Source organism: Lampris incognitus, chromosome 14 (genome assembly GCF_029633865.1).
Source record: "Lampris incognitus isolate fLamInc1 chromosome 14, fLamInc1.hap2, whole genome shotgun sequence".
In the NCBI taxonomy this organism is placed as follows: domain Eukaryota; kingdom Metazoa; phylum Chordata; class Actinopteri; order Lampriformes; family Lampridae; genus Lampris; species Lampris incognitus.
In genome coordinates, this window is record NC_079224.1 from 46522488 (window position 1) to 46665751 (window position 143264).

A 143264-nucleotide genomic window follows, 5' to 3' on the forward strand; every position below is an offset into this window, starting at 1 on the left:
TAGCTTTAATTTTATTGTTTGAACCTTCGAATGCAGATCGTTTTACTGAGTGCATAACTTCCTGTGTCTTTCGAGCAAACAGCTCATAAATGTTCACAGATGTGGCAAGTTTAACAGAAAAGATTTTAAAAGGAAAATAATAAATACAAAATACAACATACGGTGCAAAATACGGCAGTGGACTATGTATGTTAAACAGGGTTTAACAAAGACATGTGGAACTTCCTGAAGATTGCGCAACTTCTCATTCTGTCAGTTACCTTGTCATGCCTGCAATGGCGAACGGTGGTCGACGGCTCGCGCCCAAAATCACCGAACATCAACTCCAGTAGCGTTTACTACGGAGTCAGAGCACCGTCACACCACAATCTCCAGGTGGTTCACACAAGAAAAAGAAAAGAGTACCCAAGATGCACTTGGATAACTTGCACGGAGTTACAATAAAAGTCCGCAACACTGCCACTTACTGGTCAAAACATGCAATGACAACCAAAACTATAAAAATACACTCACAATCTGCTTCACAATTTAAATACATCAAATGACATTTTACAAGGCTTGACAGTGTAACGATTACATATATTAACAGCTAAACTATACTAAATTTAAGTGGAAAATCATTTAACATATTTAACAGATTTACCACTCGGCTACAATTGTTTTAAAGACAATCCCCCTCAACACGAATATGATGTAAAATGTGTTGTACCGTCTGAACCTTTCAGCAGCAGTAATAACAGGGGATTGGTCATCAGCCCTGTCACTCTGAAAGAGCCCCTCCTTCAAATCTACCACTTAGTGTTGGAGCTAAAACCAGGTTCCACAGTGAGACACAGGAAGTCCTCTCTGGTCACTGGAGCTCAGAGTTACTGAACAGAAGAGCTATGAGCTTCCTGCTCATCTCACTGCTGTTGGCTGCTATGTGCTTTGGTAGGACACAACTCTTTGTTTGCTTGTTATTAATCTGAACTTTGTCTTGTTGATTCTTTTCCTCACACTGACACTGTCTGTTGTTGTCCCACAGAATGCAGAGCTCAAAAAGACAACGTGCTCCAACCCAAAGGAGATGTGACTGTTAGTGAGGGAGAGACAGTAACACTGGACTGTCACTATAACACCAGTGGCCCCAGTCCATCTCTTTACTGGTACAGACAGGCTGCAAACGACAAGCCCACATTCATTCTGAGCCGCTTTTCTGTTGTATCAGGGAACACAGCGGACGGGTTCAAGGAGAGATTTGATTCCAGCCTGGATCCCAGCTCAAGATCAGTTCCTCTGAAGATCCAGAGTCTGCAGCTGTCTGACTCTGCTGTGTACTACTGTGCTCTGAGGCCCACAGTGACAGGAAACTGCAAAACGTACTACAAAAACCTTTGGAGTGTATATTGAGGATCCGGAGACAACGCAATGTGAAACCAATTCCACTAGAGAGCAGTATTCACATTTTAATCTCGTTGGTTCTTTGTTGAAGCATAAATAGTGAGTAACTACGTACAAAGAAGTAAGAAATAAATTTATCAAACTGACAATAATTCATAGATGGCACTGGACACCACAAAAATTGTATAGAGGGAATTTCATACCAGATGACTGCTGCTGGAGATGTAAGGGAGCCAGAGCCTCTATTTCACATATACGTTGGTTATGCCTGGCACTGGTGGAACAACATTCAACAAGTTTTATTTGAAGTTGTTAAGAGGCAATTCCTAACCCCAAATGAAGCTGTTTATGTTGCGCTTATAAATGGAACTCAAGGACTCTGGTCTCCCCTCCTTTGAAAAGAGGTGGATTATCCTGGACACCACAACTGCCAAATGTGTACTATTGAGACACCGGAAAAAAAGAATACCCCTCACTATGTAGGGTGGGTGACAAATGTGGCTCAGCTGGTTAGCTAAGGGGGGGGGTCTCATGCTCTCTTTTGGACAAGATGGACCAATTTGAGCTTACCTGAGGCCCATTTGTGGCTTGATCAACAAGGAGATAGAGGTAGAACTGTGTATTGAATGCTATATATGGTATTGTTACTGAATTTTGAGGGGTAATTTCTATTTATTTATTTATTATTATTATTGTAATTTTTATTTCACAAATTTCCTTTAACTTCATGCCATAATACAACATAATAACTGGGCGGGTCCATTCCTTGGGCCTGGGGTTAGAATGAGGTAGAAGACTATTTGATGGATAGTGCCTTTCTTAGGATATGAGATGTTCCTAGTAGTGCCATCTTCTGTAGTTCTTGTATTCTGATGTTACCCGGCAGGATCCGCTGGGTGTATTTCTCCATCCCTTTTTTTACAAGTCCCAGGGCTCCTATCACTACTGGTATTGTTGTGGTTTTCATTCCCCGCATTCGTTCAATCTCGATTTCAAGGTCTTTGTATTTCGACAGGTTTTCAGTTACTTTTACAGAGGTGCTCCTTTCAGTCAGGATGGACATGTCGATGAGTAGGCAGCTTTTTTCTTTTTTGTTCTTGATGATGATGTCTGGTCTGTTGGCCTTCATCTCACGGTCTGTCTGTATTGGCATGTCCCATAAGATTGTGACGTCGTCTTTTTCCGTTAGTTTGGGGCTCGTGCTCGTACCATTTTTCTTTTGTGTTGGTGTTGAATTCTTTGCAGATGTTCCAATGCAGGTATGTGGTGGCCTTGTTGTGTCTTTGTAGGTATTCAGTTTTGGCCAGCTCGGGGCACCCTGCCACGGTATGGTCAGTGGTTTCCTGGAATTGACCTGTTGAATGTTTTATTATAATATAATGTACGCCCTTACTTATTGTGTTCATAGTGATGGATATAACTCCTGTGCCCAGTAGAGGGCAATAATATTATTTGTCCACCAGAGGGCAATGTTTACACTAGGCAGTGCATCAGGATGTGATGTCACTGCCACTTCTTCTGTTGGTAGCCTACCAGTTCCGGTAGACTTGTTGATTCAAGATCATGCGACAACATGGTCGCATGATGAGCCTGATGGAAAATAAATATGCCAAAGGCTAAAGATACTAATAGTGTCAAGTTGTATCAATCTCCACCGCTACGCCGATACATCTGACAGGTTATGGGCCCAGTCATGCCAGTTTAGAGCAAGGAAAGGTAACAGAAAAACGAACTTTTGTCTGTTAGCCAAGTGAAGCTACTAGCTAGGCTAAAAGGGCTTCTGAAGACGGCGCCGAGAGACTCCCGCTGAAAATGCAGTGAAAAGCGCGCAACGAGAGTTTCTACAAGCCGCAGTTCAACGTTTGGAGATTGAACTTGGAAAAGAAAGTGATAATGGCGGCTGCAGCAGGAACGGTCTCCTTGTTACAGCAGCAGTTAATGAGGCCCGTGTTCGACGGAGCAGAGGATAAGTACGATCTGTGGGAGACAAGATTTCTTAGCCGGTTACACATTCTGAAATTAAAAGACACTATTTTACAAGCACCAGCCGACGGTGCCGATGCTAACGCTATAGCTACAGATGTAGCAAGAAATGCAGACTGTTATGCACAATTAGTAAATTCACTTGATGATAAGAGTCTGTCATTAATAAGACACGATGCTGCTGAAGATGGCCGCAAAGCTCTAAAAATATTAAGAGAGCACTATACAGGTAAAAGCAAGCCAAGGATTCTGAATCTGTACACATCCTTGACCACTATAAGTATGGAAGGAACTGAGACTGTTACAGATTACATAATAAGGGCAGAGAATATTATAACAGCTCTCCGCGATGCAGGAGAGAATATAAGTGATGGGCTACTTGTAGCCACCATCTTGAATGGACTGCCTGACTCATTCAGACCACTGGCTGTCCATGTAACACAAAATGAGGACAATGTCACATTCCAAGACTTTAAGAGAAGATTGAGGGTGTATGAAGAGTCCGAAAAGATGAGGACGTCTGGATCTGCGGACACTGTGATGAAGACTTAACACTAAGCAAAGCAAACAAGGCACCAAGACACAAAGAAAAGATGGGGAAGCCACTCTGACGTGTTACCGATGTGGTGTTAAAGGACATGTCAGGACCAAGTGCACCCAGAAAGTGTGGTGCAGTCACTGCAGGAGCAACTCGCACGCTGACTCAGTGTGCAGGAAGAAGGGAAAAGGAGACGGAGCCCGAAAGGTTGCAGAGGACGAAGAGGAGGAGAGCAGGAACGACAGGGACTTCCTCTTCATGGCGACGAGCAACGACAGGCCACCAGCCAATGTGAAAAAGAAAGGGATCATGGTGGACGCTGGGGCGACATCTCACATTGTGACTGATATTGCCATGTTCGAGAGCTTCGATAACACTTTCCAGCCCGACGCCCATTCAATCGAGCTGGCAGATGGAACTAAGTGCACGGGGACAGCGCAACGCAGAGGGACGGCGCTGATCTCTCTACTAGACAGCGATGGACGAGAACAAACCGCACAGCTACAGGACGCATTGTATATGCCGACGTACCCGCACGACATCTTTTCAGTGGCAAGAGCAACCAATGCAGGGGCGACAGTGACTTTTAAGAGAGGGGACAGTCACATGCTCACCAAGAAGGGTACCAGGTTTGATTTCCATGAAAGTGGTAATTTGTTCTACCTACCCACTGTTGTGAAAAATGTTGATACTTGCAGTGTGTGCCATGACATGCAAACATGGCATGAGATTTTAGGGCATTGCAACTACGAGGATGTAAGCAAACTAATGGGTGTGGTAAGAGGTATGGAAATACGAGGTAGTGCTGTTAGACCAGCACAGATGTGTGAGATATGTACTAAAGGAAAGTTCACACAAACACGGAATAGAGAGGCAGATAAAAAGGCTACAGAGCCTCTTCAGCTAGTCCATACGGATCTTGCTGGTCCCATGAGAACCCCAAGTCTAGAAGGTCACAAGTATGCACAGTCTTTTACAGACGATTATTCGGGTGCGATGACCGTATATTTTCTCAAATCCAAAAGTGATGCCTTACAGGCCACAGAGAGGTACTTAGCAGACTCCGCCCCCTTTGGAAAGGTCAAAATAATTCGCTCAGATAATGGGAGCGAATTCACCAGTAAAGAGTTCAGAGCACTGCTAACCAAAAATGGCATAAAACATGAAACATCCGCACCCTATTCACCTCACCAGAACGGTACAGCGGAGAGAGGTTGGCGAACCCTCTTTGAGATGGGTAGGTGTATGCTGCTAGACAGCAAGTTACCAGATACACTGTGGAGTCATGCTGTGCAGACCGCAGCACATGTAAGAAATAGGTGCTATAGTAAACGCACCCAGCAAACACCATATGAGATGCTTACAGGCAAGAAACCAGACATGTCCAGACTTCAGAAATTCGGGTCTGTGTGTTTTACATACACACAAGAGAAAGGGAAGATGGACTCCAGATGTAAAGAGGGTGTTTTCGTGGGCTACGATAAGAATAGTCCTGCTTATCTTGTATATTTTCCTGACACACAGAAGGTATCACGACACAGGTTGGTGAAGTTCAACAATAGGACCCCTAAAGAGAAAGAAACACAGACACAGGGACCACACAGTGAATGTCAGGACAGGGAGGTAGAACCCATGGTCTATGACAATGAGATAAATGATGATGAAAATGCATCAGGTCAAAGTGTTGGTGGTGATGTTTCTGAGGTCGAGAGTGAACAGCCAAGCAGTGGGGGAGTTAGAAGGAACCCACCTAGAAATAGGAGAATGCCAGCGCATTTACAGGAATACGACACTGATACAACAGACACACTGGTAATTTGTGTAGATGCTTGTTACAGAGCTGTTTGTGACATACCACAAACTTTTCAGGAAGCTATCAGGTCAACAAAGTCAAAACAGTGGAAAAATGCTATGGATGACGAAATGCAGTCACTGAAAGAGAATGAGACTTTTAAAATCACCCAGTTGCCACCAGGCAAAAAGACAGTGGGGGGCAGGTGGGTGTATTCCCTAAAGAGTGACGCTAATGGGTCAGAAAAATGTAAGGCTAGATATGTAGCTAAGGGCTACAGCCAAAAGGAAGGTATTGACTACGAAGAAACCTTCTCGCCGACAGCTGACATGACTACTGTTAGAGTTGTCATGCAGAAAGCAGTGCAGGACGATTTAGTTTTACATCAGATGGAGTTAAAAACTGCATACCTGCATGCAAAAATAGATAAAGAGATATACCTAGAACAACCAGAAGGTTATGAGGAGGTATCAAAAACCGGAGAACGACTAGTATGCAAACTACAGAAGTCCCTTTATGGACTTAAACAGTCCGGCAGGAACTGGTATGCTCTGTTACATGCATACCTCACAGAAAATGGTTTCAAACAAAATCCTGCTGATAACTGTCAATACACAAGGGAAAAGGAAAATGAAAAAGTAATCATTATTGTATGGGTTGATGATCTAATCATTGCCGCTAACAATGAGGATGTTGTGAAAACTGTAAAAATGATGCTCACCGCTAGGTTCAAAATGAAAGACCTGGGGAAACTCAATCATTTTCTAGGGATTGATTTTCACCAGTCAGGGAGCCAAGTCACTATGTCACAAGAGAGGTATGTGAATAAAATCCTCTCCAGGTTTGGGATGCAAGACTGTAAGTCTAGAGAGACCCCATGCGAGGCAAAACTAGAATACAAAGAGGATGCAGAAAAAATGGATGATCCAAGGTTGTATCGAGAGGCAGTTGGGAGTTTGATTTATTTGGCTACTTGCACTAGGCCAGATTTAAGTTTTGTGGTCAGCAAACTTTCCCAACATTTCTCTGATCCAACTGAGGAGCACTGGAACACAGTAAAGCACGTGTTCAGGTATCTCAAGGGTACAAGTCACCGTGGTTTATGTTTTAAAAGGGATTACAAAAGTCAGCTAGGGCTTATAGTCCACAGTGATGCTGACTGGGCCTCAGAGGTCTCTGATAGACGTAGCACCACGGGATATTGTGTCAGCCTAAGTGAGAGAAGCTCTCTCATTTCTTGGAAGAGTAGGAAACAACCGACAGTTGCACTATCTACCTGCGAGGCAGAATACATGGCCTTAGCGTCAGCTATTCAGGAGTGTATGTATTTACATCAGCTACTCAAGGGTATGGATAAATACAAATATGCACAAACTAAGGTTTATGATGACAACCAAGGAGCAATTGCTTTAGCAAGAAATCCAGTTAATCGCCAAAGATGTAAACACATTGATATTAAATATCACTTCATACGAGAGACTGTTAGTAGTGGTAAGATATCTCTGGAATACTGTCCTACTGACAGCATGATCGCTGACTTGATGACCAAACCAGCCACAAAGCTACAACTTAAAAAGTTTGCTCAGCACTTGTTTGGTACTTGAACTGCTAAAACGCCATGTATGGTGTGACTCATTGTATTTTTGTTATTTTGGTAGCTAATCCCCAAATAGCGGGAATATTTTTGGTTATTGTTTTCTACATTGCACTGTTATACCACAATAAGCTATGTGCGAGTGGGGGTGTTGAATGTTTTATTATAATATAATGTACGCCCTTACTTATTGTGTTCATAGTGATGGATATAACTCCTGTGCCCAGTAGAGGGCAATAATATTATTTGTCCACCAGAGGGCAATGTTTACACTAGGCAGTGCATCAGGATGTGATGTCACTGCCACTTCTTCTGTTGGTAGCCAACCAGTTCCGGTAGACTTGTTGATTCAAGATCATGCGACAACATGGTCGCATGATGAGCCTGATGGAAAATAAATATGCCAAAGGCTAAAGATACTAATAGTGTCAAGTTGTATCAATCTCCACCGCTACGCCGATACATCTGACATGACCACATATCCTGCATGCTGGGTCTGTGCCATCTTGGAAGATTTTGCTCCGGTAGTAATTGGTCTTGATGGCCTGGTCTTGGGCAGCGATGATAAAGCCCTGTTTTGGATTTCAGCCCAGCTGTTTTGAGCCATTGGTTGATCATATGTTGGTCTACATCTTTCTCACCTACTCTTTTTGGGTATTTCCTGTGCATTTAATGTTTCTTATTATAAATGTAATGTTTCTTATTATAAATGATTACAAATTATATTATAAAATGATTATAAATTATATTATAAATGATTATAAACCATGTAATGTGTTTTATTATAAATGAATAAACTTGGGTTCAACAATTACAACTATTTATTAAAGTACTGTGACAACTCAGCTAACATGTGCATCAAGTATCGTGTGGTGTCTTCTTCTGCCGGAATCCTACAGACTAGGTATGTACGTTTGTGGCTACTGCCCTCATGTGGTATGTATTGGTAAGTATGTTTGTATTAACTCCTATCACCACATCCCCTTTCCTTTAGATGTACAGTGCATCCGGAAAGTATTCACACCCCTTCACTTTCCCCACATTTTGTTATGTTACAGCCTTATTCCAAAATGGATTAAATTCCTTTTTTCCCTCATCAATCTACACACAATACCCCATAATGACAAAGTGAAAAAGGTTTTGTAGAAATTTTTGCAAAATTATTAAAAATAAAAAACGGAAATATTGCATGTACATAAGTATTCACACCCTTTACTCAGTACTTGGTTGAGGCACCCTTGGCAGCGATTACAGCCTCAAGTCTTCTTGGGTATGAAGCTACAAGCTTGGCACACCTATATTTGGGGTATTTCTCCCATTCTTCTCTGCAGATCCTCTCGAGCTCTGTAAGGTTAGATGGGGAGCGTCGCTGCACAGCTATTTTCAGGTCTTTCCAGAGATGTTCAATGGGGTTCAAGTCTGGGCTCTGGCTGGGCCACTCAAGGACATTCACAGACTTGTCCCGAAGCCACTCCTTCGTTGTCTTGGCTGTGTGCTTAGGGTCGTTGTCGTGTTGAAAGGTAAACCTTCACCCCAGTCTGAGGTCCTGAGTGCTCTGGAGCAGGTTTTCATCAAGGATCTCTCTGTACTTTGCTCCATTAATCTTTCCCTCGATCCTGACTAGTCTCCCAGTTCCTGCCGCTGAAGAAAATCCCCACGGCATGATGCTGCCACCACCATGCTTCACTGTAGGGATGGTATTAGCAAGGTGATGAGAGGTGCCTGGTTTCCTCCAGACGTGACGTTTGGCATTCAGGCCAAAGAGTTCAATCTTGTTTTCATCAAACCAGAGAATCTTGTTTCTCATGGTCTGAGAGTCCTTTAGGTGCTTTCTGGCAAACTCCAAGCAGGCTGTCATGTGCCTTTTACTGAGCAGAGGCTTCCGTCTGGCCACTCTACCATAAAGGCCTGATTGGTGGAGTGCTGCAGAGATGGTTGTCCTTCTGGAAGGTTCTCCCATCTCCACAGAGGAACGCTGGAGCTCTGTCAGAGTGACCATCGGGTTCTTGGTCACCTCCCTGACCAAGGCCCTTCTACCCCGATTGCTCAGTTTGGCTGGGCGGCCAGCTCTAGGAAGAGTCCTGGTGGATCCAAACTTCTTCCATTTACAAATGATGGAGACCACTGTGCTCTTCGGGACCTTCAAAGCAGTAGAAATAGTTTTGTACCCTTCCCCAGATCTGTGCCTCGATACAATCCTTTCTCGGAGGTCCACAGACAATTCCTTTGACTTCATGGCTTGGTTTCTGCTCTGACATGCACTCCAATCAAGATGTAGAAACATCTCAAGGATGATCAGTAGAAACAGGATGAACCTGAGCTCAATTCTGAGTGTCATAGCAAAGGGTAGCAAAGGATGTACATGCAGTATTTCAGTTTTTTATTTTTAATACATTTGCAAAAATTTCTACGAAACCTTTATCATGTAGTCATTATGGGGTATTGTGTGTAGATTGATGAGGAAAAAAAAAGGAATTTAATCCATTTTGGAATAAGGCTGTAACATAACAAAATGTGGGGAAAGTGAAGGGGTGTGAATACTTTCCGGATACACTGTAGTGATACACAAACTATTCATCTAGCTTTAGTAGCAACTTCAAACTGTAATAAAAACATCCTTGTCACCCACAAGCGTGAACAACATTTTTTTTTTCAACAGCATAAACAAGCATATTTTATATATATATATAATTATTATTTCTTTTTCTGTCCTGACTGTCTTTTTGAAAAGGGTAAATAAAATTGTTCATTGCAAAAAAAACAAAAACAAAAACCAGTGAGTAGGCATGTCAGTAGCGAAGCAGTCAAGTTCAATCAATCTTGCATTTAATATAGCGCTTTTCTAGCTGCAACAGCCACTCAAAGTGCTTTACATTTCTGGTCGAATCTGAATGTCACACACCTGTTATAATAGAACACCATCCGTTTTCTGTACAATCGCTACCTGTTTGAAAAATGTTTAGTGACTAATGTGAATGTTTTACTCTTGACAACAGTAAGAGGAATAGCAATGACTGTTTATAATCAGCACCGTAGTCAGAGTGTGAATTCATCTTAACCAGTTAGTTCTAAAACAGCTGTAAGCAACCACATGCCATGGAGTGCCATTACTATGCAGGGTTTCCATCCAGCCATTTCACTGTTTACTCTGTCTTCTTTGGTTGAAGGTGTATCAATCAGTCAAATCCCTTGGTGGAGTGTTCGGTTGGATGGAGAATACACAGTCTATTCCACTGCCTACCAACACGGGGATCACCGGTTCGAATCCCCGTGTTACCTCCGGCTTGGTCAGGCGTCCCTACAGACGCAGTTGGCCGTGTCTGCGGGTGGGACGCCAGATGGGGATATGTGTCCTGGTAGCTGCACTAGCGCCTCCTCTGGTCAGTCGGGGCAATTGTTTTTTTTTGGGGGGGGGCTTGGGCTAATAGCATGATCCTCTATGCTACATCCTCCTGGTGAAATTCCTCACTGCCAGGTGAAAAGAAGCGGCTGGTGACTCCACAGGTATCGGAGGAAGCATGTGGTAGTCTGCAGCCCTCCCCGGATCGGCAGAGAGGGTGGAGCAGAGACTGGGACTGCTTGGAAAATAAGGTAATTGGCCAAGTACAACTGGGGAGAAAAAGGGGAGATAATAATACAGTGAGTAAGAGCTTGGAGGTTGATAGAGTATCACAATCTGGACTGAGCCGAGTCTGTTCATGGCTGAGAGAGATGAACCCTCATTCCAGCCTGGATTCCACCTCAAAATCAGTTCCTCTGAAGATCCAACGCGATATCACGAGATTTCGGTGCAGGACGAAAAAAGTTAAACAATTATCCACTGGTGGACGATTCAATAGATAAAATTTCGTGAATATAAGAACGAAATCTCGTGATACCATGTCAGAGTCCGCTGCTGTCTGACGCTGCTGTGTGCTACTGTGCTCTGAGGCCCACAGTGACAGGAAACTGCAAAACGTGGATCAACTCCCAACTTCCTTCTCATGGTCACAGACACAGCAGTACCTTCTGTAGTCGAAGCAACACCTCCTCATCCTCGACTTGCTGTTAGACTGAATGAAAGGAGAAACCGAGTAGAAGTGGAGATGTCCTCTGCTGCAGTGACGGACTCTGCTCTGTACTACTGTGCTGAGGCCCACAGTGACAGGAGACCCAGAGTCACTGTAATAAAACAGCACATCACCAGAGACTCCAAACACAACAACTCACACATGTATTTGGTTATACTGCCACCTGCTGGACTCTCCCTGACGCTGACATTTCCTGATGTTTTCAGAACGCTGATTTAAGACAAGAGGAGGGGCAAAGTTCCACCTCAGTGCTTATGACTGAATTTTTACTTTGAATCTTGAAAAGGAGAATCATTCCTGCCCAGCTTCCTCTCACCTTCTACTCTTCTTCAAGTTAGCTTTGGTGATGCTCTCTTCTGTTATTTTATTGTGTGTCGTATGGGGTAAGATATCATGGCATATTTTTCACAAAATTTAAGATCAAGTTTGATCTGACTAATTTTTTTCTCATTTTTAAACGACACGAAACAACAAATATACAAGTATGTTGCAAAATTGGGATATTTGAATAAATATTGCAAAAATATTCCAATATCCTGAACATTGTGTGCTTTGATGATACTCTAAACCGAGTTTTTTATTTCACTTTTTCTTCCAGCTCGGAGTTCTGCAGACACCGTCAGACCACAGAAGAATACTGAACATGTAACTGAGGGTGATGAGGTTAAACTGTCCTGTAGATACAACAGCTCTAGGATTGAAAGCCTGTTGTGGTACCGCCAGTATCCTGGATCAGCTCCACAGTTTCTCACAATGGACTCCTCAGGATACAAAACCAGTGCAATACCAGGAGTGAACATCCAGCATGACAAAGAAGAGAAGCGAGTGGATTTAGAGATGTCCTCTGCTGCAGTGATAGACTCTGCTGTGTACTACTGTGCTGTGAGGCCCACAGTGACAGGAAACCCAGAGTCACTGTACACAAACCTGACAGTGTCTGACAGAACATTTACACACTTCAGCTCAAGTTCAAGTTCAAATTTAATTTCATGTGTATTTTAAAACAATTCAATTCCTGTGCTTTGGTTCTCTCTGCCTTAACAAAAAGGACACAAGCAGAAAAGACATAAGGACACACCATCTTCCCACCCCCCCCCCAAAAAAAACCAACAAAAAACACACAAAATACAGACCTACACAGACTATGTACCCAGAATTCATACATGACGTACACAATATAAAGTACACAATAACACAACAATGTCAGGTGCATATGGATGTGTCAGCTGTTCAGCAACCTGACTTATTGTGGAAAGAATCTATCACTGAGATCATTTGAGCACAGTCATTTCTCCTTATAGGCACAAAGAGCTGCATATCATCAGCATAGCAATGGAAATTTATTCCATGACTGTGTTTAATTTTGCCATGGTGTGAAAAATAAAGAGAGAAAAGTAGTCGGCCAAAAGCTCAGCCCTGAGGTACACCATATTTAACATCAGAGAAATTTGATGTAATATTATTATAGCAGACACAATGTGTTCTTCCAGATAAGTAGGACTTGAACCGAGAGAGAGCTAAGACATACACCAAAATTACAATTTAATCCGTGTAATAGTATACAGTGATCAATGGTGCCAAAGGCTGCACTGAGGTCCAGCAGTAGAAGTACAGAAGTGGAATGAGAGTCCATAGCTAGTAGATCGTTCACCACTCTGGACAGAGCAGTTTCAGTGGAGGGACAGACAGGTTAATATAGATAGTTTTCTGGGTCGATATGGGTCGAAAGTTGTTGATACACAACTCTCTCTAGTACTTTAGAAATTAATGGGAGATAAGAGACTGCTGGAGAGATATTAAGAGACCCTGGATTGAGGTGCGTTTTTTTAAGTGGAGGTTTGACCACAGCGGTCTTAAAACTGCAAGGAACAGTGCCAGTAGTAAGTGATACATTAACAATGTCTAGCATTGTAGGTCACAGGAAAGGCCAGAGGTCTTTAAAAAGTTTTGCTGGTAAAGGGTCAAGTATGCAAGTAGTTGGTTTAGAAGATGACACGAGCTTAGTCAAAGTATCAAGAGAGATAGTCCCAAAACTTGTAATAACAGGGACTATCAGTGACTCATAGATATGAAATTGGTACGACAGGATCTGCACGAATAGCTGGAGTTGAAGAAATATATTTTTTATGATCTCTTCAACCTTATTCCAGAGAAACTGATGGGTCGTGAAAGGTGAAAAGCAAATAGACGGCTGCTTTTTAATAAGTTTAGATACATTGTCGAAGAGAAATCTGGGGTTATGTTTATTAATATTGATTAAGCGAGAGAGATACACTGCTTTTGCAGCAGACATGTTTATTTCTGTTGCTGTGTAACTGTATTGTTTATGATAATATGTGGTGTGTCTGTTGTTGTCCATGTATGTGTTGTGCTGCAGAGTGTAAAGTGCACCAAAAACAAATTGAACTGGCCTTGGTCATGTGGCTAATAAAAACTATCTATCTATCTATCTATCTATCTATCTATCTATCTATCTATCTATCTATCTATCTATCTATCTATCTATCTATCTATCTATCTATCTATCTATCTATCTATCTATCTATCTATCTATCTATCTATCTATCTATCTATCTATCTATCTATCTATCTATCTATCTATCTATCTATCTATCTATCTAACACACTTGTATTTCAATAACCACTCATGCCAAGATAGGTAAAAACTTCCAGTTTTGATTTCTGCCATTTACATTCCAGTCTCCTGCAGGCCCACTTAAGAGCACGTGTCTCATCTTAAACCAGGGTGTAGGCCTCTTTAGTCACCTAGCTCTGGTAGTGAGAGGTGCAACTGAACCGAGGAGACTAGAGAGGGCCACATTTAATTCACTAGTGAAATTTTCAAGAGTGACTCACTACGGTGAAAGGAGCCAAGACTTTAGGCAGCTGTTTGCTAAATGCAGCTACAGTGGAGGGACCAATGTGGCGAGTGGCAACTACATCTGTGCCGACATTACCTGGATAAGCCAATAATGCATGAGAAAATGATCTGACACAGCAGATGTGGTCTGCAAGTAATTCAGATCAGAAACAGGTATCACTTTAGATAAAACCAAATCAAGGGTGTCACCAATGAGTCGACTCTTGAACAAACTGAGCGACCCCAACAGTATCAGCTCGTGCCAGAAAGGCTTTTCTTAGCGGATCAGCAGCCTTATTCAGATGAATATCTAAATCACCAAGAATTATAATCACATCATAATGAGTAACAAGCCCTGAGACAAATTCTTCATATTCTTTAAGAAACACTGAGTAGGCGTCCAGGTAGTGTAGCGGTCTATTCCGTTGCCTACCAACACGGGTTATCTCCGGTTCGAATCCCCGTTTCACCTCCGGTTTGGTCGGGCGTCCCTACAGACACAATTGGCTGTTTCTGCAGGTGGCAAGCCGGATGTGGGTATGTGTCCTGGTTGCTGCACTAGCACCTCCTCTGGTCGGTCAGGGCGTCTGTTCAGGGGGGCAGGAGAACTGGGGATAATAGCATGTTCCTCCCACATGCTACATCCTGCTGGTGAAACTCCTCACTGTCATGTGAAAAGAAGCGGCTGGTGACGCCACATGTACCGGAGGAAGCATGTGGTAGTCTGCAGCTTTACCCGGGCCGGCAGAGGGGGTGGAGCAGTGACCGGGACGGCTCGTAAAATAGGGTGATTGGCCGAGTCCAATTGAGGAGAAAAAAAAGGGGGGGGGGTCCAAAAAGAAAAAAAGAAAAAGAAACACTGAGTAAGAGCCAGGAGGTCGATAGAGTATTACAACCTGGACTGAGGTGAGTCTATTCATGGCTGAGAGAGATGAACCCACAAGGGCCTCAAATGATTGGAATTTAGATTCAAGAATAGAAGAAAGATTGAAAATAGATTTACTATATATGAGGGCGACACCCCCACCTTGTTTATTTGCCTGAGCTACATAGGCATATGTATAGTCGGATGGAAAAGCTTCATATAAGGGAAGAAAAATGTTTTATTTCAGCAATGTTTTATATAAACCAATCATATCGAAACTATGCTCAAGAACCAGATCGTTTATTTGTAAGGCTTTGGTACACAGTGATCTGATACTTATGAAACCAAAGTTAAGCATCGTGTGGAAGTGATCAGTAGTAGGCAGGACTTTAGATCTACCAATAGGTGAAATACTGTCTGAACCTGTCAGCAGCAGTAATAACAGGGGATTGGTCATCAGCCCTGTCACTCTGAACAAGCCCCTCCTTCAAATCTACCACTTAGTGTTGGAGCTAAAACAAGGTTCCACAGTGAGACACAGGAAGTCCTCTCTGGTCACTGGAGCTCATAGTTACTGAACAGAAGAGCTATGAGCTTCCTGCTCATCTCACTGCTGTTGGCTGCTATGTGCTTTGGTAGGACACAACTCTTTGTTTGCTTGTTATTAATCTGAACTTTGTCTTGTTGATTCTTTTCCTCACACTGACTCCGTCTGTTGTTGTCCCACAGAATGCAGAGCTCAAAAAGACAACGTGCTCCAACCCAAAGGAGGTGTGACTGTTAGTGAGGGAGAGACAGTAACACTGGACTGTCACTATAACACCAGTGGCACAAGTACATATCTTTACTGGTACAGACAGGCTGCAGACGACAAGCCCACATTCATTCTGAGCCGCTCTACTTTTGGATCAGGGGACACAGCGGACGGGTTCAAGGAGAGATTTGATTCCAGCCTGGATTCCAGCTCAAGATCAGTTCCTCTGAAGATCCAGAGTCTGCAGCTGTCTGACTCTGCTGTGTACTACTGTGCTCTGAGGCCCACAGTGACAGGAAACTGCAGAACCTACTACACAAACCATTGGAGTGTCTATCAAGAATCCAGAGACAAAACAATGTTAAACCACATCCACTAGAGGGCAGTATTCACATTTTAATCTCATCGGCTACTTGTTGAAGAAAAACACATTGGACAGTTTGACAGGTCACCTTCCTACAACTGCTGATTCGTCCTATGTGTCAATCCAACATTCGAAAACATTTTAATCTGCGTTGAAACATTAAACTGTCTTGATGAAGAAAATTATTAATGTCTTATGTAGTTTTATTTAACAAATGGTACAGTCCTGTATCGTATTCTAGTGTTAGAAGAAAAATAACTGTAAATCCCATACTGTCTCACATATAAACCAAAAGAAATAAAATTAAATTAAAATAAAAGAATAAACCAAAATACTAAATGACGTAAAGACAAAACGGCCCATTTAAAGGTAATATAAAATATGAAATTATAATATTAATGCTATTCAATTCATTAAAGATTAGATTAACCTTAAACCAGGATATTTCGATTGTTTTATTTGTATATTCTTGCTAAACCGATCTGGCCAGTGAATTGTAATGAGTAATCAAAGGGAGAGATCAGGACCTAAACTCGAAGGCCTCACACAGGAAGGCAAGGCCTTCACGAGATACTTTACCGAACGAAGGATGGGTTTTGTTTTCAAGTGACTGGTGAGTCCTACTCTATTAATTATCTATAGAGTTGATTAAGATTGTTGTTGACAGTGCTTGAATTTGCGGCTGTGAGATTTATCACCTAATTTTTGCAGCACGCCCTACACACTTCTCTATGTGACTGACTGTTTAAATCCCTCATTTCCCTCCCATAGCCTCTGTTTCCACCGGTGGTTTCATCCCACAGGACTGTTTTGTCCGATAGCTCCCCCCACTGGCCTCATCAGTCATTAACCCTCTTACCAGGAGTTTTCCCCATACAGACTACTATTAGGCACCGGGCCTCTTATCCACATGACATATTACGACTTGACCTGGATGTGGACCACAGTGTGCTAACTCCACTAGTTAAATCAGCTGTTTATACGTGCACAACCTGTCAGAAGTTTGCCCTCTACAATATCCCATCTATTCCCAACAAAGCCCCTCAGGTCAATAACGCCATCACAGAGCACAAACTGGACTATGTATGTCTGACGGAAACCTGCCAGTCACAGAATGACTTTCTAGAGCTAAATTCAGCAACTTTGTTTACATATGCAAACCTCGGTCTTCAGGCAGAGGAGGCGGCCTTGTGCAGATTTATTGTGATAGTATAAAACCAACACCACTCTCTCTACTTGATCACTCTTCCTTTGAACTGCTGGCTGTTAAGCTCTATGGACCTTCACCCACCATTGTTGCTGCTCTGTACAGACCACCTAAGGCTGGAATATTTTTATCACTAAACACTCAACAGTTTTAACCACCCTTAGTACAACGTCTCCCTATTTAATCCTAATGGAGGGTTTATAAATGTTCATTTTGATAACACTGCGTGGTGATGCTAAGGGACCACTCGAAGACACACGTCTGTTAGCATACACTTCTTTACTTGAACAACCCACGTCACACTCCTCCTCCCCTCTTACAGTCACTTACATCCTATCTTGTCCTCTAGCTCCCCCTACTGTCCTCCAACTGCATCAACTTAAGACGTCACATATCCCCTTTGCAAAAGATAACATTTATATCATCACCAACTATACAATCACTGCGGTGCTTACGCTGAACTGCATTAGCTATAAACACTCTTACAATAACAACAGAATACCACCTTGACCATAAAACAAATAACAGTTTCGAAATAACAGTCTCATGCAGGCAATACTAGGTCATTAAAAAATAACAGATTTGAAATAACAGTTTCACACAGACAGTACTAGGTCTATAAGAAATAACAGTATCAAAATAACAGTTTCATACCAACAATAGGCTATTCTTGTTTTAGTTTACCGTCCCCACATAGCATAGCCCTGTGCCCAAGCAGGCGGCCTCCTGACCCTGAACTCTCGCAGAGGGGGCTGAGCATGTAGTGGGTCAGGCTGGACTCAGCTACAGTCTATGTCAGGCCCCTGACCCTGAAGGGGTAGGGCAGACACGAGATAGGATGCATTCCATGTGCGCCCATGAGACAGCCTGTAAGTGTACTGGCCTCTTTGCTCATGCACCTGAAGAGGGGAAGAGTACTTTGACTGTCTCTTGCGTAGTTTACCTGGTCTCCTAACTCTGACCCAAGACCCAGGAGGAAAGTGCACTGCTTTTGCTCCTCTCTTCATGTCTGCATACTCCTTCATCTTCCTCTGCTTCTCTTTCACTGTTTGTGCTGTGTTTTGTGCTTGTAGGGATGTGACAGGCTGTGGTTTGTGGAGGCCTGTCACATGGAGTTTGGTGTGCGTCTGAAGACCGTGCAACAGCTCTGCAGGGGAGCATTGAGTGGTGGCATGCCTGGTTGCCCTGCAGACCTGGAGAAAGTCTCTGGTTGATGCTGTCCACTCCTTTCCATCTATTTTCGCAGTCAGTAGACTATACTTCAGACATCGATTAAATCTCTCAATTTCCCCATTGGCCTGGGGGTAGTAGAGTGAGGAGTGTTTGTGTGCAATTCCCCTGTCCTTGTGAAAGGATTCAAATTCCTGTGAAATCAGTTGACTACCATTGTATGAGATGAACTCTTTTGGGTTTCCTACCCTGCTGAACACTGTAGACAGGAAGTGGATCACTGGATTAATGGCGTATGACACAGTGGCATGTAGAGTTCCACTCAGACACAGTGCTCTCTACTTGTTCCACATCATCTGTAATTCCACTTACTCTCTTTGCCCCCCTACACATCTTTGCAAAATGCCCCTGTTTCCCGCAGTTATTACAGCGGGCCAACCTGGTGGGGCAAGATGGGTAGGAAGCTTTATGGTGGCGTGCTCCACATCTGAAGCATGTTAGCCCTTGTCTCGTGGCATTGTCTCTCGTGGACACTGGCGGTCCCCTGGTTGTGTCCACCGGCTGCACACCCACAGCTGCCGCGGGCGGCGCTGCAGCCGCAGTTCCCCGGTCCATGATTTTAGCGTTCGATGTGACGGATTCAATTAGTCCAGCAATAGTCACAGCCTTTTCCAGAGTTAGGGGCACCTCCAGCAGCAAACGCTCTCTTATCTGATTGGAGTTAGTCTTTTCCACCAACTGGTCCCGTAGCACGTCATCCTCAAACGTTTTAGAGTCGCACGTAGCAGCAAGTTCTCTCAGCGCGGACACGTACTGTGCCAATGATTCTCCGTGATGCTGACTCCGTTGTCTAAACTTATATCTTTCAGCCACCACCTTAACAGCAGTGTAGCACTGTAGATGTTGACAGTTGACTAGGACCAGTTCTAGGTACGTAGGAGCAGTTTATAACTAGCATCAAATGATTGCAGACCACAGACCAGGGAATAAAGTTTGAACTGCCGGCTTGTTTTTATATAAAGAATTGTAAACATAGACAGAGAAACATACACAATTACACAATAACACAGTAAGAATGGATAAATTCCTTGAAACCTCTTGTTTTATGATTTAACCCTTATTAAACCACTATTTTGAGTTTCAGATATTTTAGATAGATATTTTAGTTCTAATTTAGGATCCTTAATTCTAATTTGAAGTTATCGCTTGTTTGAGTTGACAAATTATGTTAATTTGTTTTATGTTCTATTTTTCTCCATTGGGCCTTTAAGTTTCAGATCTAATTTCCATTAACCTAAGTTACTTAACCAGTAAATCAGAATGCCAAAAGTAACACACAATTGCATTACCCCATGAACAGTATGAATGAGTAATAAACTCAGCCGATACTGCGATTAACAATACAATATCAGATCAAAAATCAAAATCAATAATCAATGTAGGCTATAATCGGTCCTTTTTGGAAAGTCCGTTGTTGCTCCAATGAGCCCAACTACGTTTTGCTGTAACAAACTGGAAGTTTCTGTCCTACCACAATCCAGGTGCTCGAAACTGTAGGCTGCTGTCCTGAGAATGAGCTGTGTGAAGCCGCAGACAGACCACGTGGATCCAGCAGGGCTCCTATAGGTGGCTCGCCATCTTGTTTCCAGCTTGGGGTAAGGAACACCAAGCGCGATCTTCCCAATCCAAGAAAAACCTGGCCTGGATTATAACAGGCGCATCACACACGCAAAGACGTTAGTTTACATATCTCTCAATAAAAGAATCAAAAGAAAACAACAAAAGTACCGACTGACATGGTCAATCTACCCACCGCTAAAACGTGACGCAGTTTAATTTCTGTGCTAATACGCCATGCTGCTGCTGCTGCGGCCTAGCTGGAAGGAGCTAGCTTAGCAACTCGGTTTGCACAAGAGAGAAACACATTCTGAATTCGGTTCACAAAAGAAAAACACATTCTGAATTCGGTTCACAAAAGAGAAACACATTCTGAATTCGGTTCACAAAAGAAAAACACATTCTGAATTCGGTTCACAAAAGAAAAACACATTCTGAATTCGGTTCACAAAAGAAAAACGTGGCTCCTCAACAATCTTTACACAAATTATGATCCACAACACAACCGAGCTACTTATAGCTTTAACTAGCCTATGCACACAGACATTGTAAACGGACAAATTCGGCTAGTTAGCATCGGCTAGTTAGCAGTTGACTCACCAAGTCCTGGACGACACTTGGACACAACACAAAACCCAGGGCTCGGAGGAGGACCAGACCAACAAAACACTCAGCTTGGATAAAGAAAGAACCAACTGTAGCTCGCTGCCATTTCAAAGCAGAATCTTCTATCTCTCGTTCCAGCGGCTTCTCTCAAGCGTCTGCCTGGCGTTCTGAAACCGGGCTGCTTCTGGGACGTCCTCCCTCTCGAGCAAGGCAGCTGATTGGCTAATCGGCACTGCACGCGCTGCGTTCAAGAAATAGCAATCTGAACCAACAATATGAATATGAATTTATCGGTACCACGAATTACTTATCTACTGTTCACTATTTATTTGCAAAATGAATAATTATGATTATTTATTATTGTAAACTACTAATAAGACACGTTAGCCCCCTAGCTAACGGGTCTGACCCTTTAGCCGAGCGGTTAGTGACGTCGTCTTGTGATGCAGTACACCACAAGGCGACGTCATTATTTATTTTGTCTTACTGACATTGAGAGAGAGGTCGTTATCGTGGCACCATATGGTTAAATCTTCCACTTCCCTCCTATAGGCCGTCTCATCACTGTCACTTATTACTCCAATCACTGTGGTGTCATCTGTGAATTCAATGATGCTGTTGTTGTCATATTTGGCTACACAGTCGTGTGTAAATAGACTGTACATTAGGGGGCCTAGACATCAGCCCTGAGGTGTGCCAGTCTGAAGAACTAATGTGGATGATTATGTTTGACCTATTCTCACAGTCTTGGACGGGCCTCTCAGGAAATCAAATGAGCAATTAGAGATAGAGTTGCCCAGACCAAGACCTCTGAGTTTCAACACCAGTTTGGATGGTACAATGATATTGAAAGCAGAGCTGTAATCAATAACTTTGTCTACAACTTTATGGAGATGGTTTCACATAAACCCTTCATGTAACAGTTGTTACATTACATGAACATTTGACTGGTTGACTACAAATCTTTAAGATTAGTTCTGAAGTTGGTTGGAGTTTGGTTTGATAACTCATGTCTTAGTTTGTTTCTGTCCAGATAATCCAGACATTTGCAAAAGGCAGCATTTTTCTTCTAAAAAATTCACAACAACTTTATGCACAGTGTTGACTGTACTTTTTTTTAAATGTCCATGTTATTCACAACATATTGCAATTAGTTCACGCCCCCTCAAGTAGACAACCAAACAATCCAATTCATGACTTAAAAAGATAGGTAGACAAATGTTTGATGCAACTGTAGAAGTTGAATAATAAGACGTGTTCATTGTTTTAAAGACAATTCCCCTCAACAGGAATATGATGTAAAATGTGTTGTACTGTCTGAACCAGTCAACAAGCCCCTCCTTCAAATCTACCACTTAGTGTTGGAGCTAAAACCAGGTTCCACAGTGAGACACAGGAAGTCCTCTCTGGTCACTGGAGCTCATAGTTACTGAACAGAAGAGCTATGAGCTTCCTGCTCATCTCACTGCTGTTGGCTGCTATGTGCTTTGGTAGGACACAACTCTTTGTTTGCTTGTTATTAATCTGAACTTTGTCAAGTTGATTCTTTTCCTCACACTGACACTGTCTGTTGTTGTCCCACAGAATGCAGAGCTCAAAAAGACAACGTGCTCCAACCCAAAGGAGGTGTGACTGTTAGTGAGGGAGAGACAGTAACACTGGACTGTCACTATAACACCAGTCACACCAGTCCATCTCTTTACTGGTACAGACAGGCTGCAGACGACAAGCCCACATTCATTCTAAGCCGCTTTACTTTTGGATCAGGGAACACAGCGGACGGGTTCAAGGAGAGATTTGATTCCATCCTGGATTCCAGCTCAAGATCAGTTCCTCTGAAGATCCAGAGTCTGCAGCTGTTTGACTCTGCTGTGTACTACTGTGCTCTGAGGCCCACAGTGACAGGAAACTGCAAGACGTACTACAAAAACCTTTAGAGTATCTATCAAGAATCCAGAGACAACGCAACAATAAACCAAATCCACTAGAGGGCAGTATTCACATTTTAAAGTCTTTGGTTCCTTGCTGAAGAAAAACTCATTGGACAGTTTGACAAGCCAGCTTCCTACACCTGCTGATTTGTCCAATGTGTCAATACAACATTCAAAAACACTTTATTCTGCATTGAAACGTTAAACTGTCTTGATAAAGAAAAGTATTAATGTCTTCTGTAGATTCGTTTAACAAATTCTGCATTGTATTCTAGGCTTAGAAGAAAAATAACTTGATGGAAGTCAGAACTTGGTGGTTACTTGATAGAAGCGAGACTGCTTGACTAATCCATGGGACAAGTAGCAGTGTGTATGGTGACAGGTGAGTGGTGGTGTTTAGTCATGCTTATTTAACAGCTATTCTTTCAAGACTCATTATTTTAGCACCCTGTCTTACTTTTAAACACGCATACAAAACATCGTGTTCCCTGGTCGTCACTATAAATCGTTTACCAATGTGATGAGAGTTATGACTGAGCTGGACTGGTGCATTTTCTGCAAGGCAAATGTTTTGTTCCCGATTCATTTGGCTGCCCTGGAGGAGTCGTGTCGAGAAGGAAGGGAGAGGCGGGGAACACACTCTTCTGTCGAGCTGTCAGGTTGCTTGAAAGACGAAGCGATGACAGCAAGTAGGAGAAGAACAAGCGTGCTCCTGCTGTGAAAGCACAGAGGCCTGGCTGCACTGGAAGGAGCTGTGGAGTCAAGGCAAATGACATTTCTCCCAAAACTAATAGACTTTTACCCCCCCCCTCCCTCTCTCTCCCTCTCTCTCTCCGCTTCTTCATCTGTGGATTGGGTACACAGAGTTTATAGCATATCGATAACATCCAGCAAAAACATGACTTTATCTATGACATTAGCACACAAAACAGGTAATATATGATGCATATCAATAGGTTGATTCTGCAACTGTATGACTGTATTATGAAAAATATACATTATTGATTTAAATGAACGGCACCTAATGTAAAATATCAGATAGAAGCATATTATGCTTAATCAGAAGCCTATTCTGCATATGCGACTCGTGGCTGGGGGGGGCAGCAGGGGGCCCAGGAATAGTATTGGGGTGGCCGTGGCCACCCCTTGGGGGCGCCATTGTGCTAATTCTGTCCCCCCGTTGTTATTTCTTCGGAAAATATTACTGATGGCCATTGTCTGTTTAAATAGAGGCACTTGATAAGGAGGACCTTTCTTTCCACAGTTTTTGTCTCTGTCATGGTTGGTGAGACTTATTGACTTTGGGTCATGTTCAGAAACCATTTAATAATTATAATGACTAATCTTATTCTATGTCGTCCTGTTTAGATCAACACATTTATCATTTCTTATAATGTAAGAATCCCCTTATATATATATATATATATATATATATATATATATATATATATATATATATATATAATATTTTAGTAAAGAGAACAAAGAGGTGAAGGGTCCATCATGACATTAATTTTTAAATTTCCACCACCACAACACTACACAGACCAAGACAAGGGGAGGAGTTAGAGAACTGAATGTTAAAGACTTCATGTTGGAACTGAAGAGCAGCTGAGTTCTTTTCACTTGGTCATTCAATACACTTCAGTCACAATGTTACTCCATTTAATCTGGCTGATGATATCTACCTTTCATTCTGGTAAATATGAGATGGAAGAGCACACATCCTCTTATTATCCATAAGGTATTTCCATGAACTATTGTGTTTGTAAAAATCCATGTGTCTATCTAGGGTTCTCTGAGGATTCAGTTACACCATTTCATGATAGAATTCTGGCTTTGGAAGGAGACAGGGTCACTCTCTCCTGCAACTACTCTGTCTCTACAAACAACCTCTACTGGTATCGGCAGTACTCCAGCTCACCTCCACAGCTTCTCATCACGGACTATTCAGAGAAAGTACCAGGGTTGACTCTTAAGCATGAGAGAGAAAGAAAAGCGTTTCATCTGGAGATGTCCTCTGCTGCAGTGACAGACTCTGCTGTGTACTACTGTGCTGTGAGGCCCACAGTGACAGGAAACCCAGAGTCACTGTACACAAACCTGACAGTGTCTGACAGAACATTTACAAACTTCAGCTGCTTGTCATTTAACAGCAGATCAATCAAGTAGAGTTTTCATACCCACATAATGGAAATAATGTATCAGAGTTCATAACTGGACTAATGTTTTTGCACTTTGTGCAAATATAGTTATCTTTATATTTAAGTTTAATTAAATATAACTTCTTGTTCATTCAGTGGAACTGGATTAGTGTTTTCTTTCCCTCCTCTTTGTATTTTTTTACTATAACTGTGGATGAGATGTGGTCATGGCTTTGGTGCATCTTCAGGACACCATCAGGATACCATTTGACAATGTTCATGATCAATGTTTCTCATTAACTTGATAGAGACGGTTGGACCTCCACCTTCCTATGACATTAGTTACATCACATGAATGACTGACTTCAAGCCTTTAACTTTAGTTGTCATGTTGGCTGGAGTCTGGTTTCAGGACTCATGTCTTTGTTTACTTGTTGTCATTTAGTCCATTCAGGTTCTTCATAGTGATGAAGAGTCATGTAGAGCTGAGTGGAATCACAGCTGAATCCTCAGAGATAAACTGAGATGCTAAAAGTTCTTCAAATTATGAAAACAGATCAACAGTCTGAGGATGAGTTTAGGTTTCAGCCATCTACAATTAAAATGATGAGGGAAAACAAACCTTTATTTCTTTCCAAACACTCCATCAACTTTGCTGTGATTCCATCAGTTTATTAGCACATCACACCCACAGTCTTTAATGAAACAGGATGAATGTACTTTTCCAAAACAATGATTTCTGCATTTTTGTTTATTGTCAATGTTATTCACAACACAATGCAATTCTTCTTCAGGTTTTCTCCATAAAAGACAAAAAAACCCCAAACAAATAGTAAAAATCTCCAATATTAAATGTGTGATTCATTTGCAAAGATGAACAAAGATGAAATCACACAAATAATAATAACGTAACACTTGTTCATTGTTTCAAGACAATTCCCCTCAACAGGAATATGATGTAAAATGTGTTGTACGGTCTGAACCTGTCAGCAGCAGTAATAACAGGGGATTGGTCATCAGCCCTGTCACTCTGAACAAGCCCCTCCTTCAAATCTACCACTTAAGTGTTGGAGCTAAAACAAGGTTCCACAGTGAGACACAGGAAGTCCTCTCTGGTCACTGGAGCTCATAGTTACTGAACAGAAGAGCTATGAGCTTCCTGCTCATCTCACTGCTGTTGGCTGCTATGTGCTTTGGAAGGACACAACTCTTTGTTTGCTTGTTATTAATCTGAACTTTGTCTTGTTGATTCTTTTCCTCACACTGACTCCGTCTGTTGTTGTCCCACAGAATGCAGAGCTCAAAAAGACAACGTGCTCCAACCCAAAGGAGGTGTGACTGTTAGTGAGGGAGAGACAGTAACACTGGACTGTCACTATAACACCAGTCACACCAGTCCATCTCTTTACTGGTACAGACAGGCTGCAGACGACAAGCCCACATTCATTCTAAGACCCTATTCTTATGGATCAGAGGACACAGCGGACGGGTTCAAGGAGAGATTTGAGTCCATCCTGGATTCCAGCTCAAGATCAGTTCCTCTGAAGATCCAGAGTCTGCAGCTGTCTGACTCTGCTGTGTACTACTGTGCTCTGAGGCCCACAGTGACAGGAAACTGCAAGACGTACTACACAAACCTTTGGAGTGTCTATCAAGAATCCAGAGACAACACGATGTTAACCCACATCCACTAGAGGGCAGTATTCACATCTTAATCTCATCGGCTCCTCGTTAAAGCAGAAAACATCAAATTTCTTAATGAAGTTGTGAAAACGGTGATTGTCAAATAAGTTGAAGTAAATGAATACTGAATAAATAGTTAACTACTTATTGAATTGAACGAGGTGTATCAAAATTAATGATAATATTATAAGATAGCAAACAACAACTAACAGTTACGAAGAAACAAAATACTCATGTGTTCAAAATCAGAATGAGGTGAATTTCTCCTTTTAACAAACTTGGTAACTGTGTGTTAAAATATCATATACATGTTAGTGAATATTCAATTGTTCTGGGAATAAAACAGGTTTAATAATAAAACATTATATACTGTACCATCTAACCCCAAATAAACCATCTGAAGTGCACCATCACACCATCCCATCCTACCAGCATGGAAACCTGTCCAGGTCCAGGATTGGGACTCTGGCTTCATCTGTGGCTCCTCCCCTTGACTAGAGAGGAAGCTGCAGGCAGAGAGCTGTTTATTCCAACCTGTAAAGATCTGACCCATCACAGCTCATCAGAGACACCACTACTTTCACATCACAACATTCATCCATTAGATTTTCTCTGAACAACCACGATGACGCTCATCACAATTTTACTGTTCTCAGCTCTTGTCAGTATGCAAACACTTCCATAATAAATCAGGAAGCTATGTGTTTTCTTCATGTGCTTTTTCACGTTATTTCTTCATGGTGTTTTTGTGAATGTAATCAGTCTGGTGTCTGGTAGGTGACACCTATGAAGACGCCTCACTGCCACCAGTTCTGAGCTGTTTTCAGTGGAGGGTCACAGTGTTATTCTCTCCTGTAATTATACACTTCAAACTGATAATATTCAGTGGTACCAACACCAGAGACTCCAAACACAACAACTCAGATATGTATTTGGTTATAGTGCTACCTGCTGGACTCTCCTGAACGATGACAGCATTTCCTGATGTTTTCAGGATACTGATTTAAGACAAGAGGAGGGGCAAAGTTCCCCCTCAGTGCTTATGACTGAATTTTTACTTTGAATCTTTAAAAGGAGATTCATTCCTGTCCAGTTTCCTCTCACCTTCTACTCTTCCTCAAGTTAGCTTTGGTGATGCTCTCTTCTGTTATTTTATTGTGTGCCATATGGGGTAAGATATCCTGTCATATTTTTCTCAAAATCGAAGGTCACGTTTGATCTGATTATTTTTTTCTTATTGTTTTAAACAACAATAAACAACAAATATACAAGCATGTTGCAAAATTTGACACGCTGAACCAAAATGTCTCTGGCATACTGATGATTGTCACTTGTCTTTGAGTTTATGTATGGTTTGGGTAGATTGGAACACTGAACTGTCCTTCTGCAATAGATAAAGTTGTCTGAATCTGAATCTGAATCTGAATGAAAATGCTTGAATTCTGTGTTTCACCTTTTTCTTCCAGCTCAGAGTTCTGCAGACACCATCAGACCAGATAAGAATACTGAAGATGTAACTGAGGGTGATGAGGTTAAACTCTCCTGTAGATACAACAGTTCTAGGGTTGACACCTTGTTATGGTACCGCCAGTATGCTGGATCAGCTCCACAGTTTCTCACAATGGACTCCTCAGGATACAAAACCAATGCAATATCAGGAGTGAACATCCATCATGACAAAGAAGAGAAGCGAGTGGATTTAGAGATGTCCTGTGCTGCAGTGACAGACTCTGCTGTGTACTACTGTGCTGTGAGGCCCACAGTGACAGGAAACCCAGAGTCACTGTACAAAAACCTGACAGTGTCTGACAGAACATTTACAAACTTCAGCTGCTTGTCATTTAACAGCAGATCAATCAAGTAGAGTTTTCATACCCACATAATGGAAATAATGTATCAGAGTTCATAACTGGACTAATGTTTTTGCACTTTGTGCAAATATAGTTATCTTTATATTTAAGTTTAATTAAATATAACTTCTTGTTCATTCAGTGGAACTGGATTAGTGTTTTCTTTCCCTCCTCTTTGTATTTTTTTACTATAACTGTGGATGAGATGTGGTCATGGCTTTGGTGCATCTTCAGGACACCATCAGGATACCATTTGACAATGTTCATGATCAATGTTTCTCATTAACTTGATAGAGACGGTTGGACCTCCACCTTCCTATGACATTAGTTACATCACATGAATGACTGACTTCAAGCCTTTAACTTTAGTTGTCATGTTGGCTGGAGTCTGGTTTCAGGACTCATGTCTTTGTTTACTTGTTGTCATTTAGTCCATTCAGGTTCTTCATAGTGATGAAGAGTCATGTAGAGCTGAGTGGAATCACAGCTGAATCCTCAGAGATAAACTGAGATGCTAAAATTGAAGCTCAAATTGAAGTTGAAGTTCAACATTGTTGTCATGTGTGTTTAAATACAATGAAATTCTTGTGGTTTGTGCTCTCTCTGTCTTAACACAAAGGTCACAAGGACACCCCCCCCCAAAAAAAACCACAATACAGCTCTACACAGACTATGTACACAGAATTCATACATTATATACACAAAGACAGTACACAATAACAAAACAGTGTAAGGTGCATATGGGCCAACTGTTCAGCAACTTCACTGCCTGTGGAAAGAAACGATTACTGAGACGGGTGGTGTGTGATTTGATGCTTTTACATGGAAGGAGTGAGAACAGAACATTAGTGGTGTGGCTGGTGTCCTTAATGATTTTTGGGTTTTCGTTTTGCAGCGAGTGGTGTGAATATTATGAAGTTGTGGTCGTTCCAAGCCAATGATATTTGCTGCTGTTGTTTCAGTCCTTTGCAGCAGCCTGCAGTCCTGAGCAGTCAGGTTACCAAACCACACTGTGGTACAGCCTGTGAATATGCACTCCATGGTATTGAGATAAAAGTTGATAAGAGTTTATATATTCATACCAAATGTGTGCCAATGTGACGCCTCCAAAATGATAGTCTCTGCTGTGCCTTCTTGAGGATGCAATTGGTGTTGACAGACCATGTGCTTGTGTCAGTGATGTGTAAACTGAGAACTCTAAAACTGTCCACAATTTCAACAGATTATCCACTGATGGCAATAGGAATGTGATTTCCTTCAGTCTTTCTAAACGCAACAATGATTTATTTTGTCTTACTGACATTGAGAGAGAGAAGTCATTATCATGGCACCATATGGTTATATCTTCCACTTCCCTCCTATAGGCCGTCTCATCACTGTCACTCTTTACTTCAATCACTGTGGTGTCATCTGTGAATTCAATGATGATGCTGTTGTCATATTTGGCTCCACAGTCGTGTGTAAACAGACTGTACATTAGGGGACCTAGACATCAGCCCTGAGGTGTGCCAGTCTGAAGAACTAATGTGGATGATTATGTTTTCCCTATTCTCACAGTCTTAGGCGGGCCTCTCAGGAAATCAAATGAGCAATTAGAGATAGAGTTGCCCAGACCAAGACCTCTGAGTTTCCACACCAGTTTAGATGGTACAATGGTATTGAAAGCAGCGCTGTAATCAATAAACCACATTCAGACATAGGTATCCATGCTGACATAGCTCCTTCTGTCATTTAACATAAGATTAATCAAATAAGGTTTCACATCTAAATAATGACAATATTGTATCAGCGGCAATATTCAGTTTGATGTATTTGCCCTTTGTAAAAATACATGACGACCAATTATAAAATTTCACAAAACTTTATGACTTGTTCAATCAGAGGAGGTGGATAAGTGTGTTTTCTGTCACTTCTGTTTTTTGTTCCGAGACTGTGGATGAGATTTGCTAATAGAAACTGGTAAATCTTCAGGATAACTTTGTCAACAGCTTTATGGAGATGGTTTCACATAAACCATTCATGTACCAATAGTTACATTACATGAAGATTTGACTGGTTGACTACAAATCTTTAAGATTAGTTGTGATGTTGGTTGGAGTTTGGTTTGATAACTCATGTCTTAGTTCCCTCTTCATTTATGTCCGTTTGTTTCTGTCCAGATAATCCAGACATTTGCAAAAGGCAGCATTTCTCTTATAAAAATTTCACAACGACTTTATGCACAGTGTTGACTGTACTTTTTTTTTTTAAAATGTCCATGTTATACACTACATATTGCATTTAGTTCACATCCACTCAAGTAAAAACAGACAACCAAACAACCCAATTCATGACTTAAAAAGATAGGTAGACACATGTTTGATGCAACTGTAGAAGTTGACTAATAAGACGTGTTCATTGTTTTAAAGGAAATTCCCCTCAACAGGAATATGATCTAAAATGTGTTGTACTGTATGAACCTGTCAACAAGCCCCTCCTTCAAATCTACCACTTAGTGTTGGAGCTAAAACCAGGTTCCACAGTGAGACACAGGAAGTCCTCTCTGGTCACTGGAGCTCATAGTTACTGAACAGAAGAGCTATGAGCTTCCTGCTCATCTCACTGCTGTTGGCTGCTATGTGCTTTGGTAGGACACAACTCTTGGTTTGCTTGTTATTAATCTGAACTTTGTGTTGTTGATTCTTTTCCTCGCACTGACACCGTCTGTTGTTGTCCCACAGAATGCAGAGCTCAAAAAGACAACGTGCTCCAACCCAAAGGAGATGTGACTGTTAGTGAGGGAGAGACAGTAACACTGGACTGTCACTATAACATCAGTTACAGAAATACATTTCTTTTCTGGTACAGACAGGCTGCAGACGACAAGCCCACATTCATTCTGAGCCGCATTACTGCTGAATCAGGGAACACAGCGGACGGGTTCAAGGAGAGATTTGATTCCAGACTGGATTCCAGCTCAAGATCAGTTCCTCTGAAGATCCAGAGTCTGCAGCTGTCTGACTCTGCTGTGTACTACTGTGCTCTGAGGCCCACAGTGACAGGAAACTGCAAGACGTACTACAAAAACCTTTAGAGTGTCTATCAAGAATCTAGAGACAACGCAATGATAAACCAGATCCACTAGAGGGCAGTATTCACATTTTAAAGTCATTGGTTCCTTGCTGAAGAAAAACACATTGGACAGTTTGACAAGCCAGCTTCCTAAAACTGCTGATTTGTTCAAATGTGTCAATCCAACATTCAAAAACATTTTATTCTGCATTGAAACGTTAAACTGTCTTGATAAAGAAAAGTATGAATGTCTTCTGTAGATTCGTTTAACAAATTCTGCATTGTATTCTAGTCTTAGAAGAAAAATAACTTGATGGAAGTCAGAGCTTGGTGGTTCCTTGATGGAAGCGAGACTGCTTGACTAATCCATGGGACAAGTAGCAGTGTGTATGGTGACAGGTGAGTGGTGGTGTTTAGTCCTGCTTATTTAATAGCTATTCTTTCAAGACTCATTATTTTAGCACCCTGTCTTACTTTTGAACACGCATACAAAACATGGTGTTCCCTGGTCGTCACTATAAATCGTTCACCACTGTGATGAGAGTCATCACTTCTGTTCACTTGACAGTGAGGAGTTCCACCAGGGGGAGTTAGTGCGTGGGAGGATCACGCTAATCCCCCCCGACCAGGCGCCCCGATCGACCAGAGGAGGCGCTAGTGCAGCGACCAGGACACATACCCACATCCGGCTTCCCACTCGCAGACACGGCCAATTGTGTCTGTAGGGACCAAGCCGGAGGTAACACGGGGACTCGATCCGGCGATCCCCGTGTTGCTAAGCAACGGAATAGTCCGCTACGCTACCCGGACGCCCTGAGAGTAGTCATTTTAAATGAAGGCTTTATTTGGTTTTAAACCACAATAGTTGGTTTCTACCTTGTCTGTTCTTCACATGGCTTGTGGGCCTGTACGTTCACTGAATGTTGTGCTGGGATGTAACGTGCAATGTATCTTAGGATGCTCTATTTATTTGTTTGTTTGTTTATTTCTTCATTTATTTCTTATTTTAATTTGTAATTTGTGATATTGGGCTATACAAACCAAATTGACTTGACTGTGCATTTTTATCTTTCGCCTGGTCCTCGTGCGAGTCTGCTTGGATGGCCACACGATGGCGCCAGTGTGCATCTCTTGCCCATGTACTGTTCTGTCTCTTGTCTCTGACATACTGCTGCTTGCTGCTTGTGTGTGAGCTTGTGTATGGTCTGGGTAGATTGTGGAACTGAATTGTCCTTCTGGGAGAAATAAAGTTGTCTGAATGTGAATCTGAAGTACACAGTGCAGACAAACCTTATGGCTCTGCTGAGAGTGAGCATCAGGTATTTTAAGTACACATTGGGTCAGCACATGTTCAACAGGTTGATTTTACACTTGGCCCAGCAAATGCCCCCATTCATAATGTACCCCCCCACCCCCAAAACAAAAGAAAAAAGAAAAAGAAGAGTGGCTGATAACACTGGAGGGTGAACATTTTCAGCATGATGGGGGTGATGGGGGAGGAGAGGGAGCAGAGTAAGTCAGCAGGTCTTCTGTTTCATCTGATAGTGAAAAAACGTGTGATTCAGTGTGGATATGTAACTGCATCCACTTTGGACATCAGCCGGTTGGTTTCTTCAGTCATGACGTCATCAAAGTGACTTCGTCAGCCTCTGAGACAAAGAGACTGACAGTCTCCTAGATGAATGACGACACGTTTATCCCATGAAACCTTGTGTCCAGATGAACTGATTCAACTTTTCTGGGATTCTACACCTGGATGATTGAGCAGGCATCAACATATTCATGTGTAGTATTCTAGTTTTAGAAGAAACACAACAATAAATCCCATACTGTCTCACATATAAACCCAACCACAAAAGATAAACTACATGATGACAGGAGAAGAAAGACAACCTGAAGGTAATATAAAATATTTAATAATAATAACTCTATTCTATCAACATTCCTTAAAGATTAGATTATTCTTAAACCATGATTAATTGATTGTTTTATTTGAATATCCTTGCTAAACCTATCTGGACAGTGACTTGTAATAAGCTGTCACAGTTGATCCAGTCATTGTTTCCTCTTCAGCAGGAAGTGGAGTTTGACAGACAGGGAAACAGATCAGATCTCTGAAACCAGCACATCTTTAACTAGGTGATTGTTGCTGTGCCACAGTTTCTGTTTGACGTCTGACATCAGCCATGCAGTTCCTCCTACCACTTGTTTTATTCACTGGCTTTACTGGTAAGAAACACTTTGGCAGCTCAGTATTTGTTAAACTATGAATCCCTTTTTAACAGAAATAATAATGAGATAGATTCAATATATGACATGATTATTGACTTTTTAATCATTTCTTCCCATCTGCAGGTTCCAGTTATCAGCAAACCATCCAGTCCCTCCAAGACAGAGTACATGGTCTAGAAGGTTCCAAAGTTACTCTCTCCTGTAAATACTCCTCAGCAGAATACTTATATTGGTATCGCCAGGACTCAGGAGAACCACCACAGTTTCTAATATCCTCCTATAAATCAGGTTCAGCAATAAAAAGAGCAGCTTCAAACTCCAGACTGTCTGTTAAAGTGAATGAGACTCAAATGGAAGTGGAGATGTCCTCTGCTGCAGTGACAGACTCTGCTGTGTACTACTGTGCTGTGAGGCCCACAGTGACAGGAAACCCAGTCACTGTACACAAACCTGACAGTGTCTGACAGAACATTTACACACTTCAGCTGCTTCTGTCATTTAACAGCAGATAAATCAAGTAGAGTTTTAATATCAGCTCATTAGAAAGAAGGTGAGATATTTAGTATCTCTAATCATAGCATGACCATGGAGGATCCTTGTTTCTGGTTGATGGAAGGTTTGCGTCAAAACCTTTTAATGCACACATAGTTCAGCTCAAGGTTAAATATTGTTATAAATTCACACGCTGGACAAGAAGTTGCTGCACAACATGTTGAATTAGTATTGAGTCCAATTAACATTCAACATTTTAGCTTAATGGCTAACTTTTTGTTCATAATATTTTACTGCTCACTTCAAAACATTAGTTACAAAAAATTAAATGTTTTTCTTCTAATATCTTGCCAAGTGATCATTCTATAAGCAGAATAATTCAACCGAAGTTGTGTGATAAAGAATTTTTACATTCTCCACTTTGTGTCATGTGGTTCTTTATTTTGTATTGTAGTTTAAAATACTTTCACGCATAACTTGACATGAATTATCTCTTGCTAATTCAGTCACGCCCCCAGAGAATGTTCACAGGGGTGGCCAAATGGGGCCACTGAAAATCTTGGGGTGGCACACCAAAACCAAAAGCCATGACTGAATTTCAGGAATTCTATTATGCTGTTGTAGTATACTGTATAGGCTAATTGAAAACTGCCAACATGAGAGTTAAGGAATCGCCTACTGAAATACTTTGGTTTCTTATTTTTTTACAGTTAATGTTACTACATAGCTGATGTGCAAAGACTAACACTGGTACAGTTAACATTTTGAGTTCCACAACAGTTCTGATTTAATGTGTTATGTATCTGTATATATTGTAAAGTGTTAGATGATTCATTGTTAGATTGTGTATGTGTGATGCAGTGACGGACGATCAGAAGCGACTGGCTGCCTGGCTATGCATTTGTTACTTTCTTTGACATGAATTATTATGAAAAATATACATTATTGATTTAAATGAACGGCACCTAATGTAAAATATCAGATAGAAGGATATTATGGTTAATCAGAAGCATATTCTGCATATGCGACTCGTGGCTGGGGGAGGGGGGGCAGCAGGGGGGCCAGGGATAGTATCAGGGGGCCGTGGCCACCCCTGGCCACCCCTTGGGGGCGCCACTGTGCTAATTCTGTCCCCCTTTGTTATATCTTAGGAAAATATTACTGATGGCCATTGTCTGTTTAAATAGAGATAAGGAGGACCTTTCTTTCCACAGTTTTTGTCTCTGTCATGGTTGGTGAGACTTATTGACTTTGGGTCATGTTCAGAAACCATTTAATAATTATAATGACTAATCTTATTCTATGTCGTCCTGTTTAGATCAACAAATTTATCATTTCTTATAATGTAAGAATTCCCTTATATATATATATATATATATATATATATATTAGCAAAGAGAACAAAGAGGTGAAGGGTCCATCATGACATTAATTTCTAAACCTCCACCACTATAACACTACAAAGACCAAGACAAGGGGAGGAGTTAGAGAACTGAATGTCAAAGACTTCATGTTGCAACTGAAGAGCTGCTGAGTTATTTTCACTTGGTGATTCAATACACTTCAGTCATGATGTTACTCCATTTAATCTGGCTGATGATATCTACCTTTCATACTGGTAAATATGAAGCGGAAGAACATACATCTTAATATTATCCATAAGGTATTTCCATGAACTATTGTGTTTGTAAAAATCCATGTGTCTATCTAGGGCTCTCTGAGGATTCAGTTACACCATTTCATGATAGAATTCTGGCTTTGGAAGGAGACAGGGTCACTCTCTCCTGCAACTACTCTGTCTCTACAGAGAACCTCTACTGGTATCGACAGTACTCCAGCTCATCTCCACAGCTTCTCATCACGGACTATTCAGAGAAAGAACCAGGGTTGACTCTTAAGCATGAGAGAGAAAGAAAAGCGTTTCATCTGGAGATGTCCTCTGCTGCAGTGACAGACTCTGCTGTGTACTACTGTGCTGTGAGGCCCACAGTGACAGGAAACCCAGAGTCACTGTACACAAACCTGACAGTGTCTGACAGAACATTTACACACTTCAGCTGCTTCTGTCATTTAACAGCAGAACAATCAAGTAGAGTTTTCCTACCCACATAATGAAAATAATGTATCAGAGTTCATAACTGGACTAATGTTTTGCACTTTGTTAAAATGTAGCCGTCTTGATTTTTAAGTTTAATTAAATATAATTTAATGTTATGGAACTGGATTAGTGTTTTCTTTCCCTCCGCTATGTATTTTGTTACTATAACTGTGGATGAGATGTGGTCATGGCTTTGATGCATCTTCAGGACACCATCAGGATACCATTTGACAATGTTCATGATCAATGTTTCTCATTAACTTGATAGAGAAGGTTGGACCTCCACCTTCCTATGACATTAGTTACATCACATGAATGACTGACTTCAACCCTTTAACTTTAGTTTTCATGTTGGCTGGAGTCTGGTTTCAGGACTCATATCTTTGTTTACTTGTTGTCATTTAGTCCATTCAGGTTCTTCATAGTGATGAAGAGTCATGTAGAGCTGAGTGGAATCACAGCTGAATCCTCAGAGATACACTGAGATGCTAAAAGTTCTTCAAATTATGAAGTTTCAGACGTCTACCATTGAAATGATGAGAGTAAAACAAATATTTATTTCTTTCCAAATACTCCATCAGCTTTGCTATGATTCAATCAGTTTATTAGCACATCACAGCATTACTGTTTAATGAAGCAGGATGAATGCACTTTTCCAAAATAACGATTTCTGCATTTTTATTGTCAATGTTATTCATAACACAATGCAATTATTCTTTAGGTTTTCTCCATAACAGACAAACTAACAACAACAAAAAAAGTCCAAATAATAAAAATCTCCAACATTAAATGTGTGAATTATTTGCAGATTCACCAAAATAGAATCACACAAATAATAATAACATAACACTTGTTCATTGTTTTAAAGACAATTCCTCTCAACAGGAATATGATGTAAAATGTGTTGTACTGTCTGAACCTGTCAGCAGCAGTAATAACAGGGGATTGGTCATCAGCCCTGTCACTCTGAACAAGCCCCTCCTTCAAATCTACCACTTAGTGTTGGAGCTAAAACAAGGTTCCACAGTGAGACACAGGAAGTCCTCTCTGGTCACTGGAGCTCATAGTTACTGAACAGAAGAGCTATGAGCTTCCTGCTCATCTCACTGCTGTTGGCTGCTATGTGCTTTGGTAGGACACAACTCTTGGTTTGCTTGTTATTAATCTGAACTTTGTCTTGTTGATTCTTTTCCTCATACTGACACCGTCTGTTGTTGTCCCACAGAATGCAGAGCTCAAAAAGACAACGTGCTCCAACCCAAAGGAGGTGTGACTGTTGGTGAGGGAGAGACAGTAACACTGGACTGTCACTATAACACCAGTGGCTCAAATCCATTTCTTTACTGGTACAGACAGGCTGCAGACGACAAGCCCACATTCATTCTGAGCCGCTCTAGGTTTGGATCAGGGAACACAGCGGACGGGTTCAAGGAGAGATTGGATTCCAGCCTGGATTCCAGCTCAAGATCAGTTCCTCTGAAGATCCAGAGTCTGCAGCTGTCTGACTCTGCTGTGTACTACTGTGCTCTGAGGCCCACAGTGACAGGAAACTGCAAAACGTACTACAAAAACCTTTGGAGGGTCTATCAAGAATCCAGAGACAGCGCAATGATAATCCAGATCCACTAGAGGGCAGTATTCACATTTTAAAGACTTTGGTTCCTTGCTGAAGAAAAACACCTTGGACAGTTTGACAAGCCAGCTTCCTACAACTGCTGATTTGTCCAATGTGTCAATACAACATTCAAAAACAGTTTATTCTGCATTGAAACGTTAAACTGTCTTGATAAAGAAAAGTATGAATGTCTTCTGTAGATTCGTTTAACAAATTCTGCATTGTATTCTAGTCTTAGAAGAAAAATAACTTGATGGAAGTCAGAGCTTGGTGGTTCCTTGATGGAAGCGAGACTGCTTGACTAATCCATGGGACAAGTAGCAGTGTGTATGGTGACAGGTGAGTGGTGGTGTTTAGTCCTGCTTATTTAACAGCTATTCTTTCAAGACTCATTATTTTAGCTCCCTGTCTTACTTTTGAAAACGCATACAAAACATGGTGTTCCCTGGTCGTCACTATAAATCGTTCACCACTGTGATGAGAGTCATCACTTCTGTTCACTTGACAGTGAGGAGTTCCACCAGGGGGAGTTAGTGCGTGGGAGGATCACGCTAATCCCCCCCCGACCAGGCGCCCCGATCGACCAGAGGAGGCGCTAGTGCAGCGACCAGGACACATACCCACATCTGGCTTCCCACTCGCAGACACGGCCAATTGTGTCTGTAGGGAGCAAGCCGGAGGTAACACGGGGACTCGATCCAGCGATCCCCGTGTTGCTAAGCAACGGAATAGTCCGCTACGCTACCCGGATGCCCTGAGAGTAGTCATTTTAAATGAAGGCTTTATTTGGTTTTAAACCACAACAGTTGGTTTCTACCTTGTCTGTTCTTCACATGGCTTGTGGGCCTGTACGTTCACTGAATGTTGTGCTGGGATGTAACGTGCAATGTATCTTAGGATGCTTTATTTGTTTGTTTGTTTGTTTATTTCTTAATTTATTTATTCTTTTAATTTGTAATTTGTGATATTGGGCTACACAAACCAAATTGACTTGACTTGACTGTGCATATTTATCTTTTGCCTGGTCCTCGTGTGACTCTGCTTGGATGGCCACACGATGGCGCCAGTGTGCATCTCTTGCCCATGTACTGTTCTGTCTCTTGTCTCTGACATACTGCTGCTTGCTGCTTGTGTGTGAGCTTGTGTATGGTCTGGGTAGATTGTGGAACTGAATTGTCCTTCTGGGAGAAATAAAGTTGTCTGAATGTGAATCTGAAGTACACAGTGCAGACAAACCTTATGGCTCTGCTGAGAGTGAGCATCAGGTATTTTAAGTACACATTGGGTCAGCACATGTTCAACAGGTTGATTTTACACTTGGCCCAGCAAATGCCCCCATTCATAATGTACCCCCCCACCCCCAAAACAAAAGAAAAAAGAAAAAGAAGAGTGGCTGATAACACTGGAGGGTGAACATTTTCAGCATGATGGGGGAGATGTTGGGGGAGGAGAGGGAGGAGAGTAAGTCAGCAGATCTGCTGTTTCATCTGATAGTGAAAAAACGTGTGATTTAGTGTGGATATGCAACTGCATCCACTTTGGACATCAGCCGGTTGGTTTCTTCAGCCATGACGTCATCAAAGTGACTTCGTCAGCCTCTGAGACAAAGAGACTGACAGTCTCCTAGATGAATGATGACACGTTTCTCCCATAAAACCTTGTGTCCAGATGAACTGATTCAACTTTTCTGGGATTCTACAGCTGGATGATTGAGCAGGCATCAACATATTCATGTGTAGTATTCTAGTTTTAGAAGAAACACAACAATAAATCCCATACTGTCTCACATATAAACCCAACCACAAAAGATAAACTACACGATGACAGGAGAAGAAAGCCAACCTGAAGGTAATATAAAATATTTAATAATAATAACTCTATTCTATCAACATTCCTTTAAGGTGAGATTATCCTTAAACCATGATTAATTGATTGTTTTATTTGAATATTCTTAATAACCTATCTGGACAGTGACTTGTAATAAGTTGTCAGAGTTGATCCAGTCATTGTTTCCTCTTCAGCAGGAAGTGGAGTTTGACAGACAGGGAAACAGATCAGATCTCTGAAACCAGCACATCTTTAACTAGGTGATTGTTGCTGTGCCACAGTTTCTGTTTGACGTCTGACATCAGCCATGCAGTTCCTCCATCACTTGTTTTATTCACTGGCTTTACTGGTAAGAAACACGTTGGCAGCTCAGTATTTGTTAAACTATGAATCCCTTTTTAACAGAAAATAATGAGATAGATTCAATATATGACATGATTATTGACTTTTTAATCATTTCTTCCCATCTGCAGGTTCCAGTTATCAGCAAACCATCCAGTCCCTCCAAGACAGAGTACATGGTCTAGAAGGTGCCAAAGTTACTCTCTCCTGTAAATACTCCTCAGCAAACTACTTATTTTGGTATCGCCAGGACTCAGGAGAACCACCACAGTTTCTAATATCCTCCTATAAATCAGGTTCAATAATAAACAGAGCAGATACAAACTCCAGACTGTCTGTTAAAGTGAATGAGACTCAAATGGATGTGGAGATGTCCTCTGCTGCAGTGACAGACTCTGCTGTGTACTACTGTGCTGTGAGGCCCACAGTGACAGGAAACCCAGAGTCACTGTACACAAACCTGACAGTGTCTGACAGAACATTTACACACTTCAGCTGCTTCTGACCTTTAATAGCTGATCAATCAGCAGATCAAACAAGGTCACTAAAAACAGTAGTTAGTATCGTATCTAGTAGTTAGTATCTCTACTCATAGCATGACCATGGAGGATCCTTGTTTCTGGTTGATGGAAGGTTTGCGTCAAAACCTGTTAATGCACACATAGTTCAGCTCAAGGTTAAATATTGTTATAAATTCACACGCAGGACAAAAGGTCGGTGTTAAACATCTTGATTTAGTATTGAGCCCAATTAACATTCAACATTTTAGCTTAACGGCTAACTTTTTGTTCATAATATTTTACTGCTGAGTTCAAAACATTCATTACAAAAAATTAAATGTTGTTCTTCTAATATCTTGCCAATTGATCATTGTATAAGCAGAATATTTCAATCCAAGTTGTGTGATAAAGAATTTTTACATTCTCCGCTTTGTGTCATGTGGTTCTTTATTTTGTATTGTAGTTTAAAATACTTTCACGCATAACTTGACATGGATTATGTCTTGCTAATTCTGTCCCTCCTTTGTTATATCTTAGGAAAATATTACTGATGGCCATTGTCTATTTAAATAGGGGCACTTGACAAGGAGGACCTTTCTTTCCACAGTTTTTGTCTCTGTCATGGTTGGTGAGACTTATTGACTTTGGGTCATGTTCAGAAACCATTTAATAATTATAATGACTTATCTTATTCTATGTCGTCCTGTTTAGATCAACACATTTATCATTTCTTAAAATGTAAGAATCACCTTATTTATTTTTTTATTTATTTTTTTAGTAAAGAGAACAAAGAGGTGAAGGGTCCATCACGACATTAATTTCTAAACCTCCACCACTATAACACTACACAGACCAAGACAAGGGGAGGAGTTAGAGAACTGAATGTCAAAGACTTCATGTTGGAACTGAAGAGGTGCTGAGTTATTTTCACTTGGTGATTCAATACACTTCAGTCATGATGTTACTCCATTTAATCTGGCTGATGATATCTACCTTTCATACTGGTAAATATGAAATGGAAGAACATATATCCTAATATTATCCATAAGGTATTTCCATGAACTATTGTGTTTGTAAAAATCCATGTGTCTGTCTAGGGCTCTCTGAGGATTCAGTTACACCATTTCATGATAGAATTCTGGCTTTGGAAGGAGACAGGGTCACTCTCTCCTGCAACTACTCCGTCTCTTCACCGAACCTTTTCTGGTATCGACAGTACTCCAGCTCACCTCCACAGCTTCTCATCACGGACTATTCAGAGAAAGAACCAGGGTTGACTCTTAAGCATGAGAGAGAAAGAAAAGCGTTTCATCTGGAGATGTCCTCTGCTGCAGTGACAGACTCTGCTGTGTACTACTGTGCTGTGAGGCCCACAGTGACAGGAAACCCAGAGTCACTGTACACAAACCTGACAGTGTCTGACAGAACATTTACACACTTCAGCTGCTTCTGTCATTTAACAGCAGAACAATCAAGGAGAGTTTTCATACCCACATAATGAAAATAATGTATCAGAGTTCATAACTGGACTACTGCTTGTGGACTTTGTTAGATACAGCCGTATTTATATATAAGTTTAACTAAATATAACTTGTTGTTCATTCAGTGGAACTGGATTAGTGTTTTCTTTCCCTCCTCTATGTATTTTGTTACTATAACTGTGGATGAGATGTGGTCATGGCTTTGATGCATCTTCAGGACACCATCAGGATATTATTTGACAATGTTCATGATCAATGTTTCTCATTAACTTGATAGAGACGGTTGGACCTCCACCTTCCTATGACATTAGTTACATCACATGAATGACTGACTTCAAGCCTTTAACTTTAGTTTTCATGGTGGCTGGAGTCTGGTTTCAGGACTCATGTCTTTGTTTACTTGTTGTCATTTAGTCCATTCAGGTTCTTCATAGTGATGAAGAGTCATGTAGAGCTGAGTGGAATCACAGCTGAATCCTCAAGGATACACTGAGATGCTAAAACTTCTTCAAATTATGAAAACAGATCAACAGTCTGAGGATGATTTTAGGTTTCAGACATCTACAATTAAAATGATGAGGGAAAAACAAACCTTTATTTCTTTCCAAATACTCCATCAGCTTTGCTGTGATTCCATCAGTTTATTAGCACATCACACCCCACACTCTTTAATGACACAGGATGAATGTACTTTTCCAAAACAAAGATTTCTGAATTTTTATTATCTATGTTATTCATAACACAACGCAATTATTCTTCAGGTGTTCTTCATAAAAGGCAAAAGAAAAAAAACAAAAACAAAAAACAAAACAAAACACAAACAAAAACAAAATCCAAATAATAAATAGCTCAAATTTTAAATATTTGAATATTAAATGTCTTTCATTTTCAAAGATGAACCAAAATGGATTCAACTTTATAAGAATCACATAAATAAGAACAACATAATACGTATTGATTGTTTTAAAGACAAGTCCCCTCAACAGGAATATGATGTAACTTATACATTTTAACTTATTTTAAACTTATTTTTAGCTGGGTCTTCATGTGGGTATATCTTATACTGTGTTTGCTGCGTTTGTCTGTGTCTGTCTTGCACTGTTTGGTGAAGCCACAGCCCTCATTTCATTTTTAACATGTGCCTGCACATTGTTTTTAATGACAATAAAATTGAATTGAATTGAATTGAATTGAATGTAAAACGTGTTTTACTGTCTGAACCTGTCAGCAGCAGTAATAACAGGGGATTGGTCATCAGCCCTGTCACTCTGAACAAGCCCCGCCTTCAAATCTACCACTTAGTGTTGGAGCTAAAACAAGGTTCCACAGTGAGACACAGGAAGTCCTCTCTGGTCACTGGAGCTCATAGTTACTGAACAGAAGAGCTATGAGCTTCCTGCTCATCTCACTGCTGTTGGCTGCTATGTGCTTTGGTAGGACACAACTCTTTGTTTGCTTGTTATTAATCTGAACTTTGTCTTGTTGATTCTTTTCCTCACACTGACACCGTCTGTTGTTGTCCCACAGAATGCAGAGCTCAAAAAGACAACGTGCTCCAAACCAAAGGAGGTGTGACTGTTAGTGAGGGAGAGACAGTAACACTGGACTGTCACTATAACACCAGTGGCTCAAATACATATCTTTACTGGTACAGACAGGCTGCAGACGACAAGCCCACATTCATTCTGAGCCGCTTTTCTGTTGGATCAGGGAACACAGCGGACGGGTTCAAGGAGAGATTTGATTCCAGCCTGGATTCCAGCTCAAGATCAGTTCCTCTGAAGATCCAGAGTCTGCAGCTGTCTGACTCTGCTGTGTACTACTGTGCTCTGAGGCCCACAGTGACAGGAAACTGCAAGACGTACTACAAAAACCTTTGGAGCGTATATCAAGAATCCAGAGACAAAACAATGTTAAACCACATCCACTAGAGGGCAGTATTCATATTTTAATCTCATCGGCTACTTCTTGAAGAAAAACACATTGGACAGTTTGACAGGTCACCTTCCTACAACTGCTGATTCGTCCAATGTGTCAATCCAACATTCAAAAACATTTTAATCTGCGTTGAAACATTAAACTGTCTTGATGAAGAAAATTATTAATGTCTTATGTAGTTTTATTTAACAAATGGTACAGTCCTGTATTGATTCTAGTGTTAGGAGAAAAATAACTGTAAATCCCATACTGTCTCACATATAAACCAAAAGAAATAAAATACAAATAAAATAAAAGAATAAACCAAAAAACTAAATGACGTAAAGACAAAACGGCTCATTTAAAGGTAATATAAAATATGAAATTATAATATTAATGCTATTCAATTCATTAAAGATTAGATTAACCTTAAACCAGCATATTTTGATTGTTTTATTTGTATATTCTTGCTAAACCGATCTGGCCAGTGAATTGTAATGAGCGATCAAAGGGAGAGATCAGGACCTAAACTCGAAGGCCTCACACAGGAAGGCAAGGCCTTCACGAGATACTTTACCGAACGAAGGATGGGTTTTGTTTTCGAGTGACTGGTGAGTCCTACCCTATTAATTATCTATAGAGTTGATTAAGATTGTTGTTGACAGTGCTTGAATTTGCGGCTGTGAGATTTATCACCTAATTTTTGCAGCACGCCCTACACACTTCTCTATGTGACTGACTGTTTAAATCCCTCATTTCCCTCCCATAGCCTCTGTTTCCACCGATGGTTTCACCCCACAGGACTGTTTTGTCCGATAGCTCCCCCCACTGGCCTCATCAGTCATTAACCCTCTAACCAGGAGTTTTCCCCATACAGACTACTATTAGGCACCAGGGCCTCTTATCCACATGACATATTACGACTTGACCTGGATGTGGACCACAGTGTGCTAACTCCACTAGTTAAATCAGGTGTTTATACGTGCACAACCTGTCAGAAGTTTGCCCTTTACAATATCCGATCTATTCCCAACAAAGCCCCTCAGGTCAATAACGCCATCACAGAGCACAAACTGGACTATGTATGTCTGACGGAAACCTGCCAGTCACAGAATGACTTTCTAGAGCTAAATTCAGCAACTTTGTTTACATATGCAAACCTCGGTCTTCAGGCAGAGGAGGCGGCCTTGTGCAGATTCATTGTGATAGTATAAAACCAACACCACTCTCTCTACTTGATCACTCTTCCTTTGAACCGCTGGCTGTTAAGCTCTATGGACCTTCACCCACCATTGTTGCTGCTCTGTACAGACCACCTAAGGCTGGAATATTTTTATCACTAAACACTCAACAGTTTTAACCACCCTTATTACAACGTCTCCCTATTTAATCCTAATGGAGGGTTTATAAATGTTCATTTTGATAACACTGCGTGGTGATGCTAAGGGACCACTCGAAGACACACGTCTGTTAGCATACACTTCTTTACTTGAACAACCCACGTCACACTCCTCCTCCCCTCTTACAATCACTTACATCCTATCTTGTCCTCTAGCTCCCCCTACTGTCCTCCAAATGCATCAACTTAAGACGTCACATATCCCCTTTGCAAAAGATAACATTTATATCATCACCAACTATACAATCACTGCGGTGCTTACGCTGAACTGCATTAGCTATAAACACTCTTACAATAACAACAGAATACCACCTTGACCATAAAACAAATAACAGTTTCGAAATAACAGTCTCATGCAGGCAATACTAGGTCATTAAAAAATAACAGATTTGAAATAACAGTTTCACACAGACAGTACTAGGTCTATAAGAAATAACAGTCTCAAAATAACAGTTTCATACCAACAATAGGCTATTCTTGTTTTAGTTTACCGTCCCCACATAGCATAGCCCTGTGCCCAAGCAGGCGGCCTCCTGACCCTGACCTCTCGCAGAGGGGGCTGAGCATGTAGTGGGTCAGGCTGGACTCAGCTACAGTCTATGTCAGGCCCCTGACCCTGAAGGGGTAGGGCAGACACGAGATAGGATGCATTCCAGGTGCGCCCATAAGACAGCCTGTAAGTGTACTGGCCTCTTTGGTCATGCATCTGAAGAGGGGAAGAGTACTTTGACTGTCTCTTGCGTAGTTTACCTGGTCTCCTAACTCTGACCCAAGACCCAGGAGGAAAGTGCACCGCTTTTGCTCCTCTCTTCATGTCTGCATACTCCTTCATCTTCCTCTGCTTCTCTTTCACTGTTTGTGCTGTGTTTTGTGCTTGTAGGGATGTGACAGGCTGTGATTTGTGGAGGCCTGTCACATGGAGTTTGGTGTGTGTCTGAAGTCCGTGCAACAGCTCTGCAGGGGAGCATTGAGTGGTGGCATGCCTGGTTACCCTGCAGAAAGTCTCTGGTTGATGCTGTCCACTCCTTTCCTTCTATTTTCGCAGTCAGCAGACTATACTTCAGACATCGATTAAATCTCTCAATTTCCCCATTGGCCTGGGGGCAGTAGAGTGAGGAGTGTTTGTGTGCAATTCCCCTGTCCTTGTGAAAGGATTCAAATTCCTGTGAAATCAGTTGACTGCCATTGTCTGAGATGAACTCTTTTGGGTTTCCTACCCTGCTGAACACTGTAGACAGGAAGTGGATCACTGGATTAATGGCGTATGACACAGTGGCATGTAGAGTTCCACTCAGGGGAATAGGATTGCCTCCATAACTCACAAGTTTCAGTGTCGGGTGTACTCAGTGGGGCGTTTGGGAAAAGTTGCATTAACATTGTACTTGGAAGGATTGAAACGGCAGAGCCCGTGTCCAGCAAAAGTTCCACATTTTGTGTTGTCTGCCCCTCAACAGCCATCTGTACTGTGCACATTATTTTATTCCCAGTGTGAGCTACAGTGTCTACATTTAATATAGTCACTTCAGACACAGTGCTCTCTACTTGTTCCACATCATCTGTAATTCCACTTACTCTCTTTGCCCCCCTACACACCTTTGCAAAATGCCCCTGTTTCCTGCAGTTATTACAGCGGGCCGTCCTGGCGGGGCAAGATGGGTAGGACGCTTTATGGTGGCGTGCTCCACATCTGAAGCATGTTAGCCCTTGTCTCGTGGCGTTGTCTCTCGTGGACACTGGCGGTCCCCTGGTTGTGTCCACCAGCTGCACACCCACAGCTGTCGCGGGCGGCGCTGCAGCCGCAGTTCCCCGGTCCATGATTTTAGCGTTCAATGTGACGGATTCAATTAGTCCAGCAATAGTCACAGCCTTTTCCAGAGTTAGGGGCACCTCCAGCAGCAAACGCTCTCTTATCTGATTGGAGTTAGTCTTTTCCACCAACTGGTCCCGTAGCACGTCATCCTCAAACGTTTTAGAGTCGCACGTAGCAGCAAGTTCTCTCAGCGCGGACACGTACCGTGCCACTGATTCTCCGTGATGCTGACTCCGTTGTCTAAACTTATATCTTTCAGCCACCACCTTAACAGCAGTGTAGCACTGTAGATGTTGACAGTTGACTAGGACCAGTTCTAGGTACGTAGGAGCAGTTTATAACTAGCATCAAATGATTGCAGACCACAGACCAGGGAATAAAGTTTGAACTACCGGCTTGTTTTTATATAAAGAATTGTAAACATAGACAGAGAAACATACACAATTACACAATAACACAGTGAGAATGGATAAATTCCTTGAAACCTCTTGTTTTATGATTTAACCCTTATTAAACCACTATTTTGAGTTTCAGATATTTTAGATAGATATTTTAGTTCTAATTTAGGATCCTTTAATTCTAATTTGACGTTATCTATTTTTTGAGTTGACAAATTATGTTAATTTGTTTTATGTTCTATTTTTTTCCATTGGGCCTTTAAGTTTCAGATCTAATTTCCATTAACCTAAGTTACTTAACCAGTAAATCAGAATGCCAAAAGTAACACACAACTGCATTACCCCATGAACAGTATGAATGAGTAATAAACTCAGCCGATACTGCGATTAACAATACAATATCAGATCAAAAATCAAAATCAATAATCAATGTAGGCTATAATCGGTCCTTTTTGGAAAGTCCGTTGTTGCTCCAATGAGCCCAACTACGTTTTGCAGTAACAAACTGGAAGTTTCTGTCCTACCACAATCCAGGTGCTCGAATCTGTAGGCTGCTGTCCTGAGAATGAGCTGTCTGCAGCCGCAGACAGACCACGTGGATCCAGCAGGGCTCCTATAGGTGGCTCGCCATCTTGTTTCCAGCTTGGGGTAAGAAACACCAAGCGCGATCTTCCCAATCCAAGAAAAACCTGGCCTGGATTATAACAGGCGCATCACACACGCAAAGACATTAGTTTACATATCTCTCAATAAAAGAATCAAAAGAAAACAACAGAAGTAGCGACTGACATGGTCAATCTACCCACCGCTAAAACGTGACGCAGTTTAATTTCTGTGCTAATACGCCATGCTGCTGCGGCCTAGCTGGAAGGAGCTAGCTTAGCAACTCGGTTTGCACAAAAGAAAAACACATTCTGAGTTCGGTTCACAAAAGAAAAACACATTCTGAGTTCGGTTCACAAAAGAAAAACACATTCTGAATTCGGTTCACGAAAGAAAAACGTGGCTCCTCAACAATCTTTACACAAGTTATGATCCACAACATAACGGAGCTACTTATAGCTTTAACTAGCCTATGCACACAGACATTGTAAACGGACAAGTTCGGCTAGTTAGCATCGGCTAGTTAGCATCGGCTAGTTAGCAGTTGACTCACCAAGTCCTGGACGACACTCGGACACAACACAAAACCCAGGGCTCGGAGGAGGACCAGACCAACAAAACACTCAGCTTGGATAAAGAAAGAACCAACTGTAGCTCGCTGCCATTTCAAAGCAGAATCTTCTATCTCTCGTTCCAGCGGCTTCTCTCAAGCGTCTGCCTGGCGTTCTGAAACCGGGCTGCTTCTGGGACGTCCTCCCTCTCGAGCAAGGCAGCTGATTGGCTAATCGGCACTGCACGCGCTGCGTTCAAAGAAATAGCAATCTGAACCAACAATATCAATATGAATTTATCGGTACCACGAATTACTTATCTACTGTTCACTATTTATTTGCAAAATGAATAATTATGATTATTTATTATTGTAAACTACTAATAAGACACATTAGCCCCCTAGCTAACGGGTCTGACCCTTTAGCCGAGCGGTTAGTGACGTCGTCTTGTGGTGCAGTACACCACAAGGCGACGTCATTATTTATTTTGTCTTACTGACATTGAGAGAGAGGTTGTTATCATGGCACCATATGGTTAAATCTTCCACTTCCCTCATATAGGCCGTCTCATCACTGTCACTTATTACTCCAATCACTGTGGTGTCATCTGTGAATACAATGATGCTGTTGTTGTCATGTTTGGCTACACAGTCGTGTGTAAATAGACTGTACATTAGGGGGCCTAGACATCAGCCCTGAGGTGTGCCAGTCTGAAGAACTAATGTGGATGATTATGTTTTACCTATTCTCACAGTCTTGGACGGGCCTCTCAGGAAATCAAATGAGCAATTAGAGATAGAGTTGCCCAGACCAAGACCTCCGAGTTTCAACACCAGTTTGGATGGTACAATGATATTGAAAGCATAGCTGTAATCAATAACTTTGTCTACAACTTTATGGAGATGGTTTCACATAAACCCTTCATGTAACAATTGTTACATTACATGAACATTTGACTGGTTGACTACAAATCTTTAAGATTAGTTCTGAAGTTGGTTGGAGTTTGGTTTGATAACTCATGTCTTAATTTGTTTCTGTCCAGATAATCCAGACATTTGCAAAAGGCAGCATTTTTCTTATAAAATTTTCACAACAACTTCATGCACAGTGTTGACTGTACTTTTTTTTAAAATGTCCATGTTATTCACAACATATTGCACTTAGTTCACATCCACTCAAGTAAAAACATGTTATTCACAACATATTGCACTTAGTTCACATCCACTCAAGTAAAAACAGACAACCAAACAACCCAATTCATGACTTAAAAAGATAGGTAGACAAATGTTTGATGCAACTGTAGAAGTTGAATAATAAGACGTGTTCATTGTTTTAAAGGCAATTCCCCTCAACAGGAATATGATCTAAAATATCTTGTACTGTCTGAACCTGTCAGCAAGCCCCTCCTTCAAATCTACCACTTAGTGTTGGAGCTAAAACAAGGTTCCACAGTGAGACACAGGAAGTCCTCTCTGGTCACTGGAGCTCATAGTTACTGAACAGAAGAGCTATGAGCTTCCTGCTCATCTCACTGCTGTTGGCTGCTATGTGCTTTGGTAGGACACAACTCTTGGTTTGCTTGTTATTAATCTGAACTTTGTCTTGTTGATTCTTTTCCTCACACTGACACCGTCTGTTGTTGTCCCACAGAATGCAGAGCTCAAAAAGACAACGTGCTCCAACCCAAAGGAGATGTGACTGTTAGTGAGGGAGAGACAGTAACACTGGACTGTCACTATAACACCAGTCAATCAAGTCCATCTCTTTTCTGGTACAGACAGGCTGCAGACGACAAGCCCACATTCATTCTGAAACCCTATTCTTATGGATCAGGGAACACAGCGGACGGGTTCAAGGAGAGATTTGATTCCAGCCTGGATTCCAGCTCAAGATCAGTTCCTCTGAAGATCCAGAGTCTGCAGCTGTCTGACTCTGCTGTGTACTACTGTGCTCTGAGGCCCACAGTGACAGGAAACTGCAAGACGTACTACAAAAACCTTTGGAGTGTCTATCAAGGATCCAGAGACAGCGCAATGTTAACACACATCCACTAGAGGGCAGTATTCACATTCTAATCTCATCGGCTCCTCGTTGAAGCAGAAAACATCAAATTTCTTAATGAAGTTGTGAAAACAGTGATTGTCAAATAAGTTGAAGTAAATGAATACTGAATAAATAGTTAACTACTTATTGAATTGAATGAGGTTCATCAAAATTAATGATACTATTATATGATAGCAAACAACAACTAACAGTTATGACGAAACAAAATACTCATGTGTTCCAAGTCAGAATGAGGCGAATTTCTCCTTTTAACAAACTTGGTAACTGTGTGTTAAAATATCATATACATGTTAGTGAAGATTCAATCGTACTGGGAATAAAACAGGTTTAATAATAAAACATTATATACTGTACCGTCTAACCCTAAATAAACCATCTGAAGTGCACCATCACACCATCCCATCCTTCAGCATGGAAACCTGTCCAGGTCCAGGATTGGGACCCTGGCTTCATCTGTGGCTCCTCCCCTTGACTAGAGAGGAAGCTGCAGGCAGAGAGCTGTTTATTCCAACCTGTAAAGATCTGACCCATCACAGCTCATCAGAGACACCACTACTTTCACATCACAACATTCATCCAGTAGATTTTCTCTGAACAACCACGATGACGCTCATCACAATTTTACTGTTCTCAGCTTTTGTCAGTATGCAAACACTTCCATAATAAAACAGGAAGCTATGTGTTTTATTTCATGTGTTTTTTCACGTTATTTCTTCATGGTGTTTTTGTGAATGTAATCAGTCTGGTGTCTGGTAGGTGACACCTATGAAGACGCCTCACTGCCACCAGTTGTGAGCTGTTTTCAGTGTAGGGTCACAGTGTTATTCTCTCCTGTAATTATACACTTCAAACTGATAATATTCAGTGGTACCAACAGAAAGCTAGATCTATTCCCACTTTCCTTCTCCTGGTCACAGACACAGCAGTACCGTCTGTAGTCGAAGCAACACCTCCTCATCCTCGACTTGCTGTTAGACTGAATGAAAGGAGAAACCGAGTAGAAGTGGAGATGTCCTCTGCTGCAGTGACGGACTCTGCTCTGTACTACTGTGCTGAGGCCCACAGGGACAGGAGACCCAGAGTCACTGTAATAAAACAGCACATCACCAGAGACTCCAAACACAACAACTCACATATGTATTTGGTTATAGTGCCACCTGCTGGACTCTCCTGAACGATGACAGCATTTTCAGGATACTGATTTAAGACAAGAGGAGGAGCAAAGTTCCCCCTCAGTGCTTATGACTGAATTTTTACTTTGAATCTTTAAAAGGAGAATCATTCCTGTCCAGCTTCCTCTCACTTTCTACCCTTCCTCAAGTTAGCTTTGGTGATGCTCTCTTCTGTTATTTTATTGTGTGCCATATGGGGTAAGATATCCTGTCATATTTTTCTCAAAATCTAAGGTCACGTTTGATCTGATTATTTTTTCTTATTGTTTTAAACAACAATAAACAACAAATATACAAGCATGTTGCAAAATTTGACACGCTGAACCAAAATGTCTCTGGCATACTGATGATTGTCACTTGTCTTTGAGTTTGTGTATGGTCTGGGTAGATTGGAACACTGAACTGTCCTTCTGCAATAGATAAAGTTGTGTGAATCTGAATCTGAATGAAAATGCTTGAATTCTGTGTTTCACCTTTTTCTTCCAGCTCAGAGTTCTGCAGACACCATCAGACCAGATAAGAATACTGAAGATGTAACTGAGGGTGATGAGGTTAAACTCTCATGTAGATACAACAGTTCTAAGGTTGACACCTTGTTATGGTACCGCCAGTATCCTGGATCAGCTCCACGGTTTTTCACAATGGACTACTCAGGATACAAAACCAACGCAATATCAGAAGTGAACATCCAGCATGACAAAGAAGAGAAGCGAGTGGATTTAGAGATGTCCTCTGCTGCAGTGACAGACTCTGCTGTGTACTACTGTGCTGTGAGGCCCACAGTGACAGGAAACCCAGAGTCACTGTACACAAACCTGACAGTGTCTGACAGAACATTTACACACTTCAGCTCAAGTTCAAGTTGAAGTTCAACATTGTTGTCATGTGTGTTTAAATACAATGAAATTCTTGTGCTTTGTGCTCTCTCTGTCTTAACACAAAGGACACAAGGACACCCCCCCCCAAAAAAAACCCACAATACAGACCAACATAGACTATGTACACAGAATTCAAACATTATATACACAATATACAGTACACAATAACAAAACTATGTAAGGTGCATATGGATGCATCAACTGTTCGGCAACTTCACTGCCTGTGGAAAGAAATTATTACCGAGGTTGGTGGTGTGTGATTTGATGCTCCAGTAACGTTTTTAGGTGGAAGGAGTGAGAACAGAACATGAGCGGTGTGGTTGGTGTCCTTAATGATTTTTGGGTTTTCGTTTTGCAGCGAGTGGTGTGAATATTATGAAGTTGTGGTAGTTCCATGCCAATGATATTTGCTGCTGTTGTTTCAGTCCTTTGCAGCAGCCTGCAGTCCTGAGCAGTCAGGTTACCAAACCACACTGTGGTACAGCCTGTGAATACGCACTCCATGGTATTGAGATAAAAGTTAATAAGAGTTTATATATTCATACCAAATGTGTGCCAATGTGACGCTTCCAAAAAGATGGTCTCTGCTGTGCCTTCTTGAGGGTGCAATTGGTGTTGACAGACCATGTACTGGTGTCAGTGATGTGTAAACTGAGAACTCTAAAACTGTCCACAATTTCAACAGATTATCCAGTGATGGAAATAGGAATGTGATTTCCTTCATTCTTTCTAAAGGCAACAATGATTTCTTTTGTCTTACTGACATTTAGAGAGAGGTTGTTATCATGGCACCATATGGTTAAATCTTCCACCTCCCTCCTATAGGCCGTCTCATCACTGTCACTTATTACTCCAATCACTGTGGTGTCATCTGTGAATTCAATGATGCTGCTGTTGTTATATTTGGCTCCACAGTCATGTGTAAACAGACCGTACATTAGGGGGCCTAGACATCAGCCCTGAGGCGTGCCAGTCTGAAGAACTAATGTGGATGATTATGTTTTACCTATTCTCACAGTCTTGGACGGGCCTCTCAGGAAATCAAATGAGCAATTAGAGATAGAGTTGCCCAGACCAAGACCTCTGAGTTTCAACACCAGTTTGGATGGTACAAATGGTATTGAAAGCAGAGCTGTAATCAATATCTTTGTCTACAACTTATGGAGATGGTTTCACATAAACCCTTCATGTAACAATTGTTATATTACATGAACATTTGACTGGTTGACTACAAATCTTTAAGATTAATTCTGAAGTTGGTTGGAGTTTGGTTTGATAACTCATGTCTTAGTTTGTTTCTGTCCAGATAATCCAGACATTTGCAAAAGGCAGCATTTTTCTTATAAAAATTTCACAACAACTTTATACACAGTGTTGACTGTACATTTTTTTAAATGTCCATGTTATTTACAAAATATTGCACTTAGTTCACATCCACTCAAGTAAAAACAGACAACCAAACAACCCAATTCATGACTTCAAAAGATAGGTAGACAAATGTTTGATGCAACTGTAGAAGTTGAATATTAAGACGTGTTCATTGTTTTAAAGGGCAATTCCCCTCAACAGGAATATGATCTAAAATGTGTTGTACTGTCTGAACCTGTCAGCAAGCCCCGCCTTCAAATCTACCACTTAGCGTTGGAGCTAAAACCAGGTTCCACAGTGAGACACAGGAAGTCCTCTCTGGTCACTGGAGCTCATAGTTACTGAACAGAAGAGCTATGAGCTTCCTGCTCATCTCACTGCTGTTGGCTGCTATGTGCTTTGGTAGGACACAACTCTTTGTTTGCTTGTTATTAATCTGAACTTTGTCTTGTTGATTCTTTTCCTCTCACTGACACCGTCTGTTGTTGTCCCACAGAATGCAGAGCTCAAAAAGACAACGTGCTCCAACCCAAAGGAGATGTGACTGCAAGTGAGGGAGAGACAGTAACACTGGACTGTCACTATAACACCAGTGACTCAAGTCCATATCTTTACTGGTACAGACAGGCTGCAGACGACAAGCCCACATTCATTCTGAGCCGCTTTACTGTTGGATCAGGGACCACAGTGGACGGGTTCAAGGAGAGATTTGATTCCAACCTGGATTCCAGCTCAAGATCAGTTCCTCTGAAGATCCAGAGTCTGCAGCTGTCTGACTCTGCTGTGTACTACTGTGCTCTGAGGCCCACAGTGACAGGAAACTGCAGAACCTACTACACAAACCTTTGGAGGGTCTATCAAGAATCCAGAGACAACGCAACGATAAACCAGATCCACTAGAGGGCAGTATTCACATTTTAAAGTCTTTGGTTCCTTGCTGAAGAAAAACTCATTGGACAGTTTGACAAGCCAGCTTCCTACACCTGCTGATCTGTCCAATGTGTCAATACAACATTCAAAAACATTTTATTCTGCATTGAAACGTTAAACTGTCTTGATAAAGAAAAGTATTAATGTCTTCTGTAGATTCATTTAACAAATTCTGCATTGTATTCTAGTCTTAGAAGAAAAAAAACTTGATGGAAGTCAGAGCTTGGTGGTTACTTGATGGAAGTGAGACTGCTTGACTAATCCATGGGACAAGTAGCAGTGTGTATGGTGACAGGTGACTGGTGGTGTTTAGTCATGCTTATTTAACAGGTATTCTTTCAAGACTCATTATTTTAGCACCCTGTCTTACTTTCGAACACGCATACAAAACATCGTGTTCCCTGGTTGTCACTATAAATCGTTTACCACTGTGATGAGAGTCATGACTGAGCTGGACTGGTGCATTTTCTGCAAGGCAAATGTTTTGTACCTGATTCATTTGGCTGCCCTGGAGGAGTCGTGTCGAGAAGGAAGGGAGAGGCGGGGAACACACTCTTCTGTCGAGCTGTCAGGTTGCTTGAAAGACGAAGCGATGACAGCAAGTAGGAGAAGAACAAGCGTGCTCCTGCTGTGAAAGCACAGAGGCCTGGCTGCAATGGAAGGAGCTGTGGAGTCAAGACAAATGACATTTCTCCCAAAACTAATAGACTTTTCCCTCTCCCCCCCCTCCCTCTCTCTCCCTCTCTCTCTCTCTGCTTCTTCATCTGTGGATTGGGTACACAGAGTTTATAGCATATCGATAACATCCAGCAAAAACATGACTTTATCTATGGCATTAGCACACAAAACAGATAATATATGATGCATATCAATAGAAGGTTGATTCTGCAACTGTATGACTGTATTATGAAAAATATACATTATTGATTTAAATGAACGGCACCTAATGTAAAATATCAGATAGACGCATATTATGCTTAATCAGAAGCATATTCTGCATATGCGACTCGTGGCTTGGGGGGGGCAGCAGGGGGCCCAGGAATAGTATTGGGGTGGCCGTGGCCACCCCTGGCCACCCCTTGGGGGCGCCATTGTGCTAATTCTGTCCCCCCGTTGTTATTTCTTCGGACAATATTACTGATGGCCGTTGTCTGTTTAAATAGAGGCACTAGATAAGGAGGACCTTTCTTTCCACAGTTTTTGTCTCTGTCATGGTTGGTGAGACTTATTGACTTTGGGTCATGTTCAGAAACCATTTAATAATTATAATGACTAATCTTATTCTATGTCGTCCTGTTTAGATCCAACACATTTATCATTTCTTATAATGTAAGAATCCCCTTATATATATATATATATATATATATATATATATATATATATATATATATATATATATATATATATATATATATATATATATATATATATATATATATAATATTTTAGTAAAGAGAACAAAGAGGTGAAGGGTCCATCATGACATTAATTTTTAAATCTCCACCACCACAACACTACACAGACCAAGACAAGGGGAGGAGTTAGAGAACTGAATGTTAAAGACTTCCTGTTGGAACTGAAGAGCAGCTGAGTTCTTTTCACTTGGTGATTCAATACACTTCAGTCACAATGTTACTCCATTTAATCTGGCTGATGATATCTACCTTTCATTCTGGTAAATATGAGATGGAAGAACATACATCCTATTATTATCCATAAGGTATTTCCATGAACTATTGTGTTTGTAAAAATCCATGTGTCTATCTAGGGTTCTCTGAGGATTCAGTTACACCATTTCATGATAGAATTCTGGCTTTGGAAGGAGACAGGGTCACTCTCTCCTGCAACTACTCCGTCTCTTCACCGAACCTTTTCTGGTATCGACAGTACTCCAGCTCACCTCCACAGCTTCTCATCACGGACTATTCAGAGAAAGTACCAGGGTTGACTCTTAAGCATGAGAGAGAAAGAAAAGCGTTTCATCTGGAGATGTCCTCTGCTGCAGTGACAGACTCTGCTGTGTACTACTGTGCTGTGAGGCCCACAGTGACAGGAAACCCAGAGTCACTGTACACAAACCTGACAGTGTCTGACAGAACATTTACACACTTCAGCTGCTTCTGTCATTTAACAGCAGATCAATCAAGTAGAGTTTTCATACCCACATAATGAAAATAATGGAAACAAGTTCATAACTGGACTAATGTTTTTGCCCTTTGTTATGATACAACCGTCTTTATTTTTAAGTTTAACAAAATATAATTTCTTGTTCATTCGGTTGGAACTGGATTAGTGTTTTCTTTCCCTCCTCTATGTATTTTGTTACTATAACTGTGGATGAGATGTGGTCATGGCTTTGGTGCATCTTCAGGACACCATCAGGATACCATTTGACAATGTTCATGATCAATGTTTCTCATTAACTTGATAGAGACGGTTGGACCTCCACCTTCCTATGACATTAGTTACATCACATGAATGACTGACTTCAAGCCTTTAACTTTAGTTTTCATGGTGGCTGGAGTCTGGTTTCATGACTCATATCTTTGTTTACTTGTTGTCATTTAGTCCTTTCAGGTTCTTCATAGTGATGAAGAGTCATGTAGAGCTGAGTGGAATCACAGCTGAATCCTCAGAGATACACTGAGATGCTAAAACTTCTTCAAATTATGAAAACAGATCAACAGTCTGAGGATGATTTTAGGTTTCAGACATCTACAATTAAAATGATGAGGGAAAAACAAACCTTTATTTCTTTCCAAACACTCCATCAACTTTGCTGTGATTCCATCAGTTTATTAGCACATCACACCCACACTCTTTAATGACACAGGATGAATGTGCTTTTCCAATACAAAGATTTCTGCATTTTTATTATCTATGTTATTCACAACACAATGCAATTATTCTTCTGGTTTTCTCCATAAAATGCAAAAGAAAAAAACAAAAACAAAAACAAAAAACAAAACAAATCAAAAACAAAAACAAAATCCAAATAATAAATAGCTCAAATTTTAAATATTTGAATATTAAATGTCCTTCATTTCCAAAGATGAACCAAAATGGATTCAACTTTATACGAATCACATAAATAAGAACAACATAATACGTGTTGATTGTTTTAAAGACAATTCCCCTCAACAGGAATATGATGTAACTTATAAATTTTAACTTATTTTAAACTTATTTTTAGCTGGGTCTTCATGTGTGTATATCTTATACTGTGTTTGCTGTGTTTGTCTGTGTCTGTCTTGCACTGTTTGGTGAAGCCACAGCCCTCATTTCATTTTTAACATGTGCCTGCACATTGTTTTTAATGACAATAAAATTGAATTGAATTGAATTGAAAGTAAAATGTGTTTTACTGTCTGAACCTGTCAGCAGCAGTAATAACAGGGGATTGGTCATCAGCCCTGTCACTCTGAACAAGCCCCGCCTTCAAATCTACCACTTAGTGTTGGAGCTAAAACCAGGTTCCACAGTGAGACACAGGAAGTCCTCTCTGGTCACTGGAGCTCATAGTTACTGAACAGAAGAGCTATGAGCTTCCTGCTCATCTCACTGCTGTTGGCTGCTATGTGCTTTGGTAGGACACAACTCTTGGTTTGCTTGTTATTAATCTGAACTTTGTCTTGTTGATTCTTTTCCTCACACTGACACCGTCTGTTGTTGTCCCACAGAATGCAGAGCTCAAAAAGACAACGTGCTCCAAACCAAAGGAGGTGTGACTGTTAGTGAGGGAGAGACAGTAACACTGGACTGTCACTATAACACCAGTGGCTCAAATACATATCTTTACTGGTACAGACAGGCTGCAGACGACAAGCCCACATTCATTCTGAGCCGCTCTAGGTTTGGATCAGGGACCACAGCGGACGGGTTCAATGAGAGATTTGATTCCAGCCTGGATTCCAGCTCAAGATCAGTTCCTCTGAAGATCCAGAGTCTGCAGCTGTCTGACTCTGCTGTGTACTACTGTGCTCTGAGGCCCACAGTGACAGGAAACTGCAAGACGTACTACAAAAACCTTTAGAGTGTATATCAAGAATCCAGAGACAACGCAACGATAAACCAGATCCACTAGAGGGCAGTATTCACATTTTAAAGTCATTGGTTCTTGTTGAAGAAAAACACCTTGGACAGTTTGACAAGCCAGCTTCATACAACTGCTGATTTGTCCAATGTGTCAATCCAACATTCAAAAACATTTGATTCTGCATTGAAACGTTAAACTGTCTTGATGAATAAAAGTATGAATGTCTTCTGTAGTTTCGTTTAACAAATTCTGCATTGTATTCTAGTCTTAGAAGAAAAATAACTTGATGGAAGTCAGAGCTTGGTGGTTACTTGATGGAAGCGAGACTGCTTGACTAATCCATGGGACAAGTAGCAGTGTGTATGGTGACAGGTGAGTGGTGGTGTTTAGTCCTGCTTATTTAATAGCTATTCTTTCAAGACTCATTATTTTAGCTCCCTGTCTTACTTTTGAACACGCATACAAAACATGGTGTTCCCTGGTCGTCACTATAAACCGTTCACCACTGTGATGAGAGTCATCACTTCTGTTCACTTGACAGTGAGGAGTTCCACCAGGGGGAGTTAGTGCGTGGGAGGATCACGCTAATCCCCCCCCCCCCCGACCAGGCGCCCCGATCGACCAGAGGGGGCGCTAGTGCAGCGACCAGGACACATACCCACATCCGGCTTCCCACTCGCAGATACGGCCAATTGTGTCTGTAGGGAGCAAGCCGGAGGTAACACGGGGACTCGATCCGGCGATCCCCGTGTTGCTAAGCAACGGAAGAGTCCGCTACGCTACCCGGACGCCCCGAGAGTAGTCATTTTAAATGAAGGCTTTATTTGGTTTTAAACCACAATAGTTGGTTTCTACCTTGTCTGTTCTTCACATGGCTTGTGGGCCTGTACGTTCACTGAATGTGGTGCTGGAATGTAACGTGCAATGTGTCTTAGGATGCTTTATTTGTTTGTTTGTTTGTTTGTTTCTTCATTTATTTCTTCTTTTAATTTGTAATTTGTGATATTGGGCTATACAAACCAAATTGACTTGACTTGACTGTGCATTTTTATCTTTCGCCTGGTCCTCGTGTGAGTCTGCTTGGATGGCCACACGATGGCGCCAGTGTGCATCTCTTGCCCATGTACTGTTCTGTCTCTTGTCTCTGACATACTGCTGCTTGCTGCTTGTGTGTGAGCTTGTGTATGGTCTGGGTAGATTGTGGAACTGAATTGTCCTTCTGGGAGAAATAAAGTTGTCTGAATGTGAATCTGAAGTACACAGTGCAGACAAACCTTATGGCTCTGCTGAGAGTGAGCATCAGGTATTCTAAGTACACATTGGGTCAGCACATGTTCAACAGGTTGATTTTACACTTGGCCCAGCAAATGCCCCCATTCATAATGTACCCCCCACCCCCAAAACAAAAGAAAAAAGAAAAAGAAGAGTGGCTGATAACACTGGAGGGTGAACATTTTCAGCATGATGGGGGTGATGGGGGAGGAGAGGGAGCAGAGTAAGTCAGCAGGTCTTCTGTTTCATCTGATAGTGAAAAAACGTGTGATTCAGTGTAGATATGTAACTGCATCCACTTTGGACATCAGCCGGTTGGTTTCTTCAGTCATGACGTCATCAAAGTGACTTCGTCAGCCTCTGAGACAAAGACACTGACAGTCTCCTAGATGAATGATGACACGTTTATCCCATGAAACCTTGTGTCCAGATGAACTGATTCAACTTTTCTGGGATTCTACACCTGGATGATTTAGCAGGCATCACAATATTCATGTGTAGTATTCTAGTTTTAGAAGAAACACAACAATAAATCCCATACTGTCTCACATATAAACCCAACCACAAAAGATAAACTACATGATGACAGGAGAAGAAAGCCAACCTGAAGGTAATATAAAATATTTAATAATAATAACTCTATTCTATCAACATTCCTTTAAGGTGAGATTATCCTTAAACCATGATTAATTGATTGTTTTATTTGAATATTCTTGCTAAACCTATCTGGACAGTGACTTGTAATAAGCTGTCAGAGTTGATCCAGTCATTGTTTCCTCTTCAGCAGGAAGTGGAGTTTGACAGACAGGGAAACAGATCAGATCTCTGAAAGCAGCACATCTTTAACTAGGTGATTGTTGCTGTGCCACAGTTTCTGTTTGACGTCTGACATCAGCCATGCAGTTCCTCCTACCACTTGTTTTATTCACTGGCTTTACTGGTAAGAAACACTTTGGCAGCTCAGTATTTGTTAAACTATGAATCCCTTTTTAACAGAAAATAATAATGAGATAGATTCAATATATGACATGATTATTGACTTTTTAATCATTTCTTCCCATCTGCAGGTTCCAGTTATCAGCAAACCATCCAGTCCCTCCAAGACAGAGTACATGGTCTAGAAGATGCCAAAGTTACTCTCTCCTGTAAATACTCCTCAGCAAACTACTTATTTTGGTATCGCCAGGACGCAGGAGAACCACCACAGTTTCTAATATCCTCCACTAAATCAGGTTCAATAATGAACAGAGCAGATACAAACTCCAGACTGTCTGCTAAAGTGAATGAGACTCAAATGGATGTGGAGATGTCCTCTGCTGCAGTGACAGACTCTGCTGTGTACTACTGTGCTGTGAGGCCCACAGTGACAGGAAACCCAGAGTCACTGTACACAAACCTGACAGTGTCTGACAGAACATTTACACACTTCAGCTGCTTCTGACCTTTAATAGCTGATCAATCAGCAGATCAAACAAGGTCACTAAAAACAGTAGTTAGTATCGTATCTAGTAGTTAGTATCTCTACTCATAGCATGACCATGGAGGATCCTTGTTTCTGGTTGATGGAAGGTTTGCGTCAAAACCTGTTAATGCACACATAGTTCAGCTCAAGGTTAAATATTGTTATAAATTCACACGCAGGACAAAATGTCGGTGTTAAACATCTTGATTTAGTATTGAGCCCAATTAACATTCAACATTTTAGCTTAACGGCTAACTTTTTGTTCATAATATTTTACTGCTGAGTTCAAAACATTCATTACAAAAAAATTAAATGTTGTTCTTCTAATATCTTGCCAATTGATCATTGTATAAGCAGAATATTTCAATCCAAGTTGTGTGATAAAGAATTTTTACATTCTCCGCTTTGTGTCATGTGGTTCTTTATTTTGTATTGTAGTTTAAAATACTTTCACGCATAACTTGACATGGATTATGTCTTGCTAATTCTGTCCCTACTTTGTTATATCTTAGGAAAATATTACTGATGGCCATTGTCTATTTAAATAGGGGCACTTGACAAGGAGGACCTTTCTTTCCACAGTTTTTGTCTCTGTCATGGTTGGTGAGACTTATTGACTTTGGGTCATGTTCAGAAACCATTTAATAATTATAATGACTTATCTTATTCTATGTCGTCCTGTTTAGATCAACACATTTATAATTTCTTAAAATGTAAGAATCACCTTATTTATTTTTTTATTGATTTTTTTAGTGAAGAGAACAAAGAGGTCCATCACGACATTAATTTCTAAACCTCCACCACTATAACACTACACAGACCAAGACAAGGGGAGGAGTTAGAGAACTGAATGTCAAAGACTTAATGTTGGAATTGAAGAGGTGCTGAGTTATTTTCACTTGGTGATTCAATACACTTCAGTCATGATGTTACTCCATTTAATCTGGCTGATATCTACCTTTCATACTGGTAAATATGAAATGGAAGAACCTATATCCTAATATTATCCATAAGGTATTTCCATGAACTATTGTGTTTGTAAAAATCCATGTGTCTGTCTAGGGCTCTCTGAGGATTCAGTTACACCATTTCTTTATAGTATTCTGGCTTTGGAAGGAGACAGGGTCACTCTCTCCTGCAACTACTCTGTCTCTACAGAGAACCTCTACTGGTATCGACAGTACTCCAGCTCACCTCCACAGCTTCTCATCACGGACTATTCAGAGAAAGCACCAGGGTTGACTCTTAAGCATGAGAGAGAAAGAAAAGCGTTTCATCTGGAGATGTCCTCTGCTGCAGTGACAGACTCTGCTGTGTACTACTGTGCTGTGAGGCCCACAGTGACAGGAAACCCAGAGTCACTGTACACAAACCTGACAGTGTCTGACAGAACATTAACACACTTCAGCTGCTTCTGTCATTTAACAGCAGATCAATCAAGTAGAGTTTTCATACCCACATAATGAAAATAATGTATCAGAGTTCGCAACTGGACTCATGTTTTTGCCCTTTGTTAAAATACAGCCGTATTTATTTTCAAGTTTAATTAAATATAATTTAATGTTATGGAACTGGATGAGTGTTTTCTTTCCCTCCGCTATGTATTTTGTTACTATAACTGTGGATGAGATGTGGTCATGGCTTTGATGCATCTTCAGGACACCATCAGGATACTATTTGACAATGTTCATGATCAATGTTTCTCATTAACTTGATAGAGACGGTTGGACCTCCACCTTCCTATGACATTAGTTACATCACATGAATGACTGACTTCAAGCCTTTAACTTTAGTTTTCATGTTGGCTGGAGTCTGGTTTCAGGACTCATATCTTTGTTTACTTGTTGTCATTTAGTCCATTCAGGTTCTTCATAGTGATGAAGAGTCATGTAGAGCTGAGTGGAATCACAACTGAATCCTCAGAGATACACTGAGATGCTAAAAGTTCTTCAAATTATGAAAACAGATCAACAGTCTGAGGATGAGTTTAGGTTTCAGCCATCTACAATTAAAATGATGAGGGAAAACAAACCTTTATTTCTTTCCAAACACTCCATCAGCTTTTCTGTGATTCCATCAGTTCATTAGCACATCACACCCCACACTCTTTAATGACACAGGATGAATGTACTTTTCCAAAATAACGATTTCTGAATTTTTACTGGCAATGTTATTCATAACACAATGCAATTATTCTTCAGGTTTTCTCCATAAAAGGCAAAAGAAAAAAACAAAAACAAAAAACAAAACAAAACAAAAACAAAATCCAAATAACAAATAGCTCAAATTTTAAATATTTGAATATTAAATGTCTTTCATTTTCAAAGATGAACCAAAATGGATTCAACTTTATAAGAATCACATAAATAAGAACAACATGACACTTGTTCATTGTTTTAAAGACAATTCCCCTCAACAAGAATATGATGTAACTTACAAATGTTAACTTATTTTAAACTTATTTTTAGCTGGGTCTTCATGTGTCTATATCTTATACTGTGTTTGCTGTGTTTGTCTGTGTCTGTCTTGCACTGCTTGGTGAAGCCACAGCCCTCATTTCATTTTTAACATGTGCCTGCACATTGTTTTTAATGACAATAAAATTGAATTGAATTGAATTGAAAGTAAAATGTGTTGTACTGTCTGAACCTGTCAGCAGCAGTAATAACAGGGGATTGGTCATCAGCCGTGTCACTCTGAACAAGCACCTCCTTCGAATCTACCACTTAGTGTTGGAGCTAAAACAAGGTTCCACAGTGAGACACAGGAAGTCCTCTCTGGTCACTGGAGCTCATAGTTACTGAACAGAAGAGCTATGAGCTTCCTGCTCATCTCACTGCTTTTGGCTGCTATGTGCTTTGGTAGGACACAACTCTTTGTTTGCTTGTTATTAATCTGAACTTTGTCTTGTTGATTCTTTTCCTCACACTGACACCGTCTGTTGTTGTCCCACAGAATGCAGAGCTCAAAAAGACGACGTGCTCCAACCCAAAGGAGGTGTGACTGTTAGTGAGGGAGAGACAGTAACACTGGACTGTCACTATAACACCAGTGACAGAAGTCCATATCTTTTCTGGTACAGACAGGCTGCAGACGACAAGCCCGCATTCATTCTGAGACCCTATTCTTATGGATCAGGGGACACAGCGGACGGGTTCAAGGAGAGATTTGATTCCAGACTGGATTCCAGCTCAAGATCAGTTCCTCTGAAGATCCAGAGTCTGCAGTTGTCTGACTCTGCTGTGTACTACTGTGCTCTGAGGCCCACAGTGACAGGAAACTGCAAAACGTCCTAAAAGAACCTTTAGAGTGTCTATCAAGAATCCAGAGACAGCGCAATGTTAACCCACATCCACTAGAGGGCAGTGTTCACATTTTAATCTCATCTGCTCCTCGTTGAAGAAAAATACATTGGACAGTTTGACAAGCCAGCTTCATACACCTGCTGATTTGTCCAATGTGTCAATACAACATTCAAAAACATTTTATTCTGCATTGAAACGTTAAACTGTCTTGATAAAGAAAAGTATGAATGTCTTCTGTAGATTCGTTTAACAAATTCTGCATTGTATTCTAGTCTTAGAAGAAAAATAACTTGATGGAAGTCAGAGCTTGGTGGTTACTTGATGGAACCGAGACTGCTTGACTGATCCATGGGACAAGTAGCAGTCTGTATGGTCACAGGTTGGTCATGGTATTTAATCATGGAGTCAAGACAAATGACATTGCTCCCAAAACTAATAGACTTTTACCTCTCCCCCCCCCCTCTCTCTCCCTCTCTCCGCTTCTTCATCTGTGTACCTGGGTACACAGAGTTTATAGCATTTCGATGACATCCAGCAAAAACATGACTCTATCAATAATAGTAGCATACGAAACAGATAATTTATGATGCATATCAATAGAAGGTTGATTCTGCAACTGTGTGACTAATACATCAACAATCTGGTAAACTTCCACTATAATCCCTATTCCAAAATCTAAAACTTCAGAGAACTAAATGAGTTCAGACCTGTTGCGCTTACATCACTTGCGATGGAAATTTTTGAGAACATTTTAAAAGATGAGGTTGTCTCCCTAGCTGATGGCAAACTAGACCCCTTGCAGTTTGCTTATCAAGCTGGCAAGGGTGTGGAGGATGCCAAACTCTTTATCCTCGACAGAGTTTATAAGCACCTGGAGAAACCCATGTAAGGCTTTTATTTGCCGACTTCTCTTCGGCTTTTAACAAGATACAACCTTACGTTTTGATCGAGCGGCCTGCTTCTTATTTTAATTTGCCTGATCAGCTTTTAATGTTGCTTTTCCTTTTAACAGACAGAATCCAGCAGGTTTTAATTAATGGCGTTTTGTCCAATGTCCTGGTCTCACACAGGGGCTGACGGCAGGGTTGCGTTCTTTCCCCCCTGCTTTTTATAGTGTATACAGACCGCTGCAGGTCCTCTAAAGAGGTGAGCTACCTGGTGAAATTCTCTGACCATACCGCACTTTTGTCTCTTCTTCAGGGATCGGAGTCAGATCACGGTTGTGTCTTACCTGCCTTTGTTGACCGGTGCGATGATGACTTCCTTGACCTTAAAGTGTCAAAAACTAAGGAACTTATCACTGATTTTAGGAGAAACAGTGATAAACCCAAAGCTAGCACCATACATGGTGAGGATGTTCAAATTGGTGACCTTTATAAGTACCTCGGCACCGTGTTCAACTCCCAAGTCAAGTTCGACGTGAACACAGATTCGATTGTCAAGCGTGGCCAACAACGAATTCACTAACTGCAGAAGTTTAACTCCTTTAATGTCTGTAACACCAGCTCATGTATTTATTTACCGTTCAATTATTGAAAGTCTTGTAACTTTTTCCTTTATTTGTTGGTTTAATGGGTTGACTGCGAAGGACAGGAACAGTCTAAACAGCATGGTTCAGGTCGGCTCCAGGATCATCGGAGTCCAGCAGAGAGACTTGTGCTCCCTCTGGGAGAAACATGGGGCCCAGAAAGCAAAAGGAATTATCAGCCAATCTGACCACGTCCTGTCCAGTGAATTCACTGTAATGCCCCCAGTTCGGTGCTATAAAGCGCCCCCTAGGAAAACAAATCACTACTCTAAGTACTTCATTCCTTCTGCTACCAGGCTGTTAAATGCAGAGATAGTCATTTTAAATGAATGCTTGATTTGGTTTTAAACCACAATAGTTGGTTTCTACCTTGTCTGTTCTTCAAATGGCTTGTGGGCCTGTACGTTCACTGAATGTTGTGCTGGAATGTAACGTGCAAAGCAAGATGCTTTATTTATGCATTTATTTATTTATTCTCTTCTTTTAACTTGTGTGAATGTTGATCCTTCGCCTGGTCTGTGAGTGAGTCTGCATGCATGGCCAAACGATGGCGCCAGTTTGCATCTCTTGCCCATGTACTGATCTGTCTGTTGTCTCTGACATACGGCTGATGGCTTGTGTGTGAGCTTTGTATGGTCTGGGTAGATTGTGGAACTGAGTTGTCCTTCTGGGATAAATAAAGTTGTCTGAATCGGAAGTACACAGTACAGACAAAACATGTGGGTCTGTTCATAGTGAGCATCTGGTATTTTAAATACACATTGGGTCAGCACATGTTCAACAGGTTGATTTTACACTTGACCGAGTAAATGCCCCCACTGGTAATGTCCACCGACATAAAAGAGTGGCTGGGGGGTGAACAATGTCCACATCATTCACTTTTTCAGGTTCGGTCTATCTTAAAAGTGTTTGGTCTTTTCAGTAATATAATCACCAATGTTACTCTGGAAAACGTAACAAAGACAGTTCCCCATGTGTTTTATTTATTTACTCCTCCTGTGAACCATTCCAAAAGGAGAACAGCTCTCTCCAACTGTTGTCAGCTTCAGTCATCTCACTCTTCGGCCCCTCCTCAGCCTCCAATAGAGGAAAGCTTCTCAGGTCAGTAAGAAAGGCTTCTGCTGCTCCGTGGATTCTTGCAGGGGAAGCAGTCAGGCCGTCCTTTGCCTCAATACACTGCAGAGCAGGAATGGACCTGTGTGTCCACACATCCTTGATGAGTTCATCAAACTGTTGGTGATGACATGTTTCAGCATGTCATCACCTTCAAGGGCACATAGACAAGAGTGCTGCCGCTGACTGGGGTGACCTGTCTAAAACCCAAACAATATCTTTAATGACAACTAAGTGATGACCTCATTCATCAGGAATAAAACCAGATATCATAGTTTCAAGTAAAAAAAACTGCCGGGAGCTTTGGGGACATCACGTTCATCAGAAACAGTCAGAGAAGTGTTGGATGGAGGTGATGGGGGAGGAGAGGGAGGAGAGTAAGTCAGCAGGTCTGCTGTTTCATCTGATAGTGAAGGAGAATAAAAAGCCGTGAGAGATGTCCCCCCATTCTCACATCCATGCGTCCCCATACTTTTACACTTCCTGCTGAATATGAGAGCAATCATGTTGGGTTGGGTTTTGTTGGACTATCACCTCATAGACTACACATGCAAAATGAGAGGGACATGAGTGAAGAGGGAGGGGCGTGCTCTTTTTCAACTAAGATTTCTATTTTTCTATTTCTACAATTTAACCATCTCTTAAAAAGACGGTTTCATTAGTGTATCTGAGTACACGTTCATATTTTTACACTCCTGAAAAAACGTGTGATTTAGTGTAGATATGCAACTGCATCCACTTTGGACATCAGCCGGTTGGTTTCTTCAGTCATGACGTCATCAAAGTGACTTCGTCAGCCTCTGAGACTAAGAGACTGACAGTCTCCTAGATGAATGATGACACGTTTCTCCCATGAAACCTTGTGTCCAGATGAACTGATTCAACTTTTCTGGGATTCTACACCTGGATGATTGAGCAGGCATCAACATATTCATGTGTAGTATTCTAGTTTTAGAAGAAACACAACAATAAATCCCATACTGTCTCACATATAAACCCAACCACAAAAGATAAACTACATGATGACAGGAGAAGAAAGACAACCTGAAGGTAATATAAAATATTGAATGATAATAACTCTATTCTATCAACATTCCTTAAAGATTAGATTATCCTTAAACCATGATTAATTGATTGTTTTATTTGAATATCCTTGCTAAACCTATCTGGAGAGTGGATTGTAATAAGCTGTCAGAGTTGATCCAGTCATTGTTTCCTCTTCAGCAGGAAGTGGAGTTTGACAGACAGGGAAACAGATCAGATCTCTGAAAGCAGCACATCTTTAACTAGGTGATTGTTGCTGTGCCACAGTTTCTGTTTGACGTCTGACATCAGCCATGCAGTTCCTCCTACCACTTGTTTTATTCACTGGCTTTACTGGTAAGAAACACTTTGGCAGCTCAGTATTTGTTAAACTATGAATCCCTTTTTAACAGAAAATAATAATGAGATAGATTCAATATATGACATGATTATTGACTTTTTAATAATTTCTTCCCATCTGCAGGTTCCAGTTATCAGCAAACCATCCAGTCCCTCCAAGACAGAGTACATGGTCTAGAAGGTGCCAAAGTTACTCTCTCCTGTAAATACTCCTCAGCAGAATACTTATATTGGTATCGCCAGGACGCAGGAGAACCACCACAGTTTCTAATATCCTCCGCTAAATCAGGTTCAATAATGAACAGAGCAGATACAAACTCCAGACTGTCTGTTAAAGTGAATGAGACTCAAATGGAAGTGGAGATGTCCTCTGCTGCAGTGACAGACTCTGCTGTGTACTACTGTGCTGTGAGGCCCACAGTGACAGGAAACCCAGAGTCACTGTACACAAACCTGACAGTGTCTGACAGAACATTTACACACTTCAGCTGCTTCTGTCCTTTAACAGCAGATCAATCAAGTAGAGTTTTAATATCAGCTCATTAGAAACAAGGTGAGATATTTAGTATCTCTAATCATAGCATGGCCATGGAGGATCCTTGTTTCTGGTTGATGGAAGGTTTGCGTCAAAACCTGTTAAAGCACACATAGTTCAGCTCAAGGTTAAATATTGTTATATATTCACACGCAGGACAAGAAGTTGCTGCACAACATGTTGAATTAGTATTGAGCCCAATTAACATTCAACATTTTAGCTTAACGGCTAACTTTTTGTTCATAATATTTTACTGCTGAGTTCAAAACATTCATTACAAAAAATGAAATGTTTTTCTTCTAATATCTTGCCAATTGATCATTGTATAAGCAGAATATTTCAATCCAAGTTGTGTGATAAAGAAATTTTACATTCTCCGCTTTGTGTCATGTGGTTCTTTATTTTGTATTGTAGTTTAAAATACTTTCACGCATAACTTGACATGGATTATGTCTTGCTAATTCTGTCCCCCCTTTGTTATATCTTAGGAAAATATTACTGATGGCCATTGTCTATTTAAATAGGGGCACCCGACAAGGAGGACCTTTCTTTCCACAGTTTTTGTCTCTGTCATGGTTGGTGAGACTTATTGACTTTGGGTCATGTTCAGAAACCATTTAATAATTATAATGACTTATCTTATTCTATGTCGTCCTGTTTAGATCAACACATTTATCATTTCTTAAAATGTAAGAATCACCTTATTTATTTTTTTATTTATTTTTTTAGAAAAGAGAACAAAGAGGTGAAGGGTCCATCACGACATTAATTTCTAAATCTCCACCACCACAACACTACACAGACCAAGACAAGGGGAGGAGTTAGAGAACTGAATGTCAAAGACTTCATGTTGGAACTGAAGAGGTGCTGAGTTATTTTCACTTGGTGATTCAATACACTTCAGTCATGATGTTACTCCATTTAATCTGGCTGATGATATCTACATTTCATACTGGTAAATATGAAATGGAAGAACATATATCCTAATATTATCCATAAGGTATTTCCATGAACTATTGTGTTTGAAAAAGTCCATGTGTCTATCTAGGGCTCTCTGAGGATTCAGTTACACCATTTCATGATAGAATTCTGGCTTTGGAAGGAGACAGGGTCACTCTCTCCTGCAACTACTCCGTCTCTTCACCGAACCTTTTCTGGTATCGACAGTACTCCAGCTCACCTCCACAGCTTCTCATCACGGACTATTCAGAGAAAGTACCAGGGTTGACTCTTAAGCATGAGAGAGAAAGAAAAGCGTTTCATCTGGAGATGTCCTCTACTGCAGTGACAGACTCTGCTGTGTACTACTGTGCTGTGAGGCCCACAGTGACAGGAAACCCAGAGTCACTGTACAAAAACCTGACAGTGTCTGACAGAACATTTACACACTTCAGCTGCTTGTCATTTAACAGCAGATCAATCAAGTAGAGTTTTCATACCCACATAATGGAAATAATGTATCAGAGTTCATAACTGGACTAATGTTTTTGCACTTTGTGCAAATATAGTTATCTTTATATTTAAGTTTAATTAAATATAACTTCTTGTTCATTCAGTGGAACTGGATTAGTGTTTTCTTTCCCTCCTCTATGTATTTTGTTACTATAACTGTGGATGAGATGTGGTCATGGCTTTGATGCATCTTCAGGACACCATCAGGATACTATTTGACAATGTTCATGATCAATGTTTCTCATTAACTTGATAGAGACGGTTGGACCTCCACCTTCCTATGACATTAGTTACATCACATGAATGACTGACTTCAAGCCTTTAACTTTAGTTTTCATGTTGGCTGGAGTCTGGTTTCAGGACTCATGTCTTTGTTTACTTGTTGTCATTTAGTCCATTCAGGTTCTTCATAGTGATGAAGAGTCATGTAGAGCTGAGTGGAATCACAGCTGAATCCTCAGAGATACACTGAGATGCTAAAACTTCTTCAAATTATGAAAACAGATCAACAGTCTGAGGATGATTTTAGGTTTCAGCCATCTACAATTAAAATGATGAGGGAAAACAAACCTTTATTTCTTTCCAAATACTCCATCAACTTTGCTGTGATTCCATCAGTTTATTAGCACATCACACCCACACTCTTTAATGAAACAGGATGAATGTGCTTTTCCAAAATAATGATTTCCACATTTTTGTTTATTTTCAATATTCTTCATAACACAATGCAATTCTTCTTCAGGTTTCCTCCATAAAAGACAAACAACCAAACCACCACCATATTAAATGTGTTATTTATATGCAAAGATTCACCAAAATGGAATCACACAAATAATAATAACATAACACATGTTCATTGTTTTAAAGACAATTCCCCTCAACAGGAATATGATGTAAAATGTGTTGTACAGTCTGAACCTGTCAGCAGCAGTAATAACAGGGGATTGGACATCAGCCCTGTCACTCTGAACAAGTCCCCCCTTCAAATCTACCAGTTAGTGTTGGAGCTAAAACCAGGTTCCACAGTGAGACACAGGAAGTCCTCTCTGGTCACTGGAGCTCATAGTTACTGAACAGAAGAGCTATGAGCTTCCTGCTCATCTCACTGCTGTTGGCTGCTATGTGCTTTGGTAGGACACAACTCTTTGTTTGCTTGTTATTAATCTGAACTTTGTCTTGTGGATTCTTTTCCTCACACTGACACCGTCTGTTGTTGTCCCACAGAATGCAGAGCTCAAAAAGACAACGTGCTCCAACCCAAAGGAGGTGTGACTGTTAGTGAGGGAGAGACAGTAACACTGGACTGTCACTATAACACCAGTCAATCAAGTCCATATCTTTTCTGGTACAGACAGGCTGCAGACGACAAGCCCACATTTATTCTGAGCCGCTTTACTTTTGGATCAGGGAACACAGCGGACGGGTTAGAGGAGAGATTTGATTCCAGCCTGGATTCCAGCTCAAGATCAGTTCCTCTGAAGATCCAGAGTCTGCAGCTGTCTGACTCTGCTGTGTACTACTGTGCTCTGAGGCCCACAGTGACAGGAAACTGCAAGACGTACTACAAAAACCTTTGGAGTGTCTATCAAGAATCCAGAGAAAACGCAACGATAAACCTGATCCACTAGAGGGCAGTATTCACATTTTAATCTCATAGTCACCTTGTTGAAGAAAAACTCATTGGACAGGTTGACACGCCAGCTTCCTACAACTGCTGATTTGTCCAGTGTCACTGCCAACACTACAATAACACATCTTCATCTGCACTCCAGCTTCCAAGATGAGCTGTGGTTAATTGTTCCCTACGTGTCAAATCTTAATGTTGTTAAACATTTTGTTATTATATAAATGATGCTTCTTAAATGAAATGAAGAAAATCAATATTGAACAATTAGTAAAATACAAATTTAATAGAATGCTATATTTAGATTAATGTTAATAATACATTGTGAAATAAGTTACAAATAAAACTTTCAAGGCAGCAAAAACTCCGTGCTGTCCAAATCTGGTTGAGGTTAAGTCCTCATTTTAACAAAATTTGTAATATGCGATTTTATTTTGCAATATTATATACGTGTTATTCAATATTTAATTGTTTTGGGAAGAAAACAGCTTTCAATCCAATACCGTCTCCCATATAATGATAGACAGAAAGAAAGAAAGAAAGAAAGAAAGAGAGAAAGGCACTTTATTTTGTCATTGTACAGGTTATAATGAATGTGTTATTTGCATGTAATCACCCTATTGTATAGGAGCAGTGGGCAGCTGCAGCACCCGGGGACCAACTCCAATTCTTCTTTCCATTGCCTTGCTCAGGGGCAGAGACAGCAGTATTAACCCTAACATTTCTTTTTGATGGTGGGAGGAAACCAGAGCACCCATAGGAAACCCACACAGAACATGCAAACTCCACACAGAAACGACCTGGTACGGCCTGGGGTTCGAACCCAGGACCTTCTTGCTGTGAGGCACAGTGCTAAACACTGGGCCACTGTGCTGCCCCAAACCCACCCATATGAGATGAATGGAGTAAATGAAGGCAGCAGCAGCAGCAGCAGCAGCAGAAGAGCCATGTGGACATGCAGTAAAACAGCTGCTAGTGGGTCTAGTGAAGAACAAAGAGGTTGGCTGGCATGTGAGGAGTAGTGAGGAGGTTGGTGTGAACAGTGGGTGAATAGGAGGAGCCAGACACACTATGAGGGGAGGACGTTAGCAGGAAGGACTGGTAAAGTCCACAGTGCAACTAAAGAGACAGCTGAACTAACAGCAGCATGCTGCTCCATCTCATCTGGTTCCTTTCTGTACTAACAGGTGAGTCTGCTGTCACCATGACACCCTGCTGCACACTGACTCTGACCATACAGGCTGACAAGCAGACACACACATTTACCATCACCAGCAGGCACAGTATGGACAACAACCAACACACAAAGCCCACACTAACTCACTGAATTACCACAACGACACCTTTTCACTGCAAAGACTTCTTGGATATTTCCAAAATTTTCAGGTAGTAGTTTGGAAGAAGAAATCAACCCCATGACCCTTTCAGTCCAAAGTGTAGAAGGAGCCAAAGTTATTCTATCCTGTATTTACACCGGCTCACCTTACAACCTTCAGTGGTATCGTCAGTCACCAGGATCTACAGCCCAATTCCTCCTCTCTGCATCACCCAGCAGTCAGCAGTCAGTGGTCAGAGGACAACCTGAAGATCTCAGACTGTCAATCAGCTTCAACGGAGAACAGAAACGAGTGGATCTGGAGATGTCCTCTGCTGCAGTGACAGACTCTGCTGTGTACTACTGTGCTGTGAGGCCCACAGTGACAGGAAACCCAGAGTCACTGTACACAAACCTGACAGTGTCTGACAGAACATTTACACACTTCAGCTCGAGTTACAATTCAACTTTATTGTCATGTGTATTTAAACATAATTACATCCTTGTGCTCGGCTCTCTCTGCCTTAAAGTGATTTCTGAGATATTGTTAAGATTGTAGAAGGCTGATCTTGTGAGATGATGGATGTGGCTCTTGACATTCAGATCCCTGTCTATGATTACACTGAGATTTCTAGCTTCACTTCTGCCCTCCAGAGACAGAGAGCTGAGACGAGCTGCCATTCTCTGTCTCTGAGTCTTTGCACCAAACATAAGCATTTCATCAAAGCATACAAAAATCTATCTATCTATCTATCTATCTATCTATCTATCTATCTATCTATCTATCTATCTATCTATCTATCTATCTATCTATCTACACTGCTCAAAAAATAAAGGGAACACATAAGCAATGCAATGTAGCTCCAAGTCAATCACACTTCTGAGATATCAACCTGTCCAGTTAGGAAGCAACACTGATTTGTGAATCAATTTCACCTGTTGGTAAATTGTCTAATTTCCACCTGGTGGAAATTAGACAATTTGCAAGACAACCCCTATAAAAGGAATGGATTTGCAGGTGGTGGCCACAGACCATTTGCCTGTCCTCATCTTTTCTGGCCGATCTTTGGTTAGTTTTTCATTGTGCTAGTGCCCTCACCACTAGAGGTGGCATGAGGCGGTATCTGCAACCTACAGAAGTTGCTCAGGTAGTGCAGCTCATCCAGGATGGCACATCAATGCGTGCTGTGGCAAGAAGATTTGATGTGTCTCCCAGCACAGTGTCCAGAGCATGGAGGAGGTACCAGGAGACAGGCCAGTACACCAGGAGACGTGGAGGGGGCCGCAGGAGGACAACAACCCCGCAGCAGGACCGCTATCTGGTCCTTTGTGCAAGGAGGAACAGGAGGAGCACTGCCGGAGCCCTACAAAACGACCTTCAACAGGCCACTAATGTGCAGGTTTCTGCTCAAACAGTGAGAAACAGAATGCATGAGGATGGTATGAGGGCCCGACGTCCACAATTGGGGCCTGTGCTCACAGCCCAACACCGTGCAGCCCGATTGACCTTTGCCAGAGAACATCTTGGTTGGCAGATTCGCCATTGGCGCCCTGTGCTCTTCACAGATGAGAGCAGGTTCACACTGAACACATGTGACAGACGTGAGAGAGTCTGGAGACGCTGTGGAGAACGTTCTGCTGCATGCAACATCCTCCAGCATGACCGGTTTGGCGGTGGGTCAGTGATGGTCTGGGGAGACATATCCTTGGAGGGCCGCACAGACCTGTACGTGCTAGCCAGAGGTACCATGACTGCCATTAGGTACCGGGATGAGATCCTCAGACCCATTGTCAGACCATATGCTGGTGCAGTGGGCCCTGGGTTCCTGCTCATGCATGACAATGCTCGTCCTCATGTGGCCAGAGTGTGTCAGCAGTTCCTGTATGTCGAGGGCATTGATGCTATGGACTGGCCTGCACGTTCCCCAGACCTGAATCCAATCGAGCACCTCTGGGACATCATGTCTCGTACCATCCGCCAATGCCATGTCGCACCACAGACTGTCCAGGAGTTGACCGATGCCCTGATCCAGGTCTGGGGGGAGATCCCTCAGGAGACCATCCGTCGTCTCATCAGGAGCATGCCCAGACGTTGTAGGGAGTGCATACAGGCACGTGGAGGCCACACACACTACTGAGCCTCATTTTGAATCGTCTTGAAGAATTTCCACAGAAGTTGGATCAACCTATGTTCTCATTTTCCACTTTGATTTTGAGTATGATTCTGAATCCAGACCTTAATAAGCTAATGATTTTGATTTCCATTGATCATTCTTAGGTTATTTTGCTCTAAACACATTCCTCTGTCTAATAAATAAAGATTTTCAGCTGAAATATTTCATTCATCGAGGTCTATATTGTGTTTTTAGGTGTTTTTTGAGCAGTATATTTAACACACTTGTATTTCAATAAACACTCATTCCAAGATAGGTAAAAACTTCCAGTTTTGATTTCTGCAATTTACGTTCCAGTCTCCTGCAGGCCCACTTAAGAGCACGTGTCTCATCTTAAACCAGGGTGTAGGCCTCTTTAGTCACCTAGCTCTGGTAGTGAGAGGTGCAACTGAACCGAGGAGACTAGAGAGGGCCACATTTAATTCACTAGTGAAATCTTCAAGAGTGACTCACTACGGTGAAAGGAGCCAAGACTTTAGGCAGCTGCTTGCTAAATGCAGCTACAGTGGAGGGACCAATGTGGCGAGTGGCAACTACATCTGCGCCGACATTACCTGGATAAGCCAATAATGCATGAGAAAATGATCTGACACAGCAGATGTGGTCTGCAAGTAATTCAGATCAGAAACAGGTATCACTTTAGATAAAACCAAATCAAGGGTGTCACCAATGAGTCGACTCTTGAACAAACTGAGCGAACCCAACAGTATCAGCTTGTGCCAGAGAGGCTTTTCTTAGCGGATCAGCAGCCTTATTCAGATGAATATCTAAATCACCAAGAATTACAATCACATCATAATGAGTAACAAGCCCTGAGACAAATTCTTCATATTCTTTAAGAAACACTGAGTTGGTGTCCAGGTAGTGTCGCGGTCTATTCCGTTGCCTACCAACACGGGTTATCTCCGGTTCGAATCCCCGTGTTACCTCCGGATTGGTCGGGCGTCCCTACAGACACAATTGGCTGTTTCTGCAGGTGGCAAGCCAGATGTGGGTATGTGTCCTGGTTGCTGCACTAGCACCTCCTCTGGTCGGTCAGGGCGTCTGTTCAGGGGGGAAGGAGAACTGGGGATAATAGCGTGATCCTCCCACATGCTACATCCTGCTGGTGAAACCCCTCACTGTCAGGTGAAAAGAAGCGGCTGGTGACTCCACATGTACCGGAGGAAGCATGTGGTAGTCTGCAGCTTTACCCGGGCCGGCAGAGGGGGTGGAGCAGTGACCGGGATGGCTCATAAAATAGGGTAATTGGCCAAGTCCAATTGAGGAGAAAAAAAAAGGGGGGGGGTCCAAAAAGAAAAAAAGAAAAAGAAAAAGAAACAGTGAGTAAGAGCCAGGAGGTCGATAGAATATCACAACCTGGACTGAGGTGAGTCTATTCATGGCTGAGAGAGATGAACCCACAAGGGCCTCAAATGATTGGAATTTAGATTCAAGAATAGAAGAAAGATTGAAAATAGATTTATATATGAGGGCAACACCCCCACCTTGTTTATTTGCCCGAGCTACATAGGCATATGTATAGTCGGGTGGAGAAGCTTCATATAAGGGAAGGAAAATATTTTGTTTCAGCAATGTTTTACATAAACCAATCATATCGAAACTATGTTCAAGAACCAGATCGTTTATTGGTAAGGCTTTGGTACACAGTGATCTGATACTTATGAAACCAAAGTTAAGCATCGTGTGGAAGTGATCAGTAGTAGGCACGACTTTAGATCTACCAATAGGTGAAATATTGTCTGAACCTGTCAGCAGCAGTAATAACAGGGGATTGGTCATCAGCCCTGTCACTCTGAACAAGCCCCTCCTTCAAATCTACCACTTAGTGTTGGAGCTAAAACCAGGTTCCACAGTGAGACACAGGAAGTCCTCTCTGGTCACTGGAGCTCATAGTTACTGAACAGAAGAGCTATGAGCTTCCTGCTCATCTCACTGCTGTTGGCTGCTATGTGCTTTGGTAGGACACAACTCTTTGTTTGCTTGTTATTATTCTGAACTTTGTCTTGTTGATTCTTTTCCTCACACTGACACCGTCTGTTGTTGTCCCACAGAATGCAGAGCTCAAAAAGACAACGTGCTCCAACCCAAAGGAGGTGTGACTGTTAGTGAGGGAGAGACAGTAACACTGGACTGTCACTATAACACCAGTGGCACAAGTGCATATCTTTTCTGGTACAGACAGGCTGCAGACGACAAGCCCACATTCATTCTGAGCCGCTCTACTTTTGGATCAGGGGACACAGCGGACGGGTTCAAGGAGAGATTTGATTCCAGCCTGGATTCCAGCTCAAGATCAGTTCCTCTGAAGATCCAGAGTCTGCAGCTGTCTGACTCTGCTGTGTACTACTGTGCTCTGAGGCCCACAGTGACAGGAAACTGCAAGACGTATTACAAAAACCTTAGAGTGTCTATCAAGAATCCAGAGACAAAACAATGTTAAACCACGTCCACTAGAGGGCAGTATTCACATTTTAATCTCACCGGCTACTTCTTGAAGAAAAACACATTGGACAGTTTGACAGGTCACCTTCCTACAACTGCTGATTCGTCCTATGTGTCAATCCAACATTCAAAAACATTTTAATCTGCGTTGAAACATTAAACTGTCTTGATGAAGAAAAATATTAATGTCTTATGTAGTTTTATTTAACAAATGGTACAGTCCTGTATTGATTCTAGTGTTAGGAGAAAAATAACTGTAAATCCCATACTGTCTCACATATAAACCAAAAGAAATAAAATTAAAATAAAAGAAAAGAATAAACCAAAAAACTAAATGACGTAAAGACAAAACGGCCCATTTAAAGGTAATACAAATATGAAATTATAATATTAATGCTATTCAATTCATTAAAGATTAGATTAACCTTAAACCAGGATATTTTGATTGTTTTATTTGTATATTCTTGCTAAACCGATCTGGCCAGTGAATTGTAATGAGCGATCAAAGGGAGAGATCAGGACCTAAACTCGAAGGCCTCACACAGGAAGGCAAGGCCTTCACGAGATACTGTACTGAATGAAGGATGGGTTTTGTTTTCAAGTGACTGGTGAGTCCTACTCTAATAATTATCTATAGAGTTGATTAAGATTGTTGTTGACAGTGCTTGAATTTGCGGCTGTGAGATTTATCACCTAATTTTTGCAGCACGCCCTACACACTTCTCTATGTGACTGACTGTTTAAATCCCTCATTTCCATCCCATAGCCTCTGTTTCCACCGATGGTTTCACCCCACAGGACTGTTTTGTCCGATAGCTCCCCCCACTGGCCTCATCAGTCATTAACCCTCTTACCGGGAGTTTTCCCCATACAGACTACTATTAGGCACCGGGCCTCTTATCCACATGACATATTACGACTTGACCTGGATGTGGACCACAGTGTGCTAACTCCACTAGTTAAATCAGCTGTTTATACGTGCACAACCTGTCAGTAGTTTGCCCTCTACAACATCCCATCTATTCCCAACAAAGCCCCTCAGGTCAATAACGCCATCACAGAGCACAAACTGGACTATGTATGTCTGACGGAAACCTGCCAGTCACAGAATGACTTTCTAGAACTAAATTCAGCAACTTTGTTTACATATGCAAACCTCGGTCTTCAGGCAGAGGAGGCGGCCTTGTGCAGATTTATTGTGATAGTATAAAACCAACACCACTCTCTCTACTTGATCACTCTTCCTTTGAACCGCTGGCTGTTAAGCTCTATGGACCTTCACCCACCATTGTTGCTGCTCTGTACAGACCACCTAAGGCTGGAATATTTTTATCACTAAACACTCAACAGTTTTAACCACCCTTAGTACAACGTCTCCCTATTTAATCCTAATGGAGGGTTTATAAATGTTCATTTTGATAACACTGCGTGGTGATGCTAAGGGACCACTCAAAGACACACGTCTGTTAGCATACACTTCTTTACTTGAACAACCCACGTCACACTCCTCCTCCCCTCTTACAGTCACTTACATCCTATCTTGTCCTCTAGCTCCCCCTACTGTCCTCCAACTGCATCAACTTAAGACATCACATATCCCCTTTGCAAAAGATAACATTTATATCATCACCAACTATACATCACTGCGGTGCTTATGCTGAACTGCATTAGCTATAAGCAGTCTTACAATAACAACAGAATACCACCTTGACCATAAAACAAATAACAGTTTCGAAATAACAGTCTCATGCAGGCAATACTAGGTCATTAAAAATAACGGATTTGAAATAACAGTTTCACACAGACAGTACTAGGTCTATAAGAAATAACAGTATCAAAATAACAGTTTCATACCAACAATAGGCTATTCTTGTTTTAGTTTACCGTCCCCACATAGCACAGCCCTGTGCCCAAGCAGGTGGCCTCCTGACCCTGACCTCTCGCAGAGGGGGCTGAGCATGTAGTGGGTCAGGCTGGACTCAGCTACAGTCTATGTCAGGCCCCTGACCCTGAAGGGGTAGGGCAGACACGAGATAGGATGCATTCCAGGTGCGCCCATGAGACAGCCTGTAAGTGTACTGGCCTCTTTGCTCATGCACCTGAAGAGGGGAAGAGTACTTTGACTGTCTCTTGCGTAGTTTACCTGGTCTCCTAACTCTGACCCAAGACCCAGGAGGAAAGTGCACCGCTTTTGCTCCTCTCTTCATGTCTGCATACTCCTTCATCTTCCTCTGCTTCTCTTTCACTGTTTGTGCTGTGTTTTGTGCTTGTAGGGATGTGACAGGCTGTGGTTTGTGGAGGCCTGTCACATGGACTTTGGTGTGCGTCTGAAGTCCGTGCAACAGCTCTGCAGGGGAGCATTGAGTGGTGGCATGCCTGGTTGCTCTGCAGAAAGTCTCTGGTTGATGCTGTCCACTCCTTTCCTTCTATTTTCGCAGTCAGCAGACTATACTTCAGACATCGATTAAATCTCTCAATTTCCCCATTGGCCTGGGGGTAGTAGAGTGAGGAGTGTTTGCGTGCAATTCCCCTGTCCTTGTGAAAGGATTCCAATTCCTGTGAAATCAGTTGACTCCCATTGTATGAGATGAACTCTTTTGGGTTTCCTACCCTGCTGAACACTGTAGACAGGAAGTGGATCACTGGATTAATGGCGTATGACACAGTGGCATGTAGAGTTCCACTCAGAGGAATAGGATTGCCTCCGTAACTCACAAGTTTCAGTGTCGGGTGTACTCAGTGGGGTGTTTGGGAAAAGTTGCATTAACATTGCACTTGGAAGGATTGAAACGGCAGAGCCCGTGTCCAGCAAAAGTTCCACATTTTGTGTTGTCTGCCCCTCAACAGCCATCTGTACTGTGCACATTATTTTATTCCCAGTGCGAGCTACAGTGTCTACATTTAATATAGTCACTTCAGACACAGTGCTCTCTACTTGTTCCACATCATCTGTAATTCCACTTACTCTCTTTGCCCCCCTACACACCTTTGCAAAATGCCCCTGTTTCCTGCAGTTATTACAGCGGGCCGTCCTGGCAGGGCAAGATGGGTAGGAAGCTTTATGGTGGCGTGCTCCACATCTGAAGCATGTTAGCCCTTGTCTCGTGGCATTGTCTCTCGTGGACACTGGCGGTCCCGTGGTTGTGTCCACCGGCTGCACACCCACAGCTCCCGCGGGCGGCGCTGCAGCCGCAGTTCCCCGGTCCATGATTTTAGCGTTCGATGTGACGGATTCAATTAGTCCAGCAATAGTCACAGCCTTTTCCAGAGTTAGGGGCACCTCCAGCATCAAACGCTCTCTTATCTGATTGGAGTTAGTCTTTTCCACCAACTGGTCCCGTAGCACGTCATCCTCAAACGTTTTAGAGTCGCACGTAGCAGCAAGTTCTCTCAGCGCGGACACGTACTGTGCCACTGATTCTCCGTGATGCTGACTCCGTTGTCTAAACTTATATCTTTCAGCCACCACCTTAACAGCAGTGTAGCACTGTAGATGTTGACAGTTGACTAGGACCAGTTCTAGGTACGTAGGAGCAGTTTATAACTAGCATCAAATGATTGCAGACCACAGACCAGGGAATAAAGTTTGAACTACCGGCTTGTTTTTATATAAAGAATTGTAAACATAGACAGAGAAACATACACAATTACACAATAACACAGTGAGAATGGATAAATTCCTTGAAACCTCTTGTTTTATGATTTAACCCTTATTAAACCACTATTTTGAGTTTCAGATATATATATATATTTTTTTAATTTATTTCTGATTTTTCCCTTTTTTCTCCCAATTTAGTGGCAAATTGATCCCTATTTTAATTCAAACACCCACCCTCGTATTGCATGCGCTCGCCAACTGCGTCTCTCCGGCCGGCAGTCTCGAAGGAAAGCGCCTCCCCACTTTCGTGACAAGGCGAATCCAAGCCGAACCACTGTTTTTCCGACACACACAGAGACGCATTCACAAGACTAACACAAGCCGACTCCGCCCCCCTCCCGAAGACAGCGTTGCCAATGATTGCTGCTTCATCGAGTCCGGCCATAGTCGGATCTGACGAGACCGGGGCGCGAACCCCAGTCCCCAGTGGGCAACTGCATCGACACCAAGCCGATGCTTAGACCGCTACGCCACCGCGGACTAACTAGTTTCAGATATTTTACATAGATATTTTAGTTCTAATTTAGGATCCTTTAATTCTAATTTGACGTTATCTATTTTTTGAGTTGACAAATTATGTTAATTTGTTTTATGTTCTATTTTTTCCATTGGGCCTTTAAGTTTCAGTTCTAATTTCCATTAACCTAAGTTACTTAACCAGTAAATCAGAATGCCAAAAGTAACACACAACTGCATTACCCCATGAACAGTATGAATGAGTAATAAACTCAGCCGATACTGCGATTAACAATACCATATCAGATCAAAAATCAAAGTCAATAATCAATGTAGGCTATAATCGGTCCTTTTTGGAAAGTCCGTTGTTGCTCCAATGAGCCCAACTACGTTTTGCAGTAACAAACTGGAAGTTTCTGTCCTACCACAATCCAGGTCCTCGAATCTGTAGGCTGCTGTCCTGAGAATGAGCTGTGTGAAGCCGCAGACAGACCACGTGGATCCAGCAGGGCTCCTATAGGTGGCTCGCCATCCTGTTTCCAGCTTGGGGTAAGAAACACCAAGCGCGATCTTCCCAATCCAAGAAAAACCTGGCCTGCATTATAACAGGCGCATCACACACGCAAAGACGTTAGTTTACGTATCTCTCAATAAAATAATCAAAAGAAAACAACAGAAGTACCGACTGACATGGTCAATCTACCCACCGCTAAAACGTGACGCAGTTTAATTTCTGTGCTAATACGCCATGCTGCTGCTGCTGCGGCCTAGCTGGAAGGAGCTAGCTTAGCAACTCGGTTTGCACAAAAGAGAAACACATTCTGAGTTCGGTTCACAAAAGAAAAACACATTCTGAATTCGGTTCACAAAAGAAAAACACATTCTGAATTCGGTTCACAAAAGAAAAACACATTCTGAGTTCGGTTCACAAAAGAAAAACACATTCTGAATTCGGTTCACAAAAGAAAAACGTGGCTCCTCAACAATCTTTACACAAATTATGATCCACAACATAACGGAGCTACTTATAGCTTTAACTAGCCTATGCACACAGACATTGTAAACGGACAAGTTCGGCTAGTTAGCATCGGCTAGTTAGCATCGGCTAGTTAGCAGTTGACTCACCAAGTCCTGGACGACACTCGGACACAACACAAACCCAGGGCCCGGAGGAGGACCAGACCAACAAAACACTCAGCTTGGATAAAGAAAGAACCAACTGTAGCTCGCTGCCATTTCAAAGCAGAATCTTCTATCTCTCGTTCCAGCGGCTTCTCTCAAGCGTCTGCCTGGCGTTCTGAAACCGGGCTGCTTCTGGGACGTCCTCCCTCTCGAGCAAGGCAGCTGATTGGCTAATCGGCACTGCACGCGCTGCGTTCATGAAATAGCAATCTGAACCAACAATATGAATATGAATTTATCGGTACCATGAATTACTTATCTGCGGTTTACTATTTATTTGCAAAATTAATAATTATGATTATTTATTATTGTAAACTACTAATAAGACACGTTAGCCCCCTAGCTAACGGGTCTGACCCTTTAGCCGAGAGGTTAGTAACGTCGCCTTGTGGTGCAGTACACCACAAGGCGACATCATTATTAATTTTGTCTTAATGACATTGAGAGAGAGGTCGTTATCATGGCACCATATGGTTAAATCTTCCACTTCCCTCCTATAGGCCGTCTCATCACTGTCACTTATTACTCCAATCACTGTGGTGTCATCTGTGAATTCAATGATGCTGTTGTTGTCATGTTTGGCTACACAGTCGTGTGTAAACAGACCGTACATTAGGGGGCCTAGACATCAGCCCTGAGGTGTGCCAGTCTGAAGAACTAATGTGGATGATTATGTTTTACCTATTCTCACAGTCTTGGACGGGCCTCTCAGGAAATCAAATGAGCAATTAAAGATAGAGTTGCCCAGACCAAGACCTCTGAGTTTCAACACCAGTTTGGATGGTACAATGATATTGAAAGCAGAGCTGTAATCAATAACTTTGTCTAAAACTTCATGGAGATGGTTTCACATAAACCCTTCATGTAACAATTGTTACATTACATGAACATTTGACTGGTTCACTACAAATCTTTAAGATTAGTTCTGAAGTTGGTTGGAGTTTGGTTTGATAACTCATGTCTTAGTTTGTTTCTGTCCATATAATCCAGACATTTGCAAAAGGCAACATTTTTCTTATAAAAATTTCACAAAAACTTTATGCACAGTGTTGACTGTACTTTTTTTTAAATGTCCATGTTATTCACAACATATTGCACTTGGTTCACATCCACTCAAGTAAAAACAGACAACCAAACAACCCAATTCATGACTTAAAAAGATAGGTAGACAAATGTTTGTTGCAACTGTAGAAGTTGAATAATAAGACGTGTTCATTGTTTTAAAGGCAATTCCCCTCAACAGGAATATGATCTAAAATGTGTTTACTGTCTGAACCTGTCAGCAAGCCCCTCCTTCAAATCTACCATGTTAGTGTTGGAGCTAAAACAAGGTTCCACAGTGAGACACAGGAAGTCCTCTCTGGTCACTGGAGCTCATAGTTACTGAACAGAAGAGCTATGAGCTTCCTGCTCATCTCACTGCTGTTGGCTGCTATGTGCTTTGGTAGGACACAACTTTTGTTTGCTTGTTATTAATCTGAACTTTGTCTTGTTGATTCTTTTCCTCACACTGACACCGTCTGTTGTTGTCCCACAGAATGCAGAGCTCAAAAAGACAACGTGCTCCAACCCAAAGGAGATGTGACTGTTAGGGAGGGAGAGACAGTAACACTGGACTGTCACTATAACACCAGTGGCACAAGTCCATCTCTTTTCTGGTACAGACAAGCTGCAAACGACAAGCCCACATTCATTCTGAGCCGCATTACTGCTGAATCAGGGAACACAGGGGACGGGTTCAAGGAGAGATTTGATTCCAGCCTGGATTCCAGCTCAAGATCAGTTCCTCTGAAGATCCAGAGTCTGCAGCTGTCTGACTCTGCTGTGTACTACTGTGCTCTGAGCCCCACAGTGACAGGAAACTGCAAAACCTACGACAAAAACCTTTAGAGCGTCTATCAAGAATCCAGAGACAACGCAACGATAAACCAGATCCACTAGAGGGCAGTATTCACATTTTAAAGTCATTGGTTCCTTGCTGAAGAAAAACACATTGGACAGTTTGACAAGCCAGCTTCCTACAACTGCTGATTTGTCCAATGTGTCAATACAACATTCAAAAACATTTGATTCTGCATTGAAACGTTAAACTCTCTTGATATGAAAAGTATTAATGTCTTCTGTAGATTCGTTTAACAAATTCTGCATTGTATTCTATTGTTAGAAGAAAAATAACTTGATGGAAGTCAGAGCTTGGTGGTTACTTGATGGAAGCGAGACTGCTTGACTAATCCATGGGACAAGTAGCAGTCTGTATGGTCACAGGTCAGTCATGGTGTTTAGTCATGCTTATTTAACAGGTATTCTTTCAAGACTCATTATTTTAGCACCCTGTCTTACTTTTGAACATGCATACAAAACATTGTGTTCCCTGGTCGTCACTATAAATCGTTTACCACTGTGATGAGAGTCATGACTGAGCTGGACTGGTGCATGTTCTGCAAGGCAAAAGTTTTGTTCCTGATTCATTTGGCTGCCTTGGAGGAGTCGCGTCGAGAAGGAAGGGAGAGGCGGGGAACACACTCTTCTGTCGAGCTGTCAGGTTGCTTGAAAGACGAAGCGATGACAACAAGTAGGAGAAGAACAAGCGTGCTCCTGCTGTGAAAGCACAGAGGCCTGGCTGCAATGGAAGGAGCTGTGGAGTCAAGACAAATGACATTTCTCCCAAAACTAATAGACTTTTACCTCTCCCCCCCCCCTCTCTCTCTCCCTCCGCTTCCTCTTCCGTGGATTGGGTACAGTATTATTGTCAGCAGCAATAATAACAGGGGATTGGTCATCAGCCCTGTCACTCTGAACAAGCCCCTCCTTCAAATCTACCACTTAGTGTTGGAGCTAAAACAAGGTTCCACAGTGAGACACAGGAAGTCCTCTCTGGTCACTGGAGCTCATAGTTACTGAACAGAAGAGCTATGAGCTTCCTGCTCATCTCACTGCTGTTGGCTGCTATGTGCTTTGGTAGGACACAACTCTTTGTTTGCTTGTTATTAATCTGAACTTTGTCTTGTTGATTCTTTTCCTCACACTGACACCATCTGTTGTTGTCCCACAGAATGCAGAGCTCAAAAAGACAACGTGCTCCAACCCAAAGGAGATGTGACTGTTAGTGAGGGAGAGACAGTAACACTGGACTGTCACTATAACACCAGTGCATCAAGTGCATCTCTTTACTGGTACAGACAGGCTGCAGACGACAAGCCCACATTCATTCTGAGCCGCTCTACTTTTGGATCAGGGGACACAGCGGACGGGTTCAAGGAGAGATTTGATTCCAGCCTGGATTCCAGCTCAAGATCAGTTCCTCTGAAGATCCAGAGTCTGCAGCTGTCTGACTCTGCTGTGTACTACTGTGCTCTGAGGCCCACAGTGACAGGAAACTGCAAGACGTACTACAAAAACCTTAGAGTGTCTATCAAGAATCCAGAGACAACGCAACGATAAACCAGATCCACTAGAGGGCAGTATTCACATTTTAAAGTCATTGGTTCTTGTTGAAGATAAACACATTGGACAGTTTGACAAGCCAGCTTCCTATAACTGCTGATTTGTCCAATGTTTCAATCCAACATTCAAAAACATTTGATTCTGCATTGAAACGTTAAACTGTGTTGATAAAGAAAATTATTTATGTCATATGTGGTTTTGTTTAACAAATGGTACATTCCTGTATCGTACTCTAGTGTTAGAAGAAAAATAACTGTAAATGCCATACGGTCTCACATAAAAAAAAAAAACCCGAAAAAACTAGGTGACTAAAGGAGAAAAAGGCCCATTTAAAGGTAATACAAAATATTAACTTATAATTTGCTATTCAATTCATTAAAGATTAGATTAACCTTAAACCAGGATATCTTGATTGTTTTATTTGTATATTCTTGCTAAACCGATCTGGCCAGTGAATTGTAATGAGCAATCAAAGGGAGAGATCAGGACCTAAACTCGAAGGCCTCACACAGGAAGGCAAGGCCTTCACGAGATACTGTACTGAATGAAGGATGGGTTTTGTTTTCAAGTGACTGGTGAGTCCTACTCTATTAATTATCTATAGAGTTGATTAAGATTGTTGTTGACAATGCTCAAATTTGTAGCTACGAGATTTATCACCTAATTTTTGCAACACGCAGTACAGACTTCTGTACGTGACTGATGATTTACACCCCACATTTCCCTCCCAGAGCCTTTGTTTCCGCCTACAGTGGAACCCCACAGTATTGTTTTGTCCGATAGCTCCCCCCACTGGCCTCATCTGTCATTAACCCTCTTACCAGGAGTTTTCCCCATACAGACTACTATTAGGCACCGAGCCTCTTATCCACACGACATATTACGACTTGACCTGGATGTGGACCACAGTGTGCTAACTCCACTAGTTAAATCAGGTGTTTATACGTGCAAAACCTGTCAGAAGTTTGCCCTCTACAATATCCGATCTATTACCAACAAAGCCCCTCAGGTCAATAACGCCATCACAGAGCACAAACTGGACTATTTATGTCTGACGGAAACCTGCCAGTCACAGAATGACTTTCTACAGCTAAATTAAACAAATGTGTTTAATATCCAAACCTTGGTCTTCGGGCAGAGGAGGCGGCCTTGTGCAGATTTATTGTGATAGTATAAAACCAACACCACTCTCTCTACTTGATCACTCTTCCTTTGAACTGCTGGCTGTTAAGCTCTATGGACCTTCACCCACCATTGTTGCTGCTCTCTACAGACCGCCTAAGGCATCGGATATTTTTATCATTGAACGCTCAACAGTTTTAACCACCCTTAGTACAATGTCTCCCTATATAATCCTAATGGTGGATTTAAATATTAATTTTCACAACACTGACAAGATATTCACCACATGTTTTAACGTGATGTTAGATTGCTTTGATCTAATGAAATATGGCAACTTTGCAACCCACACCAAGGGTCATATCTTTGACTTGGTTTGCTGTTCCGGCATCGCACCATATAACATCACCTCTGCTGAACTACCCACCTCCTGTCCTTCGGAAGAGATTTTAAACTGAGGTCCTGACTCACTGTGGTCATTAAAGATCCCATGGCACTTATCGGAAGAGTAGGGTTCCTCGGGGTCCTGGCAAAATTCCCAAACTGGCTCTTTATCTGGCCACCTAATCACCCCCCCCATGTAATTGACTGAATGATTCCTCCCTCTCCTGCTCAAGCTGGTCAGTAGAGGCACCTGATAAGGAGATCCTTTCTCTCCACTGTTTTTGTCTCTGTCATGGTTGATGAGACTTATCGATATCGGGTCATGTTCAGAAACCATTTAATAATTATAATGATTAATCTTATTCATAGTCATGCTGTTGAGATCAACACATTTATCATTTCTTAAAATGTAATAATACCATTGTTTCTATTTTTTCTGAGTAAATAGAACAAAGAGATGATACATCATGACAATCGTTTCTAAACCTCCATCTCCATAAAAGTAAACAGACCAAGACAAGGGGAGTAGTTAGAGAACTGAATGTCAAAGACTTCATGTTGGAACTGAAGAGCTGCTGAGTTCTTTTCACTTGGTGATTCAACACACTTCAGTCATGATGTTACTCCATTTAATCTGGCTGATGATATCTACCTTTCATACTGGTAAATATGAAATGGAAGAACATACATCATAATATTATCCATAAGGTATTTCCATGAACTATTGTGTTTGTAAAAATCTATGTGTCTATCTAGGGTTCTCTGAGGATTCAGTTACACCATTTCATGATAGAATTCTGGCTTTGGAAGGAGACAGGGTCACTCTCTCCTGCAACTACTCTGTCTCTATGCAGAGCCTCTACTGGTATCGACAGTACTCCAGCTCACCTCCACAGCTTCTCATCACGGACTATTCAGAGAAAGAACCAGGGTTGACTCTTAAGCATGAGAGAGAAAGAAAAGCGTTTCATCTGGAGATGTCCTCTGCTGCAGTGACAGACTCTGCTGTGTACTACTGTGCTGTGAGGCCCACAGTGACAGGAAACCCAGAGTCACTGTACACAAACCTGACAGTGTCTGACAGAACATTTACACACTTCAGCTGCTTCTGTCATTTAACAGCAGATCAATCCAGTAGAGTTTTCATACCCACATAATGAAAATAATTTATCAGAGTTTTGTATCTAATGTTTTGCACTTTGTTAAAATGTAGCCATCTTTATTTTTAAGTTTAAATAAATATAATTTCTTGTTCATTCTGTGGAACTGGATTAAATCAAATCAAATCAATTTTATTTGTATAGTCCAATATCACAAGTTCCAAATTTTCCTCAGTGGGCTTAACAGCAACACAACATCATGTCCTTGGACCCTCTCATCAGATAGGGAAAAACTCCCTAAAAAAAAAAAAAAAAAAAAAAACAGGGAGAAAAATAGGAAGACACCCCAGGGAGAGCAAAGGAGGGATCTCTCTCCTAAGACGGACAGTGTGCAATGGATGTTGTGTTTATGTAATTTACACAATACAACAGTGAAAGAGGATAAGCAGGATTTTAATGGAATTATAAAATCTATGAAGAATATGATGCGCAGGATGCCAAGCAGTGTCCAGACTTCCCCTCCATGTATTTTGTTACTATAACTGTGGATGAGATGTGGTCATGGCTTTGAAGCATCTTCAGGACACCATCAGGATACTATTTGACAATGTTCATGATCAATGTTTCTCATTAACTTGATAGAGACGGTTGGACCTCCACCTTCCTATGACATTAGTTTCATCACATGAATGACTGACTTCAAGCCTTTAACTTTAGTTTTCATGGTGGCTGGAGTCTGGTTTCAGGACTCATATCTTTGTTTACTTGTTGTCATTTAGTCCATTCAGGTTCTTCATAGTGATGAAGAGTCATGTAGAGGTGAGTGGAATCACAGCTGAATCCTCAGAGATACACTGAGACGCTAAAAGTTCTTCAAATTATGAAGTTTCAGACGTCTACAATTGAAATGATGAGAGTAAAACAAACATTTATTTATTTCCAAATACTCCATCAACTTTGCTATGATTCCATCAGTTTATTAGCACATCACAACATTACTGTTTAATGAAACAGGATGAATGCACTTTTCCAAAACAAAGATTTCTGCATTTTATTGTCAATATTATTCATAACACAATGCAATTATTCTTTAGGTTTTCTCATTAAAAGACAAACTAACAACAACAAAAAAAGTCCAAATAATAAAAATCTTCAATATTAAATTTGTGAATTATTTGCAGATTCACCAAAATAGAATCACACAAATAATAATAACATAACACTTGTTCATTGTTTTAAAGACAATTCCCCTCAACAGGAACATGATGTAAAATGTGTTGTACTGCCTGAACCTGTCAGCAGCAGTAATAACAGGGTATTGGTCATCAGCCCTGTCACTCTGAACAAGCCCCTCCTTCAAATCTACCACTTAGTGTTGGAGCTAAAACCAGGTTCCACAGTGAGACACAGGAAGTCCTCTCTGGTCACTGGAGCTCATAGTTACTGAACAGAAGAGCTATGAGCTTCCTGCTCATCTCTCTGCTGTTGGCTGCTATGTGCTTTGGTAGGACACAACTCTTGGTTTGCTTGTTATTAATCTGAACTTTGGTCTTGTTGATTCTTTTCCTCACACTGACACCGTCTGTTGTTGTCCCACAGAATGCAGAGCTCAAAAAGACAACGTGCTCCAACCCAAAGGAGATGTGACTGTTAGTGAGGGAGAGACAGTAACACTGGACTGTCACTATAACACCAGTCGCACAGGTCCATATCTTTTCTGGTACAGACAGGCTACAGACGACAAGCCCACATTCATTCTGATCCGCATTACTGCTGAATCAGGGAACACAGCGGACGAGTTCAAGGAGAGATTTGATTCCAGCCTGGATTCCAGCTCAAGATCAGTTCCTCTGAAGATCCAGAGTCTGCAGCTGTCTGACTCTGCTGTGTACTACTGTGCTCTGAGGCCCACAGTGACAGGAAACTGCAGAACCTACTACAAAAACCTTAGAGTGTCTATCAAGAATCCAGAGACAACGCAACGATAAACCAGATCCACTAGAGGGCAGTATTCACATTTTAATCACTTTGGTTCCTTGCTGAAGAAAAACACATTGGACAGTTTGACAAGCCAGCTTCCTACAACTGCTGATTTGTCCAATGTGTCAATACAACATCCAAAAACATTTGATTCTGCATTGAAACGTTAAACTATCTTGATAAAGAAAAGTATTAATGTCTTCTGTAGATTCGTTTAACAAATTCTGCATTGTATTCTAGTCTTAGAAGAAAAATAACTTGATGGATGTCAGAGCTTGGTGGTTACTTGATGGAAGCGAGACTGCTTGACTAATCCATGGGACAAGTAGCAGTGTGTATGGTGACAGGTGAGTGGTGGTGTTTAGTCCTGCTTATTTAAGAGCTATTCTTTCAAGACTCATTATTTTAGCTCCCTGTCTTACTTTTGAACATGCATACAAAACATTGTGTTCCCTGGTCGTCACTATAAATCGTTTACCACTGTGATGAGAGTCATGACTGAGCTGGACTGGTGCATTTTCTGCGAAGCGATGACAGCAAGTAGGAGAAGAACAAGCGTGCTCCTGCTGTGAAAGCACAGAGGCCAGGCTGCTATGGAAGGAGCTGTGGAGTCAAGACAAATGACATTTCTCCCAAAACTAATAGACTTTTCCCATCCCTCACCCGTCTCTCTCTCTCTCCCTCTCTCTCTCCGCTTCTTCATCTGTGGATTGGGTACACAGAGTTTATAGCACATCGATGACATCCAGCAAAAACATGACTTTATCAATGACATTAGCACACAAAAAAGATAATATATGATGCATATCAATAGAAGGTTGATTCTGCAACTGTATGACTGTATTATGAAAAATATACATTATTGATTTAAATGAACGGCACCTAATGTAAAATATCAGATAGAAGCATATTATGCTTAATCAGAAGCATATTCTGTATATGTGACTCGTGGCTGGGGGGGGGCAGCAGGGGGGGCCAGGAATAGTATCGGGGTGGCCGTGGCCACCCCTGGCCAACCCTTGGGGGCGCCACTGTGCTAATTCTGTCCTCCCGTTGTTATTTCTTCGGAAAATATTACTGATGGCTGTTGTCTGTTTAAATAGAGGCACTTGATAAGGAGGACCTTTCTTTCCACAGTTTTTGTCTCTGTCATGGTTGGTGAGACTTATTGACTTTGGGTCATGTTCAGAAACTATTTAATAATTATAATGACTAATCTTATTCTATGTCGTCCTGTTTAGATCAACACATTTATCATTTCTTATAATGTAAGAATCCCCTTATATGTGTGTGTGTATATATATATATATATATATATATATATATATATATATATATATATATATATTGTGGTGACCCACATCTATATAACTAGAGACATTCACCTAAGAGAGAATGCACTTCCGCTTCCGGTCCAGAGTGTTCAGTGTCGTTGTCGAATATATGACATGTAAAGTTGGAGCTAGTAAACTACCTCGACTACGTCTACTCTCACGTCTCCTGTCTCGTTGTTTTCTAACTCCACATTGGTGACCCCGACGTGATCGAACAACTAATACGAGTATGTTTGACAACGACGACGCCGGTGCTAACAACATGGCTATTGCTAACGCTAGCATTTACACCGCTACTGTGAAGCTACCCGACTTTTGGCAGCATAATCCACGGCCGTGGTTTCAACATGTGGAAGCCCAGTTCCAGCTGAGAGGGAGAACGCAGGATGCAACGCAGTACTTCCACGTAGTGGCGGCGTTAGACGCATCGACAACGGCGCGAGCAATGACGCTGTTGGAAGCTCCGCCAGCTGCTGGCAAGTACGATGCTATAAAGACATTCCTCCTGAAACTATTTGAACTGTCGGAGCTGGAGAAGGCAGACCGTTTACTGTCCCCGAATGGCCTCGGCGACGGCAAACCGTCTGAGTTAATGGAAAAAATGCTGTCTGTGCTGGGATCGGCTGATCCGGCCTTTCTTTTCACACACATTTTTCTGAGGCAGCTCCCCGCACCTGTACGCACAGCACTGGCCAGTTCTCCTCTCGCCGCCTCCCTCCAAGGACTACCGTTCTCTGGCTGCTGAAGCAGACAGGGTTTTCCTGGCCAACCGGCAACAGTTTGTGCATGCCCTGCTACCCCACCAGACCGCCCCACCACCACCTGTGTACGACTATATGGACACCGCGGCTGCGGTGACAGCCCGCCGCCAACCTGACGACGGGCTCTGTTATTACCATGCCAGGTTTGGGGCAAAAGCAAAACGGTGTCGCAAACCCTGCAGTTACAGGGTTCAGGGAAACGCCAAGGCCGGCGCTCGTTAACGGCTATGGGCGCCGGCCGTGGCTGCAAGCTGTTGTTCATCAGAGACTCCTTGTCGGGCCGGCGGCTGCTGGTTGACTCTGGCGCTCAACGCAGCATACTACCAGCACAAGCTGTGGACACGATGACCGACAGTCACGGCCCCCAGATGGACGCCGCCAACGGCACGTCCATTCGGACGTACGGTATCAGACATGTGGACGTGTGTTTTGGCGGCCGACGTTTCGGCTGGGACTTTGTGATGGCTGCTGTATCCACCCCGCTCCTAGGTGCGGATTTCCTCTGTGCTTTAAACCTGCTGGTGGATGTTAAAAACTGTCGCGTGATTGATGCCGTCTCTTTTGCGTCATACCCCTGCACGCTTGGGGGCGCTGGAGCACTGTGCCTCGCTAACACACTCTCCACCGGGGATCCATACCAACGCCTGCTCGCAAATTTCCCCGAGCTCACCACACCCACCTTCTCCTCGGCGGTGGCCAAGCACGGCGTGGAACATCATATCACCACAGTGGGGCCCCCAGTTTACACCCGGGCCCGACGCCTCGACTCGGCCAAGCTCGCAATAGCCAGGGAGGAGTTTTCGACTATGGAGCGCCTCGGCATTGTCCGCCGTTCTGACAGCCCGCGGGCTTCCCCTCTTCACATGGTTACTAAGGCCAACGGGGGTTGGCGCCCGTGCGGGGACTACCGTCGCCTAAACAATGCCACGACCCCCGACCGGTACCCCACACCGCACATACAAGATTTCTCTACCCACCTGGCGGGCGCTGCCATCTATTCCAAAATCGACTTAGTGCGGGGGGTATCACCAAGTGCCGGTCCACCCATTGGATGTCCCAAAAACGGCTGTCATCACACCCTTTGGGCTCTTTGAGTTTTTACGTATGCCTTTCGGCCTTAAAGGGGCGGCGCAGACGTTTCAGCGCCTTATGGATTCTGTGCTCCGCGACATGCCATTTTTGTCTGTGTACTTAGACGACATCCTCGTGGCCAGCGCGTTGGCGGAGGAACACATGACGCACCTCAGACAGCTGTTTGACAGGCTCAGCGAACACGGCCTCATCATCAACCCAGCTAAGTGTCAGTTCGGGGAGTTGTCCATCACCTTCCTCGGGCACCACATCACTCCACAGGGGGCCGTTCCCCTCCCTGCCAGGGTTGAGGCTGTCACCATGTTCCCCCGCCCCCGCACTGTACAGTCGCTGCAGGAATTCCTGGGCATGGTGAACTTTTATAACCGTTTCCTGCCCCGTGCCGCCCACATCATGCGTCCCCTGTATGAGGCCCTGCGGGGTAAGAAGTCTAAGGACGAGCTGGACTGGTCTTCGGGGATGGACGAGGCTTTTGTGGCCGCCAAGACCGCGCTGGCCAACGCTGCGCTGCTAGCTCACCCGTCGCCTGCCGCCCCCATAGCCCTTACAACGGATGCCTCCGACTACGCCGTGGGGGCCGTGTGTGAGCAGTGGGTGGGGGGGGGGGGCTGGCAGCCATTGGCGTTCTTCAGTAAACAACTCCGTGAGAGCGAGCGCAGATACAGCACCTTTGATAGGGAACTACTGGGTCTCTTCCTCGCAACCAGACACTTTAGGTTCCTATTGGAGGGCCGACAGTTCACCGCTTTCTTGGACCACAAACCGCTGACGTTCTGTATGGCCAAAACCTCAGAACCGTGGTCTGGGCGTCAGCAGCGCCATCTCGCGGCGGTTTCCGAGTTTACCACGGACATACAACACGTGTCGGGCAAGGATAACTTCGTCGCCGACTGCCTTTCACGGGCGGTTGTTAACGCCGTTCACTTGGGACTCGACTACGCCGCTATGGCAGCGGGCCAAGCCAAGGATGCGACCATTCAAGACTACCGGTCGACCCCTACGGCGCTACGGCTGGAGGACGTGACGTTCGACGCGGCCAATACCACCCTCCTCTGTGACATCTCCACCGGTCAACCGCGCCCCCTGGTGCCTACTTCCTGGCGGCGCCGAGTTTTCGACACCGTCCACGGCCTTTCCCACCCGGGAGTGAAGGCCTCGACCAAGCTGGTGAGCGTCAAGTTTGTTTGGCCTGGGCTCCGTAAGGATGTTAGAGCCTGGGCCGGCTCGTGTGTGGCGTGCCAACGCGCCAAGGTGCACTGCCATACCATGGCCCCTTTGGTGCCGTTTGTGGTTCCAGAGAGGCGGTTTGACCACGTCAATGTTGACCTGGTGGGTCCCCTGCCCCCCTCCCGTGGTTATACGTTCCTCCTCACTATTGTGGACAGGGCCACCAGGTGGCCAGAGGCTATTCCCTTGTCCTCCACGACGGCAGCAGAGGTAGCACGGGCGTTCATCGGCTGCTGGGTGGCCCGTTTCATAGTGATGAAGAGTCATGTAGAGCTGAGTGGAATCACAGCTGAATCATCAGAGATACACTGAGATGCTAAAAGTTCTTCAAATTATGAAAACAGATCAACAGTCTGAGAATGATTTTAGGGTTCAGACATCTACAATTAAAATGATGAGGGAAAAACAAACCTTTATTTCTTTCCAAACCTTCCATCAGCTTTGCTGTGATTCCATCAGTTTATTAGCAGATCACACCCACACTCTTTAATGAAACAGGATGAATGTACTTTGATTTCCACATTTTTGTTTATTGTCAATGTTCTTCATAACACAATGCAATTCTCCTTCAGGTTTTCTCCATAAAAGACAAACAACCAAACCATTTCGAATAATAAAAATCTCCAATATTAAATGTGTTATTTATATGCAAAGATTCACCAAAATGGAATCACAAAAATAATAGTAACATAACACTTGTTCATTGTTTTAAAGACAATTCCCCTCAACAGGAATATGATGTAAAATGTGTTGTACAGTCTGAACCTGTCAGCAGCAGTAATAACAGGGGATTGGTCATCAGCCCTGTCACTCTGAACAAGCCCCTCCTTCAAATCTACCACTTAGTGTTGGAGCTAAAACCAGGTTCCACAGTGAGACACAGGAAGTCCTCTCTGGTCACTGGAGCTCATAGTTACTGAACAGAAGAGCTATGAGCTTCCTGCTCATCTCACTCCTGTTGGCTGCTATGTGCTTTGGTAGGACACAACTCTTGGTTTGCTCGTTATTAATCTGAACTTTGTCTTGTTGATTCTTTTCCTCACACTGACACCGTCTGTTGTTGTCCCACAGAATGCAGAGCTCAAAAAGACAACGTGCTCCAACCCAAAGGAGATGTGACTGTTAGTGAGGGAGAGACAGTAACACTGGACTGTCACTATAACACCAGTTACACAGGTCCATATCTTTTCTGGTACAGACAGGCTGCAGACGACAAGCCCACATTCATTCTGAGCCGCATTACTGCTGAATCAGGGAACACAGCGGACGGGTTCAAGGAGAGATTTGATTCCAGCCTGGATTCCAGCTCAAGATCAGTTCCTCTGAAGATCCAGAGTCTGCAGATGTCTGACTCTGCTGTGTACTACTGTGCTCTGAGGCCCACAGTGACAGGAAACTGCAGAACCTACTACAAAAACCTTAGAGTGTATATCAAGAATCCAGAGACAACGCAACTATAAACCTGATCCACTAGAGGGCAGTATTCAAATTTTAATCTCATTGTCACCTTGTTGAAGAAAAACTCATTGGACAGGTTGACAAGCCAGCTTCCTACAACTGCTGATTTGTCCAGTGTCACTGCCAACACTACAATAACACATCTTCATTTGCACTCCAGCTTCAAAGATGAGCTGTGGTTAATTGTTCCCTACGTGTCAAATCTTAATGTTGTTAAAACATTTTGTTATTATGTAAATGATGCTTCTTAAATGAAATGAGGAAAATCAATATTGAACAATCAGTAAAATACAAATTTAATAGAATGTTATATTTAGATTAATGTTAATACATTGTGATATAAATTACAAATAAAACTTTCAAGGCAGCAAAAACTCCTGTGCTGTCCAAATCTGGTTGAGGTTAAGTCCTCATTTTAACAACATTTGTAATATGCAATTTTATTTAACAATATTATTTACGTGTTATTCAATATTTAATTGTTTTGAGAAGAAAACAGCTTTCAATCCAATACCGTCTCCCATATAACGATAGACAGAAAGAAAGAAAGAAAGAAAGAAAGAAAGAGAGAAAGAAAGAAAGAGAGAAAGGCACTTTATTTTGTCGTTGTACAGGTTATAATGAATGTGTTCTTTGCATGTAATCATCCTATTGTATAGGAGCAGTGGGCAGCTGCAACACCCGGGGACCAACTCCAATTCTTCTTTCCATTGCCTTGCTCAGGGGCAGAGACAGCAGTATTAACCCTAACTTTTCTTTTTGATGGTGGGAGGAAACCAGAGCACCCATAGGAAACCCACGCAGAACATGCAAACTCCACACAGAAACGACCTGGTACGGCCTGGGGTTCGAACCCAGGACCTTCTTGCTGTGAGGAACAGTGCTAAACACTGGGCCACTGTGCTGCCCCAAACCCACCCATATGAGATGAATGGAGTAAATGAAGGCAGCAGCAGCAGCAGCAGAAGAGCCATGTGGACATGCAGTAAAACAGCTGCTAGAGGGTCTAGTGAAGGACACAGAGGTTGGCTGGCATGTGAGGAGTAGTGAGGAGGTTGGTGTGAACAGTGGGTGAACAGGAGGAGCCAGACACACTATGAGGGGAGGACGTTAGCAGGAAGGACTGGTAAAGTCCACAGTGCAACTAAAGAGACAGCTGAACTAACAGCAGCATGCTGCTCCATCTCATCTGGTTCCTTTCTGTACTAACAGGTGAGTCTGCTGTCACCATGACACCCTGCTGCACACTGACTCTGACCATACAGGCTGACAAGCAGACACACACATTTACCATCACCAGCAGGCTCAATATGGACAACAACCAACACACAAAGCCCACAGTAACTCACTGAATTACCACAACGACACCTTTTCACTGCAACACCTTCTTGGATATTTCCAAAATTTTCAGGTAGTAGTTTGGAAGAAGAAATCAACCCCACGACCCTTTCAGTCCAAAGTGTAGAAGGAGCCAAAGTTATTCTATCCTGTATTTACACCGGCTCACCTTACAACCTTCATTGGTATCGTCAGTCACCAGGATCTACAGCCCAATTCCTCCTCTCTGCATCACCCAGCAGTCAGCAGTCAGTGGTCAGAGGACAACCTGAAGATCTCAGACTGTCAATCAGCTTCAATGGAGAACAGAAACGAGTGGATCTGGAGATGTCCTCTGCTGCAGTGACAGACTCTGCTGTGTACTACTGTGCTGTGAGTCCCACAGTGACAGGAAACCCAGAGTCACTGTACACAAACCTGACAGTGTCTGACAGAACATTTACACACTTCAGCTCGAGTTACAATTCAACTTTATTGTCATGTGTATTTAAACACAATTAAATCCTTGTGCTCGGGCTCTCTGCCTTAAAGAGTGTGGGTGTGATGTGCTAATAAACTGATGGAATCACAGCAAAGCTGATGGAGTGTTTGGAAAGAAATAAGGGTTTGTTTTTCCTCATCATTTTAATTGTAGATGTCTGAAACCTAAAATCATCCTCAGACTGTTGATCTGTTTTCATAATTTGAAGAACTTTTAGCATCTCAGCGTATCTCTGAGGATTCAGCTGTGATTCCACTCAGCTCTACATGACTCTTCATCACTATGAAGAACCTGAATGGACTAAATGACAACAAGTAAACAAAGACATGAGTCCTGAAACCAGACTCCAGCAAACATGACAACTAAAGTTAAAGGCTTGAAGTCAGTCATTCATGTGATGTAACTGATGTCATAGGAAGGTGGAGGTCCAACCGTCTCCATCAAGTTAATGAGAAACATTGATCATGAACATTGTCAAATATGTTGGCTTGTAAGTAATGAGCATGTCTTTTATATAGTGTGGTGCAAGACCATTTAGCACTTTGTGGACAATTAACACAAGTTTAAAATGGATTCTAGTTTTGACACGGAGCCAATACAGAGATGTAAGAACAGGTGTAATGGCCTCATACTTTCTACTTCCGGTGAGAACACGTGCTGCCGCGTTTTGAATTAACTGTGGTTGGCGCACAAGTGATTTTGGGAGGCCGGTGAATTGTCCAGTACAGTAGTCTAGTCTACTTGTTATAAAAGCATGGGTTAATTTCTCACAATCTGATTTTGATAGAAAGCCCCTAGTTCTGAGATGTTGTTAAGATGGTAGGAGGCTGATCTTGTGAGATGATGGATGTGGCTCTTGACATTCAGATCCCTGTCTATGATTAAACTGAGATTTCTAGCTTCACTTCTGCACTCCAGAGGCAGAGAGCTGAGACGAGCTGCCATTCTCTGTCTCTGAGTCTTTGCACTGCAAATACGCATTTCATCAAAGCATACAAAATCTATCTATCTATCTAACACACTTGTATTTCAATAACCACTCATTCCAAGATAGGTAAAAACTTCCAGTTTTGATTTCTGCCATTTACGTTCCAGTCTCCTGCAGGCCCACTTAAGAGCACATGTCTCATCTTAAACCAGGGTGTAGGCCTCTTTAGTCACCTAGCTCTGGTAGTGAGAGGTGCAACTGAATCGAGGAGACTAGAGAGGGTCACATTTAATTCACTAGTGAAATCTTCAAGAGTGACTCACTACGGTGAAAGGATCCAAGACTTTAGGCAGCTGTTTGCTAAATGCAGCTACAGTGGAGGGACCAATGTGGCGAGTGGCAACTACATCTGTGCTGACATTACCTGGATAAGCCAATAATGCATGAGAAAATGATCTGACACAGCAGATGTGGTCTGCAAGTAATTCAGATCAGAAACAGGTATCACTTTAGATAAAACCAAATCAAGGGTGTTACCAACGAGACGACTCTTGAACAAACTGAGCGAACCCAACAGTATCAGCTCGTGCCAGAAAAGGCTTTTCTTAGCGGATCAGCAGCCTTATTCAGATGAATATCTAAATCACCAAGAATTATAATCACATCATAATGAGTAACAAGCCCTGAGACAAATTCTTCATATTCTTTAAAAAACACTGAGTAGGTGTCCAGGCAGTGTAGCGGTCTATTCCGTTGCCTGCCAACACGGGTTATCTCTGGTTCGAATCCCCGTTTTACCTCCGGTTTGGTCGGGCGTCCCTACAGACACAATTGGCTGTTTCTGCAGGTGGCAAGCCGGATGTGGGTATGTGTCCTGGTTGCTGCACTAGCACCTCCTCTGGTCGGTCAGGGCGTCTGTTCAGGGGGGCAGGAGAACTGGGGATAATAGCATGATCCTCCCACGTGCTACATCCTGCTGGTGAAACTCCTCACTGTCAGGTGAAAAGAAGCGGCTGGTGACGCCACATGTACCGGAGGAAGCATGTGGTAGTCTGCAGCTTTACCCGGGCCGGCAGAGGGGGTGGAGCAGTGACCGGGATGGCTCGTAAAATAGAGTAATTGGCCAAGTACAATTGAGGAGAAAAAAAAAGGGGGGGGTCCAAAAAGAAAAAAAAGAAGAAAAAAGAAACAGTGAGTAAGAGCCAGGAGGTCGATAGAGCATCACAACCTGGACTGAGGTGAGTCTATTCATGGCTGAGAGAGATGAACCCACAAGGGCCTCAAATGATTGGAATTTAGATTCAAGAATAGAAGAAAGATTGAAAATAGATTTATATATGAGGGCAACACCCCCACCTTGTTTATTTGCCTGAGCTACATAGGCATATGTATAGTCGGGTGGAAAAGCTTCATATAAGGGAAGGAAAATGTTTTGTTTCAGCAATGTTTTACATAAACCAATCATATCGAAACTATGCTCAAGAACCAGATCGTTTATTGGTAAGGCTTTGGTACACAGTGATCTGATACTTATGAAACCAAAGTTAAGCATCGTGTGGAAGTGATCAGTAGTAGGCAGGACTTTAGATCTACCAATAGGTGAAATACTGTCTGAACCTGTCAGCAGCAGTAATAACAGGGGATTGGTCATCAGCCCTGTCACTCTGAACAAGCCCCGCCTTTGAATCTACCACTTAGTGTTGGAGCTAAAACAAGGTTCCACAGTGAGACACAGGAAGTCCTCTCTGGTCACTGGAGCTCATAGTTACTGAACAGAAGAGCTATGAGCTTCCTGCTCATCTCACTGCTGTTGGCTGCTATGTGCTTTGGTAGGACACAACTCTTTGTTTTCTTGTTATTAATCTGAACTTTGTCTTGTTGATTCTTTTCCTCACACTGACACCGTCTGTTGTTGTCCCACAGAATGCAGAGCTCAAAAAGACAACGTGCTCCAACCCAAAGGAGGTGTGACTGTTAGTGAGGGAGAGACAGTAACACTGGACTGTCACTATAACACCAGTGGCTCAAATACAAATCTTTTCTGGTACAGACAGGCTGCAGACGACAAGCCCACATTCATTCTGATCCGCTTTACTTTTGGATCAGGGACCACAGCGGACGGGTTCAAGGAGAGATTTGATTCCAGCCTGGATTCCAGCTCAAGATCAGTTCCTCTGAAGATCCAGAGTCTGCAGCTGTCTGACTCTGCTGTGTACTACTGTGCTCTGAGGCCCACAGTGACAGGAAACTGCAAGACGTACTACAAAAACCATTGGAGTGTCTATGAAGAATCAAGAGACAAAACAATGTTAAACCACATCCACTAGAGGGCAGTATTCACATTTTAATCTCATCGGCTACTTCTTAAAGAAAAACACATTGGACAGTTTGACAGGTCACCTTCCTACAACTGCTGATTCGTCCTATGTGTCAATCCAACATTCAAAAACATTTTAATCTGCGTTGAAACATTAAACTGTCTTGATGAAGAAAATTATTAATGTCTTATGTAGTTTTATTTAACAAATGGTACAGTCCTGTATTGATTCTAGTGTTAGGAGAAAAATAACTGTAAATCCCATACTGTCTCACATATAAACCAAAAGAAATAAAATAAAAATAAAATAAAAGAATAATCCAAAAAACTAAATGACGTAAAGACAAAACGGCCCATTTAAAGGTAATATAAAATATGAAATTATAATATTAATGCTATTCAATCATTAAAGATTAGATTAACCTTAAACCAGGATATTTTGATTGTTTTATTTGTATATTCTAGCTAAACCGATCTGGCCAGTGAATTGTAATGAGCGATCAAAGGGAGAGATCAGGACCTAAACTCGAAGGCCTCACACAGGAAGGCAAGGCCTTCACGAGATACTTTACCGAACGAAGGATGGGTTTTGTTTTCAAGTGACTGGTGAGTCCTACTCTATTAATTATCTATAGAGTTGATTAAGATTGTTGTTGACAGTGCTTGAATTTGCGGCTGTGAGATTTATCACCTAATTTTTGCAGCACGCCCTACACACTTCTCTATGTGACTGACTGTTTAAATCCCTCATTTCCCTTCCATAGCTTCTGTTTGCACCGATGGTTTCACCCCACAGGACTGTTTTGTCCGATAGCTCCCCCCACTGGCCTCATCAATCATTAACCCTCTTACCAGGAGTTTTCCCCATACAGACTACTATTAGGCACCGGGCCTCTTATCCACACGACATATTACGACTTGACCTGGATGTGGACCACAGTGTGCTAACTCCACTAGTTAAATCAGCTGTTTATACGTGCACAACCTGTCAGAAGTTTGCCCTCTACAATATCCCATCTATTCCCAACAAAGCCTGCTGGCTGTTAAGCTCTATGGACCTTCACCCACCATTGTTGCTGCTCTGTACAGACCACATAAGGCTGGAATATTTTTATCACTAAACACTCAACAGTTTTATCCACCCTTAGTACAACGTCTCCCTATTTAATCCTAATGGAGGGTTTATAAATGTTCATTTTGATAACACTGCGTGGTGATGCTAAGGGACCACTCGAAGACACACGTCTGTTAGCATACACTTCTTAACTTGAACAACCCATGTCACACTCCTCCTCCCCTCTTACAGTCACTTACATCCTATCTTGTCCTCTAGCTCCCCCTACTGTCCTCCAACTGCATCAACTTAAGACATCACATATCCCCTTTGCAAAAGATAACATTTATATCATCACCAACTATACAATCACTGCGGTGCTTATGCTGAACTGCATTAGCTATAAGCAGTCTTACAATAACAACAGAATACCACCTTGACCATAAAACAAATAACAGTTTCGAAATAACAGTCTCATGCAGGCAATACTAGGTCATTAAAAATAACGGATTTGAAATAACAGTTTCACACAGACAGTACTAGGTCTATAAGAAATAACAGTATCAAAATAAAAGTTTCATACCAACAATAGGCTATTCTTGTTTTAGTTTACCGTCCCCACATAGCACAGCCCTGTGCCCAAGCAGGTGGCCTCCTGACCCTGACCTCTCGCAGAGGGGGCTGAGCATGTAGTGGGTCAGGCTGGACTCAGCTACAGTCTATGTCAGGCCCCTGACCCTGAAGGGGTAGGGCAGACACGAGATAGGATGCATTCCAGGTGCGCCCATGAGACAGCCTGTAAGTGTACTGGCCTCTTTGCTCATGCACCTGAAGAGGGGAAGAGTACTTTGACTGTCTCTTGCGTAGTTTACCTGGTCTCCTAACTCTGACCCAAGACCCAGGAGGAAAGTGCACCGCTTTTGCTCCTCTCTTCATGTCTGCATACTCCTTCATCTTCCTCTGCTTCTCTTTCACTGTTTGTGCTGTGTTTTGTGCTTGTAGGGATGTGACAGGCTGTGGTTTGTGGAGGCCTGTCACATGGACTTTGGTGTGCGTCTGAAGTCCGTGCAACAGCTCTGCAGGGGAGCATTGAGTGGTGGCATGCCTGGTTGCTCTGCAGAAAGTCTCTGGTTGATGCTGTCCACTCCTTTCCTTCTATTTTCGCAGTCAGCAGACTATACTTCAGACATCGATTAAATCTCTCAATTTCCCCATTGGCCTGGGGGTAGTAGAGTGAGGAGTGTTTGCGTGCAATTCCCCTGTCCTTGTGAAAGGATTCCAATTCCTGTGAAATCAGTTGACTCCCATTGTATGAGATGAACTCTTTTGGGTTTCCTACCCTGCTGAACACTGTAGACAGGAAGTGGATCACTGGATTAATGGCGTATGACACAGTGGCATGTAGAGTTCCACTCAGAGGAATAGGATTGCCTCCGTAACTCACAAGTTTCAGTGTCGGGTGTACTCAGTGGGGTGTTTGGGAAAAGTTGCATTAACATTGCACTTGGAAGGATTGAAACGGCAGAGCCCGTGTCCAGCAAAAGTTCCACATTTTGTGTTGTCTGCCCCTCAACAGCCATCTGTACTGTGCACATTATTTTATTCCCAGTGCGAGCTACAGTGTCTACATTTAATATAGTCACTTCAGACACAGTGCTCTCTACTTGTTCCACATCATCTGTAATTCCACTTACTCTCTTTGCCCCCCTACACACCTTTGCAAAATGCCCCTGTTTCCTGCAGTTATTACAGCGGGCCGTCCTGGCGGGGCAAGATGGGTAGGAAGCTTTATGGTGGCGTGCTCCACATCTGAAGCATGTTAGCCCTTGTCTCGTGGCATTGTCTCTCGTGGACACTGGCGGTCCCCTGGTTGTGTCCACCGGCTGCACACCCACAGCTGCCGCGGGTGGCTCTGCAGCAGCAGTTCCCCGGTCCATGATTTTAGCGTTCGATGTGACGGATTCAATTAGTCCAGCAATAGTCACAGCCTTTTCCAGAGTTAGGGGCACCTCCAGCATCAAACGCTCTCTTATCTGATTGGAGTTAATCTTTTCCACCAACTGGTCCCGTAGCACGTCATCCTCAAACGTTTTAGAGTCGCACGTAGCAGCAAGTTCTCTCAGCGCGGACACGTACCGTGCCACTGATTCTCCGTGATGCTGACTCCGTTGTCTAAACTTATATCTTTCAGCCACCACCTTAACAGCAGTGTAGCACTGTAGATGTTGACAGTTGACTAGGACCAGTTCTAGGTACGTAGGAGCAGTTTATAACTAGCATCAAATGATTGCAGACCACAGACCAGGGAATAAAGTTTGAACTACCGGCTTGTTTTTATATAAAGAATTGTAAACATAGACAGAGAAACATACACAATTACACAATAACACAGTAAGAATGGATAAATTCCTTGAAACCTCTTGTTTTATGATTTAACCCTTATTAAACCACTATTTTGAGTTTCAGATATATATATATTTTTTTTAAATTTATTTCTGATTTTTCCCTTTTTTCTCCCAATTTAGTGGCCAATTGATCCCTATTTTAATTCAAACACCCACCCTCGTATTGCATGCGCTCGCCAACTGCGTCTCTCCGGCCGGCAGTCTCGAAGGAAAGCGCCTCCCCACTTTCGTGACAAGGCGAATCCAAGCCGAACCACTGTTTTTCCGACACACACAGAGACGCATTCACATGACGAACACAAGCCGACTCCGCCCCCCTCCCGAAGACAGCGTTGCCAATGATTGCTGCTTCATCGAGTCCGGCCATAGTCGGATCTGACGAGACCGGGGCGCGAACCCCAGTCCCCAGTGGGCAACTGCATCGACACCAAGCCGACGCTTAGACCGCTACGCCACCGCGGACTAACTAGTTTCAGATATTTTACATAGATATTTTAGTTCCAATTTAGGATCCTTTAATTCTAATTTGACGTTATCTATTTTTTGAGTTGACAAATTATGTTAATTTGTTTTATGTTCTATTTTTTCCATTGGGCCTTTAAGTTTCAGTTCTAATTTCCATTAACCTAAGTTACTTAACCAGTAAATCAGAATGCCAAAAGTAACACACAACTGCATTACCCCATGAACAGTATGAATGAGTAATAAACTCAGCCGATACTGCGATTAACAATACAATATCAGATCAAAAATCCAAATCAATAATCAATGTAGGCTATAATCGGTCCTTTTTGGAAAGTCCGTTGTTGCTCCAATGAGCCCAACTACGTTTTGCAGTAACAAACTGGAAGTTTCAGTCCTACCACAATCCAGGTCCTCGAATCTGTAGGCTGCTGTCCTGAGAATGAGCTGTGTGAAGCCGCAGACAGACCACGTGGATCCAGCAGGGCTCCTATAGGTGGCTCGCCATCTTGTTTCCAGCTTGGGGTAAGAAACACCAAGCGCGATCTTCCCAATCCAAGAAAAACCTGGCCTGCATTATAACAGGCGCATCACACACGCAAAGACGTTAGTTTACATATCTCTCAATAAAAGAATCAAAAGAAAACAACACAAGTAGCGACTGACATGGTCAATCTACCCACCGCTAAAACGTGACGCAGTTTAATTTCTGTGCTAATACGCCATGCTGCTGCTGCTGCGGCTTAGCTGGAAGGAGCTAGCTTAGCAACTCGGTTTGCACAAAAGAAAAACACATTCTGAGTTCGGTTCACAAAAGAAAAACACATTCTGAATTCGGTTCACAAAAGAAAAACACATTCTGAATTCGGTTCACAAAAGAAAAACACATTCTGAATTCGGTTCACGAAAGAAAAACGTGGCTCCTCAACAATCTTTACACAAACTATGATCCACAACACAACCGAGCTACTTATAGCTTTAACTAGCCTATGCACACAGACATTGTAAACGGAAAAGTTCGGCTAGTTAGCATCGGCTAGTTAGCAGTTGACTCACCAAGTCCTGGACGACACTTGGACACAACACAAAACCCAGGGCACGGAGGAGGACCAGACCAACAAAACACTCAGCTTGGATAAAGAAAGAACCAACTGTAGCTCGCTGCCATTTCAAAGCAGAATCTTCTATCTCTCGTTCCAGCGGCTTCTCTCAAGCGTCTGCCTGGCGTTCTGAAACCGGGCTACTTCTGGGACGTCCTCCCTCTCGAGCAAGGCAGCTGATTGGCTAATCGGCACTGCACGCGCTGCGTTCAAGAAATAGCAATCTGAACCAACAATATCAATATGAATTTATCGGTACCACGAATTACTGATCTACTGTTCACTATTTATTTGCAAAATGAATAATTACGATTATTTATTATTGTAAACTACTAATAAGACACGTTACCCCCTAGCTAACGGGTTGGACCCTTTAGCCGAGCGGTTAGTGACGTCGCCTTGTGGTGTACTGCACCACAAGGCGACGTCATTATTTATTTTGTCTTACTGACATTTAGAGAGAGGTCGTTATCATGGCACCATATGGTTAAATCTTCCACTTCCCTCCCATAGGCCGTCTCATCACTGTCACTTATTACTCCAATCACTGTGGTGTCATCTGTGAATTCAATGATGCTGTTGTTGTCATATTTGGCTACACAGTCGTGTGTAAATAGACTGTACATTAGGGGACCTAGACATCAGCCCTGAGGTGTGCCAGTCTGAAGAACTAATGTGGATGATTATGTTTTACCTATTCTCACAGTCTTGGGAGGGCCTCTCAGGAAATCAAATGAGCAATTAGAGATAGAGTTGCCCATACCAAGACCTCTGAGTTTCAACACCAGTTTGGATGGTACAATGATATAGAAAGCTGAGCTGTAATCAATAACTTTGTCTACAACTTTATGGAGATGGTTTCACATAAACCCTTCATGTAACAATTGTTACATTACATGAACATTTGACTGGTTGACTACAAATCTTTAAGATTAGTTCTGAAGTTGGTTGGAGTTTGGTTTGATAACTCATGTCTTAGTTTGTTTCTGTCCAGATAATCCAGACATTTGCAAAAGGCAGCATTTTTCTTATAAAAATTTCACAACAACTTTATGCACAGTGTTGACTGTACTTTTTTTTAAATGTCCATGTTATTCACAACATATTGCACTTAGTTCACATCCACTCAAGTAAAAACAGACAACCAAACAATCCAATTCATGACTTCAAAAGATAGGTAGACAAATGTTTGATGCAACTGTAGAAGTTGAATAACAAGATGTGTTCATTGTTTTAAAGGCGATTCCCCTCAACAGGAATATTATCTAAAATGTCTTGTACTGTCTGAAACTGTCAACAAGCCCCTCCTTCAAATCTACCACCTTAGTGTTGGAGCTAAAACCAGGTTCCACAGTGAGACACAGGAAGTCCTCTCTGGTCACTGGAGCTCATAGTTACTGAACAGAAGAGCTATGAGCTTCCTGTTCATCTCACTGCTGTTGGCTGCTGTGTGCTTTGGTAGGACACAACTCTTTGTTTGCTTGTTATTAATCTGAACTTTGTCTTGTTGATTCTTTTCCTCACACTGAAACCGTCTGTTGTTGTCCCACAGAATGCAGAGCTCAAAAAGACAACGTGCTCCAACCCAAAGGAGATGTGACTGTTAGTGAGGGAGCGGCAGTAACACTGGACTGTCACTATAACACCAGTCAATCAAGTCCATCTCTTTTCTGGTACAGACAGGCTGCAGACGACAAGCCCACATTCATTCTGAGCCACTTTACTTTTGGATCAGGGAACACAGCGGACGGGTTCAAGGAGAGATTTGATTCCAGCCTGGATTCCAGCTCAAGATCAGTTCCTCTGAAGATCCAGAGTCTGCAGCTGTCTGACTCTGCTGTGTACTACTGTGCCCTGAAGCCCACAGTGACAGGAAACTGCAGAACCTACTACAAAAACTTTAGTGTCTATCAAGAATCCAGAGACAACGCAATGTTAACCCACATCCACTAGAGGGCAGTATTCACATTCTGATCTCATCGGCTCCTCGTTGAAGCAGAAAACATCAAATTTCTTAATGAAGTTGTGAAAACGGTGATTGTCAAATAAGTTGAAGTGAATGAATACTGAATAAATAGTTAACTACTTATTGAATTGAATGCGGTGTATCAAAAATAACATTACTATTATATGATAGCAAACAACAACTAAGTTTTGAAGAAACAAAATACTCATGTGTTCCAAGTCAGAATGAGGTGAATTTCTCCTTTTAACAAACTTGGTAACTGCGTGTTAAAATATCATATACATGTTAGTGAAGATTCAATTGTACTGGGAATAAAACAGGTTTAATAATAAAACATTATATACTGTACCATCTAACCCTAAATAAACCATCTGAAGTGCACCATCACACCATCCCATGCTACCAGCATGGAAACCTGTCCAGGTCCAGGATTGGGACTCTGGCTTCATCTGTGGCTCCTCCCCTTGACTAGAGAGGAAGCTGCAGGCAGAGAGCTGTTTATTCCAACCTGTAAAGATCTGACCCATCACAGCTCATCAGAGACACCACTACTTTCACATCACAACATTCATCCATTAGATTTTCTCTGAACAACCACGATGACGCTCATCACAATTTTACTGTTCTCAGCTCTTGTCAGTATGCAAACACTTCCATAATAAATCAGGAAGCTATGTGTTTTCTTCATGTGTTTTTTCAGGTTATTTCTTCATGGTGTTTTTGTGAATGTAATCAGTCTGGTGGCTGGTAGGTGACACCTATGAAGACGCCTCACTGCCACCAGTTCTGAGCTGTTTTCAGTGGAGGGTCACAGTGTTATTCTCTCCTGTAATTATACACTTCAAACTGATAATATTCAGTGGTACCAACAGAAAGCTGGATCTATTCCCACTTTCCTTCTCCTGGCCACGGACACAGCAGTACCTTCTGTAGTCGAAGCAACACCTCCTCATCCTCGACTTGCTGTTAGACTGAATGAAAGGAGAAACCGAGTAGAAGTGGAGATGTCCTCTGCTGCAGTGACGGACTCTGCTCTGTACTACTGTGCTGAGGCCCACAGTGACAGGAGACCCAGAGTCACTGTAATAAAACAGCACATCACCAGAGACTCCAAACACAACTCACATATGTATTTGGTTATAGTGCCACCTACTGGACTCCCCCTGACCCTGACAATATTTGCTGATGTTTTCAGGATGTAGACTTCAGACAATAGGAGGAGCAAAGTTCCCCCTCAGTGCTTATGACTGAATTTGTACTTTGAATCTTTCAAGGAGATTCATTCCTTTCCAGTTTCCTCTCACCTTCTACTCTTCCTCAAGTTAGCTTTGGTGATGCTCTCTTCTGTTATTTTATTGTGTGCCATGTGGGGTAAGATATCCTGTCATATTTTTCTCAAAACCTAAGGTCACGTTTGATCTGATTATTTTTTTTCTTATTGTTTTAAACAACAATAAACAACAAATATACAAGCATGTTGCAAAATTTGACACGCTGAACCAAAAGGTCTCTGGCATACTGATGAATGTCACTTGTCTTTGAGTTTGTGTATGGTCTGGGTAGATTGGAACACTGAACTGTCCTTCTGCAACAGATAAAGTTGTCTGAATCTGAATCTGAATGAAAATGCTTGAATTTTGTGTTTCACCTTTTTCTTCCAGCTCAGAGTTCTGCAGACACCATCAGACCAGATAAGAATACTGAAGATGTAACTGAGGCTGATGAGGTTAAACTCTCCTGTAGATACAACAGTTCTAGGGTTGACATATTGTTATGGTACCGCCAGTATCCTGGATCAGCTCCACAGTTTCTCACAATGGACTCCTCAGGATACAAAACCAACGCAATATCAGGAGTGAACATCCAGCATGACAAAGAAGAGAAGCGAGTGGATTTAGAGATGTCCTCTGCTGCAGTGACAGACTCTGCTGTGTACTACTGTGCTGTGAGGCCCACAGTGACAGGAAACCCAGAGTCACTGTACAAAAACCTGACATTGTCTGACAGAACATTTACACACTTCAGCTCAAGTTCAAGTTGAAGTTCAACATTGTTGTCATGTGTATTTAAATACAATGAAATTCGTGTGCTTTGTGCTCTCTCTGTCTTAACACAAAGGACACAAGGACACCCCCCACCCAAAAAAAACCCCACAATACAGACCTACATAGACTATGTACACAGAATTCATACATTATATACACAATATACAGTACACAATAACAAAACAGTGTAAGGTGCATATGGGTGCGCCAACTGTTGTGGTCGTTCCATGCCAATGATATTTGCTGCTGTTGTTTCAGTCCTTTGCAGCAGTCTGCAGTCCTGAGCAGTCAGGTTACCAAACCACACTGTGGTACAGCCTGTGAATATGCACTCCATGGTATTGAGATAAAAGTTGATAAGAGTTTATATATTCATACCAAATGTGGGCCAGTGTGACGCCTGCAAAAAGATAGTCTCTGCTGTGCCTTCTTGAGGATGCAATTGGTGTTGACAGACCATGTACTGGTGTCAGTGATGTGTAAACTGAGAACTCTAAAACTGTCCACAATTTCAACAGATTATCCAGTGATGGAAATAGGAATGTGATTTCCTTCATTCTTTCTAAAGGCAACAATGATTTCTTTTGTCTTACTGACATTGAGAGAGAGAGGTCGTTATCATGGCACCATATGGTTAAATCTTCCACTTCCCTCCTATAGGCCGTCTCATCACTGTCACTTATTACTTCAATCACTGTGGTGTCAGCTGTGAATTCAATGATGCTGTTGTTGTCATATTTGACTACACAGTCGTGTGTAAACAGACTGTACATTAGGGGACCTAGACATCAGCCCTGAGGTATGCCAGTCTGAAGAGCTAATGTGGGTGATTATGTTTTACCTATTCTCACAGTCTTGGGCGTGCCTCTCAGGAAATCAAATGAGCAATTACAGATAGAGTTGCCCAGACCAAGACCTCTGAGTTTCCACACCAGTTTAGATGGTACAGTTGTATTGAAAGCAGAGCTGTAATCAATAAACCACATTCAGACATAGGTATCCATGCTGACATAGATCCTTCTGTCATTTAACATACGATTAATCAAATAAGGTTTCATATCTAAATAATGACAATATTGTATCAGCGGTAATGATCAGTTTGATGTATTTTCACTTTGTAAAAATACATGACGCCCCATTTTAAAATTTCACAAAATTTCTGACTTGTTCAATCAGAGGAGGTGGAAAACTTTGTCGACAGCTTTATGGAGATGGTTTCATGTAAACCCTTCATGTAACAATAGTTACATTACATGAACTTTTGACTGGTTGACTACAAATCGTTAAGATTAGTTGTGATGTTGGTTGGAGTTTGGTTTGATAACTCATGTCTTGTTCCCTCTTCATTTATGTCCGTTTGTTTCTGTCCAGATAATCCAGACATTTGCAAAAGGCAGCATTTTACTTATAAAAATTTCACAACAACTTTATGCACAGTGTTGACTGTACTGTTTTTTTAAATGTCCATGTTACTGACAACATATTGCACTTTGTTCACATCCACTCGAGTAAAAACAGACAACCAAACAACCCAATTCATGACTTAAAAAGATAGGTAGACAAATGTTTGATGCAACTGTAGAAGTTGAGTAATAAAACGTGTTCATTGTTTTAAAGGCAATTCCCCTCAACAGGAATATGATCTAAAATGTGTTGTACTGTCTGAACCTGTCAGCAAGCCCCTCCTTCAAATCTACCATCTTAGTGTTGGAGCTAAAACAAGGTTCCACAGTGAGACACAGGAAGTCCTCTCTGGTCACTGGAGCTCATAGTTACTGAACAGAAGAGCTATGAGCCTCCTGCTCATCTCACTGCTGTTGGCTGCTATGTGCTTTGGTAGGACACAACTCTTTGTTTGCTTGTTATTAATCTGAACTTTGTCTTGTTGATTCTTTTCCTCACACTGACACCGTCTGTTGTTGTCCTACAGAATGCAGAGCTCAGAAAGACAACGTACTCCAACCCAAAGGAGATGTGACTGTTAGTGAGGGAGAGACAGTAACACTGGACTGTCACTATAACACCAGTTACACAAGTGCATATCTTTTCTGGTACAGACAGGCTGCAGACGACAAGCCCACATTCATTCTGAGCCGCTTTACTGTTGGATCAGGGACCACAGCGGACGGGTTCAAGGAGAGATTTGATTCCAGCCTGGATTCCAGCTCAAGATCAGTTCCTCTGAAGATCCAGAGTCTGCAGCTGTCTGACTCTGCTGTGTACTACTGTGCTCTGAGGCCCACAGTGACAGGAAACTGCAAAACCTACTACAAAAACCTTTAGAGTGTCTATCAAGAATCCAGACACAACGCAACGATAAACCATATCCACTAGAGGGCAGTATTCACATTTTAAAGTCATTGGTTCCTTGCTGAAGAAAAACACATTGGACCGTTTGACACGCCAGCTTCCTACAACTGCTGATTTGTCCAATGTGTCAATACAACATTCAAAAACATTTGATTCTGTATTGAAACGTTAAACTCTCTTGATAAAGAGAAGTATGAATGTCTTCTGTAGATTCGTTTAACAAATTCTGCATTGTATTCTAGTCTTAGAAGAAAAATAACTTGATGGAAGTCAGAGCTTGGTGGTTACTTGATGGAAGCGAGACTGCTTGACTAATCCATGGGACAAGTAGCAGTGTGTATGGTGAGAGGTGAGTGGTGGTGTTTAGTCCTGCTTATTTAACAGCTATTCTTTCAAGACTCATTATTTTAGCACCCTGTCTTACTTTTGAACACGCATACAAAACATCGTGTTCCCTGGTCGTCACTATAAATCGTTTACCAGTGTGATGAGAGTCATGACTGAGCTGGACTGGTGCATTTTCTGCAAGGCAAATGTTTTGTTCCTGATTCATTTGGCTGCCCTGGAGGAGTCGTGTCGAGAAGGAAGGGAGAGGCGGGGAACACACTCTTCTGTCGAGCTGTCAGGTTGCTTGAAAGACGAAGCGATGACAGCAAGTAGGAGAAGAACAAGCGTGCTCCTGCTGTGAAAGCACAGAGGCCTGGCTGCAATGGAAGGAGCTGTGGAGTCAAGACAAATGACATTTCTCCCAAAACTAATAGACTTCCCCCCCCCTCTCTCCCCCCCCCTCTCTCCGCTTCTTCATCTGTGGATTGGTTACACAGAGTTTATAGCATATCGATGACATCCAGCAAAAACATGACTTTATCAATGACATTAGCACACAAAACAGGTAATATATGATGCATATCAATAGAAGGTTGATTCTGCAACTGTATGACTGTATTATGAAAAATATACATTATTGATGTAAATGAACGGCACCTAATGTAAAATATCAGATAGAAGCATATTATGCTTAATCAGAAGCATATTCTGCATATTCGACTTGTGGCTGGGGGGGGGGGCAGCAGGGGGGGGGCAGGAATAGTATCGGGGTGGCCGTGGCCACCCCTGGCCACCACTTGGGGGCGCCACTGTGCTAATTCTGTCCCCCCGTTGTTATTTCTTCGGAAAATATTACTGATGGCCGTTGTCTGTTTAAATAGAGGCATTTGATAAGGAGGACCTTTCTTTCCACAGTTTTTGTCTCTGTCATGGTTGGTGAGACTTATTGACTTTGGGTCATGTTCAGAAACCATTTAATAATTATAATGACTAATCTTATTCTATGTCGTCCTGTTTAGATCAACACATTTATCATTTCTTATAATGTAAGAATCCCCTTATTTATTTACTTTACCAAAACAAAGATTTCTGCATTGTTATTGTTAATTTTATTCATAACACAATGCAATTAGTCTTCAGGTTTTCTCCATAAAAGGCAAAAGAAAAACACAAAAACAAAAGCAAAAAACGAAACTAATCAAAAACAAAAACAAAATCCAAATAATATAGCTCAAATTTTAAATATTTGAATATTAAGTGTCCTTCATTTTCAAAGATGAACCAAAATGGATTCAACTTTATAAGAATCACATAAATAAGAACAACATAATACGTGTTGATTGTTTTAAAGACAATTCCCCACAACAGGAATATGATGTAACTTATAAATTTTAACTTATTTTAAACTTATTTTTAGCTGGGTCTTCATGTGTGTATATCTTATACTGTGTTTGCTGTGTTTGTCTGTGTCTGTCTTGCACTGTTTGGTGAAGCCACAGCCCTCATTTCATTTTTAACATGTAACTGCACATTGTGTTTAATGACAATAAAATTGAATTGAATTGAATTGAATGTAAAATGGGTTGTACTGTCTGAATCTGTCAGCAGCAGTAATAACAGGGGATTGGTCATTAGCCCTGTCACTCTAAACAAGCCCCTCCTTTAAATCTACCACTTAGTGTTGGAGCTAAAACAAGGTTCCACAGTGAGACACAGGAAGTCCTCTCTGGTCACTGGAGCTCATAGTTACTGAACAGAAGAGCTATGAGCTTCCTGCTCATCTCACTGCTGTTGGCTGCTATGTGCTTTGGTAGGACACAACTCTTTGTTTGCTCGTTATTAATCTGAACTTTGTCTTGTTGATTCTTTTCCTCACACTGACACCGTCTGTTGTTGTCCCACAGAATGCAGAGCTCAAAAAGACAACGTGCTCCAACCCAAAGGAGGTGTGACTGTTAGTGAGGGAGAGACAGTAACACTGGACTGTCACTATAACACCAGTGACTCAAGTCCATATCTTTACTGGTACAGACAGGCTGCAGACGACAAGCCCACATTCATTCTGATCCGCATTACTGCTGAATCAGGGAACACAGCGGACGAGTTCAAGGAGAGATTTGATTCCAGCCTGGATTCCAGCTCAAGATCAGTTCCTCTGAAGATCCAGAGTCTGCAGCTGTCTGACTCTGCTGTGTACTACTGTGCTCTGAGGCCCACAGTGACAGGAAACTGCAGAACCTACTACAAAAACCTTAGAGTGTATATCAAGAATCCAGAGACAACGCAACTATAAACCTGATCCACTAGAGGGCAGTATTCAAATTTTAATCTCATTGTCACCTTGTTGAAGAAAAACTCATTGGACAGGTTGACAAGCCAGCTTCCTACAACTGCTGATTTGTCCAGTGTCACTGCCAACACTACAATAACACATCTTCATTTGCACTCCAGCTTCAAAGATGAGCTGTGGTTAATTGTTCCCTACGTGTCAAATCTTAATGTTGTTAAAACATTTTGTTATTATGTAAATGATGCTTCTTAAATGAAATGAGGAAAATCAATATTGAACAATCAGTAAAATACAAATTTAATAGAATGTTATATTTAGATTAATGTTAATACATTGTGATATAAATTACAAATAAAACTTTCAAGGCAGCAAAAACTCCTGTGCTGTCCAAATCTGGTTGAGGTTAAGTCCTCATTTTAACAACATTTGTAATATGCAATTTTATTTAACAATATTATTTACGTGTTATTCAATATTTAATTGTTTTGAGAAGAAAACAGCTTTCAATCCAATACCGTCTCCCATATAACGATAGACAGAAAGAAAGAAAGAAAGAAAGAAAGAGAGAAAGGCACTTTATTTTGTCATTGTACAGGTTATAATGAATGTGTTCTTTGCATGTAATCACCCTATTGTATAGGAGCAGTGGGCAGCTGCAGCACCCGGGGACCGACTCCCATTCTTCTTTCCATTGCCTTGCTCAGGGGCAGAGACAGCAGTATTAACCCTAACATTTCTTTTTGATGGTGGGAGGAAACCAGAGCACCCCTAGGAAACCCACGCAGAACATGCAAACTCCACACAGAAACGACCTGGTACGGCCTGGGGTTCGAACCCAGGACCTTCTTGCTGTGAGGAACAGTGCTAAACACTGGGCCACTGTGCTGCCCCAAACCCACCCATATGAGATGAATGGAGTAAATGAAGGCAGCAGCAGCAGCAGAAGAGCCATGTGGACATGCAGTAAAACAGCTGCTAGTGGGTCTAGTGAAGAACACAGAGGTTGGCTGGCATGTGAGGAGTAGTGAGGAGGTTGGTGTGAACAGTGGGTGAACAGGAGGAGCCAGACACACTATGAGGGGAGGACGTTAGCAGGAAGGACTGGTAAAGTCCACAGTGCAACTAAAGAGACAGCTGAACTAACAGCAGCATGCTGCTCCATCTCATCTGGTTCCTTTCTGTACTAACAGCTGAGTCTGCTGTCACCATGACAACCTGCTGCACACTGACTCTGACCATACAGGCTGACAAGCAGACACACACATTTACCATCACCAGCAGGCTCAATATGGACAACAACCAACACACAAAGCCCACACTAACTCACTGAATTACCACAACGACACCTTTTCTCTGCAGCACCTTCTTGGATATTTCCAAAATTTTCAGGTAGTAGTTTTGAAGAAGAAATCAACCCCACGACCCTTTCAGTCCAAAGTGTAGAAGGAGCCAAAGTTATTCTATCCTGTATTTACACCGGCTCACCTTACAGCCTTCAGTGGTATCGTCAGTCACCAGGATCTACAGCCCAATTCCTCCTCTCTGCATCACCCAGCAGTCAGCAGTCAGTGGTCAGAGGACAACCTGAAGATCTCAGACTGTCAATCAGCTTCAACGGAGAACAGAAACGAGTGGATCTGGAGATGTCCTCTGCTGCAGTGACAGACTCTGCTGTGTACTACTGTGCTGGGAGGCCCACAGTGACAGGAAACCCAGAGTCACTGTACACAAACCTGACAGTGTCTGACAACATTTACACACTTCAGCTCAAGTTACAGTTCAACTTTATTGTCATGTGTATTTAAACACAATTAAATCCTTGTGCTCGGGCTCTCTCTGCCTTAAAGAGTGTGGGTGTGATGTGCTAATAAACTGATGGAATCACAGCAAAGTTGATGGAGTATTTGGAAAGAAATAAAGGTTTGTTTTTCCCTCATCATTTTAATTGTAGATGTCTGAAACCTAAAATCATCTTCAGACTGTTGATCTGTTTTCATAATTTGAAGAACTTTTAGCATCTCAGTGTATCTCTGAGGATTCAGCTGTGATTCCACTCAGCTTTACATGACTCTTCATCACTATGAAGAACCTGAATGGACTAAATGACAACAAGTAAACCAAGATATGAGTCCTGAAACCAGACTCCAGCCAACATGAAAACTGAAGTTAAGGGCTTGAAGTCAGTCATTCATGTGATGTAACTAATGTCATAGGAAGGTGGAGGTCCAACCGTCTCCATCAAGTTAATGAGAAACATTGATCATGAACATTGTCAAATATGCTGGCTTGTAAGTAATGAGCATGTCTTTTATATAGTGTGGTGCAAGACCATTTAGCACTTTGTGGACAATTAACACAAGTTTAAAATGGATTCTAGTTTTGACGTGGAGCCAATACAGAGATGTAAGAACAGGTGTAATGGCCTCATACTTTCTACTTCCGGTGAGAACACGTGCTGCCGCACTTTGAATTAACTGTGGTTGGTGCACAAGTGACTTTGGGAGGCCGGTGAATTGTCCACTACAGTAGTCTAGTCTACTTGTTATAAAAGCATGGGTTAATTTCTCATAGTCTGATTTTTAAAGAAAGCCCCTAGTTCTGAGATGTTGTTAAGATGGTAGAAGGCTGATCTTGTGAGATGATGGATGTGGCTCTTGACATTCAGATCCCTGTCTATGATTACACTGAGATTTCTAGCTTCACTTCTGCACTCCAGAGACAGAGAGCTGAGATGAGCTGCCAATCTCTGTCTCTGAGTCTTTGCACCAAACATAAGCATTTCATCAAAGCATACAAAAATCTATCTATCTATCTATCTATCTATCTATCTATCTATCTATCTATCTATCTATCTATCTATCTATCTATCTATCTATCTATCTATCTATCTATCTATCTATCTATCTATCTATCTATCTATCTATCTATCTATCTATCTATCTATCTAACCCACTTGTATTTCAATAAACACTCATTCCAAGATAGGTAAAAACTTCCAGTTTTGATTTCTGCCATTTACGTTCCAGTCTCCTGCAGGCCCACTTAAGAGCACGTGTCTCATCTTAAACCAGGGTGTAGGCCTCTTTAGTCACCTAGCTCTGGTAGTGAGAGGTGCAACTGAACCGAGGAGACTAGAGAGGGCCACATTTAATTCACTAGTGAAATCTTCAAGAGTGACTCACTACGGTGAAAGGAGCCAAGACTTTAGGCAGCTGCTTGCTAAATGCAGCTACAGTGGAGGGACCAATGTGGCGAGTGGCAACTACATCTGTGCTGACATTACCTGGATAAGCCAATAATGCATGAGAAAATGATCTGACACAGCAGATGTGGTCTGCAAGTAATTCAGATCAGAAACAGGTATCACTTTAGATAAAACCAAATCAAGGGTGTTACCAACGAGACGACTCTTGAACAAACTGAGCGAACCCAACAGTATCAGCTCGTGCCAAAAAGGCTTTTCTTAGCGGATCAGCAGCCTTATTTAGATGAATATCTAAATAACCAAGAATTATAATCACATCATAATGAGTAACAAGCCCTGAGACAAATTCTTCATATTCTTTAAGAAACACTGAGTAGGTGTCCAGGTAGTGTAGCGGTCTATTCCGTTGCCTACCAACACGGGTTATCTCCGGTTCGAATCCCTGTTTTACCTCCGGTTTGGCCGGGCGTCCCTACAGACACAATTGGCTGTTTCTGCGGGTGGCAAGCCGGATGTGGGTATGTGTCCTGGTTGCTGCACTAGCACCTCCTCTGGTCAGTCAGGGCGTCTGTTCAGGGGGGAAGGAGAACTGGGGATAATAGCATGATCCTCCCACGTGCTACATCCTGCTGGTGAAACTCCTCACTGTCAGGTGAAAAGAAGCGGCTGGTGACTCCACATGTACCGGAGTAAACATGTGGTAGTCTGCAGCTTTACCCGGGCCGGCAGAGGGGGTGGAGCAGTGACTGGGACGGCTCGTAAAATAGGGTAATTGGCCAAGTACAATTGGGGAGAAAAAAGAAGGGGGGGGGGTCCAAAAAGAAAAAAAGAAGAAAAGAAAAAGAAACAGTGAGTAAGAGCCAGGAGGTCGATAGAGTATCACAACCTGGACTGAGGTGAGTCTATTCATGGCTGAGAGAGATGAACCCACAAGGTCCTCAAATGATTGGAATTTAGATTCAAGAAACGAAGAAAGATTGAAAATAGATTTATATATGAGGGCGACACCCCCACCTTGTTTATTTGCCCGAGCTACATAGGCATATGTATAGTCGGGTGGAGAAGTTTCATATAAGGGAAGAAAAATATTTTGTTTCAGCAATGTTTTACATAAACCAATCATATCGAAACTATGCTCAAGAACCAGATCGTTTATTTGTAAGGCTTTGGTACACAGTGATCTGATACTTATGAAACCAAAGCTAAGCATCGTGTGGAAGTGATCAGTAGTAGGCAGGACTTTAGATCTACCAATAGGTGAAATACTGTCTGAACCTGTCAGCAGCAGTAATAACAGGGGAGTGGTCATCAGCCCTGTCACTCTGAACAAGCCCCTCCTTTGAATCTACCACTTAGTGTTGGAGCTAAAACAAGGTTCCACAGTGAGACACAGGAAGTCCTCTCTGGTCACTGGAGCTCATAGTTACTGAACAGAAGAGCTATGAGCTTCCTGCTCATCTCACTGCTGTTGGCTGCTATGTGCTTTGGTAGGACACAACTCTTTGTTTGCTTGTTATTAATCTGAACTTTGTCTTGTTGATTCTTTTCCTCACACTGACACCGTCTGTTGTTGTCCCACAGAATGCAGAGCTCAAAAAGACAACGTGCTCCAACCCAAAGGAGGTGTGACTGTTAGTGAGGGAGAGACAGTAACACTGGACTGTCACTATAACACCAGTGGCACAAGTGCATATCTTTTCTGGTACAGACAGGCTCCAGACGACAAGCCCACATTCATTCTGAGCCGCTCTACTTTTGGATCAGGGGACACAGCGGACGGGTTCAAGGAGAGATTTGATTCCAGCCTGGATTCCAGCTCAAGATCAGTTCCTCTGAAGATCCAGAGTCTGCAGCTGTCTGACTCTGCTGTGTACTACTGTGCTCTGAGGCCCACAGTGACAGGAAACTGCAAGACGTATTACAAAAACCTTTAGAGTGTCTATCAAGAATCCAGAGACAAAACAATGTTAAACCACGTCCACTAGAGGGCAGTATTCACATTTTAATCTCACCGGCTACTTCTTGAAGAAAAACACATTGGACAGTTTGACAGGTCACCTTCCTACAACTGCTGATTCGTCCTATGTGTCAATCCAACATTCAAAAACATTTTAATCTGCGTTGAAACATTAAACTGTCTTGATGAAGAAAATTATTAATGTCTTATGTAGTTTTATTTAACAAATATTACAGTCCTGTATTGATTCTAGTGTTAGGAGAAAAATAACTGTAAATCCCGTACTGTCTCACATATAAACCAAAAGAAATAAAATTAAAATAAAAGAAAAGAATAAACCAAAAAACTAAATGACGTAAAGACAAAACGGCCCATTTAAAGGTAATAAAAATATGAAATTATAATATTAATGCTATTCAATTCATTAAAGATTAGATTAACCTTAAACCAGGATATTTTGATTGTTTTATATGTATATTCTTGCTAAACCGATCTGGCCAGTGAATTGTAATGAGCGATCAAAGGGAGAGATCAGGACCTAAACTCGAAGGCCTCACACAGGAAGGCAAGGCCTTCACGAGATACTGTACTGAATGAAGGATGGGTTTTGTTTTCAAGTGACTGGTGAGTCCTACTCTAATAATTATCTATAGAGTTGATTAAGATTGTTGTTGACAGTGCTTGAATTGCGGCTGTGAGATTTATCACCTAATTTTTGCAGCACGCCCTACACACTTCTCTATGTGACTGACTGTTTAAATCCCTCATTTCCATCCCATAGCCTCTGTTTCCACCGATGGTTTCACCCCACAGGACTGTTTTGTCCGATAGCTCCCCCCACTGGCCTCATCAGTCATTAACCCTCTTACCGGGAGTTTTCCCCATACAGACTACTATTAGGCACCGGGCCTCTTATCCACATGACATATTACGACTTGACCTGGATGTGGACCACAGTGTGCTAACTCCACTAGTTAAATCAGCTGTTTATACGTGCACAACCTGTCAGTAGTTTGCCCTCTACAACATCCCATCTATTCCCAACAAAGCCCCTCAGGTCAATAACGCCATCACAGAGCACAAACTGGACTATGTATGTCTGACGGAAACCTGCCAGTCACAGAATGACTTTCTAGAACTAAATTCAGCAACTTTGTTTACATATGCAAACCTCGGTCTTCAGGCAGAGGAGGCGGCCTTGTGCAGATTTATTGTGATAGTATAAAACCAACACCACTCTCTCTACTTGATCACTCTTCCTTTGAACTGCTGGCTGTTAAGCTCTATGGACCTTCACCCACCATTGTTGCTGCTCTGTACAGACCACCTAAGGCTGGAATATTTTTATCACTAAACACTCAACAGTTTTAACCACCCTTAGTACAACGTCTCCCTATTTAATCCTAATGGAGGGTTTATAAATGTCCATTTTGATAACACTGCGTGGTGATGCTAAGGGACCACTCAAAGACACACGTCTGTTAGCATACACTTCTTTACTTGAACAACCCACGTCACACTCCTCCTCCCCTCTTACAGTCACTTACATCCTATCTTGTCCTCTAGCTCCCCCTACTGTCCTCCAACTGCATCAACTTAAGACGTCACATATCCCCTTTGCAAAAGATAACATTTATATCATCACCAACTATACAATCACTGCGGTGCTTACGCTGAACTGCATTAGCTATAAACACTCTTACAATAACGACAGAATACCACCTTGACCATAAAACAAATAACAGTTTTGAAATAACAGTCTCATGCAGGCAATACTAGGTCATTAAAAAATAACAGATTTGAAATAACAGTTTCACACAGACAGTACTAGGTCTATAAGAAATAACAGTATCAAAATAACAGTTTCATACCAACAATAGGCTATTCTTGTTTTAGTTTACCGTCCCCACATAGCATAGCCCTGTGCCCAAGCAGGCGGCCTCCTGACCCTGACCTCTCGCAGAGGGGGCTGAGCATGTAGTGGGTCAGGCTGGACTCAGCTACAGTCTATGTCAGGCCCCTGACCCTGAAGGGGTAGGGCAGACACGAGATAGGATGCATTCCAGGTGCGCCCATGAGACAGCCTGTAAGTGTACTGACCTCTTTGCTCATGCATCTGAAGAGGGGAAGAGTACTTTGACTGTCTCTTGCGTATGTAACCAGGTTAAAATTAATGTTTTTATTTTATTTTGTTTGAGTATGAAATATCACCAAATCCTGTCTGTGTGCTGTTATTTGTGTTTACTACATTTTATTTTATGTCATTATTTACTTTTATGTATGTTTTACAATGACCGTCATATACGTGTACTGTCGCTTTAAGAGAGAGGTCTTGTGGGTACACGGAAGAGGGAACGCGGGAGAGGCCATTTTTGTTTTGTGGGAGGATTCTCAAGCAGCAATCGAGCCGAGCCACACGTGTTTCTTACGGTAGGACAGTTTTGCTGGTTGAGGAGAACGTAACCTTGAGTATCCCTGTAAGAAGATACTGCAAGCTGTGGGATAAAATACTTGTTTATCCTTTCTTACATCGGAGTCCCGTGGACGGTTTCTCCTTCTAACGCACACGAGTGAAGTCTGGGCAGTGGTTGAACTTCGACCCCCACGTCCGTAAGAAACACCGCTCCCGCTGGAGGACTGGACGTTTGTCGAAGGGTTTGAAACCAAAATAAATGGCAAGGTGGGCCAAATAGAGTCCTGTGTGTCCCCCCTCCTTCCTTGATGATGATGATGATGAGAGACTGAGGGCCCCCCACAACACCTGGGGCCCCACCGAAAATAGAACACAACGCAGAGCTACTGATGAGAGTGACGGGCGTGCAGCAGGCTGACCAGCATAGAACAGCATAGGACTGCCCCCGTTACACGTAGTTTACCTGGTCTCCTAACACTGACCCAAGACCCAGGAGGAAAGTGCACTGCTTTTGCTCCTCTCTTCATGTCTGCATACTCCTTCATCTTCCTCTGCTTCTCTTTCACTGTTTGTGCTGTGTTTTGTGCTTGTAGGGATGTGACAGGCTGTGGTTTGTGGAGGCCTGTCACATGGAGTTTGGTGTGCGTCTGAAGTCCGTGCAACAGCTCTGCAGGGGAGCATTGAGTGGTGGCATGCCTGGTTACCCTGCAGAAAGTCTCTGGTTGATGCTGTCCACTCCTTTCCTTCTATTTTCGCAGTCAGCAGACTATACTTCAGACATCGATTAAATCTCTCAATTTCCCCATTGGCCTGGGGGTAGTAGAGTGAGGAGTGTTTGTGTGCAATTCCCCTGTCCTTGTGAAAGGATTCAAATTCCTGTGAAATCAGTTGACTACCATTGTCTGAGATGAATTCTTTTGGGTTTCCTACCCTGCTGAACACGGTAGACAGGAAGTGGATCACTGGATTAATGGTGTATGACACAGTGGCATGTAGAGTTCCACTCAGAGGAATAGGATTGCCTCTGTAACTCACAAGTTTCAGTGTCGGGTGTACTCAGTGGGGCGTTTGGGAACAGTTGCATTAACATTGTACTTGGAAGGATTGAAACGGCAGAGCCCGTGTCCAGCAAAAGTTCCACATTTTGTGTTGTCTGCCCCTCAACAGCCATCTGTACTGTGCACATTATTTTATTCCCAGGGCGAGCTACAGTGTCTACATTTAATATAGTCACTTCAGACACAGTGCTCTCTACTTGTTCCACATCATCTGTAATTCCACTTACTCTCTTTGCCCCCCTACACACCTTTGCAAAATGCCCCTGTTTCCTGCAGTTATTACAGCGGGCCGTCCTGGCGGGGCAAGATGGGTAGGAAGCTTTATGGTTGCGTGCTCCACATCTGAAGCATGTTAGCCCTTGTCTCGTGGCATTGTCTCTCGTGGACACTGGCGGTCCCCTGGTTGTGTCCACCGGCTGCACACTCACAGCTGCCGCGGGCGGCGCTGCAGCCGAAGTTCCCCGGTCCATGATTTTAGCGTTCGATGTGACGGATTCAATTAGTCCAGCAATAGTCACAGCCTTTTCCAGAGTTAGGGGCACCTCCAGCAGCAAACGCTCTCTTATTTGATTGGAGTTAGTCTTTTCCACCAACTGGTCCCGTAGCACCTCATCCTTAAACGTTTTAGAGTCGCACGTAGCAGCAAGTTCTCTCAGCGCGGAAACGTACTGTGCCACTGATTCTCCGTGATGCTGACTCCATTGTCTAAACTTATATCTTTCAGCCACCACTTTAACAGCAGTGTAGCACTTTAGATGTTGACAGTTGACTAGGACCAGTTCTAGGTACGTAGGAGCAGTTTATAACTAGCATCAAATGATTGCAGACCACAGACCAGGGAATAAAGTTTGAACTACCGGCTTGTTTTTATATAAAGAATTGTAAACATAGACAGAGAAACATACACAATTACACAATAACACAGTGAGAATGGATAAATTCCTTTAAAACTCTTGTTTTATGATTTAACCCTTATTAAACTACTATTTTGAGTTTCAGATATTTTAGATAGATATTTTAGTTCTAATTTAGGATCCTTTAATTCTAATTTGAAGTTATCGCTTGTTTGAGTTGACAAATTATGTTAATTTGTTTTATGTTCTATTTTGTTCCAGTGGGCCTTTAAGTTTCAGTTCTAATTTCCATTAATCTAAGTTACTTAACCAGTAAATCAGAATGCCAAAAGTAACACACAACTGCATTACCCCATGAACAGTATGAATGAGTAATAAACTCAGCCGATACTGCGATTAACAATACAATATCAGATCAAAAATCAAAATCAATAATCAATGTAGGCTATAATCGGTCCTTTTCGGAAAGTCCGTTGTTGCTCCAATGAGCCCAACTACGTTTTGCAGTAACAAACTGGAAGTTTCAGTCCTACCACAATCCAGGTGCTCGAATCTGTAGGCTGCTGTCCTGAGAATGAGCTGCCTGAAGCCGCAGACAGACCACGTGGATCCAGCAGGGCTCCTATAGGTGGCTCGCCATCTTGTTTCTAGCTTGGGGTAAGAAACACCAAGCGGGATCTTCCCAATCCAAGAAAAACCTGGCCTGCATTATAACAGGCGCATCACACACGCAAAGACGTTAGTTTACATATCTCTCAATAAAATAATCAAAAGAAAACAACAGAAGTAGCGACTGACATGGTCAATCTACCCACCGCTAAAACGTGACGCAGTTTAATTTCTGTGCTAATACGCCATGCTGCTGCTGCTGTGGCCTAGCTGGAATGAGCTAGCTTAGCAACTCGGTTTGCACAAAAGAAAAACACATTCTGAATTCGGTTCACAAAAGAAAAACGTGGCTCCTCAACAATCTTTACACAAATTATGATCCACAACATAACGGAGCTAATTATAGCTTTAACTAGCCTATGCACACAGACATTGTAAACGGAAAAGTTCGGCTAGTTAGCATCGGCTAGTTAGCAGTTGACTCACCAAGTCCTGGACGACACTCGGACACAACACAAAACCCAGGGCTCGGAGGAGGACCAGACCAACAAAACACTCAACTTGGATAAAGAAAGAACCAACTGTAGCTCGCTGCCATTTCAAAGCAGAATCTTCTATCTCTCGTTCCAGCGGCTTCTCTCAAGCGTCTGCCTGGCGTTCTGAAACCGGGCTGCTTCTGGGACGTCCTCCCTCTCGAGCAAGGCAGCTGATTGGCTAATCGGCACTGCACGCGGTGCGTTCAAGAAATAGCAATCTGAACCAACAATATGAATATGAATTTATCGGTACCACGAATTACTTATCTACTGTGCACTATTTATTTGCAAAATGGATAATTATGATTATTTATTATTGTAAACTACTAATAAGACACGTTAGCCCCCTAGCTAACGGGTCTGACCCTTTAGCCGAGCGGTTAGTGACGTCGCCTTGTGGTGCAGTACACCACAAGGCGACGTCATTATTTATTTTGTCTTACTGACATTTAGAGAGAGAGGTCGTTATCATGGCACCATATGGTTAAATCTTCCACTTCCCTCCTATAGGCCGTCTCATCACTGTCATTTATTACTCCAATCACTCTGGTGTCATCTGTGAATTCAATGATGCTGTTGTTGTCATATTTGGCTACACAGTCGTGTGTAAATAGACTGTACAATAGGGGGCCTAGACATCAGCCCTGAGGTGTGCCAGTCTGAAGAACTAATGTGGATGATTATGTTTTACCTATTCTCACAGTCTTCGACGGGCCTCTCAGGAAATCAAATGAGCAATTAGAGATAGAGTTGCCCATACCAAGACCTCTGAGTTTCAACACCAGTTTGGATGGTACAATGATATTGAAAGCAGAGCTGTAATCAATAACTTTGTCTACAACTTTATGGAGATGGTTTCACATAAACCCTTCATGTAACAATTGTTACATTACATGAACATTTGACTGGTTGACTACAAATCTTTAAGATTAGTTCTGAAGTTGGTTGGAGCTTGGTTTGATTACTTATGTCTTAGTTTGTTTCTGTCCAGATAATCCAGGCATTTGCAAAAGGCAGCAAAAATTTCACAACAACTTTATAGACAGTGTTGACTGTACTTTTTTTTAAATGTCCACGTTATTCACAACATATTGCACTTAGTTCACATCCACTCAAGTAAAAACAGACAACCAAACAATCCAATTCATGACTTAAAAAGATAGGTAGACAAATGTTTGATGCAACTGTAGAAGTTGAATAATAAGACGTGTTCATTGTTTTAAAGGCAATTCCCCTCAACGGGAATATGATCTAAAATGTGTTGTACTGTCTGAACCTGTCAGCAAGCCCCTCCTTCAAATCTACCACTTAGTGTTGGAGCTAAAACAAGGTTCCACAGTGAGACACAGGAAGTCCTCTCTGGTCACAGGAGCTCATAGTTACTGAACAGAAGAGCTATGAGCTTCCTGCTCATCTCACTGCTGTTGGCTGCTATGTGCTTTGGTAGGACACAACTCTTTGTTTGCTTGTTATTAATCTGAACTTTGTCTTGTTGATTCTTTTCCTCACACTGACACCGTCTGTTGTTGTCCCACAGAATGCAGAGCTCAAAAAGACAACGTGCTCCAACCCAAAGAAGGTGTGACTGTTAGTGAGGGAGAGACAGCAACACTGGACTGTCACTATAACACCAGTGGCACAAATACATGTCTTTTCTGGTACAGACAGGCTGCAGACGACAAGCCCACATTCATTCTGAGCCGCATTACTGCTGAATTAGGGAACACAGCGGACGGGTTCAAGGAGAGATTTGATTCCAGCCTGGATTCCAGCTCAAGATCAGTTCCTCTGAAGATCCAGAGTCTGCAGCTGTCTGACTCTGCTGTGTACTACTGTGCTCTGAGGCCCACAGTGACAGGAAACTGCAGAACCTACTACACAAACCTTTGGAGGGTCTATCAAGAATCCAGGGACAACGCAACGATAAACCAGATCCACTAGAGGGCAGTATTCACATTTTAAAGTATTTGGTTCTTGTTGAAGAAAAACACATTGGACAGTTTGACAAGCCAGCTTCCTACACCTGCTGATCTGTCCAATGTGTCAATACAACATTCAAAAACATTTTATTCTGCATTGAAACGTTAAACTGTCTTGATAAAGAAAAGTATTAATGTCTTCTGTAGATTCATTTAACAAATTCTGCATTGTATTCTAGTCTTAGAAGAAAAAAAACTTGATGGAAGTCAGAGCTTGGTGGTTACTTGATGGAAGTGAGACTGCTTGACTAATCCATGGGACAAGTAGCAGTGTGTATGGTGACAGGTGAGTCGTGGTGTTAAGTCCTGCTTATTTAACAGCTATTCTTTCAAGACTCATTATTTTAGCACCCTGTCTTACTTTCGAACACGCATACAAAACATCGTGTTCCCTGGTCGTCACTATAAATCGTTTACCACTGTGATGAGAGTCATGACTGAGCTGGACTGGTGCATTTTCTGCAAGGCAAATGTTTTGTTCCTGATTCATTTGGCTGCCCTGGAGGAGTCGTGTCGAGAAGGAAGGGAGAGGCGGGGAACACACTCTTCTGTCGAGCTGTCAGGTTGCTTGAAAGACGAAGCGATGACAGCAAGTAGGAGAAGAACAAGCGTGCTCCTGCTGTGAAAGCACAGAGGCCTGGCTGCAATGGAAGGAGCTGGGGAGTCAAGACAAATGACATTTCTCCCAAAACTAATAGACTTTCCCCCCCCCCTCTCTCCCTCTCTCTCTCCGCTTCTTCATCTGTGGATTGGGTACACAGAGTTTATAGCATATCGATAACATCCAGCAAAAACATGACTTTTATCAATGACATTAGCACACAAAACAGGTAATATATAATGCATATCAATAGAAGGTTGATTCTTCAACTGTATGACTGTTTAATGAAAAATATACATTATTGATTTAAATGAACGGCACCTAATGTAAAATATCAGATAGAAGCATATTATGCTTAATCAGAAGCATATTCTGCATATGCGACTCGTGGCTGGGGGGGGGCAGCAGGGGGCCCAGGAATAGTATTGGGGTGGCCGTGGCCACCCCTGGCCACCCCTTGGGGGCGCCATTGTGCTAATTCTGTCCCCCCCGTTGTTATTTCTTCGGAAAATATTACCGATGGCCGTTGTCTGTTTAAATAGAGGCACTTGATAAGGAGGACCTTTCTTTCCACAGTTTTTGTCTCTGTCATGGTTGGTGAGACTTATTGATTTTGGGTCATGTTCAGAAACCATTTAATAATTATAATGACTAATCTTATTCTACGTCGTCCTGTTTAGATCAACACATTTATCATTTCTTATAATGTAAGAATCCCCTTATTTATATATATATATATATATATATATATATATATATATATATATATATATATATAATATTTTAGTAAAGAGAACAAAGAGGTGAAGGGTCCATCATGACATTAATTTTTAAATCTCCACCACCACAACACTACACAGACCAAGACAAGGGGAGGAGTTAGAGAACTGAATGTTAAAGACTTCATGTTGGAACTGAAGAGCTGCTGAGTTATTTTCACTTGGTGATTCAATACACTTCAGTCATGATGTTACTCCATTTAATCTGGCTGATGATATCTACCTTTCATTCTGGTAAATATGAGATGGAAGAACATACATCCTATTATTATCCATAAGGTATTTCCATGAACTATTGTGTTTGTAAAAATCCATGTGTCTATCTAGGGTTCTCTGAGGATTCAGTTACACTATTTCATGATAGAATTCTGGCTTTGGAAGGAGACAGGGTCACTCTCTCCTGCAACTACTCTGTCTCTACAGACAACCTCTACTGGTATCGACAGTACTCCAGCTCACCTCCACAGCTTCTCATCATGGAATATTCAGAGAAAGTACCAGGGTTGACTCTTAAGCATGAGAAAGGAAGAAAAGCGTTTCATCTGGAGATGTCCTCTGCTGCAGTGACAGACTCTGCTGTGTACTACTGTGCTGTGAGGCCCACAGTGACAGGAAACCCAGAGTCACTGTACACAAACCTGACAGTGTCTGACAGAACATTTACACACTTCAGCTGCTTCTGTCATTTAACAGCAGATCAATCAAGTAGAGTTTTCATACCCACATAATGGAAATAATGTATCAGAGTTCATAACTGGACTAATGTTTTTGCACTTTGTGCAAATATAGTTATCTTTATATTTAAGTTTAATTAAATATAACTTCTTGTTCATTCAGTGGAACTGGATTAGTGTTTTCTTTCCCTCCTCTTTGCATTTTGTTACTATAACTGTGGATGAGATGTGGTCATGGCTTTGGTGCATCTTCAGGACACCATCAGGATACCATTTGACAATGTTCATGATCAATGTTTCTCATTAACTTGATAGAGACGGTTGGACCTCCACCTTCCTATGACATTAGTTACATCACATGAATGACTGACTTCAAGCCTTTAACTTTAGTTTTCATGTTGGCTGGAGTCTGGTTTCATGACTCATATCTTTGTTTACTTGTTGTCATTTAGTCCATTCAGGTTCTTCATAGTGATGAAGAGTCATGTAGAGCTGAGTGGAATCACAGCTGAATCCTCAGAGATACACTGAGATGCTAAAAGTTCTTCAAATTATGAAAACAGATCAACAGTCTGAGGAGGATTTTAGGTTTCAGACATCTACAATTAAAATGATGAGCGAAAAACAAACCTTTATTTCTTTCCAAATACTCCATCAACTTTGCTGTGATTCCATCAGTTTAATAGCACATCACACCCACACTCATTAATGAAACAGGATGAATGTGCTTTTCCAAAACAATGATTTCCACATTCTTCTTTATTGTCAGTGTTATTCACAACACAATGCAATTCTTCTTCTGGTTTTCTCCATAACAGACAAAAAAAAAAAAACATGAGCAAAAACAAAATGCTAAATATCTCCAATATTTAATGTGTGATTATTTTGCAAGGATTCACCAACATGCATTCAACTGTACATGAATCACACAAATAATAATAACATAACACTTGGTCATTGTTTCAAGATAATTCCCCTCAACAGGAATATGATGTAAAATGTGTTGTACTGTCTGAACCTGTCAGCAGCAGTAATAACAGGGGATTGGTCATCAGCCCTGTCATTCTGAAGAAGCCCCGCCTTCAAATCTACCACTTAGTGTTGGAGCTAAAACAAGGTTCCACAGTGAGACACAGGAAGTCCTCTCTGGTCACTGGAGCTCATAGTTACTGAACAGAAGAGCTATGAGCTTCCTGCTCATCTCACTGCTGTTGGCTGCTATGTGCTTTGGTAGGACACAACTCTTTGTTTGCTTGTTATTAATCTGAACTTTGTCTTGTTGATTCTTTTCCTCACACTGACACCGTCTGTTGTTGTCCCACAGAATGCAGAGCTCAAAAAGACAACGTGCTCCAACCCAAAGGAGGTGTGACTGTTAGTGAGGGAGAGACAGTAACACTGGACTGTCACTATAACACCAGTGACACAGGTCCATATCTTTACTGGTACAGACAGGCTACAGACGACAAGCCCACATTTATTCTGAGCCGCTCTAGTTTTGGATCAGGGAACGCAGCGGATGGGTTCAAGGAGAGATTTGATTCCAGCCTGGATTCCAGCTCAAGATCAGTTCCTCTGAAGATCCAGAGTCTGCAGCTGTCTGACTCTGCTGTGTACTACTGTGCTCTGAGGCCCACAGTGACAGGAAACTGCAAGACGTACTACACAAACCTTTAGAGTGTATATCAAGAATCCAGAGACAGCGCAACGATAATCAGATCCACTAGAGGGCAGTATTCACATTTTAAAGTCATTGGTTCTTGTTGAAGAAAAACACCTTGGACAGTTTGACAAGCCAGCTTCATACAACTGCTGATTTGTCCAATGTGTCAATACAACATTCAAAAACATTTGATTCTGCATTGAAACGTTAAACTGTCTTGATGAATAAAAGTATGAATGTCTTCTGTAGATTCGTTTAACAAATTCTGCATTGTATTCTAGTCTTAGAAGAAAAATAACTTGATGGAAGTCAGAGCTTGGTGGCTCCTTGATGGAAGCGAGACTGCTTGACTAATCCATGGGACAAGTAGCAGTGTGTATGGTGACAGGTGAGTGGTGGTGTTTAGTCCTGCTTATTTAACAGCTATTCTTTCAAGACTCATTATTTTAGCTCCCTGTCTTACTTTTGAACCCGCATACAAAACATGGTGTTCCCTGGTCGTCACTATAAATCGTTCACCACTGTGATGAGAGTCATCACTTCTGTTCACTTGACAGTGAGGAGTTCCACCAGGGGGAGTTAGTGCGTGGGAGGATCACGCTAATCTCCCCCCCCCCCGACCAGGCGCCCCGATCGACCAGAGGAGGCGCTAGTGCAGCGACCAGGACACATACCCACATCCGGCTTCCCACTCGCAGATACGGCCAACTGTGTCTGTAGGGAGCAAGCCGGAGGTAACACGGGGACTCGATCCGGCGATCCCCGTGTTGCTAAGCAACGGAATAGTCCGCTACGCTACCCGGACGCCCTGAGAGTAGTCATTTTAAATGAAGGCTTTATTTGGTTTTAAACCACAATAGTTGGTTTCTACCTTGTCTGTTCTTCACATGGCTTGTGGGCCTGTACGTTCACTGAATGTTGTGCTGGAATGTAACGTGCAATGTATCTTAGGATGCTCTATTTGTTTGTTTGTTTCTTCATTTATTTCTTCTTTTAATTTGTAATTTGTGATATTGGGCTATACAAACCAAATTGACTTGACTTGACTGTGCATTTTTATCTTTCGCCTGGTCCTCGTGTGAGTCTGATTGGATGGCCACACGATGGCGCCAGTGTGCATCTCTTGCCCATGTACTGTTCTGTCTCTTGTCTCTGACATACTGCTGCTTGCTGCTTGTGTGTGAGCTTGTGTATGGTCTGGGTAGATTGTGGAACTGAATTGTCCTTCTGGGAGAAATAAAGTTGTCTGAATGTGAATCTGAAGTACACAGTGCAGACAAACCTCATGGCTCTGCTGAGAGTGAGCATCAGGTATTTTAAGTACACATTGGGTCAGCACATGTTCAACAGGTTGATTTTACAATTGGCCCAGCAAATGCCCCCATTCATAATGTACCCCCCCCACCCCCAAAACAAAAGAAAAAAGAAAAAGAAGAGTGGCTGATAACACTGGAGGGTGAACATTTTCAGCATGATGGGGGAGGAGAGGGAGCAGAGTAAGTCAGCAGGTCTTCTGTTTCATCTGATAGTGAAAAAACGTGTGATTCAGTGTGGATATGTAACTGCATCCACTTTGGACATCAGCCAGTTGGTTTCTTCGGTCATGACGTCATCAAAGTGACTTCGTCAGCCTCTGAGACAAAGAGACTGACAGTCTCCTAGATGAACGATGACACGTTTCTCCCATGAAACCTTGTGTCCAGATGAACTGATTCAACTTTTCTGGGATTCTACACCTGGATGATTGAGCAGGCATCAACATATTCATGTGTAGTATTCTAGTTTTAGAAGAAACACAACAATAAATCCCATACTGTCTCACATATAAACCCAACCACAAAAGATAAACTACATGATGACAGGAGAAGAAAGACAACCTGAAGGTAATATAAAATATTTAATAATAATAACTCTATTCTATCAACATTCCTTAAAGATTAGATTATCCTTAAACCATGATTAATTGATTGTTTTATTTGAATATCCTTGCTAAACCTATCTGGAGAGTGGATTGTAATAAGCTGTCACAGTTGATCCAGTCATTGTTTCCTCTTCAGCAGGAAGTGGAGTTTGACAGACAGGGAAACAGATCAGATCTCTGAGAGCAGCACATCTTTAACTAGGTGATTGTTGCTGTGCCACAGTTTCTGTTTGACGTCTGACATCAGCCATGCAGTTCCTCCTACCACTTGTTTTATTCACTGGCTTTACTGGTAAGAAACACTTTGGCAGCTCAGTATTTGTTAAACTATGAATCCCTTTTTAACAGAAAAAACAATGAGATAGATTCAATATATGACATGATTATTGACTTTTTAATCATTTCTTCCCATCTGCAGGTTCCAGTTATCAGCAAACCATCCAGTCCCTCCAAGACAGAGTACATGGTCTAGAAGGTGCCAAAGTTACTCTCTCCTGTAAATACTCCTCAGCAGACTACTTATTTTGGTATCGCCAGGACTCAGGAGAACCACCACAGTTTCTAATATCCTCCTATAAATCAGGTTCAATAATGAACAGAGCAGATACAAACTCCAGACTGTCTGTTAAAGTGAATGAGACTCAAATGGAAGTGGAGATGTCCTCTGCTGCAGTGACAGACTCTGCTGTGTACTACTGTGCTGTAAGGCCCACAGTGACAGGAAACCCAGAGTCACTGTACACAAACCTGACAGTGTCTGACAGAACATTTACACACTTCAGCTGCTTCTGTCATTTAACAGCAGAACAATCAAGTAGAGATTTAATATCAGCTCATTAGAAACAAGGTGAGATATTTAGTATCTCTAATCATAGCATGGCCATGGAGGATCCTTGTTTCTGGTTGATGGAAGGTTTGCGTCAAAACCTTTTAATACACACATAGTTCAGCTCAAGGTTAAATATTGTTATAAATTCACATGCAGGACAAGAAGTTGCTGCACAACATGTTGAATTAGTATTGAGTCCAATTAACATTCAACATTTTAGCTTAACGGCTAACTTTTTGTTCATAATATTTTACTGCTGAGTTCAAAACATTCATTACAAAAAATTAAATGTTTTTCTTCTAATATCTTGCCAAGTGATCATTCTTTAAGCAGAATATTTCAATCCAAGTTGCGTGATAAAGAATTTTTACATTCTCCGCTTTGTGTCATGCGGTTATTTATTTGGTATTGTAGTTTAAAATACTTTCACACATAACTTGACATGGGTTACCACTTGCTAATTCTGTCCCTCCTTTGTTATTTCTTAGGAAAATATTACTGATGGCCATGGTCTGTTTAAATAGAGGCACTTGACAAGGAGGACCTTTCTTTCCACAGTTTTTGACTCTGTCATGGTTGGTGAGACTTATTGACTTTGGGTCATGTTCAGAACCATTTAATAATTATAATGACTAATCTTATTGTGTCGTCCTGTTTAGATCAACACATTTATCATTTCTTAAAATGTAAGAATCCCCTTATTTAAAAAATAATTTTGTAAAGAGAACAAAGAGGTGAAGGGTCCATCATGACATTAATTTCTAAACCTCCACCACTATAACACTACACAGACCAAGACAAGGGGAGGAGTTAGAGAACTGGATGTCAGAGACTTCATGTTGGAACTGAAGAGCTGCTGAGTTATTTTCACTTGGTGATTCAATACACTTCAGTCATGATGTTACTCCATTTAATCTGGCTGATGATATCTACCTTTCATACTGGTAAATATGAAGTGGAAGAACATACATCCAATTATTATGCATAAGGTATTTCCATGAACTACTGTGTTTGTAAAAATCCATGTGTCTATCTAGGGCTCTCTGAGGATTCAGTTACACCATTTCATGATAGAATTCTGGCTTTGGAAGGAGACAGGGTCACTCTCTCCTGCAACTACTCCATCTCTCCACAGTACCTCTACTGGTATCGACAGTACTCCAGCTCACCTCCACAGCTTCTCATCACGGACTATTCAGAGAAAGTACCAGGGTTGACTCTTAAGCATGAGAGAGAAAGAAAAGCGTTTCATCAGAGTCACTGTACAAAAACCTGACAGTGTCTGACAGAACATTTACACACTTCAGCTGCTTCTGTCATTTAACAGCAGAACAATCAAGTAGAGTTTTCATACCCACATAATGGAAATAATGTATCAGAGTTCATAACTGGACTAATGTTTTTGCCCTTTGTTATGATACAACCGTCTTTATTTTTAAGTTTAACAAAATATAATTTCTTGTTCATTCAGTGGAACTGGATTAGTGTTTTCTTTCCCTCCTCTATGTGTTTTGTTACTATAACTGTGGATGAGATGTGGTCATGGCTTTGATGCATCTTCAGGACACCATCAGCATACTATTTGACAATGTTCATGATCAATGTTTCTCATTAACTTGATAGAGACGGTTGGACCTCCACCTTCCTATGACATTAGTTACATCACATGAATGACTGACTGCAAGCCTTTAACTTTAGTTTTCATGTTGGCTAGAGTCTGGTTTCAGGACTCATATCTTTGTTTACTTGTTGTCATTTAGTCCATTCAGGTTCTTCATAGTGATGAAGAGTCATGTAGAGCTGAGTGGAATCACAGCTGAATCCTCAGAGATACACTGAGATGCTAAAAGTTCTTCAAAATATGAAAACAGATCAACAGTCTGAGGATGATTTTAGGTTTCAGACATCTACAATTAAAATGATGAGGGAAAAACAAACCTTTACTTCTTTCCAAATACTCCATCAGCTTTGCTGTGATTCCATCAGTTTATTAGCACATCACACCCCACACTCTTTAATGACACAGGATGAATGTACTTTTCCAAAACAAAGATTTCTGACTTTTTATTATCTATGTTATTCATAACACAACGCAATTATTCTTCAGGTGTTCTTCATAAAAGGCAAAAGAAAAAAAAACAAAAACAAAAAACAAAACAAAACACAAACAAAAACCAAATAATAAATAGCTCAAATTTTAAATATTTGAATATTAAATGTCTTTCATTTTCAAAGATGAACCAAAATGGATTCAACTTTATAAGAATTACATAAATAAGAACAACATAATACGAATTGATTGTTTTAAAGACAAGTCCCCTCAACAGGAATATGATGTATCTTATAACTTTTAACTTATTTTAAACTTATTTTTAGCTGGGTCTTCATGTGTGTATATCTTATACTGTGTTTGCTGTGTTTGTCTGTGTCTGTCTTGCACTGTTTGGTGAAGCCACAGCCCTCATTTCATTTTTAACATGTGCCTGCACATTGTTTTTAATGACAATAAAATTGAATTGAATGTAAAATGTGTTTTACTGTCTGAATCTGTCAGCAGCAGTAATAACAGGGGATTGGTCATCAGCCCTGTCACTCTGAACAAGCCCCGCCTTCAAATCTACCACTTAGTGTTGGAGCTAAAACAAGGTTCCACAGTGAGACACAGGAAGTCCTCTCTGGTCACTGGAGCTCATAGTTACTGAACAGAAGAGCTATGAGCTTCCTGCTCATCTCACTGCTGTTGGCGGCTATGTGCTTTGGTAGGACACAACTCTTTGTTTGCTTGTTATTAATCTGAACTTTGTCTTGTTGATTCTTTTCCTCACACTGACACCGTCTGTTGTTGTCCCACAGAATGCAGAGCTCAGAAAGACAACGTGCTCCAACCCAAAGGAGATGTGACTGTTAGTGAGGGAGAGACAGTAACACTGGACTGTCACTATAACACCAGTTACACAGGTCAATCTCTTTTCTGGTATAGACAGGCTGCAGACGACAAGCCCACATTCATTCTGAGCCGCATTACTGCTGAATCAGGGAACACAGGGGATGGGTTCAAGGAGAGATTTGATTCCAGCCTGGATTCCAGCTCAAGATCAGTTCCTCTGAAGATCCAGAGTCTGCAGCTGTCTGACTCTGCTGTGTACTACTGTGCTCTGAGGCCCACAGTGACAGGAAACTGCAGAACCTACTACACAAACCTTTAGTGTCTATTATGAATCCAGAGACAACACGATGTTAACCCACATCCACTAGAGGGCAGTATTCACATTTAATGTCATCGGCTCCTCGTTGAAGCAGAAAACATCAAATTTCTTAATGAAGTTGTGAAAACGGTGATTGTCAAATAAGTTGAAGTAAATGAATACTGAATAAATAGTTAACTACTTATTGAATTGAATGAGGTTCATCAAAAGTAATGATAATATTATATGATAGCAAACAACAACCAACAGTTATGAAGAAACAAAATACTCATGTGTTCAAAATCAGAATGAGGTGAATTTCTCCTTTTAACAAACTTGGTAACTGTGTGTTAAAATATCATATACATGTTAGTGAAGATTCAATTGTACTGGGAATAAAACAGGTTTAATAATAAAACATTATATACTGTACCATCTAACCCCAAATAAACCATCTGAAATGCACCATCACACCATCCCATCCTACCAGCATGGAAACCTGTCCAGGTCCAGGATTGGGACTCAGGCTTCATCTGTGGCTCCTCCCCTTGACTACAGAGGAAGCTGCAGGCAGAGAGCTGTTTGTTCCAACCTGTAAAGATCTGACCCATCACAGCTCACCAGAGACACCACTACTTTCACATCACAACATTCATCTGTAACCCACATGATTACATGTACCCTGTGACGTATGTAAGTTCCACGAGTAGCCTCTAGGAGGCACACGAGCTACAGAGTTTAAACCATACAAACAACCGTCAACAATAGAGAAGAGAAATACGGATATTTAGAAATACGGACAACTTTGACTATGGATACTTGAATTATTGATATCTGAACTACGACAAAAAAGATCCCTCCCACGAAGCTTCCTTGACAGATGATCTCCTGTTGAAGGAAGAAGGAAGACTCTTTTCTCTTGTGTTTTGTACGCTGCTGGAATCCTGACTGGTTTTTTTAGTACCCCGAACAACCCCCCTTGCTACACCTTTTGGAACCCTTGGATACCCCCTTTGGATTGCCCCCATCATCGCCCTGGATTTGGATTCATCATCATCACCTCTACATTAACTTGCCCCTGTGATTGTGGTAGGATCTGGACATTGCACCTTGCACAGATTGGAAGACTGAACCATTCCCCCTTTTCTTTTCTTTATTATTTTCTTTGAGTGCACTCATACTTTATTTTGGATTATTTTCTTTAATTTGTTAGTGTAGAATATGGCTGCATAAGTAATATATTAGAAGGGTATAAAATAGAATATAGATAGATATAGACAATAAATAGAATATTAGGAAGAACTTTTAAAAAGTATAATAGAGTAATATATATATATATATATATATAACACATCTAATTTAGTATTGATATTGAAATAACTTTACTTTGAACTGTTGAAATAAATTGGTTTTTTTTATTGTAAACTATACCCACGAGTGTGTGTGTTGTCTTTGGGGTGAGTACTAGAATCTGGTCTAGAAAAAAACCTACACCAATCTCCACTGAACTTAGACATTAGACTGTAAACTGTCCCTGCGCAAGCATAGGCCCATTCCCCTGTCGTGCAGGTTACACATCCATTAGATTTTCCCTGAACAACCACGATGACGCTCATCACAATTTTACTGTTCTCAGCTCTTGTCAGTATGCAAACACTTCCATAATAAATCAGGAAGCTATGTGTTTTCTTCATGTGTTTTTTCAGGTTATTTCTTCATGGTGTTTTTGTGAATGTAATCAGTCTGGTGTCTGGTAGGTGACACCTATGAAGACGCCTCACTGCCACCAGTTCTGAGCTGTTTTCAGTGGAGGGTCACAGTGTTATTCTCTCCTGTAATTATACACTTCAAACTGATAATATTCAGTGGTACCAACAGAAAGCTGGATCTATTCCCACTTTCCTTCTGCTGGTCACAGACACAGCAGTACCTTCTGTCGTCGAAGCAACACCTCCTCATCCTCGACTTGCTGTTAGACTGAATGAAAGGAGAAACCGAGTAGAAGTGGAGATGTCCTCTGCTGCAGTGACGGACTCTGCTCTGTACTACTGTGCTGAGGCCCACAGTGACAGGAGACCCAGAGTCACTGTAATAAAACAGCACATCACCAGAGACTCCAAACACAACAACTCACATATGTATTTGGTTATAGTGCCACCTGCTGGACTCTCCTGAACGATGACAGCATTTCCTGATGTTTTCAGGATACTGATTTAAGACAAGAGGAGGAGCAAAGTTCCCCCTCAGTGTTTATGACTGAATTTTTACTTTGAGTCTTGAAAAGGAGAATCATTCCTTTCCAGCTTCCTCTCACCTTCTACTCTTCCTCAAGTTAGCTTTGGTGATGCTCTCTTCTGTTATTTTATTGTGTGCCGTATGGGGTAAGATATCCTGTCATATTTTTCTCAAAATCGAAGGTCACGTTTGATCTGATTATTTTTTTCTTATTGTTTTAAACAACAATAAACAACAAATATACAAGCATGTTGCAAAATTTGACACGCTGAACCAAAATGTCTCTGACATACTGATGACTGTCACTTGTCTTTGAGTTTGTGTATGGTCTGGGTAGATTGGAAAACTGAACTGTCCTTCTGCAATAGATAAAGTTGTCTGAATCTGAATCTGAATGAAAATGCTTGAATTCTGTGTTTCACCTTTTTCTTCCAGCTCAGAGTTCTGCAGACACCATCAGACCAGATAAGAATACTGAAGATGTAACTGAGGGTGATGAGGTTAAACTCTCCTGTAGATACAACAGTTCTAAGGTTGACATATTTTTATGGTACCGCCAGTATCCTGGATCAGCTCCACAGTTTCTCACAATAGACTCCTCAGGATACAAAACCAACGCAATATCAGGAGTGAACATCCATCATGACAAAGAAGAGAAGCGAGTGGATTTAGAGATGTCCTCTGCTGCAGTGACAGACTCTGCTGTGTACTACTGTGCTGTGAGGCCCACAGTGACAGGAAACCCAGAGTCACTGTACAAAAACCTGACAGTGTCTGACAGAACATTTACACACTTCAGCTCAAGTTCAAGTTGAAGTTCAACATTGTTGTCATGTGTGTTTAAATACAATGAAATTCGTGTGCTTTTGTGCTCTCTCTGTCTTAACACAAAGGACACCCCCCCCAAAAAATGCACAATACAGTCCTACACAGACGATGTACACAGAATTCATACATTATATACACAATATACAGTACACAATAACAAAACAGTGTAAGGGGCATATGGGTGCGCCAACTGTTCAGCAACTTCCCTGCCTGTGGAAAGAAACGATTACCGAGATGGGTGGTGTGTGATTTGATGCTTTTACATGGAAGGAGTGAGAACAGAACATTAGCGGTGTGGCTGGTGTCCTTAATGATTTTTGGGCTTTCGTTTTGCAGCTAGTGGTGTGAATATTATGAAGTTGTGGTCGTTCCAAGCCAATGATATTTGCTGCTGTTGTTTCAGTCCTTTGCAGCAGCCTGCAGTCCTGAGCAGTCAGGTTACCAAACCACACTGTGGTACAGCCTGTGAATATGCGCTCCATGGTATTGAGATAAAAGTTGATAAGAGTTTATATATTCATACCAAATGTGTGCCAATGTGACGCCTCCAAAAAGATGGTCTCTGCTGTGCCTTCTTGAGGGTGCAATTGGTGTTGACAGACCATGTACTGGTGTCAGTGATGTGTAAACTGAGAACTCTAAAACTGTCCACAATTTCAACAGATTATCCAGTGATGGAAATAGGAATGTGATTTCCTTCAGTCTTTCTAAAGGCAACAGAGATTTATTTTGTCTTACTGACATTGAGAGAGAGAGGTCATTATCATGGCACCACATGGTTAAATCTTCCACTTCCTTCCTATAGGCCGTCTCATCACTGTCACTTATTACTTCAATCACTGTGGTGTCATCTGTGAATTCAATGATGCTGCTGTTGTTATATTTGGCTCCACAGTCGTGTGTAAACAGACTGTACATTAGGGGACCTAGACATCAGCCC

General features: G+C 41.9%; 1 protein-coding gene and 14 gene segments (V, D, J or C); all 15 read left to right on the forward strand.

The window, feature by feature from the left end:
- Positions 1-911: 911 nt before the first annotated feature.
- LOC130124486 (T cell receptor alpha variable 14/delta variable 4-like) lies at positions 912-1389 on the forward strand (the record flags this gene model as incomplete). The annotated part of the segment is given in 2 exon segments: positions 912-930; positions 1025-1389. Coding segments are annotated over 2 exon segments (384 nt in total), but the record flags the coding sequence as incomplete, so codon positions are not given.
- A 20882-nt stretch (positions 1390-22271) lies between these two features.
- Positions 22272-26583, forward strand: LOC130123978 (T cell receptor alpha variable 14/delta variable 4-like; the record flags this gene model as incomplete). The annotated part of the segment is given in 2 exon segments: positions 22272-22290; positions 26166-26583. Coding segments are annotated over 2 exon segments (423 nt in total), but the record flags the coding sequence as incomplete, so codon positions are not given.
- Positions 26584-37393: 10810 nt separating this feature from the next.
- On the forward strand, positions 37394-40250 carry LOC130124487 (T cell receptor alpha variable 18-like; the record flags this gene model as incomplete). The annotated part of the segment is given in 3 exon segments: positions 37394-37412; positions 37507-37826; positions 40197-40250. Coding segments are annotated over 3 exon segments (393 nt in total), but the record flags the coding sequence as incomplete, so codon positions are not given.
- A 3210-nt stretch (positions 40251-43460) lies between these two features.
- LOC130124488 (T cell receptor alpha variable 18-like) lies at positions 43461-43977 on the forward strand (the record flags this gene model as incomplete). The annotated part of the segment is given in 2 exon segments: positions 43461-43479; positions 43574-43977. Coding segments are annotated over 2 exon segments (423 nt in total), but the record flags the coding sequence as incomplete, so codon positions are not given.
- A 6284-nt stretch (positions 43978-50261) lies between these two features.
- LOC130124226 (T cell receptor alpha variable 14/delta variable 4-like) lies at positions 50262-50682 on the forward strand (the record flags this gene model as incomplete). The annotated part of the segment is given in 2 exon segments: positions 50262-50280; positions 50375-50682. Coding segments are annotated over 2 exon segments (327 nt in total), but the record flags the coding sequence as incomplete, so codon positions are not given.
- Positions 50683-72333: 21651 nt separating this feature from the next.
- LOC130124489 (uncharacterized) lies at positions 72334-78697 on the forward strand (the record flags this gene model as incomplete). The annotated part of the gene is made up of 6 exons (XM_056293938.1): positions 72334-72352; positions 72447-72848; positions 74034-74129; positions 74233-74501; positions 78277-78295; positions 78390-78697. Coding segments are annotated over 6 exons (1113 nt in total), but the record flags the coding sequence as incomplete, so codon positions are not given.
- Positions 78698-85501: 6804 nt separating this feature from the next.
- On the forward strand, positions 85502-85966 carry LOC130124490 (T cell receptor alpha variable 18-like; the record flags this gene model as incomplete). The annotated part of the segment is given in 2 exon segments: positions 85502-85520; positions 85614-85966. Coding segments are annotated over 2 exon segments (372 nt in total), but the record flags the coding sequence as incomplete, so codon positions are not given.
- Positions 85967-87015: 1049 nt separating this feature from the next.
- Positions 87016-87454, forward strand: LOC130124172 (T cell receptor alpha variable 18-like; the record flags this gene model as incomplete). The annotated part of the segment is given in 2 exon segments: positions 87016-87034; positions 87129-87454. Coding segments are annotated over 2 exon segments (345 nt in total), but the record flags the coding sequence as incomplete, so codon positions are not given.
- A 4154-nt stretch (positions 87455-91608) lies between these two features.
- Positions 91609-92096, forward strand: LOC130124491 (T cell receptor alpha variable 38-2/delta variable 8-like; the record flags this gene model as incomplete). The annotated part of the segment is given in 2 exon segments: positions 91609-91627; positions 91723-92096. Coding segments are annotated over 2 exon segments (393 nt in total), but the record flags the coding sequence as incomplete, so codon positions are not given.
- A 5379-nt stretch (positions 92097-97475) lies between these two features.
- On the forward strand, positions 97476-97977 carry LOC130124492 (T cell receptor alpha variable 18-like; the record flags this gene model as incomplete). The annotated part of the segment is given in 2 exon segments: positions 97476-97494; positions 97589-97977. Coding segments are annotated over 2 exon segments (408 nt in total), but the record flags the coding sequence as incomplete, so codon positions are not given.
- A 938-nt stretch (positions 97978-98915) lies between these two features.
- On the forward strand, positions 98916-103049 carry LOC130124493 (T-cell receptor alpha chain V region CTL-F3-like). The segment is given in 4 exon segments: positions 98916-99042; positions 99188-99315; positions 102533-102551; positions 102646-103049. Coding segments are annotated over 4 exon segments (678 nt in total).
- Positions 103050-109490: 6441 nt separating this feature from the next.
- On the forward strand, positions 109491-110013 carry LOC130124494 (T cell receptor alpha variable 18-like; the record flags this gene model as incomplete). The annotated part of the segment is given in 2 exon segments: positions 109491-109518; positions 109613-110013. Coding segments are annotated over 2 exon segments (429 nt in total), but the record flags the coding sequence as incomplete, so codon positions are not given.
- A 6486-nt stretch (positions 110014-116499) lies between these two features.
- Positions 116500-117001, forward strand: LOC130124495 (T cell receptor alpha variable 38-2/delta variable 8-like; the record flags this gene model as incomplete). The annotated part of the segment is given in 2 exon segments: positions 116500-116518; positions 116613-117001. Coding segments are annotated over 2 exon segments (408 nt in total), but the record flags the coding sequence as incomplete, so codon positions are not given.
- Positions 117002-129054: 12053 nt separating this feature from the next.
- LOC130124498 (T cell receptor alpha variable 14/delta variable 4-like) lies at positions 129055-129571 on the forward strand (the record flags this gene model as incomplete). The annotated part of the segment is given in 2 exon segments: positions 129055-129073; positions 129168-129571. Coding segments are annotated over 2 exon segments (423 nt in total), but the record flags the coding sequence as incomplete, so codon positions are not given.
- A 9245-nt stretch (positions 129572-138816) lies between these two features.
- LOC130124499 (T cell receptor alpha variable 18-like) lies at positions 138817-139282 on the forward strand (the record flags this gene model as incomplete). The annotated part of the segment is given in 2 exon segments: positions 138817-138835; positions 138930-139282. Coding segments are annotated over 2 exon segments (372 nt in total), but the record flags the coding sequence as incomplete, so codon positions are not given.
- Between the last annotated feature and the right edge of the window lie 3982 nt (positions 139283-143264).